The sequence below is a fragment of the Crinia signifera genome, chromosome 4 (assembly GCF_055691185.1).
Source record: "Crinia signifera chromosome 4, ASM5569118v1, whole genome shotgun sequence".
Lineage (NCBI taxonomy): Eukaryota > Metazoa > Chordata > Amphibia > Anura > Myobatrachidae > Crinia > Crinia signifera.
The window spans coordinates 318,581,227-318,714,535 of NC_139220.1; the positions used below are offsets into that span (position 1 = coordinate 318,581,227).

Here is a 133,309-nt window from a genome sequence, read left to right on the forward strand (position 1 = left end):
TTATAATGTTACAGATGTGATCTCCCAGATGTATTGCTTGCTACGGAGTATTGATATAGTAAAACATAAAATACATGTATTCATTTATATACATTGATTCAGGGGCGGAGCTCAAGCTCAGGAAAATAACAGGGCGCCAGAGCCGTGCCTGCATCCCTAGTTCGCCCGCTCCCCTGCACTCTCCTCTGCCCACTCCCCCCGCCCTCTCCCGGCTCCCTGCTGTGTCCGGGAGACATGCTGCTATTTAAAATTCACATCTCCCGCTGGACCGCTAGCCAATAGGCGCTTGCGGTCCAGCAGGCAATCAACTGGTGGCTGCTGGACTCCGAGCGCCTGTTGGTTAGCGGTCCAGCGGGAGATGTGAATTTTAAATAGCAGCATGTCTCCCGGACACAGCGGGGAGCGGGCAGGCCCGCCGACAGGGGGGGGGGGGGTGTGGTGTGGTGTGCGGATCACACCACTGCTTTGCCATCTGGGGGGGGGGGGGTGTTTCGACCGCACACTGCATCTGTCAGCTTGGGCGGGGGGGGGGGAGGTGAGCGGACTCACACTGCTTTGCGAGCTGGGGGGGTGCCGACCACACACTGTCCCTGACGGCTCCCCAGTGGCTGGCTAATTAAGGAGCACTCACACCCTCCCTCCCTCCCTGCTCCTCACTACTACTCCCACCCTTACTCCACACTTCTACTCCCACCCTCCCTCCCTGCTCCGCACTATCACTCCAACTCTCCCTCCCTACTCCGTACTATTACTCCCTCCCTGCTTCACACCACTACTATGCTTGATGGGGAGGGGGGCCCCAGATATATCACTGTATGGGGCCCCATGATTTATGTTGCCGGCCCTGGCCAGAGGCTGTGCAATGCAGTGCAGCAGGGGATTGGCTGAAAACCGGCCCGCCGGACCGCCGGCCCGGACCAGCTCTGTCTGTCTCCCGGCAGCGACCTCTGGATGAAGCGCAGCAGAGCAGTATCAGGCTCAACCGAGCTCAAACTGGGGTACACAAGTTATTTACACATTTAAAATGAATGTTAACCTTTTGCCCATGGTGCAAATAACGGAATATTATTAACAAATGACATTTTTCCCATAGTTATAGAGTCCAGTGCCCAGTACACATTCCGAAAAGGGGATGTGACCACGCCCCGTTTGCCCATGACCACGCCCCTTTCCCAATGTGTACCGATTCCTGCCCTTCCAATGTTGGAGGGTATGCATACTACCTCCTGCATACAGATGGAGCAGCTCCCATCAGAGCTGCTCCAGGCAAAAGAATCGCCATCCGCCAGCTGATGGAAGGGGGCACGCGTGCAGAGGATGCTGGCGCGCCCTGTTCTATTGGAGCTCTCTGTCATCCTCTGCAGCTCCCCCGCTGCCCCCCCCCCCCCAACTCCCCCGATCCCTGCCCGTTTCCCTGAAGCGGAGACGGGCAGGGAAAGTGGTCCCCGCCACCGTGCTGATGGGGACACGCATGCGTGTGAGACGCTTGTGTGTCCCTATCAGATGGAACACCTCTCCACCAGACTGCGCCAGCTCAGGGAATCTAGCAATTTCCTGAGCTGGCTGAGAGGCGCTCCATCTGTACCACCCCCTACATACCACCCACTGCCTACACACTACCCCCTGCCTACATACCACCCACTGCCTGCATACCACCCCCTGCCTACATACCACCCACTGCCTGCATACCACCCCCTGCCTACATACTACCCGCTGCCTGCATACCACCCCCTGCCTGCACACTACCCCCTGCCTGCACACTACCCCCTGCCTGCATACCACCCACTGCCTGCATACCACCCCCTGCCTGCACACCACCCACTGCCTGCACACTACCCCCTGCCTACATACCACCCACTGCCTGCATACCACCCCCTGCCTGCACACTACCCCCTGCCTGCGTACCACCTCCTACCTGCATACCACCTCCTACCTGCACAGCACCTCCTGCCTGCATACCACCCCTGCCTGCATACTACCTCCTGCCTGCATACCACCCCCTACCTGCACACCACCCCTGCCTGCACACCACGTCCTACCTGCATACCACCTCCTACCTGCACACCACCCCCTGCCTGCATACCAACTTCTGACTGTGATGTGATCATAGTTCAGAGGAACCTCATGACTGCAGCCTGAGTAAGTCTAGGTAGGTAAGGCTGAGAAAGGCCTGCAGTAAAACGCAATAGACCCTTCCAAAGTTTCAGCTCCAGGCCCATGAGCACCTTAATCTGGCACTGCATACCCCACCACCTAACCCTGCTGTCTAAACCTAACCCCCCACCCTGCAGCCTAACCCCCCCCCCCCCACCCTGTAGCCTAAGTGCCTCTCTAACCCTCCCCACAACCTAACCCTACCCCCCCACACACAGCCTAAACCTACCCTCCCTCCGTTGCAACCTTAACCCAATGTCCTCCCCTAATGCATACATCTAATGTCCTCTCCCCATAGTATTACTCTCACCCTCCCTCACCACAGCCTAACCATAAATCCACCCACTAGTGCCAAAAACTACCCCCCTTTCTGTGGCTGCACGGTAACACTGGATGCATCCTTTGGCATAATACAGGGGGGCGACACATACCAATTTAGGGGTACCATATATACCATATATTTAGGGGTATCTTGCTCCCCCCTCAGCCTAGAAATGTTCTGACACCCCTGCACCTGATAAAGGTTCACCTTGCCATGGTAGGAGGGCTCACATTTTTGGTCAAACGTGCTCTAAGAAACCTTACAAACCGTTGTCTTCTGAATTCACCTTAGTCTAAAACCAAAAGGTAATTTCATCACATTTCATGGCAAGTACATATATAACACAAAACAACAATTATTCTTTCCTTACAATATAATTCTAACAAGAAACATATTAGTAAAAAAGTCTCTTATCTAAATTGCGCAATTTATTGACGTGCACATAAGAGCTTTTGATATAAGTATACAGCTGTATCCCTTAGGTTTCAGTTTATCATTCCCTATGTTGTCAGAATCTAGAAAGAGTTTGCTAAGAGGCAGGGCTTAGAGTGGTTTGGGAGAGGTGGTGGAACTCATTTCTCATGTCACTGAACACCCCTACCCCCCCCCCCCCCCCCCATCTCCCTAGTGCCAGGGGTTTTGGCGTCCCTGCAAGCTACAAAATGTGTGCCCTACCTCCTATACTTTATAAAGGGAGAGTGGGCTCACAATAGTACCCCCATTTCAAATTATACCACACGGTAGCACAAATCATATTCACATTACACTGCATGTAGTCACCCTGATTCATATTACACCACAAAGTAATGCCCCTTATTCACATTAGGACACACAGCAGTGCCCCTTATTAAAGTTATGCTACCCAGTAGTACTCTTTATACATGTATGCCACACAGTAGTGTCGCTTACACATAATGCCCATTGTAGTATTGCTTATACACATAACACCAACAGCTGTAGTACCAGTTACACATATCGATCTCTGTTCGTCCAGCAGCTTCCCCTTCCTTCTTTTTCACTTCATTGTTGGGAATGGCATGCCATAATATACGACATGCCACAGAGGGGAACTGCTGGGACAGAATTTTCTGTTGGAAGTATTGTGCATGGCTGCGGACGAGGTCGAACTGAGTTCCCCCTACCATTAGAGGTGGTGGAACTCAGTTCCACTCAGTTCCCCCCCACTTTAACCCCTGCTAAGAGGGTACTAAGTAGTATATCTTCACTTGCAGATATAAATTGTGCTGGACAGCTTATAAACTCCAGTCAGTCTGGAGCGCAAAACTGATTAATAAACTGTTATCTCCTTCTCTCGCTCTGTGTCCTCTTTGAACGCAGGATAAATAAAATGTATTCCTTGCTTAGCGTCTTTACAATAAAGTCTGTCTTTGTATTGGGCTGATGACTGAATCAGCTGACTAAACTGGACTGCACAGGCTATGGGGGGGGGGGGGGGGGGTATTCAATCCGGCATCACGACTGTTGGGCTAGCCGAACAGCCATGACCCATTCCCGTTCTTGGCTGGCCCATCGTCAGCTCGACAGGTGGGATTCAATATCCCACCTGTTGAGCACCGAAAAGGGGGCGTGGCCGTGAGTAAGGGCCAGAAATCGTTGAGCTGCAGCCGGAAGCTCGACAATTCCCGGCCATTCTCCGCAGAACAGGGCCCGACTGCTTGTAAAGTCCTACCCGTTCTGACCTCCCCAATCTCACCCATGGCCCCCAGATTTACTGCTGTCATGCATGAGGTAACTGTGAAGCAGCACAGCTCCCTCCGCACTGCCAGACTCCTCAGGAACGGTTTGAACTGTCACCACTGTCTCCTACCCCCAAATTAACTGCTGTCTACAGTCCTCCCCTCTTTCTTGAGGAGAATGGTATAATCCACAGCATGATAGCTACAATGTTTAACATCCACGTCCCTATGGGATTAGTCCACTTCCATTCCATGAAGGGGAGCTCTTGCTCAGCACAAACATACATAATATCCCTCTAAGAGGGAGGGGCATTTAATGGATTTAACTTTTTTTTTAATGCTATTTATTATATAATCATCAATTTAATTATATTTAATACGATCCATATTTACACACTCGTACACAGTTTAATTTTGGGGTGACACTTTACCATAGCTGGTGACCCCTCTGGGTCAGGTGATTCTTTTTTTGTGTGTTTACCATTACAACTTTTTTTTTGTAACTATTGAGGGAGAAGGGGCAATCGTCAGTAAATTGTGGTGTTGGAGGAGGCGAGGGGTGAGGTTGGTACTGCTTTGGCAGTCATGAAGCCCCAAAATGAAGAGGGCAGTGACATGAGGGTAATGATCGATAATGCTGTCCATAGGGGCTTCTTGAACCCCTAACTGCACCTCTGCCTGTAACATGACAGCTAGGAGCTGGTACTTTTATCTCTGCCCACTTTATTGTTCTCCAATGCTCAGTACATGCCTTAGGGGTCTTTTTAATAAGCCTTGAATTGAGATAAAGTGGGCGGCGACAAAGTACCAGCAAATCAGCTCCGAACAACTGTGTCACAGGTTGTGTTTGAAAAATGACAGTTAGGGCAGACGACTCACACAGCTCTGGGGTAAGAAACCCATAGGCTTCTGCATGGAATCGCCAGCAAAAGCTGGCGATTCCCTCCGCAGTTCTTACCCTGAGGAGGGGGTTAGAGAATACAGAAACCCAGAAAACAGGGTTTTTACCGCATTTCTGGTCTAGAGCATCCCACCCTCAGGGGCAGATTTATTAAGCTCAGTGTAGCGATAAAGTGTCTGGTTTTTAACATCGGCCAATCAGCTCCTACCTGTCATTTTTCAAGCCAAGCCTGTAACTTCATAGATAGGAGCTGATTGGCCAGTGATAAAAAAACAGACATTTTATCACTTCACCGAGCTTAATAAATCTACCCCTAAGTCTGTTAATGGTTGGTTAACTTATAGTAAGTGCTGGTCAGCTTAATGTCATGCCTTCACTTTGAAGAACGAAGTAAACTTTATCTAACACAGCGCTTCACCTATAGTGCCGGACGATCCAGTATTATAATTTAGTAATATTAGTATTATTGTTTATTTATACGGTGCCACAAGGGTTCCGCAGCGCCTAACAGTACACAGATGAGCAAAAAAAAAAACAAGAAAATAACAAATTACAGTACAATGCAATTTAGCACAAGTACATGGTAAATAAAGCCAGTTCCATCAGGGGACAGGACACTGACACAATTATCAGGGTGGCAGAGATATTTTATAAGAAAAGCACACGAGGAACGAGGGTCCTGATCTTGAGAGCTTACAGACAGGAGTGACTCAGCAAGGATAGAAGTGAGCATAAACTGAAGAACAGGATGAGGAATGGTTAGGTTTGAGTGGGTCTTGAGAGCCTGTTTAAAGTGGTAGGGAGGTGGAGAGTCTGATAGGGAGGGGTAAACAATTCCATAGATACTGTAAGGAGCACAATGGGCAAATTCTTGGAGGCAGAATGGGAGGAATTTACCAGTTGGCAGGAGAGGCGATGTGCATTTGTGGAGAGGGTGGGTGGGAGCGTAAGGAGAGATAAGGTCAGGTATGTAGGTGGGAGAGTAAACAAGGAAATGTGTTTATTTCTTGGGGATTGACTATACCTTAACCAGCTGCTGTTAGCAAGCGCACCTTACCACCACATATGTAGGTGGGAGAGGAATAAGTGAGGGCTTTGTAAGTGAGTGCGAGGAGCTTGCATTGTATTCTGAAGGGAAAGGGGTGCCAGTGTAGGGCTTGTAAGAGAGGGGAGATGGACATAGTATGTTTGGAGAGGAAGATGAGCCGGGCAGCAGTGTTGAGGATAGATTGGAGCGGAGAGAGGTGTTTGACAGCGAGACCAGAAAGTAGGAGATTACAGTAGTCCAACCTGGAGATTATCAGAGTAGATGAGGGCTTTTGTAGCATCCTGGCTGAGTTAGGGTCTGACCCTGGAAATATTATTGAGGTGGAAATGACAGGCCTGTGAGAGGTCTACTCGAAGATGCAGGAGATTGCAAAATCTCAGCCTTAATCTGGTTTACTCCAAAGAATCTTAAAAGATTAACATTGGTAATATTTTTTATAGAACAATATTTTTTACAATTATATGCAAGTCTGGATTGCAGAAACATTTTAGATTCATGCTTTTTATAATTCCATGTCCATATAGTGCATTTGTGTTTTGACCCAGGGAATTTAATATTCTTCTACAAAATCTACCAGAAATGCATAACTATTGTTAATGATTTAAGTTTATTAAGCTTGAGTTAAAACAATGAGTTTTAATATATAGTAAGGCATATCTACATATGCATTATTTTCTAACTCTTGTTGCCATTGGACTGATCTTGGTCTCTTCTCATGAGATGTTCCCTGGAGTTCATGTCAGGCCTGAACACTATGATGAAACATTTTGGCAGGAACATGCAGATCACCAGAGCCCAACTGGAAGCCAAGATGGCAAATATCTCCATGGCCACTGTGTACTTGCCCTGAGCACTGAGGGAGGCCGGGATAAAGGAGACCCAGACACTGAGGAAGGCCAGCATGCTGAAGGTAATATACTGGGCCTCATTAAAGCTGTCGGGGAGTCTCCGGGCCAGGAAGGCAACAATGAAGCTAATGGTGGCCAGTAGGAACAGATAACCCAACATGGTCCAGAAGGCAATGGGAGAGCCCTCATTACACTCAACACTGATGACTCCAGGTTTGGATAGAATGTTGTACTGTGGGAAAGGAGGGGCGAGTAACAGCCAAGTGATGCACAGGAGGAACTGTAACAGGAAACAAGTAGAAATGATCATGTAGGACACTTGAGGTTTGGTCCATCTCCTCAGTCTGCTGCCAGGTCTGGTGGCCATGAAAGCAAGGACCACCATGATAGTTTTTGCCAAAATACAAGATATGCAAAGGGAAAATACCAGGCCAAATGCAGCTTGGCGTAACAGACAGGTCTCATGGTGGGGATAACCAATGAAAACTAATGAGCAGAGGAAACACAAAAAGACAGAGACACCAGCAAAAGGCAACTTAGAGAGTAATTGTTGGCTTTTACTATTGGTGTGTCCTTATAGTGGATGAACAGTTTTAAGACTAAAACAGGAACGGCTGAGGACAGTAAGCTTGGCGCTGCCAGTGATGCTCCTAACGGATCTTCATAGCTCAGGAACTCTACTGGCTTCTCTAGACATTCGGTTTTCTGGAGATCTGGCCACCGGTCCCATGGACATTTCAAGCAATCAATGGTATCTAAGAGATAGAATAGCTGAGTTATTACATTTTGATTTTAGGTTTTGTAAGTAAACCCAAAAAAAACTAAGTATTTTTTTTGTATTTATGCTTTTCACTTGATAACCTCAGGGGATAATTTACTAAGGTGAAGTGGCTACGACAGGCATGTTCAAACTATGGCCCGCCAGCTGTTATGAAACTACAAGAACCATCATGCCCTGCCACAGTTTTTCTATTAGGGAATGCTAAAACTATGGCAAGGCATGCTGGGATGTGTAGTTTCACAACAGCTGGAGGGCCAAAGTTTGGACATGCCTGGGCTACGAATACATATGAATACATATATTCGTAGCAATTTCTGGCCTTATACAGCCATACATTTGTATTTTTCGATTTTATTATGGCCGATATATGGCCATTTGTATTCGTATTCAAAGCATATTCGTATTCCTATTAAGGGATATGAAAGCTTACACCAGTGGTTCCCAAACTTTTTTGCATCACGGCACCCTAGATTATCAGAATATTTGTCACCGCACCCCTAGGTGCAAAGTTTGCAACCGAGAATTTCAGAAAACAATATTAAATTAAATAAGTTGTGCTTATAGAGTATGTCATCCTTAGGTCCAGTTATGTGGTGAGGGACAGAATTCACTTCTGTTTCTCCACATATTTAAAAACTGGAAGACACAAGCACTGATTTTGCCTATTACATTGACCATAAATAATTTAAATTGGTTCTGGACAACCACACCGAGGCACCCCTGCAAGTGCTCCGAGGCACCCCAGGGAGCCTAGGCACACAGTTTGGGAACCACTGGCTTACACCATTGAGAGAATATGAGTAGGAATCACTATTCAGTTAAATGGCGATTCCTAATTTACTAACCAGTCGTATGTAATATACGGCCAGTAATTGAAATACACCTTGGAAATACTCATTTTCCAGGGATATTTGGATTTAGCCCCCCCACGGCTGTAACCAGTTCCAGGCTCAAAGAACCGGTCCTGGTTTTAAAAATTCAGAGTACAATCCAAATATGAGTTCTCCATCATTTTAAAACCAGCACCAGGCTCAAGGTCTTGGTTCCCAAAATATGGGGGACAAAATGAATAGGGGTCTCCCATGTTTTGTGAGCCGGCACCGGTACCAACCAGCTAGCAGGTTAATGGCACAGTCAGGGAACACTTACTTTAAGACAGCTGGACAAAATGAAAAAGGGTCCGCCATATTTTAGAAACCAGTACTGGGCCCAACCAGCCATCAGGTTAATGGCACAACCATGGAACACTTATTATATAAGGTCCCATGGCCGAACTATTAACCCCCTGACTGGTCAGCATGGGCAGGGACCCTGGGGGATTGGGGGACCCTCAATAAAGGGGCACCCTTCTAGGTTAACCCCTTCCCGACATTTGACGTACATTTACGTCATGGCCGGGAGGTACTTCCCGACACATGACGTAAATGTACGTCATGGCTTCTAACTGTCACTGCGTCTATAGACGCGGTGACAGTTAGGAGATGTCTGCTGTCCCTGACAGCAGACATCCCCCCTCGCCGCCCAGGGGGGGCAGGGGTGCCCCCCCCGGTCGGCGATCGCTGTGATTGGCTGTTCAAATCTGAACAGCCATTCACAGCGTTTCCTGTGTTACCGGCGGCTAAGCCGCTCGGTAACACAGTGATCGGTGGTGATCGGTGCTGTTAAGTACAGCACCGATCACCACCGATCGCCAGCCCCCCCCCCCTCCCACCCGGCAGCCCCCCTCCCTCCCACCCACCCGGCTGCCGCAGCGCCAGCACCCTTCCCACCCCCCCGCCAGCCGCAGCGCCAGCCCCCCTCCCAAAGCTGGTGACCAAAATGGGGTCACTTGTGGGGGGGTTCCACTGTATTGGTGCTTCGGGGGTCTTGCTAATGCGACATAGCACCCACCATTCATTCCACCACCAAATATCACTCCTTCCCTTCTGAGTCCTGCCATGCACCCAAATGGTATTTTTTGGTCACATGTGAGGCATTGCCGTACTCGGGAGAAATTGGGGCACAGATTTTGGGGTGCTTTGTCTCCTTCATTCCTTGTGAAAATGAAAAATTTTGAGCCAGAACTGCATTTTTCTGTAAAAAATTACATTTTTTTACACAAAAATGCAGATCTGGCTCAAAATTTTTCATTTTCACAAGGAATGAAGGAGACAAAGCACCCCAAAATCTGTGCCCCAATTTCTCCCGAGTACGGCAATGCCTCACATGTGACCAAAAAATACCAGTTGGGTGTATGGCAGGACTCAGAAGGGAAGGAGTGATATTTGGATTTTGCAGCACAGATTCTGGTTGAATGACCCCCGAAACACCCATACAGTGGAACCCCCCCACAAGTGACCCCATTTTGCAAACTACACCCTTCAGGGAATTCATCAAGGGGTATAGTGTACATTTCAAACCCCCAGGGGTTTCACCAATTTTGATACAACTGAGCTGTGAAAATGAAAAAAATATTTTGTTTTCATTTTCACTGCCCAGTTGTACCACAATTGGTGAAACCCCTGGGGGTTTGAAATGTACACTATACCCCTAGATGAATTCCCTGAAGGGTGTAGTTTGCAAAATGGGGTCACTTGTGGGGGGGTTCCTAACTTTTAGCATCTTATGGTGCCTAGAAACCTACATGGTGCCTAAAAAATAATCTCATAAAAAGGAGGCTCCAAAATCAAGTAGGTGCTCCTTCTATTATGAAGCCTGTGGTTTGGTCACCGTGCACACTAGGGCCACATATAGGATATTTATGAAAACCAAAGAATTGGGGGAATCAATTTTTAGTCACATTTCTCTAGTAAAATCTGCTGTGTTCCTTAGAAAAATGTATTAAAATTGAAAATCTGCAAAAAAAATGAAATTTTGAAATTTCACCTACACTTTGTTTTAATTCCTGTGAAACACCTAAAGGGTTAACAAACTTCCAAAATGCTGTTTTGAATACTGTGAGGGGTGCAGTTTTTGAAATGGCATCATTTATGGGGGTGTCTCACATACAAGTCCCTCAAAGTCACATCAGAACTGAACTGGTCCCTAAAAAAATCAGTGTTTGAAATTTTCTTGAAAATTTGAGAATTTGCTATTCATATTTTAAGCCTCCTAGTGTCCAAAAAAATGAAAATGAGGTTGAAATAATGATGGCAACATAAAGTATACATATGGTCTATGTTAGTTATTAACTATTTTGAGTGGTAAGATTATTTGTCTCACAAGCAGAAAATTTAACATTTTGCAAATCGCAAAATTTTCCATTTTTTACGACATTTTGGTATTTTTCACAAAAAAACACAGACTGTATCGACCAAAATTTACCACTAACTTGAAGTACAATGTGTCACGAGAAAACAATCTCAAAATCACTGGGATAAGTAAAAGCAAAAAAAAGTTATCCCCACTTAAGTGATACATGCCAGATTTGAAAAAAAGGGCTCTGTCAGGAAGGCAAAAACTGGCTCTGTCAGGAAGGGGTTAACACTGCCCAGGCTGAAGCGTACAGGGCTGTTCCCCGTAGCAAAATTGCTATACACTTGTATGACATACAATGAGGTTTCACTGACCCCCCCACTTTCCACGCCACCCCGAAGCGTGGCGAGCGGCGGTGGTACGCGTCCTCCCGACCTTTTCATACCCCCACTATCCACGTCGGCATGGAGTTGATTTTTTATAGTGTGCCGAACGCAGCTAGCCACTGACCCCGAATCGTGGCGAGCGCACGCGGAATACATGTAAAGTAATCCGCCTTCCCTCGCGGGGCTCGCTGCGCTTTGGGCTCGGTGGCTGCGCTCGCCACACTATATAAAATCAACTCCACGCCGACGTGTATAGTGTGTTATGAAAAGGTCGGGAGGACACGTTCCGACGCCCCTCGTGGGGTACGCTGCGCTCGCCACGCTTCGGGGTGGCGTGGATAGTAGGGGGGTCAGTGAAACCTCATTGTATGTCATACAAGTGTATAGCTAATGGCATGGCGTCGCACCCTATAAAATCTCATGCAATTTTTCGGGAGGTGCAATGCAATGCAATCCCCTAGGGCCAACAGAGCAGTGAATAAATTACATAAAAAATCGCATCGCATCGCATGGCACTATAATGGCCCTATTTTGCAACGGAGAATAGCCATGTATGCTTCAGCCTGGGCAGTGTTAATCTAGAGGGGCGCCCCTTTTTTGGGGGTCCCCACTCCCCCAGGGTCCCTGCCCATGCTGAACGGGCAGGGGGTTAACAGTTTGGCCACAAACCTTATATGATAAGTGTTCCCTGGTTGTGCCATTAACCTGATGGCTGGTTGGGCCCGGTACTGGTTCCTAAAATATGGTGGACCGTTTTTCATTTTGTCCCCTGTATTTTGGGAACCAGGGCCGGCCCTTGAGCCTGGTGCTGGTTTTAAAAATTACAGGGTATCTCTGTTTGGCTTGTTCTCTGAATTTTTAAAACCAGGAGCGGTTCTTTGAACCCGGGGCTGGTTACAGTCATTATTTTAAATGATTTTTTTTCTACTTTTTTACACATTGAAGTCCGTGCAGGCTGCCAATTCATATTTGTGTATATATATATATATCTATATAGATATATATATATATATATATATATATCTATATATATATATATATAGATATATATATATATATATATAGCCGCCTAAAGCATCGGGAAAAATCTGAATCCGAATTGTACGAATATGAACAGTTGTATTTTCCAGAGAACACGGCTGATGACGGTCGTATGCACTCATACCCGTCATTGACCGTATTTGTATTTCTTAGTTAATTTCCCTCTTGTGTTTTAATTCAATGGACAATTGATTGTGTGGTAATTTTACTGTACATCCATTCTCTTTAATGACCATTTTTTAAATGAAAACATCATAATATCTACCAGAATAACAAAATGATTACAGTAATTATAGTGTCTTGAGTATCTCAGGACACATCAGCAGGACCATCACTCACCCGTCTGGTTAGATATTTCTCCTTGTAGACAGGGGACACATTCAAAGCAGCAGACAGGTTGTCCTCTTATAGCGGCCGTCCTGGTACCTGGGGGACAGCTCTCACTGCAGACCGAGCGAGGGGTCTGCGGGTAGGACATAATTATTAAAATATTAATTACTTAATAATAATAATAATAATAATAATTATTATTATTATTATTATTATTATTATTATTATTATTTATAAGACACCAAAAGGGCATCATACATGGGGATGACAAATACAACAATTCATTTGTGTATGGGTACAGAAAAATTAAATGAATACATATATCTCTCAAAATAAATATTAATTAATAAAAACCTAAATTGTACTCATTTACTTACATTGCCTAATTAATGCAGTCAGTGATAATATATATATATATAAAAAAAACTAATAAATGGAAATTATTAAAAAACACTCAATGTGCTGCTTGAACCTATATTAATAAGCATTTGGTCATGAAAGTTACACCTTGTGTGACTGTAACTGATTCCCTTTTTATGTATATTTTATCAATATTGGGGATACTAAGCAATGTGTTCAGATAGCTGAATCTGTTATAATGCCTTACACCGTACTACACTATGGGCCAGATTCTCTAAGCTTCAAAAGTGATAAAATGGAGAGTGATAAACAGCCAGCCAATCAGGTAGGACCTGCCATGTCACAGACTGTGTTTGAAAAATGACAGACAGGAGCTGATTGGCTGGCTGTTTATCACTCTCTATTTTATCACTTTTGAAACTTAGAGAATCTGGCCCTGTGTCTGATTTGTTTTTCATTAGTCATACTGTTTATTATAAGGAATATATATGGTAGGTGGGCAGTTGGGATCCTGATTCTGAGAATCCCAAAAAGGGGGCGGTAAGTTTATTTATCTTCTTCCTGTTGCTCCCCCTAACCCTCCTTGCCTGATGCCCAACCCTAAAGGTGCCCATACACTAGTAAGATTTATCTTCAGATCTGGCTGGTTGGAACAAAAACATGGTTATGGATGTATTACAGTTTTTGGCAGTTTTCCAGCATTTCCAAGCAAATGGTCCACTGTCATTTGCTCTCATCCATAACCAGGTTTTTGTTCCAACCAGCCAGATCTGAAGATAAATCCGCCTGTGTATGCCACCTTTACCCTTTCCACAGCCTCTCCCTAACCCCCCCTTAGTGCCAAAAACTAACCCCCACCCCATAATGACCTAACCTTATCACTCTCCCTTAGTGGCTATAACTAACCCCCCCCCCCCCCCCACACACACAAACACACACACATGGCCTAACCCACCCCAACATAGGGAATCTGGTGGCAGCATTGAGAATGATATCAGTATTTCAGAACACAGCGTCTTGCTGTGTATTGCAAATTCGTTTTTACATTTGCCTTTAGTCTCACCTCTTTTTCTCCCATTGACCACAACAACCGGCTTGCATTGATGTTGAGATAATGTCCGGAAGATGTGACGGTGTCATAAATGCCAACCTTGACCGGTTGTATATTTCCTTCTTGGGTCAGCTGCCAGTTCACAATGTCATAGACGGCAGGGAGACCTCCGCTAGCATCAAAGTGAATGTCACTCCCGCTGCTCAGTGTAACCCTCACATTCCGGATATAGTGCAGGAGCTAGAATGGAGATATGTATTTAATGATTTTTTTTTTATTTTAATCTGTATATATTTTGAAAATATTTGTGTAGCACTATCTATCTATGGGAGGAATCCAATAAGGTAATTTCCCCCAATCAATTTTTGGTTAATTTATGCAGTTCAAATTTGATGAAAATATTTGAATGAAAAATAATTGATTTTAATATTATGTTTTTCAATGAAAGTGGCCTCAGATGGCCCCCAGAACACCTTTTTTATACTCCGTTTTTGGGTATAACCTATAAACCTAAAAATGAGCAGTGAAGGCCAAATCAAACAAAGTGAGGGTAAAATAAAACATCTATAGATGCCTGGTCCTACTTGTACAACCCTAAGACTGAAAGAGGGGGTACATATGGAAGACCAACGGACAGGATGCCAGCGATCAGAATACCGACACCAACATCCCTAAGGAAGGAATCCCGAAAAGGGTCAGGTAACTATACAAACCTAAGCCTAACCCTACCCCTTCTGCAGCCTTACCTAACACTACCACTAGTGCCTAACCCCTGTATCCTAGAAACTAAACCTAACCCCTAAGCCATGCAGCCTATATGTAAGGACTCTGGAGGGTACCATAAAACCTGACCCCTGACTCTGTTGCCTCTAGCCGTCGGCGGCAGACACATACAATGCTAGGCTTCACCTATAACAGGCGCTTTTGACAGAGCTGGTTATGCCGGCTCCGCCCCGATGTCACCAGGTCTTTCGTAGGACAACGCGTCTGTCAAGGCGGAGATGGCAAGAGGTGAAATGACCCACACAGGAAGGGGTACCCCCAGTCTCCAGGGGACCAACAGTGCTCAAAAGGTGACACACTAATACAAATGAACAGGTGTAACAATACACTAAATGATACCAAAAAAGCAAAGAATAACAAGGATAGTAACTCCTGACTTATCTCTAATGATGGTAACGGAGACCAGCACAGGAGTTCTTTCGAGCAGATAGGCAGGACAGCTGTAACACTGCAAGCAAGTGCAGGCACAGGGCTGGACTGGTACTCTGGACACTGCTAACAGGCTTGGCTGTACCCAGCAACACTCTAGACTCCACAAGGGCACCAAGAACTCAGACACTTTAGCACCAGCAAGGCAAAGCTCAGCAGGAGTGTCTGCTGGGATCCACAGGACTGCAACAGGACTATGACAGGATACAGACAAGGCTCATACAGAACTCAAGCAGCACTCACTAGGAACTGGGAATTCTCTGGAGCAGGAACCTAGACAAACAGACTTGCACTCAGGACTGAGAACTGTAACTGGCAGGGTAGTGTTGGCCAGAATGCCTTATCAAAGGCTCAGGTAATCAACACAACTTTGACAGATCCAGCCCAGCAGGGATAACGAGATCATACTTGTGCATAAATTAGTTCACAGGTGACTGGGCTGAAATGGCACAGACTCACCACTGGAGGCCACCAGCGAGTTAAATACCAAACACAGACAAGCAGAACTCAGAACTGACATGATAGAAATGAGCCATTATAATGGCTCCTAACACTATCCCTAACACACTTGCTTAAAATTAACCCCCCATTCCCCGCAGACTAGCCCTACCATCTTGATCCTATCATCTTGATCATTTTGGTGTTCCTTTGCCAGTTAGGCAGTCAGGAAGCCATTGTTGGTATACTGAATTTGGCACCCTGAAAACCGGTATGCTGACTGTATCCTGAAAGGGGTTCTTCCTTTCTTATCACACAGGCACATATAATATACAAGAAGAAAGAACAAATTGAGACGTAATGCGCTGCTAGGTATAATGTTACTCCGATTATTCTGCTTAAGCAAAATGAAATACGGACACACGGCTTAATAAGATGAAAATGTATATAGTTCTAAAATATATGGAATAAATAAAAACATTCACATAACATAATATCGCCTGCTACTAACTCTAGCCTTCCTCTGCTTTACAATAAGTGTGTGTTCTGCTTACATGCTAAGGACTGGCTGCAACATCTACACCTGACTTATTAACCCCTCATTTCTTGGAAAGCTACTAAGCATTTGCTGATACCTATTAGACACCTTATTTCAAGCCACACTAATATATAAGGTATAGGTACCTTAAATCCGGAAACCCACCTGAAACTTTTTACCTTAATAACTTACTATTATTCTTATTTGTATGTAATACATATTTTACGCACTAATGTTCTGTGAATGTTTTTTATTTATTCCACATATTTTAGAACTATATACATTTTCATCTTATTAAGCCGTGTGTCCGCATTTCATTTTGCTCAAGCAGAATAATCGGAGTAACATTATACCTAGCAGCGCATTATGTCTCATCTTGTTCTTTCTTCTTGTATATCAATTTATGTGGGTCTAGGCGTACTCACAGAGCCGTATGCTGCAGCAGGTATAAAAATATTCATATTTACAAGTAGATATTAGACCGAATCTCCACAAGGCGCCAGGTTGTGTAGTCTGGAGAGGACCTTCAATCCAATCCAGCCTACTTACTTTCCTTTTTCTGTAATGCACATATAATATGTAAAGGAATTCATTATGGGAACAAAAATGAACGAGCTACCTATAGGCTAAATGGAGTTATTATAGGGAATTCTGCTGTAGTTCTCTGAAACTGTCTGCTGTATGGGGGCGGCCATTTTGTGGTGGTCCTCAGCAGAAGAACGGAGCCGCCGGGACCAGCGCGATAGGTAAGGTTGGGGGGGGGGGTGTTTGCATGGGCGGTGGGGCGGCGCAGGGGGGGGGTGCTTGGTGGCGGGGCGGCGGCGGGGGGCACCCCCCCCTAATGGCGGGGGGGCGCCCAAAACTTAGCTACGCCACTGCTTGGGGGTCATCATAGATGAAAAATTGGGTAATAGTGCACACTGCTCAAGTATTAAGCAAACCAGACACTGGCATGCATTAACACTGGCATGCACAAAAGCAAACCAGATATTGGCATGCATTAACACTGGCATGCACAAAAGCAAACCAGACACTGGCATGCATTACCAGGGGAATGGATTCAAGGGATGCCAATGTGATAGTGCCTATTTACAAGGCATTGGTGAGACCACACTTGGAGTATTGTGTTCAGTTCTGGTCACCGCACCTTAAAAAGGACATAAATGAATTGGAACAGGTACAGAGAAGGGCGACTAATCTAGTAAAAGGTCTGGAATCACTAGAATACAAAGATAGGTTAATATGTTTTCACTGGAGGAACGGAGGTTGAGAGGTGATATGATTAGTATGTTCAAATACAGGATTGGGAATCATATGGAACTGGGAAATGATTTGGTCACTAACAGGCCTATACTTAGGACACGCCGGCATGTACTGAGGCTCGAGGAAAATAAATTGGATTAAGAAGAGGATTCTTCAACATTAGAGCAGTAACATTCTGGAACTCATTCTAAATTTAAATCAAAACTGGATGCATTTTTGGCTAATAAGAGAATCCTATAGATATGACTAACAACTTTTTTTCAGCCTTAATTACTATGTTACTATATACGCAATGAGCCACATGAATGTGACCTTCGAAGTTCACCCTACAATCCACTCAATGGCCTGATGAATCCAACCAATCACCAACAGACAAGAATGACCAATAGGCAGCCTCCAGATCCTTGTCCTCATCATGACAGAGTATTCTGTCATGATGATTCCATCCATCATCCTTATATGAAGTTAATGCACAATTACTGAACATTCTGAGACTATTCACAATATAACTAAGACATAGGGAAGCAGAGATGTCTGCTTGTTACCAGGGGCAAGTGGTAAATTGTAGAGATGAATAAACATAAGTGATATATATAGATGGTAGGTGAGTAATGAAATGCAAGAAGAGGGCTGTGAGAATAGGAGGGAAGAGGACCCTGCTCCAAGGAGCTTACAGTCTAGAGGGAGGGTGGAAAGACAGGTGACATGAGGTGCAGGTAAGGAGACCTGAAGGCAAGTGAGCATGGTCAGGACATGAAGCAGCAGGAAGAGTGAGTGGTTTCGGTACTAGATTATGCTAGGTTAGATCAGATTACAGATTAATTCCACCAAAGGTAATGGTTATATTTTAGTGTAATCTACCTAAAGCAACTTCATACGTTTTGGGAAGAGCTCTGTAGCTTTCAACAGTGCACGGTCATTAGTTTGACCCTATGAAAGTGGACATGCATTATGTTTGACCACTGACGGTCAACAGGGCTTAGTTCGACACCTGAAATAGGTCGACATGGCTAAGGACCACAGGGTCGGGAGTTTGACACAAGCATTTGGTCGACAATGGGAAGGTCGATAGTCAAAAGGTCGGCATGAGATTTTCAAAAATTTTGGGTGCCGACATGTGCCGATAGGCATTATTTCATACCCTACCCAAAAAAATTTGAAAACTCCTGTTGACCTTTTGGCTGTTGATCTTCCCATTGTTGACCTAATGCTTGTGTTGAGCTTCCGACCCCGACGACCTTAGCCATGTCAACCTATTTCAGCCCAACTGACCTTCAGTGGTCCACCTTCATGCATTCGTCAATATCCCTTCACAGACCCATATCCTTCGTCACAGACCCATATCCCTTTCAACACAATATTGCAAAGATCAAAAATTACTTATTTACCTGCCATGGATTAAAATTCAAATTATATTGGCAGCTTGCATAAGAAAACATTCCTCCCCTTGATGTGCAGTTCTTCAGGTCTGCCAAAGCTTTGGACACAACATTTACCGCCGCGTAGCAACCATGAGTAAATTGTAAGCTGTTGACATAAATTAAGCTGTTCTTCACACTGTCTATACTCTCAGCTCCTGTGCACTCCTCCAATGTGGCTGCCAATGGGCCAGTAATGTTGTTCTGATAAGGGAACTTACAGTTGAAAAATTTCTCCCAATATAAGTTCACCCACGACTCTAGCAAAGTAGGACGGACCTTGTTGAGGTACTCGTGGAATCCTGGAATACGTTTATTGTTAATAAACAAACCTATGGACCCTGAAACAATCTGAGAAAATGAAGCAGCCGAGAACAAACTAGACGATGACCAACCATCGTTGCCTACAAAAATCTTCCCTTTGATTTTCCGTTTCAACATCTCACTCATGATAGGAACCAAGTCAATGTCGGTAGAGAAGATAACGATGACCTTTACCGATGACTCTTTGATGACATTGACTATGTGGGGAGCGTTGTGGTCTGGCTGAGATAAACGGATATATTCAGTGAAGGCCACACAGGCTCCAGCCTTTATTATCTCCTCCCTAATTGGCTGAATCCCCTGTAGGCCATAATCATTGTCCACAGCCAACAGACCGACCCAGGTCCAACCAAAGTGCAAAATGAGGCGAGCCAGTCCAGGGGACTGTCCTTTGTCACTGGGAATAGTCCTAAAGAATGAGGGGAACATTATTCTATTGCTTAGTAAGGAGATAGTTGAGAATGCACTGATCTGTAACAAGAAAAAACATGTGTTAATCTGAATTTTTGTTGTGACTTTATCTTTTTCATAATTAACACTTCTTATAATTCATATAAGACTTAATATATTTAAAATTGCAATCTGAATTCCAACTCTGGGTGACTAAATCTTCCATAGAATAATCTTCTATACATAGAAGGTCTATCGATTTTTTAAATTTTAATAACTCTCATCCTAATGGTAACTCTATCGCTAGCCTTAATAGCAACTGTAATCCTAATGGTAACTAATGCTAGCCTTAAAAGCAACTCTAATCCTAATGGTAACTAATGCTAGCCGTAAAAGCAACTCTAATCCTAATGGTAACTAATGCTAGCCTTAATAGCAACTGTATTCCTAATGGTAACTAATGCTAGCCTTAATAGCAACTGTAATCCTAATGGTAACTAATGCTAGCCTTAATAACAACTGTAATCCTAATGGTAACTAATGCTAGCCTTAATAGCAACTGTAATCCTAATGGTAACTGTAACGCTAGTCTTAATAGCAACTGTAATCCTAATGGTAACTAATGCTAGCCTTAAAAGCAACTCTAATCCTAATGGTAACTAATGCTAGCCTTAAAAGCAACTCTAATCCTAATGGTAACTAATGCTAGCCTTAATAACAACTCTAATCCTAATGGTAACTAATGCTAGCCTTAATACTAACTGTAATCCTAATGGTAACTAATGCTAGCCATAATACCAACTGTAATCCTAATGGTAACTAATGCTAGCCTTAAAAGCAACTCTAATCCTAATGGTAACTAATGCTAGCCTTAAAAGCAACTCTAATCCTAATGGTAACTAATGCTAGCCTTAATAACAACTCTAATCCTAATGGTAACTGTAACGCTAGCCTTAATAGCAACTGTAATCCTAATGGTAACTAATGCTAGCCTTAAAAGCAACTCTAATCCTAATGGTAACTAATGCTAGCCTTAAAAGCAACTCTAATCCTAATGGTAACTAATGCTAGCCTTAATAACAACTCTAATCCTAATGGTAACTAATGCTAGCCTTAATAACAACTCTAATCCTAATGGTAACTCTAACACTAGCCTCAATAGCAACTGTAATCCTAATGGTAACTAATGCTAGCCTTAATAGCAACTGTGATCATAATGGTAAATAATGCTAGCCTTAATAGCAACTGTAATCCTAATGGTAACTAATGCTAGCCTTAATAACAACTGTAATCCTAATGGTAACTAATGCTAGCCTTAATAGCAACTGTAATCCTAATGGTAACTGTAACGCTAGCCTTAATAGCAACTGTAATCCTAATGGTAACTAATGCTAGCCTTAAAAGCAACTCTAATCCTAATGGTAACTAATGCTAGCCTTAAAAGCAACTCTAATCCTAATGGTAACTAATGCTAGCCTTAATAACAACTCTAATCCTAATGGTAACTAATGCTAGCCTTAATACTAACTGTAATCCTAATGGTAACTAATGCTAGCCATAATAGCAACTGTAATCCTAATGGTAACTAATGCTAGCCATAATACCAACTGTAATCCTAATGGTAACTAATGATAGCCTTAAAAGCAACTCTAATCCTAATGGTAACTAATGCTAGCCTTAAAAGCAACTCTAATCCTAATGGTAACTAATGCTAGCCTTAATAGCAACTCTAATCCTAATGGTAACTAATGCTAGCCTTAATAACAACTCTAATCCTAATGGTAACTGTAACGCTAGCCTTAATAGCAACTGTAATCCTAATGGTAACTAATGCTAGCCTTAAAAGCAACTCTAATCCTAATGGTAACTAATGCTAGCCTTAAAAGCAACTCTAATCCTAATGGTAACTAATGCTAGCCTTAATAACAACTCTAATCCTAATGGTAACTAATGCTAGCCTTAATAACAACTCTAATCCTAATGGTAACTCTAAAGGTGCCCATACACTAGTAAGATTTATCTTCAGATCTGGCTGGTTGGAACAAAAACATGGTTATGGATGAGTGACAGTTTTCCAGCATTTCCAAGCAAATGGTCAACTGTCATTTGCTCTCATCCATAACCATGTTTTTATTCCAACCAGACAGATCTGCAGATAAATCTGCGTGTGTATGGCCACCTTTACACTAGCCTCAATAGTAACTCTAATCCCAATGGTAACGCTAATGCTAGCCTTAATAGCAACTCTAATCCTAATGGTAACTGTAACGTTATTCATAACAGTAACTCTAACCCTAATGGTAACTGTAACGTTATTCATAACAGTAACTCTAACCCTAATGGTATCCTTAATGCTAGCGATAAAAACAACTCTAATCCTAGTGGTAACTCTCATGCTTATCTTTATGGCATTTCTGATGTTGAAATTTGTCTATGTCAGCAGTTTACAGGTGATAACATTAATGATGTCAATATTTTAACCACGTGGCCTTCTCCAGCAGTGACCTTCTACTGTCAACATCCTGAAAGTTGACATATCAAAAGACAACATCGTGACGGCATACCTACTGTACATGGCACGTCAGTCACATCTTCTTACCTGAGGATATCTGAAGACTCCCAAAATATTTGCCACCAAAATTGAGTTTGCAGAAAAGGAGGATCCTATAACCGCACTGAAGGCCGATCGCCCACGGCACCGGTAGTTGGGGATGGCCGCGCCGGTCTCGGATAACAGATTTAAAGCTCCTTGTATCTCAAAGTGAGGCATATTACACGTCTTATACACCTGCAGCCCTAACGTCATGTTGCCGAGAACTTCAGGATCCATGTTGATCTCTTCTACGGCAAACATTATGGCTAGAAGTTGTAGGTAGGAATTCAACCTGAATCTTCAAGAGAAGATAGTGGAAGAAAATAGAGTGAATTACACAGAACAAAGGAGGTTATTCTGGTTGGTGCGTACATTTCCGAATTATTTCGGAGTGGTCCGCACGCCACGCTGTGCGGACATCGTCCGAAGAAACGCCCACCGGATCTCCGCATACGGATGGACTCACACTGGAAGAACAGGGCGTGTTTACGGACGACATCTAAACCTTGCGTGTGTGGTTGACACACACATATTCTGCACGGTCTTACAGCGTTTGCACGGTCTTACCGCGTCAGAACGGACGGGAACCTGCCTTTCAGCACATATTTGTGTGTTTAGTAATGGTCCATTTAAGCTGCAATGGTTCCAATTGAAGCAATGAAAAGAGTGTAATTAATGAGTAATGAGTAAAGGAGTGGATTGTATTGTGTTCAGCTGACATTGGTTGAGGTGCGCCCGTACTGATTGGGCGTTCCGAATGCCTAGCGCATGACCGAGTGGTGTCCGCAAAGCAATACTTGCTTGTGAAGGCCGCATGTTTCCTGCCTTTTTGTTCGTGTGCATTCGGTGTGCTGTCCGAATGCACGCGTACTAGAATTAGTGCACTCCCTCATGTACGCCCATGTTGACGCCCAGTTTAGCCCACTTTGAAACTACGCCCCTGTGTATTTCCGAATGACGCCCATAATACGCCCATATCTCCAGAGTGAATGCGGTGCACATTTCTGTACGGTATTAGTGCGAACAAGTACGGAGACCATGCGTGGCACATGCGCATAGCGTTGCCCACGCATGCGCAGACGGCTAAAAAACGCCATCCGAAAGAGTTCGGGAAAGTACACACAGACCAGAATAAGGCCCAAAGTATGAAAAGTGTGACTACGTACAAACAAGGCATGTGCAGAAGTCGCCACGACGATCATTGCCGCAACAATTGCCACCCACGACTCCCACGACTCTTAGTGATGCAATGATTGGTGATATCACAGGGTGGCGATAAACAAGCATAAGCGTCCGGATCACCACAACAATCTGTACATATATAGAAATCTATCAGAAGTCCTGTTGGAACCCTAGAAGTCTCAGAGTTCTTGCCCTGATCTAATGCAGCCCTGAATCTCATTTAGAGGAACACTTGGTGCTGAGATGAGGCTTTATAATAGAAGCTGAGGATCTTGCAGTAGAAGGTGTGAGCACACAGGTAGGGGTAAATTCCTCACAGCCCGGAATGCTGCTTCCAACAGGGGTACTGCAGATGCAATCTGCCCTCGGCAGGTGACACCCAGGTTTATCCCGTACCCGCTAGTGACAACAATGGAATAAGCCAATGTATAACCAGGGGCTTAACTCCTGGAGACAGTGGAAGCAGGGGTCTCTGGGCTCCAGCTGTCAGGGGGGCCTCAAAGAAGAAAGGCAAAGGGTACAGAAAGAGGCGGAACTACCATTGGTGCAGAAAGTGCACCATGGCCCCTGAGGACTAAGAGACCCACTGCTTTGGGGCATATTGTTCACTTGGGTTGGAGTGGAGGAGGGGGGCCCAAATTATATTTTTGCACCTGGGCCAACCACTCACAAGTTTCTCCACTGGTTGCAGAAGAACTAGGATATATCTCTCTCCACTCATTTTGTAGAAACTTGCTTCAGTCACTGCTGCCCATGCTCACAATCCCCCTGTAATACCCCCATGAGCTGAAGAGCAGTGAAATGTGTGACAGCAGATTAAGAAATGTGTATAGTTTATAGTGTGTTTTAAGGAAATGCACTAAATGGTCAAATCAATCTTTTGTGGGGCTATTTATCAAAGCCTGGAGAGCGGTAATATTGTGAGAGATAAAGAACCAAATTTAGGGAACAATGGGGTTTATTCTAGTTCATTCTTTCTGACAAAATCCTTCTTAGATGGACAAAACCATGTGCACTGCAGGTGGGGCAGATGTAACATGTGCAGAGAGAATTATATTTGGGTGAGTTATTTTGTTTCTGTGCAGGGAAAATACTGACTGCATGATTTTACACTTCAATTTAGATCTCACTTTGAAGAAAAACCCCACCCAAATCTAATGCTCTCTGCACAAGTAACACCTGCCCCACCTGCAGTGCACATGGTTTTGTCCATCTAAGAAGGATTTTGTCAGAAAGAATGGACTAGAATAACCCCCAATGTACCATATTTTCTTCCATTGTTTTAATCTGCCTAACAGTGATACTGAGACTCAAGGTACTATGGGATTTACCCATTTCTCACCAGAATTGCAGGTGCGACAATGCAAATGTTATACACAGGAGTTATACACAGGATAGCCATACTAACAGTGTGCATTTATACACAGGATAGCCATACTAACAGTGTGCAGTTATACACAGTATAGCCATACTAACAGTGTGCATTTATACACAGGATAGCCATACTAACAGTGTGCATTTATACACAGGATAGCCATACTAACAGTGCGAAGTTATACACAGGATAAAAATACTAACAGTGTGCATTTATACACAGGATAGCCATACTAACAGTGTGCATTTATACACAGGATAGCCATACTCACAGTGTGCAGTTATACACAGGATAGCCATACTAACAGTGTGCATTTATACACAGGATAGCCATACTAACAGTGTGCATTTATACACAGGATAGCCATATTAACAGTGTGCAGTTATACACAGGATAGCCATACTCACAGTGTGCAGTTATACACAGGATAGCCATACTCACAGTGTGCAGTTATACACAGGATAGCCATACTCACAGTGTGCAGTTATACACAGGATAGCCATACTAACAGTGTGCATTTATACACAGGATAGCCATACTAACAGTGTGCAGTTATATACAGGATAGCCATACTCCCAGTGTGCAGTTATACACAGGATAGCCATACTCACAGTGCGCAATCACACACCAACCCCAGAGCGCCAACACTCCCCACTCCTACTGTTTCTGTTCATTACCAGGGGGACCGGGACTTTTACCCCAGGAGTGTAGGCCGCTAAGGGTTTCTCCAAGTGCTGTGTAAACCCTCCCACTGTGCATACTCACTGTGTGCAGTTATACACAGCATAGCCATACTCACTGTGTGCAGTTATACACAGCATAGCCATACTCACAGTGTGCATTTATACACAGGATAGCCATACTCACAGTGTGCAGTTATACACAGGATAGCCATACTCACAGTGTGCAGTTATACACAGGATAGCCATACTCACAGTGTGCAGTTATACACAGGATAGCCATACTCACAGTGTGCAGTTATACACAGGATAGCCATATTCACAGTGTGCAGTTATACACAGGATAGCCATATTCACAGTGTGCAGTTATACACAGGATAGCCATACTCACAGTGTGCACTTATACACAGGATAGCCATACTCACAGTGTGCATTTATACACAGGATAGCCATACTCACAGTGCGCAATCACACACCAACCCCAGAGCGCCAACACTCCCCACTCCTACTGTTTCTGTTCATTACCAGGGGGACCGGGACTTTTACCCCAGGAGTGTAGGCCGCTAAGGGTTTCTCCAAGTGCTGTGTAAACCCTCCCACTGTGCATACTCACTGTGTGCAGTTATACACAGCATAGCCATACTCACTGTGTGCAGTTATACACAGCATAGCCATACTCACAGTGTGCATTTATACACAGGATAGCCATACTCACAGTGTGCAGTTATACACAGGATAGCCATACTCACAGTGTGCAGTTATACACAGGATAGCCATACTCACAGTGTGCAGTTATACACAGGATAGCCATATTCACAGTGTGCAGTTATACACAGGATAGCCATATTCACAGTGTGCAGTTATACACAGGATAGCCATACTCACAGTGTGCACTTATACACAGGATAGCCATACTCACAGTGTGCATTTATACACAGGATAGCCATACTCACAGTGCGCAATCACACACCAACCCCAGAGCGCCAACACTCCCCACTCCTACTGTTTCTGTTCATTACCAGGGGGACCGGGACTTTTACCCCAGGAGTGTAGGCCGCTAAGGGTTTCTCCAAGTGCTGTGTAAACCCTCCCACTGTGCATACTCACTGTGTGCAGTTATACACAGCATAGCCATACTCACTGTGTGCAGTTATACACAGCATAGCCATACTCACTGTGTGCAGTTATACACAGCATAGCTATACTCACTGCGTGCAGTTGTACACAGAATAACCATACTCACTGCGTGCACTTATACACAGCATAGCCATACTCACTATGTGCATTTATACTCAGCATAGCCATACTCACTGCATGCAGTTATACACAGGATAGCCATACTCACAGTGTGCAGTTATACACAGCATAGCTATACTCACTGCGTGCACTTATTCACAGCATAGCCATACTCACTATGTGCATTTATACTCAGCATAGCCATACTCACTGCATGCAGTTATACACAGCATAGCCATACTCACTGTGTGCAGTTATACACAGCATAGCTATACTCACTGCGTGCACTTATACACAGCATAGCCATACTCACTATGTGCATTTATACTCAGCAAAGCCATACTCACTGCATGCAGTTATACACAGCATAGCCATACTCACTATGTGCATTTATACTCAGCATAGCCATACTCACTGCATGCAGTTATACACAGCATAGCCATACTCACTGCGTACAGTTATACACAGCATAGCCATACTCACTGTGTGCAGTTATACACAGCATAGCCATACTCACTGTGTGCAGTTATACACAGCATTGCCATACTCACTGCGTACAGTTATATACAGCATAGCCATACTCACTGCGTACAGTTATACACAACATAGCCATACTCACTGTGTGTAGCCATACACAACATAGCCATACTCACTGCGTTCATTTATACACAGCATTGCCATACTCACTGCGTGCAGTTATACACAGCATAGCCATAATCACTGCATGCAGTCATACACAGCATTGCCATACTCACTGTGTGCAGTTATACACAGCATAGTCATACTCACTGCGTGCAAGTATACACAGCATAGCCATACTCACTGTGTGTAGTCATACACAACATAGCTATACTCACTGCGTGCAGTTATACACAGCATAGCCATACTCACTGCATGCAGTTATACACAGTAAAGCCATACTCACTGTGTGTAGCCATACACAACATAGCCATACTCACTGCATGCAGTTATACACAGCATAGCCATACTCACTGTGTGCAGTTATACACAGCATAGCCATACTCACTGCATACAGTTATACACAGCATAGCCATACTCACTGTGTGTAGCCATACACAACATAGCCATACTCACTGCGTGCAATTATACACAGCATAGCCATACTCACTGTGTGTAGCCATACACAACTTAGCCATACTCACTGCGTTCATTTATACACAGCATTGCAATACTCACTGCGTGCAGTTTTACACAGCATATCCATACTCACTGCATGCAGTCATACACAGCATAGCCATACTCACTGTGTGCAGTTATACTCAGCATAGCCATACTCACTGCGTGCAGTTATACACAGCATAGCCATACTCACTGTGTGTAGTCATACACAACATAGCCATACTCACTGCATGCAGTCATACACAACATAGCCATACTCACTGCGTGCAGTTATACACAGCATAGCCATACTCACTGTGTGCAGTTATACACAGCATAGCCATACTCACTGCATACAGTTATACACAGCATAGCCATACTCACTGTGTGTAGCCATACACAACATAGCCATACTCACTGCGTGCAATTATACACAGCATAGCCATACTCACTGTGTGTAGCCATACACAACATAGCCATACTCACTGCGTTCATTTATACACAGCATTGCAATACTCACTGTGTGCAGTTTTACACAGCATAGCCATACTCACTGCATGCAGTCATACACAGCATAGCCATACTCACTGTGTGCAGTTATACACAGCATAGCCATACTCACTGTGTGCAGTTATACACAGCATAGCCATACTCACTGCATGCAGTTATACACAGCATAGCCATACTCACTGCATGCAGTTATACACAACATAGCCATACTCACTGCGTGCAGTTATACACAACATAGCCATACTCACTGCGTGCAGTTATACACAGCATTGCCATACTCACTGTGTGCAGTTATACACAGCATAGCCGTACTCACTGCGTGCAGTTATACACAGCATAGCCATACTCACTGCATGCAGTTATACACAGCATAGCCATACTCACTGTGTGCAGTTATACACAGCATAGCCGTACTCACTGCGTGCAGTTATACACAGCATAGCCATACTCACTGCGTGCAGTTATACACAACATAGCCATACTCACTGTGTGCAGTTATACACAGCATAGCCATACTCACTGTGTGCAGTTATACACAGCATAGCCATACTCACTGTGTGCAGTTATATACAGCATAGCCATACTCACTGTGTGCAGTTATACACAGCATAGCCATACTCACTGCGTGCAGTTATACACAGCATAGCCTTACTCACTGCGTGCAGTTAATTCTGGGAGGTCTCTCCGTGAACAGATTTTTGGGGTAAACTTTATCCATGAAAATAGGTAACAAGACCCCAATCATGATGTCTCCGGGAATAGTTAACCCCTCAATTGCTGGGACGTCCAGTCTGCATCTCTGATCCACAGAACAAATCATTTGGAGAAGAATGCAAATTGCCATGCTCCATATTGTTGCAGAGAAACTGATCATGTTACATACAATTGTCGATAATCGCCCTGTGGACAAGGATGACGACACTGTGACCATGTGACCACACCGGCCATGCACCTAATGTAAGTCTATGGGATATTTATACAATATGTCAGTGATAGAAGTTGGTGTCTATTCTTATAAATGATAGTGTATAATGCAGATCTGTAATAATCATGTCAGTGTATATTGTTAGTATGATAACAATGATGTTAACGGAACATAGAAACATAGAATTTGAAGGCAGATATGAACCATTCGGCCCATCTAGTCTTCCTCTTTTTGAACCATATTATTACCTCAAATCCTATTTGATCCTTATTTCTGTGTAAACCTGGTTTACCAGACAGGAGGTGTTTTGCAGAGGACCCTGAACCATCCACCAGCTTTTCATCCATAATTGGGGACGCCTACGTGTATTTACATCTTGCGCTTATTGTCTACAAATTTTGTGGACATAAGTTTATGGTGAGAGTCCATTGTAATTCACTTGTCCTGTTTAAAAGAGTTTTTGGGCCTTATTCTAGTTCACTCTTTCTGACAAAATCCTTATTAGATGGACAAAACCATGTGCACTGCAGGGGGGCAGATGTAACATGTGCAGAGAGAATTAGATTTGGGTGAGTTATTTTGTTTCTGTGCAGAGTAAATACTGGCTGATATATTTTTACACTGCAATATAGATCTCACTTTGAAGTAAAACCCCACCCAAATCTAATTCTCTCTGCACAAGTTACATCTGCCCCCCTGCAGTGCACATGGTTTTGTCCATCTAAGAAGGATTTTGTCAGAAAGAGTGAACTAGAATAAGGCCCTTTATCTGTTTTAATAAATGATACTGCACCATGATGGTCTCTTATCTCCCGTTTGAGTGATGTCTTGCGGTGATTTGGAGGATAGCAGTTTGCTGGAAGGAGCCATCTCCCCACCTAGTGCATTTGTCTACCCCTCTGTAGACTTACCTTTCTGGTACGGATTTTAACGATTTCGAGTGTTTATGTAAATGAATTGTTATTGTGGTATCACACTATCGCATATTCTTTCTTCCTTTTTGGGTGACATCATCCTGACTGAGAGGAAAAATGTCCTAAAAAACATCTAGAAGCGCCCAAGGAAAACTCCCATATTGTGGTTTAGTATTGTATGTTCTTGTGAAGTGGTTCTTCATACAGGAAGTTGTACCTCAGGCTGTTTTTTAGCGCATGATATATTGATTTAATACCTGTTTCCACTTTATATTTTTGAAACCCAAGTGCATGATTTTACATTTTTTGCCACTGAACTATAATTTCCATGCTCTTGACCATTCCTCTAGTTCAGTGGTTCCCAACCCGGGTCCTCAAGTACCCCCAACAGTGCACGTTTTCCAGGTCACCCGGCAGGTGCACTCATTATTCAGGCACATTTGAAAAGATCACAGGTGGAGCTAATTATAGCACTTGTGATTCTGTGTGGAGACCTGGAAAATGTGCACTGTTGGGGGTACTTGAGGACCAGGGTTGGGAACCACTGCACTAGTTTACCTAGATCATCAACCATTTGTGTCATCTGCAATAAGCATACTTTCCCTTTAAATCTATTTGCAAAGTAACCAATACATATATTTATGTCCAAGTACAGATCCCTGGGGTACATTACCCTCACGTGAATGCACTCCATTTACTATAGCTCTCTGTTTTTTACCCTGCAACCAAGATACTTACAACCATTTTAAAATCCAATCCCATGCTTTCAAGTTTATTTAGCAGTCTGCAGTGTGGTACAGTGTCAAAAGCCTTACTAAAGTCTAGATAAGCTACATCTACAGCCCCTCTATTAAGCCAGTGAGGTTTGATTGACACTATCTCCCCCCAGGTAAATCCATGCTTTTTGGGATCTTGTAAATTGCTGGATTTGATATAATCTATTATCTTTATTCAGAGTGTTTCCTTCAGTTTCCCTACTACTGATGTTATGATCACAGCGCTTGTGCCTTCCTTGCTTACACTTTTGTGCAATTGTGCAACATTTCCTCCTTTTCGGTCCTCTGGAATTTCTCCTATAGCTAGTGACTGATCGATTCAATCTGTTATTGGTGCTATTAGCACCTCTTTAAACTCTTTTAGTATCCTTGGATATATCCCATCTGGCCACATTGATGTATCCACTTTTAGTTTTGAGAGTTCTGTTAGGACCATCTCCTCTGTAAATGTAATTATTTAATTGTTCGGAATATCCCTGCAACATAACTGTGGCCCCTTCAACTCTCTTTCGGTAGTGAATACTGAGCAATAATAATTATTAAGATTATCTACTATTACATTTTCTCCCTTAATAAGACTCCCAGGGTGAGATTTAATGCCGCCCGAGTTCAGCGGCATTGCAAGCTGCCCGCTGAACTCGGACTTTTTTTTTAAGGGAATTAACTTACAAGGCGAAACCATGCCCTTTAAAAAAATGGCAGAGTTTGGCGGACAATCCACAATCCAAAAATATACTGGTAGGTTATATACCAAACAATTAATCCAAACTGTCTCGAGCGCTCTTTCTTCCTGCTGCTGTTTAATCCAAATAGGAAAAATTCTATCTTTTTTCCCCAAAAAATCATCTAAAAAGTACATGTAAGGATTGACCACAGCGCTGGAAAAATAGGTTAAGAAATTTTGTATGGGTCGTGCAAGGTGGATTCTTCCAACCTGGATCACTAAAATATATAACTGTCACGGATTTCTTTATAAATAACTCCGTCTCTTTATTTTAAAAACAAACCAATAAAAATAGAAAAAATGAATGAAACAATTGATTCACATATATGTAAAAAAACCCTAATAAAACAGTTCCTTGTTTTCACAGAAATAAAAATAAATTTATAAAATTTTTATAAATTTATTTTTATTTCTGTGAAAACAAGGAACTGTTTTTTTTTTACATATAAGTGAATACATTTTTTCATTCATTTTTTCTATTTTTATTGGTTTGTTTTTTAAAATAAAGAGACGGTGTTATTTATAAAGAAATCCGTGACAGTTATATATTTTTGTGATCCAGGTTGGAAGAATCCACCTTGCACGACCCATACAAAATTTCTTAACCTATTTTTCCAGCGCTGTGGTCAATCCTTACATGTACTTTTTATACTGGTAGGCTAATTGGCTCTAAACAAAATTTACCTTAAAATGAATGTGTGTGCGCGGACACGTGGTAGATAATATAGATTGTAATCTCCACGGGGGCAGTGAATGTTCAAATATTCTCTGCAAAAGCACTGTGTATATATATATATATATATATATATATACTCGCATGACGTACATACTGTACAAACTTACATATACGGAAGCTTCCTCAAATCCTGCATTTGCCTCTGATGTGTGCTGTACTTACAGTTCAGTAGTTGGCTGCTGTGATGTGTATGTTGTCATGTGTCCCTTTTATAGGGTAGTCTGTGTATTTCTGTGTAATTGCAGCAGCTGTATTTGGCGCTAGTAGTCAGTATTCCCTATGGTCAGTGTCAGGATTTGTATCACACATTAGCGTTCTGTAAGTGGATAATTATAATGTTACAGATGTGATCTCCCAGATTTATTGTTTTCTAGATCGGATTGATATAGTAAAACATAAAATACATGTGTTCATTTATGAAGGGTGAGATAATAATGATCAATTATCACATTTTCCACCACGTTATTTATCCATGACAATGTGTCCGTATTATGGGCCTTATTCAGATCTGAGCTCAGTACAAATTTGTTCGGAAAATGGGCAAAACCATGTGCACTACAGGTGGGGCAGATGTAACATGTGCAGAGAGAGTTAGATTTATGTGAGTTATTTTGTTTCTGTGCAGGGTAAATACTGGCTGCATTATTTTTACACTGCAATTCAGATTTCAGTTTCAGCACACCCCACCCAAATTGAACTCTCTCTGCACATGTTGCATCTGCCCCACCTGCAGTGCACACGGTTTTGCCCATTTTCCGAACAAATTTGTACTGCGATCAGATCAGAATAAGGCCCTATGTGAATACTGAGGCTGATTCAGAGATACAAATACAGCCAAGTGACATTTTGGGAGGTTTGACAGCATTGCCCATATGTACAAAGCTCTGTAAGGCAAAACCTGGACCCTTGTGGGTATCTCTGTATCTATCTATCTATCTATCTATCTATCTATCTATCTATCCAGTGGCGGCTCTTACCTCAGTGGAGGTGAGGGGCTGCCGCAATGCTTCTCCCCCCCTCTGGTGCCACCGCTGCTGGTCCCTGCAGTTCCACGTCTGCTTGTCCCGATCACCGTTGCGGGACCGGCGCATGTGCAGAACCCGGTTTTAGGGAGGGATCCAATGGGAAGTCACCACCAGACACAGTGAAGTCAGTTCAATCTCACAGACTGCATCTGGTATCACACAGTGGCGGAATTTGCCTGGGACGCTGCAGCCCTGCAGCCCACAGGTAAAAACCACCACTGTAGCTGTCTATCTACTGTATATAGATATATATTGTGGCAGAGAGGGCATCTCTCCAGATGAGAGTAATGTGGAGGATCCAGACCAGGTTTGTGAGTAGTAGCAGAAGCCAGGTGTGTAATCAGCAGCACCTGTGGTTTCCTGATATAAGTGTTTCCAGGGCAGAGTGCAAAAGCTGCCCAAGCGATAGGCTGGGATGTGGACTATGGTAGTGAGCATTTGCAAATCTGTTTATGCTGTGATTGCTGTACATGTATGCTGCTGCCTGTAACTACGCTTGCCTATGGAATTCCTCGGGTATGCTGTGACCGATTTTATAAAATAAAGATCAGTCTTCATTGAATCCAATCCGCTAATAACTTCCATGTTACAGGAAAATGATCGGAGCTGATTGGTTGTCAGTTTTTCTCATGGCTGACAGCCTCACAGCAATACCCAGTCGGTAACTTACCCCCCTCCCTCCACATCACAGAATGAGACAAGGCATTTGCCCCGGAATTGGGAGAGGGGTAGCTCTCTGTTGGGTTATTGCAGCCCTATTGGAGATGGGAGAGTTGCACTGCAATCATTCCCTGTTAATATAAGCATGACTTACTCTTCTCCCTACGTGGTCTTCTCTGGGTCGTCCTCCATGTTTAGCACTAAGAAGGCTATTTTGTTTCCAGTATTTTTGAGGAAATTTCCTTTTGGAAGATAGGGATTCATTTCCAATCTGAGCCTTGAAAAGTGGATAGTGATAAACTACCAATTTTCAAATACAGCCTGTAACATGACAGTTAGGATATTATTGACTTGCACTTCATCCTTCTTTAATTTATTACTTTTCAAGGCTTAGTATATCTGCCTGAAAGGCTAAAGTATTATTATTATTAAAGAGTGAATTGCAACAAAAAATATCTATATGAATTTTAAGATTTATTCCTTTAAAATTCAATATACATGCATCTGCTTTCTTGGGAGATCTTGGGGCGGGGGTGGGGGGGGTGGGGGGTTAAAGTTTTAAACCTATTACAACAGAATAATGTAAGTTACGATTTTATTACGCATGACTTGAAATAGTAGATGATACATGTTTGCAGCTGCTTTAATTTGTATAATATCTTCCTCTTCTCATGACATATTCCCTGGAGTTCATGTCAGGCCTGAACACTATGATGAAACATTTAGGCAGGAACATACAGATCACCAGAGCCCAACTGGAAGCCAAGATGGCAAATATCTCCATGGCCACCGTGTACTTGCCCTGAGCACTGAGGGAGGCCGGGATAAAGGAGACCCAGACACTGAGGAAGGCCAGCATGCTGAAGGTAATATACTGGGCCTCATTGAAGCTGTCAGGAAGTCTCCGAGCCAGGAAGGCAACAACGAAACTAATGGTGGCCAGAAGGAACAGATAACCCACCATGGTCCAGAAGGCAATGGGTGATCCCTCATTACACTCAACAATGATGATTCCAGGTTTGGTGTTCATGTTGTACTGTGGGAAAGGAGCGTCGAGTGAAAGCCAAATGAGACCCAAGAGGAACTGTAACATACAACAAATAAAAATGATCATGTAGGACATCCCAGGTGTGGTCCATCTCCTCAGGCTGCTCTCTGGTCTGGTGGCCATGAAAGCAAGGACCACCATGATAGTTTTTGCCAAAATACAAGAGATACAAAGGGCAAAAACTAGGCCAAATGCAACTTGGCGTAACAAACAGTTCTCAGATTGGGGATAACCAATAAAAACTAATGAACAGAGGAAACATGAAGACAGGGACACCAGCAGAAGACAGCTTAGAGAGTAATTGTTTGCTTTAACTATAGGGGTGTCCTTAAATCTGATGAAAAATATTAAAATAAAAACTGGAATCGCTGAGGACAGTAAGCTTGTCGCTGCCAGTGCTGCTCCTAATGGATCTCCATAGTCCAGGTACTCTGTCGCCTTCTGTAGACATTTGGTTTTCTGGAGATCGGGCCATTGATCCCATTGACACTTCAGGCAATCAACGGAATCTAAGAGATAGAATAGCTAAGTTATTATATGTGGCCTACTAGATATTTTGCATTTGAAGAAAGGAACTAGAATGAACACAGTGAAATGCAGAAACAATTACATACCAGTTTCAAATCCTCCTTTTCTAGGAGAGGATATTGAAAAAATGGTTGCTACTCAACTAGAAACCCATCTGTCAACCCATGATGACCCATTCCAGTCAGGATTCAGAAGACATTGCACTGAAACAGCACTGGTACATGTGCTAGATGATCTTCTTATGGCAAGAGACAGAGGTGACTGTTCAATCTTAATCCTTCTGGAAAGTCTCAGCAGTGGTTGGCACTGTGGACCATGAGATTCCAATGGAGTGCCTGAAGAATTTCTGTGGACTGGATGGCACAGTCCTTAGCTGGTTCAAATCTTTTATCACTGGCTTGTCACAGAGAGGATCATCTGGAATATACTCATCATCACCAATGCCACTGTAATGTGGTGTCCTACAGGATTCTATAATATTTTCTAATGCTTTTTACAGTATACATGCTGACATAATCAGACGCCATGGCCTGGTCTACCACTGCTATGGAGACGACACACAACTGTAGCTGTCTTTTGCTCCAGGTATTGAGAACCCAATGACCACCTGAAATGGCTGTCCAGCTGAGCTCCAGTAGTGGATGATGCCAGTTGGCTATGACTGATCTCTGATTAAACATAAATCCTTATAATAGGGCCTCAACATCAAAGGACAAGACTGCAGCATAGCTATCCACCTCGACCGACTGAGGTTCAAAACTAAAATACACCGAACATGTGCAGAATCTTGGTGTTATTCTGGATAGCGACCCTAAATCATCAGGTATCCGCCACAATCAAATCCTCATTTGAAAAAAAACGAGAATCAAGCACCTCATTACCCCAAAAGATCCGCCTACAGTCGAATATGCATTTGTATCATCATGCCTAGTCCACTGCAATGCCCTCTACCTTGGGTTCCCAAGAAAATAATTGGACCGCTTAAAGATGGTACAAAATGCACCTGCCAGGCTTCTAACCAACCAGCCCCACTCCAGCCCAGGGCCGGCGCCACCACTAGGCAAATCTAGGCATTTGCCTAGGGCGCCGGCCACTGGAGGGCGGCATTTTGCCCCCCGTGCCACGGGGGTACCTGTCCTGCGGCGCTGTGTAGTTAAAGCTGGCGGCGGGGGCGGCAGCGGGGGGTCCCTGCCGTCAATAAGAAGAAATAACCAGCACTATCCGCCGGGCTATGCGGAAGCGCTTCTGTTGTGAAAACCCTGTCCGCACGCTGATTGGCTATGCGGGCAGTGTTTTCACAACAGAAGCGCTTCCGCATAGCCCGGCGGATAGCGCTGGTTATTTCTTCTTATTGACGGCAGGGACCCCCCCGCTGCCGCCGCCCGCCAGCTTTAACTACACAGCGCCGCAGGACAGGTACCCCCCCCACCTCCCCCGGCACCGGGGCGCCCCCACCCCGACTCGTCTGGGGCGCTCCGGTGCCTTGCGCCGGCCCTGCTCCAGCCACATTACACCCATTCTTTACTCCCTTCAATGGCTGCCTTTAAGATGGCGAATTGCTTTTAGGATTGAAAAAAATAGACAGCGCTATAGGACTATACCAAAAACATATAAAATATTTATTAATTAATAACAATCACAATATAAAAAATTATATAACAAAATATCACCGGCCGGTGTTCAGTGCACATTAAAGATTCTCACTGTTCCTTTGACACACATTGATTAATAGCTTTTAAGGGATCAAATTAAGTTTGCACAAAAATACACACACTAGATTTAAAGCCACATTTCACAGCTCCGTTCCGTAATTAAGCTGGGTTAGTGTGTAACTTTGTTAAAGCTCAACTTGAGCAGCAGCTTGCAGCTCCTCAGAGCCTATATAGTTCCTAGTGATAGGATTTTTGTAGTTGTAGGTGCAGCTATTGAGCAGCCGTATTAGGCAAAAGCAGCTGTTAGTAGATTAGTAGTTCCCCTATGCGTGGATTAGCAGTTCCCCTGTGCGGGGGAGCAGGTGTAGTAGAGCGAAAACAATTTGAAGTATACTTGCTCTTTGCTCAATTTGTACATCCAATGGCACAGTCCCTTTGTGCTACCTGGTGCGGGTCCCCGGCTGCTGGCGCTTCCCAAATAACACAGCCTTCTCTGGGAGTCCTCTGCTCCGGTCTCTGGGTTTCCGGCCGGAAGTGCTTGTGCGTGGTTACGTAGCTGGATGACGCGTTTCCCCGCCTTGCTGATGAAGCTGAGGAAGCCGCCGATTATTTTGATCCCTTAAAAGTTATTAATCAATGTGTGTCAAAGGAACAGTGAGAATCTTTAATGTGCACTGAACACCGGCCGGTGATATTTTGTTATATAATTTTTTATATTGTGATTGTTATTAATTAATAAACATTTTATATGTTTTCAGTATAGTCCTATAGCGCTGTCTATTTTCATCTATTTGGTTCTTCCACTCGCCAAGGGTTGAGTATCCCTTGGAGATAGCAGCTTGGACTATATTTAAGGTTGTTGCGCTCAGTGCAATTCTATTTGCTTTTAGGATTGGCTTAATGACTTCCAAAGCCCTTCATGACCAGAGCCCAAGGTACTTGAAGCAGTTTCTGATTCCTTAGTGCCCCTCTCGATTACTGCGATCTGCAGATGATGGACTATTAACAATACCTAGAATCTAAAAGGGTTTTTTTTTTATCGGAGAGCGCTGAATGGTGTACCTCCTAGTTACTTCAATGCAATATACAATACTGATACAGTTTGTGTAGTGACAATTGATATTTGTCCCTTTCCTGAATGAGACGTGCCAATCTGTTCAAGGTATAAAAGTTCTTTATTGAAATACCTAGAATCTGCCTGATCTCTTGTTGGGGTAGCGCTTTCAGCTTTGTGGCTCCGACTCTATGGAAGTCTTTTCCCAGCACAGTGCGAGAGGCCCCCACTGTACAATCCTTCCAAAATAAACTCAAGACTTTCCTGTTCTGTCAAGCATTCAAGCATTTCACTAATATCCTCTGTTAAGCTTGTATTTTTTTTGTGTGCTGCAAAGGTAAATGAGTCCTATTAGGAGAAAGGTGCTATATAAATAACCCTGAGACGTATCTACACCCCTTGTCTTCTTCAATGTTTTCTTGTTATCGTCTGAAAAATAGTTTTTGGTTCTCCAAAATTGATTGTGACAAATGTGTTGCAACTATGGGCCTGATTTAGACCCGGTAAAAGAGGCCCACCGCCTCGCCAAACATCCACCCCCACCGCCTACATATCATACACATCTGCTCGCATGCGGCCGCACGGGACAGAAATCAGTTGCTGGTCATCGACCAATGAATGATTTTTCTCCCCTTCGCTAACAAAAGTCAGTTTAGACTGACTTTTATTTTGGCCAAAGATGGCCGAATTTGGGGTGGGCCCAGACGTTATGTGACATCATCGGCCTACCCCAAGCAGGCACCGACATGCACGCCCACTGTTTGTTTTTGTGGGCACACCCATGAAATGCTGGGCGGTCCTCTGCCCTCCCATCCTGGAGTGGACTCCCCGGCGAGTGTGAAACTCACCGTAGGCATTCGCTTCCCGGGTTTGCACATGCACATATTCGCGCATGCGCAAAACCCTAACACCGGATAAGGAAGCAAATTCGGTGAGAGAGGTCTCAATTGCCCCTTTATCTTTCTACGATGGCTTAACTCTACAAATTATAAGACGTATGTAGGGTGGCCAATCCCGGGATCGGCGGGATCCCGGGATTTGGCCCCTAAAACGCCTGGATTTCAATCCCGGGATTGGAGTTTCCAATCCCGGGATTTCGGGATTAGCATGCGCAGTCTAATGCCGGGCAGCGTCTGAGCTAGTGCTCAGACGCTGCCCGGCATCTCCCGTCCCGGGCAGCGCGGCTCTGCGCAGCGTGACGGCGTCAGAGGTCACGCTGCGCAGGCCACACAAAGCCGCCTCATCCGTGCACACCACGCTGACCTCCAGCCGCCTTGATGATACCGCCCACCCACCCACCCAGGCTGCCTGCACTGGCCTCTTACTGGACCCCGAAGCATCGCCCGATGAACCAGCCAGTCACCCATCCAGGCTGCATCCTCCTCCATGCCCAGCTCCATCGCCCACCGGCCCGGCCACACCGCAATTGTAAGTAAATATGCGGGCGGCTGGGGCGGGATTTTGTATAGGAAGCCAATCCCGGGATCCCGGGAATCCCGGGATTGGGCATTTTTCAATCCCGAATCCCGGGATTGAAAAAATGCCCCGGGATTGGCTTCCGTAGACGTATGTTACTTATTCTCACAGATCTTCCATCAGACGTATTCTTATCTCATCTATTACTAATACATACATTCATATTATTTCATAGAAAGCCTATAATCAACTCAACTCGGAAACAGATTATTGGTACTTTATCTAGAGATGATCACCAAAGTCCATTGACATATTCATGTTACAGACAATGGCCCCGATGCAATGGGGGGTGTTTTGGGGTGGGTTTTTGTGAAATTTCAGATTTTTTCACAAAATGTGGACATTTTAGAAACTTGTCGGATGTATTAACGTCTGAATACAAGTCAAAGATTTTGGCTCCAAATAAGAGTTGCCGCAAAATGTTTTCACCTTGTTAAACATCCAACTCGGCTGATGTCATTGAAGCCGCGTTTGTAAGTCAGAGACAAAACAGCTCTTTAAGGTCGGAAAAAATTAGAGCTGGTTCGTTTTGTTGAGTTGTGTTTAGCAAAATGACAGCATATGTGAAGCAAGTCAACATTGTAAAAAATATGTATAGTCTTAAAAATGCAAAAGAGTCTTCCGGCAAAATGGCTCATTTTTTTTATATTTTATGCATCACTATGTGCATCACTATGTGAGTCAAGAAGCTTCTGTTGATGAGAATGATATACAGCATGCCTATATTCTGTACATAATTATGAATGTATCTGTATAAAAAAAAAAAATTCTGCTACAGGAATTCCCAACCAAACACTGTAACATATTTGGTATGCAGATATAGTACATGACATCTGTCTCATATAATGATATGCTTACATTTTGTGTAATATTGCAATTGTATCTGCATACCAAATAAAGTTACAGTGTTTGGTTGGGAAACACTGTAGCATAAAAAAAATTTTATGCAAATATAGCTGCAATTAAACACAGAATATGGATATTCTTCATATCAATGTATCTGGCTACATTTTTTGGCTGGGAAACACTATAGCAGAAATTTTTTATGCAGATACAGTCACAGTTATATACAAATTAACATAGTAGCATAGTAATTAAAGCTGAAAAAAGGCAACATCACCGGGAAAGCCGCTCCTCTGCGGGTAATACCAGCAGATGAGCGGCTTTCAGGACAGCTTTGCATAGCGCTCCGCTATGCAACGCCGCCCCCCCCCCCCCTCCGTCGGCATCGGGCAGGGGGAAAGCTGCTCAATGTGTATGCACTGAGCAGCTTTCCCCGCAGCGATGATTGACATCATCGCTGTCCATACACGCTGGGCATAGTCGCCCAGTGTGTATGGACCTTTAGTGGCCAAAAATGTATTCAGTTTTGATTTAAATTCATTAACAGTAGTTGCTGTAACCACCCCACCGGCAATGAGTTCCAGAATGTTACGGCTCTAATGGTGAAGAATCCTCTTCTTAGTTCAGTATGGAATCTCTCTTCCCCGAGCCTCAGTACATGCCCGCGTGTTCTAAGTATAGGCCTGTTAGTGAAGTAGTAGTAGTAGTAGTACGTTTATTTATAAGGCGCCGCAAAGTGTCCGCAGCGCCGAACATAGCAAACAAAGAAAAAAAAATTACAAGGTAACGTACAGGGTGTGTTTAAAAATACAGTATAAATAGGGGTATAGCTGGTAGAACTAAAATCAGCATCAGTTCAGAAATAGGTGTGGAAATTGTCGAGGAGACTGAAGATGAAGTAGAGGAAGGGAAGAACAGGACAGGAGCACAGGTGAGGTAATGAGGTAAGGTGAGTACGTGAGGAAGGAGGACCCTACTCATAAGAGTTAACATACTAAAAATAGGTGGGTGGACGAACGAAATACAATAGGATAAGTGGGAACGGAGGGGAACGGAGGCAGGATAGGAGGATCAAAAGAGGTTAGGAGGAGGGATAGGCTAGTCGAAAAAAGTGGGTTTTGAGGGAGCGCTTGAAGGAGGTAAGGGAATTAGATAGCCTGATTGGTGGCGGGAGGTTGTTCCAGTGCAGGGGGGCAGCGCGAGAGAAGTCTTGGACACGGGAGTGGGAGGAGGTGATTAGGTGAGAGGTCAGTCGGCGGTCAGCGATGGAGCGAAGAGGACGGGAGGGAGTGTGGATAGAGATCAGTGAAGAGAGGTAGGGAGCTGTGGAGGAGGAGAGAGCCTTGTAGGTGGTGGTGAGGAGTTTAACGAGAACTCGGAAAGGAATGGGGAGCCAGTGAAGAGATAGACAGAGGGGGGAGGAGGAGGTACAAATAATCTCCCAGTTCCATATGATTCCCAATCCTGTATGTGAACATACTAATATCACCTCTCAGCCTCCGTTTCTCCAGTGAAAACATATTCAGTCTGGTTAACCTATTTTTGCATTCTAGTGATTCAAGACCTTTTACTAGCTTAGTCCCCCTTCTCTGTACCTGTTCCAATTCATTTTTGTTCTTCCTAAGGTGCGGTGCCCAGATCTGAACACAATACTCCAAGTGTGGTCTCACCAATGTCTTTTAAAGAGGCACTGTCACATTGGCATCCCTTGAATCCATGCCCCTTTTAATGCATGCCAGTGTCAGGTTTGCTTTTGCTGCTGCACTTGAGCAGTGTGCACTACAACCCAATTTACACAATTAAGGCATTCCGCATCTAATTTTTATCAACAGAAGCTGTTTGTGCACCCAATTCGGGGGGAGGAGGGGAAACAAAAATGACATGTACAGTTCATGAAATATTTTGACAAAAATAAGTATATTTTGCATTTTGAAGAATCATTGTTTTTAAATGTTTATTTGTTACTGTAACTTTTGTACGTATAAGTTAACTCACCCAAACAAACGGGTTAGGTTACTTGTGGACCTGGATGAGGCTGGAGTACGGGGCCCTGACTCAAAGTGGCAGTAAAGTAAACAAGACACTATAGAGTCAGTAATACAAACAAACTGGTACAGAGATACTGTACTTGGGATGCTCTTTGCTGCTGGGTGTGCTGGAAGATCGCAGGCCATTTACACTAGCATTTAGGACTACTGGTGATGAGCTGGGAGAATGCAGGCCAGCTTGCAGGACAGAGCACCATGATAAACTGATGAGAGGAGATAAAGTTCAGGTTTTCAGGATCACTGGGACAATGAACCAGCGAAGCAATAAAGACTGCAGGGACACTGCATTAACAGGTTTTTCACATCAAAAGAAAAAATGGAAACCGCACCCAAAAAAAAAAAAAAACAGTTGGTCTGCCTCTTTCTTCACAGAGGACCTGAGAAGATTTGTTAAATCTGCCGTTGCGGTCTTGTGTACACAGACTCTTGCCATGTTTACATTTTTCTGCTTGTGTACAAAGATGCAGCATCCATCACACTATTGGACCACCTCAGAATGTCAGTTGCAACTAAAACGGCTAGGCCAGAGAGTTTTCGTAACAACCCTCCGTTACCTCCTACAAATGCTCTTTTACTGCCAGTCACACTGCATCCAAATCCTCACTGCCTGCTGTCCATAAGCCAATGTGGAACATGAACAGCACAATATACCCCCGCAGTAGAAAAAGCATCTGTCAGGTGCGCAAATATTGGCATTGCATCCACCTTGGAATCAGGCACAGAGTCATCAGCGTATATCATAGCAAAAGTGGAACTACTGTTGGATTTGGTAAAACATTACGTTTTGGATAAACAACAAAACACCTGCTACATGCTGCGTTGCATGGCGCATGTATTACCACAATGGTTGGCGGTTGGTTAATCTAGCCTTGAGAATGTCCTAATGCTAGTAAAATAATGCACTTGGAATTAATTGTAACCCTGGAATGTCCTAAAACAGTGGTTGCCAACCGATCGCTCGATAGCTACTGGTAGCTTGCGGTATCGATCCTGGTGGCTCGACTACTCTGCAACCATCTGCCTGCCCGTCTGCCCGACCCTCCATTGCCCGCTGCAAGTGCTGCTTCCCTTCTGATGGGAGGGGTGCGCATCAAACACAGTGCCGCCAGAGTATTTATTTAGCATCGCACCATGCAGGGCATGGTTTATCTAGCACTGCTGTGGGCCATTGTGTTAATGGCATTACTGCGGGTATTGGGGGCATTGTGTAACTGGCATTGCTGGGGGGCATTGTGTAACTGGCCATATCTATGGGTCCATCACTCACCTGTCTGGTTAGATATTTCTCCTTGTAGACAGGGGACACATTCAAAGCAGCAGACAGGTTGTCCTCTTATAGCGGCCTTCCTGGTCCCTGGGGGACAGCTCTCACTGCAGACCGAGCGAGGAGTCTGGGGATAGGACACAATGAATAGATTTTATTAAAAAATATGTAATAATATCACCAATTATAGTACTGAACTGTGTAATGTTATTTTTCAGAATAAACTCTTTAAAGCATAATAATGGCTACCATCAACAATCCAGCCATTGGTGACAGTACAAAGTGTGCAAGGATGGTGACCAGGTGATCATGGGGCTCAGGTGACAAAGGGGTCTGTTTACTAAGCCTTGGGTATATGTAATAGGGTATATGTTTTCCCAAGATATCAATTTCCATCAAGGATCGAGTTATACAACATATTTTTGGATAAGCATATGATTGGGCCATCAAACTGTGGGTACAAGAGCCCATTAGCTGGATCATTGGAATGTTGGTACAAGTGGCTGCTGGTGATGTGTCAAAGCTCCAAGCATTGGCAAATTCTTTAGTTAATTTGCAATGCATTGTGGTTTACCAAGTAGAGTACAGCTAAGAGTCTCTTGGAGATTGTAGAATACAGCTGAGAAAACGTAGGTTATGGATCCTTTGGATGTGGGAAGAGGCCTTGGAGCAGTTCATACGATGTGGACAATTGGTCTTGACTCTTAACTGTACCTGGACCAACATAAAGAGGTTTATGAACTTTGTTGTAGAAGAATACTATGGGTATCAGATCATCTGGGCAAACCTGAATTTGGTCTGGCAGCAAACCCTACATAAAGCACCAGTCCATGCTTTGAGGCATCTGAAAGATGTCAGAACTGGTTGTCACACATTCATCACTGGGTTTTGGTTCTGATTCATCATTGTCTTTTGGTTTTATCAAAACCACCTTTAAGTGTTTTGGTTTGGAGCCATCATCTGGATCAGGTAAAAATCGATTCAATAATAATACTCATTGATAAAAGAAAATCATTGAAAACTAAAAAAAACCCTGCTAAAATCATGTATTTTTTGAAATCCAAAGCCCAACGTTCAGAATTAAATTCTGAATTTCAAACCATGGTAAGATCCAAACTAGGACTTATTTCAGATGAGATCTCCTCAGCAGACCCAGACTGGTTCATGGTTCAGCTTAGATCCACAAAACGGTACTTATGTATTATCTGGGCTTCCATGTTAAATGCACCCCATTTTTTCATACCCCTACTATCCAACTACGCATGGAGTTGATCTTATATAGTGTGGCAAGCGCAGCGAGCCACCGTGCCCGAAGCGTGGTTAGCGCAGCGAGCCCCGCGAGGGGACGCGGTCTCATAAGAAAAACGGGAGCCCAGATATTACATAAGTACCCACAAAACTCTTCTATCAACCGGGGGACTGGCATATAAGGCTTAGTAGGGTCAAGGAAGTCCGAGAAAACAAGGCAGATTGTGGTGGTAGGGGATTCTATGATCTATCAGGGTAATCTGCTACCGGGACCCTGATCGCCATACATTCTGTTTTCTTCTGGATGCTTGGGTATGGCGCATCGTGGACCAGGTGGACAGATTACTGGGTGGTGCTGGGAAAGACCCAGCAGTCATGGTGCATGTTGGCAAAAATGACAGAGTTAGAGGCAGGTGAGTGTCCTTCAAAAATATTTCAGGGATCTATGCCATAAGCTAATGGCAAGGGCATCCAGGTAATTTCTCAGAATTATTACCTGTTTCACGCGGTAGGCCAGGAAGATGGTGGGAACCTAGAGAGATAAATGCGTGGCTAAGGGAATTTGGGTTCCTAGAGCACTGGTCAAACTTCTCGGACAGTGGCCATCTATACAGCATTGATGGATTGCACCTGAATGGTAACAGGTCAGCAGTGGTTGATGGCAGGATGGTTAGAAGGTTGGAGGAGTTTTTAATATAGACATATGGGGAGGGAAATAGAAATAATCTATTGGCCAGGAAGACAGAATAGTGAGGATTGGGTAAGCAAGAGAATGGAGGGAGTAGAGGGGGAACGAAAAGAAAAATTAGAATTTGTAAGAAATCACTATCACATTAACAATATAATCAAACCTTGATAAGGAAAATCTAAATGAATTTGGGCAACGCAAGAAGCCTGGCAGACAAGATTGGGTAGCTGTAAACTCTGGTTGCACAGGATCACTATGATAAAATTGGTACTGTATAACAGAGACATGGTGCAACAAGTCACATGACTGGGCTCTAAACAAGGAGGGATATACCCTTTTCAGAAAAGATAGGTATGTAATGGGCATTACGGTGTGTTATATAGTATGTAATGGGCATTATAGTGTGTTATATAGTATGTAATGGGCATTACAGTGTGTTATATAGTATGTAATGGGCATTACGGTGTGTTATATAGCATGTGATGGGCATTACGATGTGATATGTAGTATGTAATTGGCATTGCGGTGTGTTATATATTATGTAATGGGCATTACGGTGTGATATACAGTATGTAATAGGCATTGCGGTGTGTTATATGGTATGTAATGGGCATCATTTAAGAAATCTATAAAATAAAAAGAATGGGATGCTCTATTTAAGGGGAAATCTGTAAAGGACATATTGCAAACTTTCAAGAAGTTGTTAGATACATTAAAGAATAAATTTATCCCGAAGAGAAACAAGAGTAATATAAGCAGGGCAAATCCTTCATACCTGAACAAGAAAGTAAGAGAAGCAATAAACAAAAAAAGAGAGCCTATGCAAGACTAAAGGATGAGGTGACGTTAATAAAGTACAAAGAAGTCAATAAAATTTGTAAAAGGGAGATCAAAGCAAAAAGGGAAACAAAAATCTAATAGCCACAGAATGCAAAACAAATCCCAAAAATGATTAGTAAAAGAGAATATAGACACCTTAGCGAACGCTAACAGAAATAGCATCACTGAAGAGGGAAAAAGCTGAATTGTGGAATACCTTTTTTTCATTGGATTTAACTAGGGAGGAGCAGTCAGTGGAATCTACAGGCATCACAAAAGGGATGAGCCCCCTTGAATTAAACACAGGAGATCCTGAAGAGCCTTTGCAAAGTTAAAACAAAAAATCACCAGGACCAGATCAATGCCCGAGTTTTAATAGAAGGGAGGAAGTAGCAAAGCCTTTGAATTATATTTTTGAAAAATCTTTTTCATCTGGTATAGTACCTAAGGACTGGAGAATTGCGGTAGTTGTACCAATATTTAAAAAAGGAAAGAGCAATGACCCAGCAAACTTCAGACCTGTGAGCTTAACTTCAATCGTGAGGAAATTATTTGAGGGAATTTTAAGGGATGGAATACAGGAACACCGAGAGGCAAATACTGTAGGTCAGATTGTGCAATCTTACATACAACATGAGGCCAGAGTAAGTCTTATACTATTCATGACATGAAGCAGAACAGATAATGTATTCACATGAGCTCTGCTTTAGACTTATACATCTCCTCAACAGCAAACATGACACAATCTATACAAGCTCCCACCTCTTTCTCCCCCATAGACCACAGCAACTGACTTGAGTTGATGCTGAGAAATTGCCCGGAAGGCTCTTTGGCATCATAGGTGCCGACTATGACCTGTTGTATAGTCCCTTCTTGTGTCAGCTGCCAGTTCACAATGTCATAGAGGGCAGGGATGTCTCCATTATCATCAAAGTAAATGTCACTCCCGCTGTTCAGTGTAACCCTCACGTTCCTGATATAGTGCAGGAGCTGGAAAGGAGATAAGTATTGTGTGATTTACAGGAACACATAACTTATTTAAATATTGTGTGTATGCATATAGGTTATGTGTACATATGTATCTAGATCTGACAGTCCATGTGTGCGTGTGTGTGTATCTGTGTCTCTAAGGGGTATAGTAAGTAAATGCTAGCTCATCAAAGCCACAGCTTTCAGGCACTCGGCTGGGATAGCAGACACTTCCTGCCGGTTACCACGCTTCCAGGATTTCCATTCCTCTGTGGAGCACAAACCAGAAGCTCCAGGCTCCATGTCAATGGTCTCCCTGAGCCTCTGCCACCAGCCCACCACCCTGGTCATCCTCTGGAGCTGCTGGATGTGAGCTGGGGTGGGGTTGTGTGACGCTGTATAGATGAGAGGAGTTGGAGGAGCAGGACATATATGGGAACCTTCCAATCACACTCACTGAGGCTGCCCTTGCTTGGTACTGCAGTCGGTACTGCCATTGTCCATGGGGAGAAGGTCAGCAGCCAAGGACCTGGCCTACTGTTATTACTCTCATCCCCTGCTCAGCACTACTATCCCCATCCTGCCCACCTATACTCTTCCCCTGCCCCCTTCTCTGCACTACAACCGTACCCAGCCTGCCTCCTGCTCTGCACTACAACTATACCCAGCCTGCCCCCTTCTCTGCACTACAACTGTAGCCAGCCTGCCTCCTGCTCTGTACTATGACTCCTAACCTACCCATTGTTTTCCACCTCTACTCCTCTCCTACCCCATACTCTGCACTACTACTTCTCCCATCCTGCCACTGTTGTGAATTACTTCCAACTTGTCCTCTACTCTGCACTATTAATACTACTCCCAGCCTGCTCACTGCTCCGACTATTACCCTCAATTACCATTGTTACTCCCATTATGATCCACACTGCTACTACTCCCATCCTGCACCCAGTTTCCCACTATTGCTCCCATCCTGCCTCCTGCTACCCACTACTACTCCCATTCTGTCTCCCGTTCCACACTACTACTACTCCCATCCTGCACCCAGTTTCCCACTATTGCTCCCATCCTGCCTCCTGCTACCCACTACTACTCCCATTATGTCTCCTGTTCCACACTACTACTCCCATCCTGCCCCCAGTTTCCCACTATTGCTCCCATCCTGCCCCCTGTATCCCACTACTACTCTCATCCTGCCTCCTGCTACCCACTACTACTACTCCAAGCCTGACTCCTGGGAAGCAGAGTGTACGGAGCTAGGGCTCCAGCTGCTGGCCTACCCTCTGGCCTCTGAATCATACCCTGCTCCTTGGTCCCCTAGACATACAGTACCCCCCTTCCCCAGGCCAGAGACATAAGCCACCCACACTACCACCTTTAATTCCCCCCATAGGCTCCAGCATTGTACACTACCCACAATTACCCCTGGCTCCTAAGACATACAATGCTCACCCTATTATCAAACACCTAGACATGGTATCCCCCCCCCAAACTGGATATTTGCACTATCCACCCCACCACAACCCCCTCCCCCAGGGATTTACACTCCCCACTGTACCCACCTGTCCCCTATACACTTTGCCTGCAATCCAGACCAATAGATTTTTATTTCTATTTGTTGGGCCAATGTCTTTTCTTTTCAAGTCAAAGTGTTTTATTTCTGTGTGGACTAATATATTTTTGTTTTCTTGTGCAGGTAAATGTGTTTTTATTGTTTTCTATAGGGTCCACTGCTTTATTATTTTCTTTGGTGGCCATTGTGTACTTGTTTTTTCCTGTGGGGGGCCAATGGATTTTTAGAAATGTATTTAGATATTAATATTTTTGTAGGCTCGTCATGGTACTTTGTACCCACCTCCAGATTGATATTGTTGTAGCTTTTCCACCTGTTTTAATCTATTCAGTATCACTAAATTTCTACAAAAGTAGGTGAAAATGAACATTTCTGTAGAAATTGTGATACGCTGTAAGAATAGCACAGGATAAAACATGGATATTTCAGTCCGGATCGAGCACACTGTCCCAAAACATTAGTATAGGGACCAGGGCTGCCAATAGGGAGGTGCTGTCGGTATAGCTGTCCCAGGCCCGGCCTCCGGAAGGGCACGGGTAGCTCATTTTGCCCAAACCCCCCCCCCCCCGGCTGCCTCCGCTGCACTGAACTAAGCAGGTTCTGGAGCGCAGGCTTATTCCACCCAGGACACCAGCGGCTAATTAAAATGCTGCACCGGCTTATGAGCCAATCAGAGCAGCTGCTAGTATGTGAGCTCTGATTGGCTCCCCAGCTGGTGCTGCATTTTAATTGGCTACCGGCATCCTGAGTTCAAGAAGCCTGCACTCCGGGACCTCCAGGCTGCAGTTCAATGGAAGAGGAGATGGGGGAGCAGGAGACGGGTTACGGTAAGTTAATTGACGAGGGGGGGGGATTGGCGGACTGGAAACGAGTCCCAAGCCCCAAAAATCCTGATGGTGGGCCTGTTGCGGACTGAAATTCATCAATAGGATATAAATACATTAGAGACTGGACAAAGAGGGGCAACTAAAATGGTGCATGGCCTACATCACAAAACGTACCAGGGAAGACTAAAAGATCTTAATATGTATACTTTAGAACAGAGAAGGGAAAGGGGGGACATGATAGAAACTTTCAAATATATCAAGGGCTTTAACAAGGTACAGGTGGGAGACATTCTTCACAGGAAGAGGAGCAACAGAACACGAGGACATGCACTGACACTAGAGGGAGGAAGGTACAGGTGGGAGACATTCTTCACAGGAAGAGGAGCAGCAGAACACGAGGACATGCACTGACACTAGAGGGAGGAAGGTACAGGTGGGAGACATTCTTCACAGGAAGAGGAGCAGCAGAACACGAGGACATGCACTGACACTAGAGGGAGGAAGGTACAGGTGGGAGACATTCTTCACAGGAAGAGGAGCAGCAGAACACGAGGACATGCACTGATACTAGAGGGAGGAAGGTACAGGTGGGAGACATTCTTCACAGGAAGAGGAGCAGCAGAACACGAGGACATGCACTGACACTGGGGGGAGGAAGGTACAGGTGGGAGACATTAGTCACAGGAAGAGGAGCAGCAGAACACGAGGACATGCACTGACACTAGAGGGAGGAAGGTACAGGTGGGAGACATTCTTCACAGGAAGAGGAGCAACAGAACACGAGGACATGCACTGACACTAGGGGGAGGAAGGTACAGGAGGGAGACAATAGTCACAGGAAAAGGAGCAACAGAACACGAGGACATGCAATGACACTGGGGGGAGGAAGGTACAGGTGGGAGACATTAGTCACAGGAAGAGGAGCAGCAGAACACGAGGACATGCACTTACACTAGAGGGAGGAAGGTACAGATGGGAGACATTCCTCACAGGAAGAGGAGCAGCAGAACACGAGGACATGCACTGACACTGGGGGGAGGAAGGTACAGGTGGGAGACATTAGTCACAGTAAGAGGAGCAGCAGAACACGAGGACATGCACTGACACTAGAGGGAGGAAGGTACAGGTGGGAGACATTCTTCACAGGAAGAGGAGCAACAGAACACGAGGACATGCACTGACACTAGGGGGAGGAAGGTACAGGAGGGAGACAATAGTCACAGGAAGAGGAGCAGCAGAACACGAGGACATGCACTGACACTAGAGGGAGGAAGGTACAGGTGGGAGACATTCTTCACAGGAAGAGGAGCAGCAGAACACGAGGACATGCACTGACACTAGAGGGAGGAAGGTACAGGTGGGAGACATTCTTCACAGGAAGAGGAGCAGCAGAACACGAGGACATGCACTGACACTGGGGGGAGGAAGGTACAGGTGGGAGACATTCTTCACAGGAAGAGGAGCAGCAGAACACGAGGACATGCCCTGACACTAGGGGGAGGAAGATTCAGGGGAAATCTGAGGAAGAATTACTTCACAGAAAGAGTAGTGGATAAGTGGAATAGCCTCCCATCAGAGGTGGTAGAGCAGTGGCGTAACTATAAATTTTGGTCCCCCCCTGCCAAAAAGTTTGTGGCGCTTCCCAGCTCCTCTCCAGCGTGTTTCCCCAGCGTGTGATGTGATGACGTCACACACATGACGGTGAAGCTGAAGCAGAAGAGAGGAAGAGAGACCAGCATACACTGCTGCTTCCCTTGACTCCGACGCATCCCAGGCCACCCTAGCACGCCCATCCACCCGCCCATCCTGTACACAGTAACCAATAGCTGGCTCTGTGTACAGTATATTAAATCAGTGGGGGGATTTGTCATCTCTGCCATGGCTGCACCCGTGATGTGGCTGACTCGCCTCCAGTGCTCAGTCAGTGGACAGCGGCAGGCAGCAGCATGTCAGTGCGTCAAGCAGGTGCTGGCGCCCACACAGGCCCCACTGCTCATCTGAGGAAGCCGCTGACTAAGGAGAGGCGGGGAAACGTGTCATCAGCCCCTGTTTGTTCACACGAGAGGCACGAAAGGCACTGCTGTGGGGGACCTGGAAGCCGGAGCGTTCTGGATAAAGCTGAAAAGAATTCCACCAAATCAGCTGGGAACACACTCAAGGCAGAGCCAGCAAATACTCCCCAAAGTGGATTACAATTATACAGCATCACACAAGCCGCAGAGCTTAAGTATACCCATTTGCTTTCTTTCTGCTTATATGTGCCAAATTGTCACTAACTCTAAATAGTATGGCTGACTGACTAATCTTCTAACAAACTGCTGAAAGCAAGTTCTGTGCAGGCAGCACAGCATAATTTGTCAACTAACAGCCTTCTGACAAAAAGCTTGATTTCACTCTAACCCTGCTAGAAAAAGCAATTAACCATATATATGCTTAACCAAGCTGGAATTACGCATTATTGAAAGCTGCTCCAATGTTTATTTATTTTTATCATTATATTTTTGTTATTTTATGTAAAATGCTATGTATTGTATGAACCCCACCGGCCGGTGACCTCTTTTATAAAATTTGTCTATATTTCTAAGAGATTTATACAAAATAAACAAATTTAAAATTTTAATTTCTTGGGTGATTGAGTGTCCAGTCTGCGCTGTCTATTTGTGTATATTTTTGCTTTTTGAGTTTAAGAAGGGCTGAGTATCCCTTCTAGGACAGCAGCAAGGACAATCACTAGCCCTATTTGTTTTCCTGCGCTTGGTTTATAGCTTTTTCTGATGTTTAAAAAGGGGCAGACTAGATGGGCCAAGTGATTCTTATCTGCCGTCAAATTCTATGTTTCTACGACTTCCAAAAATACTACATATTTAGAGTTTGACAGATGGAAACTTCACCATCTACAGATAGTGCTGATCCCTGTCCTGGGTCAGGTCCTTACCTACAGTATGGGAAAGAGTCCTTGCTTCCAGAGAGGGATACTTTTGAAAACCTCCCCTGTATAAAAATGTCTAAGTTCGGACAGCATCTGGCACTACCACTGAACTTAAGATGCTATAACAGAGTCTATATTAGAGTCTATATGTCAATGGAAATAAGGAGCAATGTGCGGCCAGTATAGACTGGGAGCATTACCAATCTTGTGGTTGCCCACAATTAACCTTGTGGTTTGTGTAAACTGACAGATCCTACCCATAGACTTCAATGGGGGATAAGGGCTTTTACACCAACACTAAAAACTAGTCATGCATTTATGGAACATTTAAGCCTTCATTAGCAGTAACCCAGTTGAGGATCACTACAAAGAATGTGTCATATCTCAGTCAATGCCACATAAAATTACATTAAAATTTTGGGCAGATTAACAGCTTACCACAATATTGTAAGGGGTCATTACTATAGTACTTTAATAACAAACCTACATTTACATACCTGCCATGGTTTAAAGTTCAAAATGTCTTCACAGCTCACGTTAACAATTGCTCCTCTTGATTTGCAGTTCTTCAGGTCCTCCAGAGCTTTGGCCACAACATGGACAGCAGCGTAGAACACATGAAGAAACCGAAAGCTGCTGGTGTAGCTGAAACTGTTCTTGATGCTCTCTATACTCTCGGCCCCCGTGCACTTTTTCACCGCAGGGTCTGAAGGACCGGTTGTGTTTTTCTCATACAGAAACTTACAGTTGAAAACTTTCTCCCAGTATAAGTTCACCCAGGACTCTGCTGAAGAGGGACGGACCTTGGCAAGGTAGTCACTGAATCCCGGGATCACTCTATTGTTGGTAACAAAACCAATGCTCCCTGCTAAAATGTGAGAAAAGCTTGAAGATGAGAACAAATTAGTCATGGACCAACCAGTATTGGAGACAAAAATCTTCCCTGTGATGTTCTGTTTCAACATTTCAGTCATCATAGTAACCAAAAGAACATCGCTGGAGAAGACAATTACAACTCTAACCGATGACTCTTTGATGACCTTGACTATGTGGGGGGCATTGCGGTCTGGTTGAGATAAACGGATGTATTCCGTAAAGGCCACACATGCTCCAGCTTTCATTATCTCTTCCCTGATTGGCTGAATTCCCTGTAGGCCATAATCGCTGTCCACAGCCACCAGACCGACCCAGGTCCAACCAAAGTGCAGAATAAGCTTAGCCAGTCCCTTAGATAGTTTCTTATCGCTGGGAATTGTCCTGACAAATGAGGGATAATTGATTCTATTACTTAGAAGAGATATAGTTGATAATGCACTGATCTGGAAAAGAACCAATAAATGATCATTTTTATAGCAACAAAGATGTTGAAAGATCCAGAGATAAAAGTATTTCAATAATTATCTAAGGACAACATTGTGTGAGGAAGGTTTAGGGACTAGGGGAAGGAACTTGTTTATGGGTTAAAAACTGGCTACTTGACAGCGAACAGAGAGTGGCTAAAAATGGTGGATTTACAAATTGGATAGCAGTACTAAGGGGTGTACCCCAGGTTTTGGATTTAGGGCCACTTCTATTTAAAATATTTATCAATGACAGAGAGGAAGAAATATTAACCACATCGGTGGTATGCACAGAAAATGTCTGCAAGAGCTGGCACCCGAACACATGCCCACCCCCCACTAACCCCCCCCCCCCCCATCTGAGCCACCTTGAACCTCCCTGATCAGCTGATGCCAGCAGCAGCCCCAGGAGAGCAGGGGCTGCTGCAAAAGAGAAGCTGGCAGTATTTCAGGGCCAGAAAAATCCTACCCTGGTAGGTTTTCCTGCTCCTCAAAAACTCACCACTCAAGTTGTTAAGCAAAGTGATTAAAACAGGACAAGATGTATCCATGCTCCAGAGGGATTTAAACAAACTGGACGAGGGGGCAGATAAGTGGAAAATCCAATTCAATGTTGACAAATGTAAGACTATGCATCTTAGGAGACATAGAGTGCTAGCTACAATCTTAATGGGGTAGAGGTAGGAGCATCAGAAATGGAAAAGAACCTAGGAGTGCAAATTGATTATACACTTGGGAGCAGTGCTCAATGCCAAGCAGCAGCAAATAAAGCCAATAGGATCACAGTTACCTCCCCTTCTGCATTCTGCAGGAGACTCCCTGACATAGCAGCAATCTCCCTCTCTCCCTCATTAGTCTAGCAATCTCCCTCATGTCACCTAACCCACATTACACTGTTACATCATAGTTACCTCCCTTCTTGCATTCTGCAGGAAACTCCCTGACATTGCAGCTTTTCCCTCTCTTCCTCATTAGTCTAGCAATCTCCCTCATGTCACCTAGCCCACATTAAACTGTTATATCATAGTTACCTCCCCTCCTGCATTATGTAGGAGACTCCCTGATATAGCAGCAATCTCCCTCTCTCCCTCATTAGTCTAGCAATCTCCCTCATGTCACCTAACCCACATTACACTGTTACATCATAATTACCTCCCTTCTTGCATTCTGCAGGAGACTCCCTGACATAGCAGCAATCTCCCTCTCTTCCTCATTAGTCTAGCAATCTCCCTCATGTCACCTAGCCCACATTAAACTGTTATATCATAGTTACCTCCCCTCCTGCATTATGTAGGAGACTCCCTGATATAGCAGCAATCTCCCTCTCTCCCTCATTAGTCTAGCAATCTCCCTCATGTCACCTAACCCACATTACACTGTTACATCATAATTACCTCCCTTCTTGCATTCTGCAGGAGACTCCCTGACATAGCAGCAATCTCCCTCTCTTCCTCATTAGTCTAGCAATCTCCCTCATGTCACCTAGCCCACATTAAACTGTTATATCATAGTTACCTCCCCCCTGCATTATGCAGGAGACTCCCTGATATAGCAGCAATCTCCCTATCTCTCTCATTAGTCTAGCAATCTCCCTCATATCACCTAGCTCAAATTACACTGTTACATTTTTGGGGAAAATGAATGAGAGATACAGTAGATACATTTACATTGAATCATCAGCACCATTTCCCAGCACTTTACCAAGTATAGTACAGATGGAGCGGGCATCATCCTTGGCCGGTGCTCGCCAGATCCCTTGCACTGGCGAGCGCCGTCAATAGAGACTGGGACGCACGTGCGTCTCACACGCACGTGAGTTCCAGTGTCACGGCGGCTGGGCAGCGTCTCCCTGCCTGTCCCCGCTTCAGGGAGATGCTGCCCAGTTCAGGGGGGGTCGGTGAAGCGAGGGGGACCGGCAGGGGAGGCGGCAGTGACCGGCGGCAGGCTCCGTTTGCAAAGGGGCGCGCGATCCCACAGTACATCAACAGTCGGTATTTAATGCACCGACTGCCGGAAAATTTGGCAAATTGTTGGAAACGGACGGAGATTGTCAGAAAACGGCTGTGAAATTGACAATCTGCGTCCGTTTCCGACAAAACAGACCCTTTAATGCTGTGATTAACGGCAGCATTAAATAGGTGTGTGACGATATGTCGGAAATATAGCTACAGATTGAATACCCCCCTAAGCATGCACACTGTGGTCTTTGCTATTAAAAGTAAAATAAAAATGGCAGTTTGACATTCTTTGTTAAATAAAAAATGTATATATAAAAATATGCTAATAAAGGGCACAAAATTATTATATATTCTTACCTGAGGGTATCTGAAGACTCCTAAAATATTGGCCACCATCATTGAGTTTGCAGAAAAGGTAGATCCTATAACCGCACTGAAGGCTGATCGTTCACGACACCGGTAGTTGGGGATGGCGGCCCCGGACTCAGATAACAAGTGTAAGGCTCCTTGTACCTCATAGTGCGCCACATTACACGTCTTATACAACTGTAGCCCTAACGTCAGGTTGCTGAGAATGTTGGGGTTCCTGTTAATCTCTTGTATGGTAAACTTTATGGCTAGAAGTTGTTGGTAAGTGTCCATCCTAAATCTTTAGGAGAGAAATAAATACAAGGTACTGTAGGGTACAAAATACAGTTACATAAACTGAACAATGCAACGTAAAAAAAATATGGTACTCTTTACCTAGAATGGCACCCACGATTTTGATCTTAGGCATCGCAAGGTAAAAAATCACGTCGGTCGCATCGCATGCGACCAAAAAATCGAATGCGATGTCACCGACGCGATTACCGCGATTTTACATAGGGAACAATGTTAAATGGGCCACAGACCCCAAATAGCCACCCTGAAGTGTGAAATGGCCCCCCAATTGTTACGAACCCCACGATCAACGTCAACCCGAAGCGTGGCGAGCGCTGCGAGCCCGCGAGGGGCGGCGGTACGCGTCCTCCGACCTTTTCATACCCCCACTATCCACGTCGGCATGGAGTTGAGAATAGAAAGTGTATGTGCGCAGCGAGCCACCGAGCCCGAAGCGTGGCGAGCGCAGCGAGCCCCGCGAGGGGACGCGGACACCTGTGAAGGTATCCGCGTCCCCTCGCGGGGCTCGCTGCGCTCGCCACACTTTCTGTTCTCGACTCCACGCCGACGTGGATAGTGGGGGTATGAAAAGGTCGGAGGATGCGTACCGCCGCCCCTCACGGGCTCGCTGTGCTCGCCACGCTTCGGGTTGACGTTGAACGTGGGGTGGCGTTAACAATTGGGGGGCCATTTCACACTTCAAGGTGACTATTTGGGGTCTGTGGCCCATTTAACATTGTTCCCTATGTAAAATCGGGTCAATTGGGCCATTTAACATTGTTACCTATGTAAAATCGCGGTAATCGCATCGGTCGCATCGCATGCGATTTTTTGGTCGCATGCGATGCGACCGACGCGATTTACATTTTAACATGCATTTCTATGTAAAATCGCGGGCATCGCATGTGTCGCATCGCATGCCATTATAACGGCATGTGATGTACATGTGATGCCCGCGATGGGCGCCGTTCTAGGTAAAGAGTACCAAAAATATTTATAGACACTATACCAAGAAGAGCTTTCAAATGTTTCACTAGAATCTGTGGACTACAGCTTCACAATCACACCTGAGCTCAGGACTCCTTCCAAGTGGGGTGGTCAAGACATTGGAGTTGTGCAAATTATAATTACAATAACATATGTCAGCCTTCCACCACCAAGGAGACACCAGGAGATACCTTGTGCAACAGTATGCTCCTGATTATTTAAAAGCACACACAGATTGCAGACAATTTCAAAGAGAGTTCTTATCCATTCAACCATCTATTAGTATATAATTCAACATTTTTGCAATGCGGACAGTGCCAAAAGCCTTACTTGTACTTATCTACAGCTCTCCTTCATCTATTACTTTAGTCACCCAGTCAAAAAAAGTCAATAAAGATTGTTTGACATTATCTCCCCTGAGTAAATCCATGCTGTTTGGGTTCATGTAAAATGCTGAATTTGAGATAATCTGCAACCTTTTCTTTTAAGATCACTGGTTGGTAGTTGCGTGTGTCTTCCTTGCTTCCACTTTTGTGCAGTGGTACAACATTCATCCCCTGGAAGTGGAATTTCAGTATTCTGGAATTGGAATATCTCCTGTATCTAGTGACTGGTTAAATAATTCTGTTAATGGTGCTATCAGCACCCGTTGAAGCTCTTTTAGGATGATTGTATGTATCCCATCTGGCCACATTGATTTATTCACTTTAGTTTTCAGAATTCTGTTAGGACCTTCTTCTTCTGTAAATATACTTATTTAATTTTTATGACTATCACTGCAAATTTACTGTGACCCCTTCTCTCTTTCAGTAGTGATGTGCTATTATATTGTCTCCCTCTGGGAGAAATTTAGTAAGAATACGAATTCAAGCTATTCGTATTTGCAAACGAATGACATCGGGCAGATTCATTCAAATTTTTTCGTATCCCAATCCAAATTTACTAAACTCCCAAAGTGGTGTCCTTTGTGACTTCTGATGTTGAAAACATTGATATGGTTTCGTATTTTTTCCATGCGTATTCGTATTGTTGTTGCAGTACCTCTTTTGTAGGACTAAAATACGTCCGTCCGTGAATATGGCTGTATTTTTTGCATGTTGTTTTCTCATTTATGATTAGGTACAATTTCCCAAACATGGCAGTGACTTCTCACAGCATATATATATATATATAGAGGGATACTGGAGGCGGCGGCACTCAGAAAAAAGTAGACACAAGGCGGTTTTGTGTGCCACCTGCAGCACCTATATATATATATATATATATATATATATATATATATATATATATATATATATATATATATAACACCCCGGCGAAAAAGGGTGGCACGCCCTGACACCCTTCATATTATTGTGAGAAGCTGGATATCTAAGACACTCACTATTTGTAGATTCTCACTTGCTGAGTGCTTGTTGTGGGCAAGGAGTTTACTGGAGTGGAGAGTTTGCATCGGAGGGGGATCTTGAAGGCCAAGAAGGTAGGTTTGCGCAGAGGATCCTAAAGATGGATAATGGTAATTCTGGTCTCGGATTGGTAAATCATCAGCTGTAGAAAGGTCCAATAAGCTGGTAATTGTCAGTGAGAGGCTCGTCTATGGCAAACCTACCTCCTTGGGCTTCAAGATCCACCTTTGTTGGGGGACAAAACCAATGCAGACAGTACTAAGGGCAGAATAAGTTGTAATGTCTGCAAAGCTATATTAATAAATGGATATCTTACAATGTTTGTATCGTGATATTGTATCAAAACCAAAAATAATGGTCAACTTTTTCATCTTCACTATAAAAAAAAAATTGACAATTTTGATAAGGTTTATTTAACAAGGGTGTCTGTAGTGCATTTTAAGTATTATTATTTTTTAACTAAAAACCAGATTCCTTTAAGTGCCCATATCCAATATTGCATTAGAACAGATGTTTCTAACATGCTGGCTATTGCAAACCACAGTAGTGTTAAGATTAATACTCCTAAAAATATAATGTGTTCAATTTTGTGATTTGAATAAAACAGCAACTAATGTTCTTTTCTCTATTGCACAGTGGCTGAAAACATTGGCCAATTCCAGGCCATTGAGGATGAGGAGGAAACATATACCCTCCACCTCTCTGCAGTAACGCCCCCCTCCAGCCACTTCATCGCATTAGCCGTCACCAACCCTAAGATTCAGCCCGGAAGCAATGGACCAAAAAAAACAGTTCCCAGGGTTGTTTTTTTTTTTATTTTGGGGGGGGCTTACACCATGCAGCCAGCCGAGCTGCACTTAACCAAAAGTCGGTTAATATGCAGTGACTTGCCTGCAAAACCACCAAATCTATAGGTAAACAAGTCACCTTGTGGGGGAGGTGTGTTCTATGAATTCTCTACATCGAGAGCACTAATGGTAGCCTGCATCCAACTGCAAGCCACCATCATCAGGCTGATAGAGAACCAAGGCCAATCTACACAAGAGATGACCAACACTCTCACTCAGTTGCTACAAAATCAAGGCTCTTCGGCATCAGAAACCTCTGGCTCGACTACTCCCAGTAGTCCCTGTACTGCCTTCAGTGTGTCGATCCGTAAGGCCAAGAGGGTCACAAGACACCCGAACAGGTTCCTCCACAGCCAGAGGCAGAAGAAGGAGAAGGCCAACTACAAAAAGTGCCCCCAAATGTTAATGTCACATAAGGTGACTATCATTTCTATGGGTTTTTCTTTCCTGTTTACCTTTTGTCTACATTGTTGATGCTAAATATTCGTGTATGCATTTTGTATGGTTTTCATTCTAAATTAGCAAAATGAAATCGTTACCAATTAGTGACATTTATTATGTGCACTTTTATAAACAAAAGTATTTTGTTGGCATGTTATAAAAATGTGGATTACATTATTTAAAGTAGGATGTTTTTTTTTAATAATACCCCATATTTGTTATACAAGAAAACATCCAAGTATTTTGTAAATTATTGGTCACATTAAAAGGCCGATTCTGGATCACACAGAGTGATCCCAATTCGGCCCCTGCCCCAATGGTCAGAGTTGGCGCATGCGCAATTCTGCTCACGGGCCAACTCCGATGGCGGCAGCGAGTTACACATTCAGCAGGCCATTAGCTGTGGGGAGGGACAGGGGCGGTGCCGGGGGCGGTGCTGGTGGTGGCACTGGGCCATAGGAACACGAAGCGTTTTATGGGCATCCTCATGAAAACACCCAGCATTCCCATCGCGTGGCCCGATGACCTGTCTTCATCCTAGCTCCAACCAATAAAAGTCATTGGAGACTGGCTTTTATTAGCAAACGCATGAGGAATCATTAGATGGTTGGCATGCGAGGGGATGTGTATTCGTTACATATCCCCTCACATGGTTGCAAGGGGAAACGGTTGCGGGGGGGGGGAGGTATTCAGCGGGCTGTCTCTCTGGTGCATGGTATGAACCAACCAGAAACAGGCCCTACAGTACATTTGTTAAAAGCAAATTTGTGTGTTTACCCATACCACTATATTAAATCAAACTTATGGTGATTTCTCCTGATTACTGGACGGATATGTGCATAGTTTGTCATGTGTAAATGTTGAACACGTGTTTCACCTCAAAGTAAAGGTGTATTTTTAATTCATATTTTTTTTTATGAATTTCGCTGGTTTACTGCCTAAATACATATGTATTTCACAATACAAACTCATAGTAAATTTGGTTTTTCATTTGAAGTGTATGGAGAAATCCATTTGTATTCTTTCAATGGTGTATTCAATCATTAAACGAAATTCGGTTCGATTTACATGCCGTAAAACCAGCAAAATATATATAAATGTCAATGTTAGCAAAATGATCTCACCGGTAATTTACGTTGTAAATCATCACATCAACTGAGTTTGAATACATGTGATCGTACCCATTGGTACATTTCCCCCTCTGTCTGTAGTCTTATTATTCTGCCTTTTGTTTTTCACCTTTCACTTATATACCTAACACTAATCTTGCCTTCGTTCCCCACTGACTGGGCCATTTTCTCCTCAGCTTGTACCTTTGCACATCTGATTACCCTCTTAACCCTTTCAGGTCCAACATCTGGTCAGATTCAACAGCCCTAGCGCTAGTAGCCGATCCAATGGTGAGCCACTTTAAAATACGAACATTAACATCGTTCAACATTCAATGTAGTCCATTTTTTAACCTGAATGTCAACACAGTCGACATGGACACAGTTGGAGGTGAACCGCAGCCCCTCGCTTTGCTCGCAATGCGTCGGGCACGGTGCCTCGCTGCGCTCGGCACACTATTTTATTCTCCCACCACACCCTAGTGGATGGTAGGGCATGAAATACCACCTGTCGGCATATGTCGGCTCAAAAAACTGTGAAAAACCCCATGTCGACCTTTTGACTGTCGACCTAGGAATTGTCGAACTAATGACCTGTCGAACTAACGACCTGTCGAACTAATGACCTTTCGACCTAGAACCATGTCGACCTTTTCCTATGTCGACATTTTCCATGTCAACATTTTCCCATGTCGACCTAATGGTGTCAACATAATGACCGTCGACCATCATGCTGTAGACCAAATGACCGTATCCACTTTGATACACAGTTCTGCTGCCTTTTTTATTAAATTTTTAAATGTTTCCCACCTCTCCTGAGTTCCTTCCTAAAATCTAACACCTTTGTTTTTCTATGGGATGGGTCGGTCTTTGTCTTTATTCTGAACCATACTGACTAATGACCACCGGATCCCAGATTTCCACCCGCTTTTATGTCAGATATTCTGTTTCCATTTGTATTAGGCCCAATTTTGTGTCTTTGTAATTGGGCACCCTCACTGATTGCTGGGAGAGCCCACTCACTGGCAGGTTAAGGGTAGCCCCCTGTCTGCGCAGCCCAGCTGCAAAGCCAGTCACTGGGCCACCATCATGTGACATCACGCAACTGCAGCACACCCCTCAAAGGACAAAACCTGGTGTCATGGCACCCCCTCTATTTGAGGCTGTACCCCTACTCCCATGGCCTCACTCCTTTCCTGGGCACGGCAAGTGCCGCTTACAGGTTAACAGAAGATGAAAGGAATGGGCATGTATATTATTTCCTTTACACATCCGCAACAGTAACTGCAGCAGTTATACCAGGTCAGAGGTTACTCACGGTGCGCAGAGGATTCTGGGCGGTCTCTCTTTGAAGGAATATTTTTGGTAAATTGCATCCATAAATATAGGGATCAGAACTCCTATCATGATATCTCCAGGGTCTATCTGCCCCTCTAGTGCCGGGACATCCAGGCGGCATCTCTGATCCATTGAACAAATCAACTGAAGAAGGATAAACATGGTCATAATCCAGGTTACAGAAGAGAAACTGATCATTTTATTTGTTGTCATTCCCTGTAGACGAGATCAATGTCAAGTTTACTATGTTACGCCAATGCAGCCGGGGCTTACACAGGGTTGGTACAGTATCTTGGCAATACCACTTTGCTCTGCAGGGAAAAGATTTATGTGATATGACAATGTAAAAATAAAATCAACTTGTACAGTAGTTTCCATGCATGTAAACAACATCCTGTACATTACATCGGGTGTGGTATAGGACTCCGACAGTCGGGATCCCGACTGGCCAGACTCAGACAGCATGGCGAGCGCAACAAAGCCCCTTGCGCTTGCCATGCTGTGGGCACGGTGGCTCGCTACGCTCGACACCTATTCTATTCTCCCTCTATGGGGGTCGTAGACCCCCACAAGGGAGAATAGCCGGACGCCGTCGGGAACCCGTCTCTCAGTGTTTTAACAGTCAGGATCCCGATGTCGGGTAAATAAATATCTGGATCCCGATGGTTGGGACCCCGCCCGGCACCCCATTACATCATGATGTGGCTTGGTGTAAACTTGCTCCTTTATTACCCCTTTTTTATTTTGCTGATAACTCCGTATAAACCATTGCGAGAACCATGAGGGTAGACAAATAGGGTGCACCCATGAATAGTTTTCTGTCCTCTGAGTTTAAAACCCCAAAAAATGCATTTAGAAATGGTCTTGGTAAGTGCTATTTTAGCTTCTGTAAAAGCCGGATAAGTGTTTCTGGGGTTATGGATGGAGAGTTAGGAAGGATCAATCCACTATGTAAGTTGGGGTTACAATTACTGCCTGAAATTAGTGATGTAGGGGGAAATTTACCAATATGAAAAACCTAGTTTTTCGTATTAGTATTTTCCCTACGACTGCATACGACTGTTTAAGTCGTATGCAAAGTCGTGTTCTGGAGGGGGATTTACAAAGCAGTCATATATGACTGCTTTGTAACCCTCCGATGTCGTATTCATTCGTATTAGCTGGCCATATATACGGCCGCTAATACGAATTTTTCCAGCAGTCTGCACGGACCAGTCAGATCCGTGCAGGCTGCAGTGTATAAAAAAAAAAATAGAAAAAAAAATAAATAGAAAAAAAAAAACAGCGTGGGGTCCCCCCCACAGCTGTAACCAGCACCAGGCTGAAAGAGCCGGGCCGGTAATTAAAAATCAGGGAACCCGACAAATAGGGGTTCCCCGATTTTTAACAACCAGCCCCAGGCTCCAGGTCCGGGGCTGGTTCCCAAAATACGGGGGACAAAATGACTAGGGGTTCCCCGTATTTTAAGAACCAGCCACAGGCCAAACCAGCCAGTAGGGTAATGTCACAGCCGGGGGACACTTATGATATAAGGTCCCGTGGCCAAAGACATTAACCCCCTGACCGGTCAGCCTGGCCAGGGGCCCTGGGGGAGTGGGGACCCCCCCAATGAAGGGGTCCCCCCCCTCCAAGACTTACCTGACCAGGCTGAAGCCTGGTGCTGTCCCCGGTGACCCTGGGCTGTGGTCACCGGGCTGAATAAAGTGTAAAAAAAAGAATAAACTATTGTCTAATACTGGGGAACTATGAGTCCCAGCAAGCCTCCCCCGCAAGCTGGGACTTGGAGAACCACAAGTCCCAGCCAGCGGGGCATTAAAGGGCCCGCTGGCACTTGTAGTTCCACAGTATTAAAAATAGTAAAATAAAACACACTGACACACACTTAAAATAAAACTTTAATACATCCAAAGCAAAGCCCACACATACTGATACTTACCTATCTTCAGCCCGTAGGTAGCCTTGGTCCTGATGTCCTGGTCTTCTGGTCCTGTGTCGTCTTCTGGCTCCATGTCGACCGTCGCTGTCGCTGTTGCCGTCCGGGTCCGACGAAAACCATGGAGGAAGCTGTGGAAGGAAACCATACTCACCTGTCCCAGGGCGACGTAGTCCAAGGGGGTCTTGGCAAAAAAACAAACCGAGAAGCCGAACCAGGCGAACAGCTGAGCCGCACGGTACTGTGTGTACATTGTGCGGCTCCGCCCCCGAATGCCGCTATTGGCCGCCTTGCGGCCTAGCTGCTCCTGATTGGCCCTTTAATGCCCCGCAGGCTGGGACTTGTGGTTCTCCAAGTCCCAGCTTGCGGGGGAGACTTGCTGGGACTCATAGTTCCCCAGTATTAGACAATAGTTTATTCTTTTTTTTACACTTTAATCAGCCCGGTGACCACAGCCCAGGGTCACCGGGGACAGCACCAGGCTTCAGCCTGGTCAGGTAAGTCTTGGAGGGGGGGGGACCCCTTCATTGGGGGGGTCCCCACTCCCCCAGGGCCCCTGGCCAGGCTGACCGGTCAGGGGGTTAATGTTTTGACCGCGGGACCTTATATCATAAGTGTCCCCCGGCTGTGACATTACCCTGCTGGCTGGTTTGGCCTGTGGCTGGTTCTTAAAATACGGGGGACCCCATGTCATTTTGTCCCCCGTATTTTGGGAACCAGCCACGGACCTGGAGCCTGGGGCTGGTTGATAAAAATCGGGGAACCCCTATTTGTCGGGTTCCCTGATTTTTAATTACCGGCCCCGGCTCCTTCAGCCTGGTGCTGGTTACGGCTGTGGGGGGGACCCCACGCCGTTTTTTTTTTTTATTTATTTAATTTTTCTATTTTTTTACACTGAAAGCAAATTCGACAGGGAAAGCAAGGTGTATTTTCCTGTCGTATTTGCGTGGGTGTTTTACACCACTAAGCAGCCGTATTATCAGTACAGCTGCTTAGTACATCAGGAACCACCATTCTTTTGAATGGTGATTTCTGTCGTATTCTATCGATGGTGTAGGACATTCGTATTTATAAATACAAATATGAATGTTCCATCTTTAGGAATACGAATTGTTGTATTTTCGGGATTGTAAATCCCGAAAATACAAATGTGTAAAAATACAAATGTGTAAAAATACAAATGTGTAAAAAATAGTTGTATTTCTGCCTACGAATACACCTTTTTTCTACGAATTCATTTTGGTGAATTTCCCCCGTATTGTCTTGCTGTTTTGGAAAGTTGGATAGTAATAATGGAAGTCTAATAGCAATGTGGGTTGTTCTGGTTGATTTTCAAGGCTGCAAATTCACAGCTTTGCGAGTCCAACAAACTCGGCCTTGCTAATGGTCCACTCGCATCTTGTGTCCCTTCACATGTTGTGTCCCATCGCATAGCATGCAAATAGGTAATTCACATAAACATCCATTCGCATGCCACTGGGATCCTCCAACATCCTACGATGGTCGCTGACCATTGAAAGATGTGAAAGGTGCGCACATGTGGAAGGTTGCTCTGAGCGTGGATGCTGCGGGTGAAGTGGGCAGGAAGTTGACATCTGGTGATGTCAGGTGCCCGCCCCAGCATGTACGCCACGGTTCATGGTAACACTTAAGGAATGCTGGGTGTTCCCATATGCTAACTGGCAATCCCAGTGCACCCCCCCCCCCCTCACCCTCCACCTGCAAGGATGGGTGCATGCACCCTGTGAACATTGGCATCGTTCGAACGCACACGGGCCAGCGAATGGACATGAATAAGGTCCAGTGTGTACTTATTGCGGGTATGGAAAAAGTATAAGGATGTGAGTGTAAAAAACAGTAATTGTGAAAATATAATGCGTGCATATACAGTGTGAGTATATAATGTATATAGAGAAAAACAATTCCAATGGTAACAGTGTATGATGTATATAAAAAGCCACTGTGACAGTGTATGTATGAGGGTGTAGGATGGAGGTGCAGTGACAGTGATGTGTATAGATGAGGGTGTAGGATGGAGGTGCAGTGACAGTGATGTGTATAGATGAGGGTGTAGGATGGAGGTGCAGTGACAGTGATGTGTATAGATGAGGGTGTAGGATGGAGGTGCAGTGATAGTAATGTGTATAGCTGAGGGTGTAGGATGGAGGTGCAGTGACAGTGATGTGTATAGATGAGGTGTAGGATGGAGGTGCAGTGACAGTGATGTGTATAGATGAGGGTGTAGGATGGAGGTGCAGTGACAGTGATGTGTATAGATGAGGGTGTAGGATGGAGGTGCAGTGACAGTGATGTGTATAGATGAGGTGTAGGATGGAGGTGCAGTGACAGTGATGTGTATAGATGAGGGTGTAGGATGGAGGTGCAGTGACAGTGATGTGTATAGATGAGGGTGTATGATGGAGGTACAGTGACAGTGATGTGTATAGATGAGGGTGTAGGATGGAGGTGCAGTGACAGTAATGTGTATAGCTGAGGGTGTAGGATGGAGGTGCAGTGACAGTGATGTGTATAGATGAGGGTGTAGGATGGAGGTGCAGTGACAGTGATGTGTATAGATGAGGTGTAGGATGGAGGTGCAGTGACAGTGATGTGTATAGATGAGGGTGTAGGATGGAGGTGCAGTGATAGTAATGTGTATAGCTGAGGGTGTAGGATGGAGGTGCAGTGACAGTGATGTGTATAGATGAGGGTGTAGGATGGAGGTACAGTGATAGTGATGTGTATAGATGAGGGTGTAGGATGGAGGTGCAGTGACAGTGATGTGTATAGATGAGGGTGTAGGATGGAGGAACAGTGACAGTGATGTGTGTAGATGAGGGTGTAGGATGGAGGTGCAGTGACAGTGATGTGTATAGATGAGGGTGTAGGATGGAGGTGCAGTGACAGTATTGTGTATAGAGGAGGGTGTAGAATGGAGGCGCAGTGACAGTGATGTGTACAGATGAGGGTGTAGGATGGAGGTGCAGTGACAGTGATGTGTATAGATGAGGGTGTAGGATGGAGGTGCAGTGACAGTAATGTGTACAGATGAGGGTGTAGGATGGAGGTGCAGTGACAGTGATGTGTATAGATGAGGGTGTGGGATGGAGGTACAGTGACAGTGATGTGTATAGATGATGGTGTAGGATGACGGTGCAGTGACAGTGATGTGTATAGATGAGGGTGTAGGATGGAGGTGCAGTGACAGTGATGTGTATAGATGAGGGTGTAGGATGGAGGTGCAGTGACAGTAATGTGTATAGATGATGGTGTATGATGGAGGTACAGTGACAGTGATGTGTATAGATGAGGGTGTAGGATGGAGGTGCAGTGACAGTGATGTGTATACATGAGGGTGTAGGATGGAGGTGCAGTGACAGTGATGTGTATACATGAGGGTGTAGGATGGAGGTGCAGTGACAGTGATGTGTATAGATGAGGTGTATGATAGAGGTGCAGTGACAGTGATGTGTATAGATGAGGGTGTAGGATGGAGGTGCAGTGACAGTAATGTGTATAGATGATGGTGTAGGATGGAGGTGCAGTGACAGGGTTGTGTATAGATGAGGGTGTAGGATGGAGGTGCAGTGACAGTGATGTGTACAGATGAGGGTGTAGGATGGAGGTGCAGTGACAGTGATGTGTATAGATGAGGGTGTAGGATGGAGGTGCAGTGACAGTGATGTGTATAGATGAGGGTGTAGGACGGAGGTGCAGTGACAGTGATGTGTATAGATGAGGGTGTAGGATGGAGGTGCAGTGACAGTGATGTGTATAGATGAGGGTGTAGGATGGAGGTGCAGTGACAGTGATGTGTATAGATGAGGGTGTAGGATGGAGGTGCAGTGACAGTGATGTGTATAGATGAGGGTGTAGGATGGAGGTGCAGTGACAGTGATGTGTATAGATGAGGGTGTAGGATGGAGGTGCAGTGACAGTGATGTGTATAGAGGAGGGTGTAGGATGGAGGTGCAGTGACAGTGATGTGTATAGATGAGGGTGTAGGATGGAGGTGCAGTGACAGTGATGTGTATAGATGAGGGTGTAGGATGGAGGTGCAGTGACAGTGATGTGTATAGATGAGGGTGTAGGATGGAGGTGCAGTGACAGTGATGTGTATAGATGAGGGTGTAGGACGGAGGTGCAGTGACAGTGATGTGTATAGATGAGGGTGTAGGACGGAGGTGCAGTGACAGTGATGTGTATAGATGAGGGTGTAGGATGGAGGTGCAGTGACAGTGATGTGTATAGATGAGGGTGTAGGATGGAGGTGCAGTGACAGTGATGTGTATAGATGAGGGTGTAGGATGGAGGTGCAGTGACAGTGATGTGTATAGATGAGGGTGTAGGATGGAGGTGCAGTGACAGTGATGTGTATAGAGGAGGGTGTAGGATGGAGGTGCAGTGACAGTGATGTGTATAGATGAGGGTGTAGGATGGAGGTGCAGTGACAGTGATGTGTATAGATGAGGGTGTAGGATGGAGGTGCAGTGACAGGGATGTGTATAGATGAGGGTGTAGGACGGAGGTGCAGTGACAGTGATGTGTATAGATGAGGGTGTAGGATGGAGGTACAGTGACAGTGATGTGTATAGATGAGGGTGTAGGATGGAGGTGCAGTGACAGTGATGTGTATAGATGAGGGTGTAGGATGGAGGTGCAGTGACAGTGATGTGTATAGATGAGGGTGTAGGATGGAGGTGCAGTGACAGTGATGTGTATAGATGAGGGTGTAGGATGGAGGTGCAGTGACAGTGATGTGTATAGATGAGGGTGTAGGACGGAGGTGCAGTGACAGTGATGTGTATAGATGAGGGTGTAGGACGGAGGTGCAGTGACAGTGATGTGTATAGATGAGGGTGTAGGATGGAGGTGCAGTGACAGTGATGTGTATAGATGAGGGTGTAGGATGGAGGTGCAGTGACAGTGATGTGTATAGATGAGGGTGTAGGATGGAGGTGCAGTGACAGTGATGTGTATAGATGAGGGTGTAGGATGGAGGTGCAGTGACAGTGATGTGTATAGAGGAGGGTGTAGGATGGAGGTGCAGTGACAGTGATGTGTATAGATGAGGGTGTAGGATGGAGGTGCAGTGACAGTGATGTGTATAGATGATGGTGTAGGATGGAGGTGCAGTGACAGTGATGTGTATAGATGAGGGTATAGGATGGAGGTGCAGTGACAGTGATGTGTATAGATGAGGGTGTAGGATGGAGGTGCAGTGACAGTGATGTGTATAGATGAGGGTGTAGGATGGAGGTGCAGTGACAGGGATGTGTATACAGTAGATGAGGTGTAGGATGGAGGTGCAGTGACATTGATGTGTATAGATGAGGGTATAGGATGGAGGTACAGTGACAGTGATGTGTATAGATGAGGGTGTAGGATGGAGGTGCAGTGACAGTGATGTGTATAGATGAGGGTGTAGGATGGAGGTGCAGTGACAGTGATGTGTATAGATGAGGGTGTAGGATGGAGGTATAGTGACAGAGATGTGTATAGATGAGGGTGTAGGATGGAGGTACAGTGACAGTGATGTGTATAGATGAGGGTGTAGGATGGAGGTGCAGTGACAGTGATGTGTATAGATGAGGGTGTAGGATGGAGGTGCAGTGACAGTGATGTGTATAGATGAGGGTATAGGATGGAGGTACAGTGACAGTGATGTGTATAGATGAGGGTGTAGGATGGAGGTACAGTGACAGTGATGTGTATAGATGAGGGTGTAGGATGGAGGTGCAGTGACATTGATGTGTATAGATGAGGGTATAGGATGGAGGTACAGTGACAGTGATGTGTATAGATGAGGGTGTAGGATGGAGGTACAGTGACAGTGATGTGTATAGATGAGGGTGTAGGATGGAGGTGCAGTGACAGTGATGTGTATAGATGAGGGTGTAGGATGGAGGTGCAGTGACAGTGATGTGTATAGATGAGGGTGTAGGATGGAGGTGCAGTGACAGGGTTGTGTATAGATGAGGGTGTAGGATGGAGGTGCAGTGACAGTGATGTGTATAGATGAGGGTGTAGGATGGAGGTGCAGTGACAGTGATGTGTATAGATGAGGGTGTAGGATGGAGGTACAGTGACAGTGATGTGTATAGATGAGGGTGTAGGATGGAGGTGCAGTGACAGTGATGTGTATAGATGAGGGTGTAGGATGGAGGTGCAGTGACAGGGTTGTGTATAGATGAGGGTGTAGGATGGAGGTGCAGTGACAGTGATGTGTATAGATGAGGGTGTAGGATGGAGGTGCAGTGACAGTGATGTGTATAGATGAGGGTGTAGGATGGAGGTGCAGTGACAGTGATGTGTATAGATGAGGGTGTAGGATGGAGGTGCAGTGACAGGGATGTGTATACAGTAGATGAGGTGTAGGATGGAGGTGCAGTGACATTGATGTGTATAGATGAGGGTATAGGATGGAGGTACAGTGACAGTGATGTGTATAGATGAGGGTGTAGGATGGAGGTGCAGTGACAGTGATGTGTATAGATGAGGGTGTAGGATGGAGGTGCAGTGACAGTGATGTGTATAGATGAGGGTGTAGGATGGAGGTGCAGTGACAGGGATGTGTATACAGTAGATGAGGTGTAGGATGGAGGTGCAGTGACATTGATGTGTATAGATGAGGGTATAGGATGGAGGTACAGTGACAGTGATGTGTATAGATGAGGGTGTAGGATGGAGGTGCAGTGACAGTGATGTGTATAGATGAGGGTGTAGGATGGAGGTGCAGTGACAGGGTTGTGTATAGATGAGGGTGTAGGATGGAGGTACAGTGACAGTGATGTGTATAGATGAGGGTGTAGGATGGAGGTGCAGTGACAGTGATGTGTATAGATGAGGGTGTAGGATGGAGGTGCAGTGACAGTGATGTGTATAGATGAGGGTGTAGGATGGAGGTGCAGTGACAGGGTTGTGTATAGATGAGGGTGTAGGATGGAGGTGCAGTGACAGTGATGTGTATAGATGAGGGTGTAGGATGGAGGTGCAGTGACAGTGATGTGTATAGATGAGGGTGTAGGATGGAGGTACAGTGACAGTGATGTGTATAGATGAGGGTGTAGGATGGAGGTGCAGTGACAGTGATGTGTATAGATGAGGGTGTAGGGTGGAGGTGCAGTGACAGTAATGTGTATAGATGAGGATGTAGGATGGAGGTGCAGTGACAGTTATGTGTATAGATGAGGGTGTAGGATGGAGGTGCAGTGACAGTGATGTGTATAGATGAGGGTGTAGGATGGAGATGCAGTGACAGTGATGTGTATAGATGAGGGTGTAGGATGGAGGTACAGTGACGTGTATAGATGAGGGTGTAGGATGGAGGTGCAGTAACAGTGATGTGTATAGATGTGGGGTAGGATGGAGGTGCAGTGACAGTGATGTGTATAGATGGTAGTGTAGGATGGAGGTGCAGTGACGTGTATAGATGAGAGAGTAGGATAGAGGTGCAGTGACAGTGATGTGTATAGATGAGGGTGTAGGATGGAGGTGCAGTGATGTGTATAGATGAGGGTGTAGGATGGAGGTGCAGTGACAGTGATGTGTATAGATGAGGGTGTAGGATGGAGGTGCAGTGACAGTGATGTGTATAGATGAGGGTGTAGGATGTAGGTGCAGTGACAATGATGTGTATAGATGATGTGTAGGATGGAGGTGCAGTGACAGTGATGTGTATAGATGAGGGTGTAGGATGGAGGTGCAGTGACAGTGATGTGTATAGATGAGGGTGTAGGATGGAGGTGCAGTGACAGGGATGTGTATACAGTAGATGAGGTGTAGGATGGAGGTGCAGTGACATTGATGTGTATAGATGAGGGTATAGGATGGAGGTACAGTGACAGTGATGTGTATAGATGAGGGTGTAGGATGGAGGTGCAGTGACAGTGATGTGTATAGATGAGGGTGTAGGATGGAGGTGCAGTGACAGGGTTGTGTATAGATGAGGGTGTAGGATGGAGGTACAGTGACAGTGATGTGTATAGATGAGGGTGTAGGATGGAGGTGCAGTGACAGTGATGTGTATAGATGAGGGTGTAGGATGGAGGTGCAGTGACAGTGATGTGTATAGATGAGGGTGTAGGATGGAGGTGCAGTGACAGGGTTGTGTATAGATGAGGGTGTAGGATGGAGGTGCAGTGACAGTGATGTGTATAGATGAGGGTGTAGGATGGAGGTGCAGTGACAGTGATGTGTATAGATGAGGGTGTAGGATGGAGGTACAGTGACAGTGATGTGTATAGATGAGGGTGTAGGATGGAGGTGCAGTGACAGTGATGTGTATAGATGAGGGTGTAGGGTGGAGGTGCAGTGACAGTAATGTGTATAGATGAGGATGTAGGATGGAGGTGCAGTGACAGTTATGTGTATAGATGAGGGTGTAGGATGGAGGTGCAGTGACAGTGATGTGTATAGATGAGGGTGTAGGATGGAGATGCAGTGACAGTGATGTGTATAGATGAGGGTGTAGGATGGAGGTACAGTGACGTGTATAGATGAGGGTGTAGGATGGAGGTGCAGTAACAGTGATGTGTATAGATGTGGGGTAGGATGGAGGTGCAGTGACAGTGATGTGTATAGATGGTAGTGTAGGATGGAGGTGCAGTGACGTGTATAGATGAGAGAGTAGGATAGAGGTGCAGTGACAGTGATGTGTATAGATGAGGGTGTAGGATGGAGGTGCAGTGATGTGTATAGATGAGGGTGTAGGATGGAGGTGCAGTGACAGTGATGTGTATAGATGAGGGTGTAGGATGGAGGTGCAGTGACAGTGATGTGTATAGATGAGGGTGTAGGATGTAGGTGCAGTGACAATGATGTGTATAGATGATGTGTAGGATGGAGGTGCAGTGACAGTGATGTGTATAGATGATGTGTAGGATGGAGGTGCAGTGACAGTGATGTGTATAGATGAGGGTGTAGGATCGAGGTGCAGTGATGTGTATAGATGAGGGTGTAGGATGGAGGTGCAGTGACAGTGATGTGTATAGCTGAGGGTGTAGGATGGAGGTGCAGTGACAGTGATGTGTACAGATGAGGGTGTAGGATGGAGGTGCAGTGACAGTGATGTGTATAGATGAGGGTGTAGGATGGAGGTGCAGTGACATTGATGTGTATAGATGAGGGTATAGGATGGAGGTACAGTGACAGTGATGTGTATAGATGAGGGTGTAGGATGGAGGTGCAGTGACAGGGATGTGTATAGATGAGGGTGTAGGATGGAGGTACAGTGACAGTAATGTGTATAGATGAAGGTGTAGGATGGAGATACAGTGACAGTGATGTGTATAGATGAGGGTGTAGGATGGAGGTACAGTGACAGTGATGTGTATAGATGAGGGTGTAGGATAGAGGTGCAGTGACAGTGATGTGTATAGATGAGGGTGTAGGATGGAGGTGCAGTGACAGTGATGTGTATAGATGAGGGTGTAGGATGGGGGTGCAGTGACAGGGATGTGTATAGATGAGGGTGTAGGATGGAGGTGCAGTGACAGTGATGTGTATAGATGAGGGTGTAGGATGGAGGTGCAGTGACAGTGATGTGTATAGATGAGGGTGTAGGATGGAGGTGCAGTGACAGTGATGTGTATAGATGAGGGTGTAGGATGGAGGTGCAGTGACAGTGATGTGTATAAATGATGGTGTAGGATGGAGTGCAGTGACAGTGATGTGTATAGATGAGGGTGTAGGATGGAGGTGGAGTGACAGTGATGTGTATAGATGAGGGTGTAGGATGGAGGTGCAGTGACAGTGATGTGTATAGATGAAGGTGTATGATGGAGGTACAGTGATGTGTATAGCTGAGGGTGTAGGATGGAGGCGCAGTGACAGTGATGTGTATAGATGAGGGTGTAGGATGGAGGTGCAGTGATGTGTATAGATGAGGGTGTAGGATGGAGGTACAGTGACAGTGATGTGTATAGATGAGGTGTAGGGTGGATGTGCATTGACAGTGATGTGTATAGATGAGGGTGTAGGATGGAGGTGCAGTGACAGGGATGTGTATAGATAAGAGTGTAGATATGATGTGTAATGACAGTGATGTGTATAGATGAGGGTGTAGGATGGAGGTGCAGTGACAGGAATGTGTATAGATAAGAGTGTAGAAATTATGTGTAATGACAGTGATCTGTATAGCTGAGGGTGTAGGATGGAGGTGCGGTGACAGTGATGTGTATAGCTGAGGGTGTAGGATGGAGGTGCAGCGACAGTGATGTGTATAGATGAGGGTGTAGAGTGTAGGTGCAGTGACAGTGATGTGTATAGATGAGGGTGTAGGATGGAGGTGCAGTGACAGTGATGTGTATAGATGAGGTGTAGGGTGGATGTGCAGTGACAGTGATGTGTATAGATGAGGGTGTAGGATGGAGGTGGAGTGACAGTGATGTGTATAGATGAAGGTGTATGATGGAGGTACAGTGATGTGTATAGCTGAGGGTGTAGGATGGAGGCGCAGTGACAGTGATGTGTATAGATGAGGGTGTAGGATGGAGGTGCAGTGATGTGTATAGATGAGGGTGTAGGATGGAGGTACAGTGACAGTGATGTGTATAGATGAGGTGTAGGGTGGATGTGCATTGACAGTGATGTGTATAGATGAGGGTGTAGGATGGAGGTGCAGTGACAGGGATGTGTATAGATAAGAGTGTAGATATGATGTGTAATGACAGTGATGTGTATAGATGAGGGTGTAGGATGGAGGTGCAGTGACAGGAATGTGTATAGATAAGAGTGTAGAAATTATGTGTAATGACAGTGATGTGTATAGCTGAGGGTGTAGGATGGAGGTGCGGTGACAGTGATGTGTATAGCTGAGGGTGTAGGATGGAGGTGCAGCGACAGTGATGTGTATAGATGAGGGTGTAGGGTGTAGGTGCAGTGACAGTGATGTGTATAGATGAGGGTGTAGGATGGAGGTGCAGTGACAGTGATGTGTATAGATGAGGTGTAGGGTGGATGTGCAGTGACAGTGATGTGTATAGATGAGGTGTAGATATGATGTGTAATGACAGTGATGTGTATAGATGAGGGTGTAGGATGGAGGTGCAGTGACAGTGATATGTATAGATAAGAGTGTAGAAATGATGTGTAATGACAGTGATGTGTATAGATGAGGGTGTAGGATGGAGGTACAGTGACAGTGATGTGTATATATGAGGGTGTAGGATGGAGGTGCGGTGACAGTGATGTGTATAGCTGAGGGTGTAGGATGGAGGTGCAGTGACAGTGATGTGTATAGATGAGGGTGTAGGCTGGAGGTGTAGTGACATGGATGTGTATAGATGAGGGTCTAGGATGGAGGTACAGTGACAGTGATGTGTATAGATGAGGGTGTAGGATGGAGGTGCAGTGACAGTGATGTGTATAGATGAGGGTGGAGGATGGAGGTGCAGTGACAGTGATGTGTATAGATGAGGGTGTAGGATGGAGGTGCAGCGACAGTGATGTGTATTAATGAGGGTGTAGGATGGAGGTACAGTGATAGTGATGTGTATAGATGAGGGTGTAGGATGGAGGTCCAGCGACAATGATGAGTATAGATGAGGGTGTAGGATGGAGGTGCAGTGACAGTAATGTGTATAGATGAGGGTGTAGGATGGAGGTGCAGTGACAGTGATGTGTATAGATGAGGGTGTAGGATGGAGGTACAGTGACAGTGATGTGTATAGATGAGGGTGTAGGATGGAGGTGCAGTGACAGTGATGTGTATAGATGAGGGTGTAGGATGGAGGTGCAGTGACAGTGATGTGTATAGATGAGGGTGTTGGATGGAGGTGCAGTGACAGTGATGTGTATAGATGAGGGTGTAGGATGGATGTGCAGTGACAGTGATGTGTATAGATGAGGGTGTAGATATGATGTGTAATGACAGTGATGTGTATAGATGAGGGTGTAGGATGGATGTGCAGTGACAGTGATGTGTATAGATGAGGGTGTAGAAATGATGTGTAATGACAGTGATGTGTATAGATGAGGGTGTAGGATGGAGGTACAGTGACAGTGATGTGTATATATGAGGGTGTAGGATGGAGGTGCGGTGACAGTGATGTGTATAGATGAGGGTGTAGGATGGAGGTGCAGTGACAGTGATGTGTATAGATGAGGGTGTAGGATGGAGGTGCAGTGACAGTGATGTGTATAGATGAGGGTGTAGGCTGGAGGTGTAGTGACATGGATGTGTATAGATGAGGGTCTAGGATGGAGGTACAGTGACAGTGATGTGTATAGATGAGGGTGTAGGATGGAGGTGCAGTGACAGTGATGTGTATAGATGAGGGTGGAGGATGGAGGTGCAGTGACAGTGATGTGTATAGATGAGGGTGTAGGATGGAGGTGCAGTGACAGTGACGTGTATAGATGAGGGTGTAGCACTGGGGTGCAGTGACAGTGATGTGTATAGATGAGGTGTAGGATGGGGATGCAGTTACTGTGATGTGTATAGATGAGGGTGTAGGATGGAGGTACAGTGAAAGTGATGTGTATAGATGAGGATGTAGGATGGAGGTGCAGTGACAGTGATGTGTATAGATGAGGGTGGGTGTAGGATGGAGGTACAGTGACAGTGATGTGTATAGATGAGGATGTAGGATGGAGGTGCAGTGACAGTGATGTGTATAGATGAGGGTGTAGGATGGAGGTGCAGTGACAGTGATGTGTATAGATGAGGGTGTAGGATGGAGGTGCAGTGACAGTGATGTGTATAGATGAGGGTGTAGGATGGAGGTGCAGTGACAGTGATGTGTATAGATGAGGATGTAGGATGGAGGTGCAGTGACAGTGATGTGTATATATGAAGGTGTAGGACGGAGGTGCAGTGACAGTGATGTGTATAGATCAGGGTGTAGGATGGAGGTGCAGTGACAGTGATGTGTATAGATGAGGGTGTAGGATAGAGGTACAGTGACAGTGATGTGTATACAGTAGATGAGGATGTATGATGGAGGTGCAGTGACAGTGATGTGTATAGATGAGGGTGTAGGATGGAGGTACATTGACAGTGATGTGTATAGATGAGAGTGTAGGAATGATGTGTAATGACAGTGACATGCTGTACTTACAGTTCAGTAGTTGGCTGCTGCGATGTGTATGTTGTCATGTGTCCCTTTTATAGGGTAGTCTGTGTGTTTCTGTGTAATTGCAGCAGCTGTAATTGGCGGTAGTAGTCAGTATTCCCTATGGTCAGTGTCAGGATGTGTATCACACATTACCTTTATGTACAGTAGTGATGGTGCATAAGTGGATAATTATAATTGGATAACTATAAGTGGATAGTGGATAAGGGGATAATTATAATGTGACAGATCTCCCAGCTGTATTGCTTTCTATATAGGATTGATATAGAATAATATCATTTTTTTAAAATCAATTTATATACAATGAATGGTGAGATATTAGTTATCAATTATCACACGTTCTATCATATAATACTGAGGCTGATCAGCAGATGTACACTTATGCTAAAATGCAACCAAAAGCGCCATTTTTGGAGGTTTGACAGCATTCCCCATATGTCCATACAGTTTTACCTTTATACAAGTTACACCACACAGAAGTACCCTTATACATAATACACCACATTGTAGTACCCTTTGGTACTTGTGTAATATCTGGGCGCCCGATTTTTTGATTGTATGCCTTAACTTAAGGCATACAATCAGATGCGATGGACCCGTTTTTTTGCGGAAAAATCGGGTCGATCGCATCGCATGCAACCAAATCGCATGCGATGCGATCGATCCGATTTTTACATTGGATCCAATGCTAAATGGTCCCTGAGACCCGATTTTACATTGGGTCCAAAGTTAAATGCCTCCCAGACCCCATTTTTAATTGTATAAGCACCCTGATGTTTAATTATGTGAAATGCCCCCTGATTGTTAATGCCACGCCGCGACCAACGCCAACCCGAAGCGTGGCAAGCGCAACGAGCCCGCGAGGGGCGGCGGTACGCGTCCTCCGACCTTTTCATACCCCCACTATCCACGTTCGCATGGAGTTGATTTTATATAGTGCCCGAAGCGTGGCGAGCACAGCGGATTACATAACATGTATTCCGCGTCCCCTCGTGGGGCTCGGATATTACACAAGTACCCATTATTCCATGGTAGATCCCATGCATATTCCTCCTTCCCTTCACCCCAGCAGCACATAACACAGCACCAAACAGGGTTACATTGTGCCTCAAGTACAGTGTGCGTGACAGTGCAGATCTGATACAGTGCAGGATACACTACGCATCAGATACAAAATGGCCTTCTGATGTTCCTTCATCCGCTGAAGCATTAAGAGGGTTGAGTCCCACCGCGTTACTACCTCTTGCTTCAGATGTTTGAAGGGCAGGTTCAAGAGTGTTTGCTGGTGATTCAGTTTTTGTCAGGCTCGCTGAATGGTGAAAGTGTTCCGCAATTTTTCAGACCACAGATAGCATCTCATGTACGCTCCTGCCTTTTCCTAAAACATGCTGCACCACCAAAAATTATTGTATGAGTAAAACATGGGACATGGTGGAATTTGCCCAGATGTAATGCCCGCACAATATTGGCTTTGTTGTCAGATATCACAAATCCCCCGGAGAGTCTAAGTGGGCTTAGCCATTTACCTCAGTTTCTCTAAGAGGCTCTCTGCATTGTGCCTCTTACTGAAACTGATGATACGCATCTTAGCCTACCTCGGAAGGAGCTGGCATTTGTGAGATGCTGTAACTGGTGCTTCTGTTGTTGTTGCTGCGGTAGGCGATGCATCTACCCAGTGGGCTGTCACAGTCATATAGTCCTTAGTTTGCCCTGTACCACTTGTCCACATGTCCGTGGTTAAGTGGACATTGGACACAACTGCATTCTTCAGGACACTGAAGACACTTTTGATGTCTCATTTTTCGTATCGCCTGCCTAATGAAGCGGAATCTAGATGCAATATGGTACCAGGGACACACTACCTCCATCAATCGTTGGATACTGGATGCAAGTCTAACACCAACATAGCTGTTAAGGCCGTAGTAATAATTTGAAACATGATGACTGCTGTCATACTTCATCTTCCTTGCAAAGGACGGTTGGATGGTCAATTGCTTAGGGAAAACATTGGTGTTGCAAATTCCTCTCTTTGATGAAGAACAGTGGCGGTTTTTACCTATGGGCTGCAGGGCTGCAGCCTCCCAGGTAAAATCCGCCACTGTCTCTGACTAAGTGAAGCCAGGTGCAGTCTGTGAGACTGCCCTGGCTTTACTGGGACTGGCAGTGACTTCCTATTGGAAGTCCGACCTGCCAGTCACCCAAGGTAGTCCCATTGGGAGTTCCCTCCCTCTGGGACGCCTCTACATGGGCTGCTGAGTGGCAGCCCATAAAACCAAATCCCGCACATGCGCAGTACGAGGACTATACTGCGCATGAGCCGGACCCGGCATATGCCTTCGGGGGCTGCTGCAAAAGCAGCCCACCGAGGCTGGGGGCGAGCGCATGCGCAGTACTAAAAAGGCTACTGTGCATGCACCTGCCGCACAACAGGGACCGGCGCAGCTGAGGAGGGGACCAGGAACGCGGCAGCAGAGGGCTGGGGGCACATCGCGGCAGCCCCCGTCCTCTGTAGAGGTAGGAGCCGCTACTGATGACGAACAACTTCCAGCAGCAAGAGCAGCAGCGGCAGCAGTTAGTGACATGGCCTAACAGACTACTTCTTATTGAGAAGGAAATTGACGATGAGGGAGTTGGTGGTGTGGTCTGCCGGCGCTTGGATACAAAAGGAAAAATGGATTTATGTGACACTCGACTAATTATGTTTTTAGCCAAAGTGCCAGAACTGGTTAGTGACTTATTTTGAATGCATTGCAAGTGACGTACAGATAGAGCCATTTTCCTCTAGCCCTTTAATAGGATTAAGTGAGTAATGGGATTACTCTGTGTGACCGGACGTCTGCCCTTACACTCTGGCTACGCCCTTCTGGTCCACAGATAGCGGTTACTGGTCTCACGGGACCTGTCCAATAGGGGATTCCCTGTTACCGTCAGTAACCGCCTGTTACAGACTCCGCCCAATACGCAGTGGGTGGGGTTATCGCTGCCACCACCAAACTCCTCCTACGTGGCACCTGGAACCATGGATACCTCCTCAGGCCCAAACGCTGGCACCCACACACTACCTGCTGGAGTGTGTGTGTCGACACGCTGCTGACACCCCCCCAACTGGTGTTGATTGGTTCCCCACTGGTCACGGACCAGACCTCTGCTTCGGTAGCTGGCACAGCAGAACTCAGATGCTATACCCAGAACAGCTGGAGAACAGAATTATTGCGGTAATTCTGTTGGTCGCAAGATGAAAGTGGACGTCTTGAGGAAGAAAGTTGTTTATTTGCCAATAGATCTTAAAATATCTCTTCTTCTATCATAGGAGGTACAGCATACAGATGTTACAGCATTCAAGTCAGGTAGAAGTACAATTTTACAGGCAAAACTTGTGCCTTTTTATCCAAAATCCACACAGCCTACCACAGGGGGTAATTCCACCCTGTTCTCCCCCCCCCCCCCCCATCAGCATTGCTCAGGAGGTGTACATGCCTGGGACCTTTACATTCATATATCAATTGGAACATTTTCCTGTCATAAATAGATACAGATTACATGTCGAAGGGTTCAATCCAATTTCCTTAGAATATTTAATTTCCAGGAACGGTGGAGATCATTGGATTATCTCCTGGACATGTTTGCATAAAGAAATACAAATGTCTGTGCATTACCAACACCTCGCACACAGGATGAGCCGGGTTCAGTGACACCCCACATACACAAGTTTCCCCATTAACACCTCCACACAGGACTTCAGACACAAAGCCCGTCACCTGCGGTGTATTGTCCAATCACAGGAGAAAGGCTGTCTCATCTCCCTGTCACAAAGATTTGCTAAATTCCTTCCTCCAGAGATGTGCAAAGTGCATTTTAAGTGTAGAATGCATTCATCAATACAATATACAAAATATATGGTACAGTCCCATCTCAGCGCTAAACATATATTTCATAAATACATATACTTTGTGGCTTGTGCCCAGCAGCAGGCTACAACTTACAGCAGTACTGCAGAAGGGGTCCTGTCCTAGCTCAGTGCCGCTCATACAGTTTAAAACATGTCAAGTACCTTTGTCCAGAATGGCTTAACCCCTTCAGTGCTGTGGCCGCCATTAACCCGGTGTGACGGGCTCTCCGGCCACACTCTGCTAATCCCTTACAGTATTGTTCTATGTATTGTATTACAGCTGATAGGCCTTGGCTCAGCATGTTTCACCATGGCTATCCAAAGATGGCTAGGTGAGGCTGGCTCCATCTTTATAAGGGAGGAGGTTCCCAGGTGGTTAACATCCTTGCCCATACTAATTACAGCTTTACATAGGCTACATGTGGCGAGACAGTTGTTGTACGGATTGAGGTATAAATAATTTCAGACCGATGATGTGGATCTTTTGGTCTTCTGCCTAGGGGCGAGATGTACTAAAGGGAAAATGCGGTAAGACCCCCGTTTTACCGCATTTTCCTATGAACTAAAACCCGTTTGCAGCGATATCGCAGGGCAGGGTATCGCCACCTTTGGGTGGCGATACCCTATAGAAGCCTATGGGCTTCTTTTTGCCGCGTCGCCGCAACCCCGCCGCCTCGCTGACCCCCCCTTTCCCCCCTCACTTGGGCTTACCTTCTTGCAGGTCCTCCTGGACCCCGGAAGGTAAGCCCTTCCTCCCCCTAGCAATGCAGCCAGACGTCCTTCCGGCTGCAGGGGGGAGGAGGAAGCACCGGGGACAGCTTGCTTAGCTGTCCCCGGCGTGAAAGCAGCAGAAGCCGGCTGGGAGGTGACGGAGACCCCCCGAAGACCACAGTACAGGTATCGCGGGGGGCCTCCGTCACCGCATCGCGATGCCAGCCGCATATGTTAGTACATATGCGGCGGCATCGCGGTGGGGGGGCGCGAAGGGCGGCGATGTATAATACATCGCGCCCTAGGTATGACAATGGGCTTTTTCATCCCATGGACAACAACTGTCTCCCCCAATGCCTAATTTAAACAAACCACATCACCACCAGAATCCTCTTCATCAATTTCCTACACAATTCCAGCTGCACCAATATCTTCAAAAAAAACCCCTTTATTTTAAAAGATCACATTCCAGTTCACCTTAAAAAGATGACGAATGCAAAACGGTGAAACATGGCGAAAATCACTGGAGAAAGCAGTTCTCCATTTGAGCATTGAATACACTCTCTGCAAATTTGACTAAATACCCCATTAAAAACCACCGGCGAATTGCGGCGAATCGCACACGGTGAATCGACAGATATTCGCTGTTCATTTTCAGCGATGTGTCTCCATTGAATAGGGCAAATTGTTTTTTATGAGAGAAAATTCTCCGTTACCCCGGAGAATTGCCAGATTCGCTGTAAAATACGGCAAATCTGAGGCAGTGAATACTGGCCTCAGTGTTGGGAAGGTCAGGCATTGCAAGCGCTGACACACTTCGGGCAGTATTCAACGAGGCTGATTCACCATGTTCTACGGCAAATGTGTGCTTTTTCATGCTCTAAGGTGAATCTTTTTACTGGAAAAGAGATTCGCCCTTTTCAACGTGCAATATTCGCCGACGGTGAACAGTGAATGACGGACAATTCGTCGTCTCATAGTCACCGCAAATCACTGTGGTTTTTCATTGGGTTTTTCAATGGGTTTCGCCGTGAGTGTATTCAATGATCAGATGGCGAATTGCTTTCTAAGTGATTTTTGCTGTGTGTCACCGTGTAGCAATCGCCATTTTTTATGGTGAACTGGAATGTGAACTTTTAAAATAAAGGTTTTATTTTTTTAAAATTTGGTGTAAAATAAATCAGGAATTTTATTATGTGAAGGGGCATGCTATTTTTATTCATGTGCTTACAGCACATGAAAATATATATTTAATTTAAAATAGTTCTTTTTTTTTACACATAACAGCCAGCAGGGGGCCGAGAGCCGCTCATTAGATATTCATACATTCACTGCTCCCGATCATTACATATGCACGATCGGGAGCAGTGCAAGCGGCTCCCTACCCGCGTCCCCTGCTAGCTCTAGCGGGGGGCAGCTTCTGCTGCCTGTGTCCCCGGGAGCCCTGCTTCTGCCCCACAGTGTCCGGCGCAGGCAGGGAGGCTTCCATCTGCCGCCGTCCCCGGCTCCCTGCAGCGTTTGGCGCAGGGGTTAAGAATCGCCGTCAGGGGCAGTGAGCCCCTGCGGCATTGAATAGGGTGACAGGGAGGGCTGGCAGTGAATGTGCCAGCCCTCCGGAATATGGCGACTGTGCAGCGAAACAGGATTCGCTGCACATCACGAGTATTCTCATTGAATGCTGCCCTTTGACTCTCTTTGGGGATTTGTGATATCTTCTCAGCAGGGCCGGTGCAAGGATTAGTGACGCCCTAGGCAAAATGTCAGCCTATTGCCCCCCTCCCCCCAGTTATCCCCTTCCCAGACAGTAAGGTGAAAGTGCATATATATATATATATATATATATATATATATATACACACATACACGCACGTGTGCATACCATCCCCCACCCTGTACACCTGACCCAGTCCCACACAATGTACATCCTATCCCCACACTATGCACCTGACTCCACCCCCACACTGTATACCTGACCCCTTCCACCCACACTGCACACCTGACCCCATCCCCCCACACCCCCCACACTGTGCATCTGACCCCATTCCACACAATGTACACCTGATCCCATCCCCCACACTGTACACATGACCCCATCCCCCCATACTGTGCATCTGACCCCATTCCACACAATGTACACCTGATCCCATCCCCCCACATTGTACACCTAATCCCTTCCCCCACACTGTACACCTGACCCCATCCCCCACACTGTGCAGCCTATCCACACACTGTACACCTGATCCAATACCCCACACTGTATACCTCATTCCCTCCCCCCACACTGTACACCTCATCCCCTCCCCCCACACTGTACACCTCATCCCCTCCCCCCACACTGGACACCTCATTCCCTCCCCCCACACTGAGCACCTGGCCTCATCTTCCCACACACTGTATCTGACCCCATTCCACATGCCACACACTGTCGTCCCTGTCACTCCCAGTCATAGGCGAATCTAGAAATTTGGTAATGGGTGGTCCCAGATGAAAGTACCAATATAGATTGGATCTCCGCGCGGCGAAGCATAGTAGCGCATAGTAGCACTATGTTTGTCAGCATTTACACCTTGTTACACACACACGCGCGCACACACACACACACACACATACATATCGTTTTGCATATACTGTACATATATTCACATTGGTGGCAGTGGGTATATACTGCACATAAATAAACATGACAGGGTATTGTCAAATCGCTGTGACCCCTATTTCCCAACCCCTTTTCCATAATAATACTCAACTCCTTCATGTTGGATGAAATTGGCCACAGCAGCCATCTTTATTGAAACAGTAAAAATACAACAACAGTTTTTTACCCATGATCCCCACATAACCCGCCAAAGGTGATCCTCGAGGCCCAAAACCCCTAAAAAACCCGGCATACATATCAGAGCACTCTCCCTCACACTTTTTACCCCCAGCCGTTGACGCAGGCTCGAGGGCACCGATCTGCATAGACCCCGTGCTCATTATCAATGTACCCATATAGCCTCACCCCGAGGAGTCCAGCCCCCGCCATGGGGCCCTCCCCTCCACAAAACCAAGCCTCCATGACCACCAACCTCGAGGATCCCCTCCGCCCTGGCCACCGTGACAGATAATAAAACCTACCCTAACCTAATGCAAACAGTCCCACTAACCTTATACTATAGGGAGGGTGGGTAGCAGCTTCTTGATCCTTGACAAAATGTCTGACCTGGGGCTACGTGCACCCCTCAATATATACCGCCCTGCCACCCTGTTAAGCCCCTCCCCCATGTCACTATTCAAGCACACCCCCCAAACCTTATTCCCCTGATACCCATTACGCTCCTTCCAGCCCCTGTCAAGTGGGCCTCCCCCTAGGCTCCGCCCCAGTCCAGCCCAATACATGACAGGGTATTGTCAAATCGCTGTGACCCCTATTTCCCAACCCCTTTTCCATAATAATACTCAACTCCTTCATGTTGGATGAAATTGGCCACAGCAGCCATCTTTATTGAAACAGTAAAAATACAACAATAACAGTTTTTTACCCATGATCCCCACATAACCCGCCAAAGGTGATCCTCGAGGCCCAAAACCCCTAAAAAACCCGGCATACATATCAAAGCACTCTCCCTCACACTTTTTACCCCCAGCCGTTGACGCAGGCTAGAGGGCACCGATCTGCATAGACCCCGTGCTCATTATCAATGTACCCATATAGCCTCACCCCGAGGAGTCCAGCCCCCGCCATGGGGCCCTCCCCTCCACAAAACCAAGCCTCCATGACCACCAACCTCGAGGATCCCCTCAGCCACAACGCATGGGGTTAACCCCTTAACCCCCTGCGTATCCGCCACAAAGCCACGGCCACTTCTACCCCATCCTGTATTGCCAGAGCCCACATATCCATGCCCACCGCGTTCAAGTGGACCCCGTCTCCCCTCCAGAATGCGCCCGACCCGGATTCCAGCTCTAAGTGGCGAACCATCACTCCCCCATTCCTGGCCACAAATTTACCAATTGCTCTATTAACCTTGATCCTGGCCTTATTGATCCTCTCCACTGAACGCGCCTCCCTCCAAACCTGCCGGGGCACTATATCAGACCATACTGTAATTACCTTTGGAAACAACGCCCAGAGGCGTAACAAATCGAACTTGATATCTCTAATTAACTCCCGGAAAGGCCTAACCCCCAAATCATTACCCCCGACGTGTAACACCAAGATCTCGGGGGGCCTGTCCAGCCTCACGAAACGATGGAACTCCGGCAGTACGCCACTCCACACAATGCCGCGCTTCCCCAGCCAGCGGACCTCGAATTCCCGGACATCCAACCCCAATCGTCGTCCGTTCGGTCTCATTCCAACTCGAACGGCGCCCCAAAAGACGTATGAGTGTCCCATGATCCATATGAGACATGAAGGTTGCCCTAAACATAAATAAAATAAAAAACGAAACAAGCTCCCAATAAGCAGCTCACAATACCTTATAACATTCCTACCCTCACATAAGATTTAAAACGAGCCGAATCCCACCTTCCAATCTTTTTGATTAAATCTTCCCCAAAACCTAAGCGTGCTGCCTCTGTCGCTGCCCCGATCCTAAACGAGTGCCCAGCATAGTCCTGCTCACTCAGGCCTAACAACCGCAACCCCTTCCTAAAAACACTGACAAATTGAAAACGGGAGAGGAATGACCCATCAGCATGCACTAACAATGGGTCCCTCTGCTGTCCCTCCGCAAACCTGCAATCTTTGAAAACTCTGAGGCATTCCACATGGCACATAGACGAGCCCTGTACTTCAAATAACACAACCCGCTTTCCCCTTCCCAATTGGTCAGTTTTCGACCGGCTGATAACGAATTTCACCCTGTCCGCAAACAACATAACCTCCTCGCACCTGAGGCCCCCCGGCGTCCCTACGCTTGGACTGACCAGTTCTCCAAACCTCAATGCCCCAAAAAATGCAAGGGAAAATGCCAATCTGAACAGGTTGGTTTCATAAACAGATCTGCAGACTGACCCCAACTGCCTGCCCAAATCCTGCAATAGTTTAAAAGAGACCGGCCTCCTCTTATCCTGCACCGCATGTCCCCTTCTCCATCCCTTAAGTGCCCGTGAAACCAAGAAGCTCTTAGTGGCATCTGGCTTTGCGCTAGCCTTAAAACCAAATGCCAACCCTGCCATGCACCTGCCTATCTTCGCCACAGACCACCCCATCTCTTTACAATGGCCTATGTATAGCAACACCCTGATCTCATCCTCTCCCTCCGGTAGGCCCACTGAACTGCACCACTCATTCCATTGCTGCCACTCCTGGCAATAAGCCGACCACGTGCCGGGTGCGAGGGAATCCCTGATGAGCTGATCCGCTATTCTTCCAGCAGCTCCCAAAGATGCCTCGGGCAATCGACCCCATCTTGGTCCGCTCCAGGCGCCAGCTCCCTGAAACGATCCCACTGCCAACGAGACAAGGAGTCCGCTATACCATTAGCCACACCAGGAACATGTCTAGCCACCACCCAAGCATTCAAAGCTAAGCACTCTAACACCAACCGTTGTAAGACCTTAACCACCGGAGGTGACGCTGCCGACAAGTGATTAACTGCCTCCACTACACTCATATTATCACAATGGAAGCAGACTTTTTTGTCTTGGAATAAAGGCCCCCAAATCACCACCGCTACCAGTATGGGAAACAGTTCTAACAACGCTAGATTACGCACCCAGCCCCGAGTGACCCATGACTCTGGCCATTTTCCTACGCTCCAGTGGCCACGGCAATAAGCCCCGTAACCAACGCTCCCGGCCGCGTCAGTAAACAGATCCATATCAAATGCCACCACCGCGTCTGACATCCACATGGCCCTGCCGTTGAACGACTTCAAAAATTCCGCCCACACTTTCAGGTCATCGCGCAACTCCCTCCCTAACCTGATAAAATGATGAGGGGAAGTAACCCCGGCCGTCGCCCCTGACAAGCGTCTGCTGAAAATCCTGCCCATTGGGATAATACGACAGGCAAAGTTTAATTTGCCTAACAAAGACTGCAGCTCCCTCAGCTTGATTTTCTTTAGTCTCGCCGCCCTCCCAACTTCTGTCCTGAGCGACGCTAGTTTATCTGCAGGTAACCGACATTCCATCCGCACAGTGTCAATAGTGATACCCAGAAAACTAATCTCTGACGCTGGTCCCTCCGTTTTTTCAGGAGCCAACGGCACTCCGAAATCTGCCGCCACCCGTTCCACAGTGCACAGCAACAGTGCAGACACCTTACCGTCCCCCGGGCCAATGCACAAAAAATCATCCAAATAATGGATAATTGAACTGCACCCTGACACGTCCCTAATCACCCATTCCAGAAAGGAGCTAAAGGCCTCAAAGTAGGCACACGACAGGGAGCACCCCATTGGAAGACAACGATCCACAAAGTAACCCCCATCCCAAAAACAGCCTAGCAACCGGACACTCGCTGGGTGAACCGGCAACAATCGAAAAGCAGCCTCTATATCTGTCTTTGCCAATAGAGCTCCCTTCCCAAATCTCTTCACCCATTGTACAGCCGCATCAAATGACGTGTAAACAACGGAACAAATTTCTGGATTAATACCATCATTCACCGACGCCCCATTGGGGAATGATAGGTGATGGATGAGGCGAAATTTATTCGGCTCTTTTTTGGGCACAACCCCCAATGGTGACACTATCAAATCCGCCATAGGCGGCGATGAAAAAGGACCAGCCATTCTCCCCAACTGCACCTCCTTTTTTAATTTTTCCCCCACTATCTCTGGGTGCTCCCTCGCCGATTTCAAATTCCCCTTAAAAACCCCCGTCCCCGCCACCTCCGAAGGAATTCTAAACCCGTCCCTAAACCCCTCCTCTAACAGCACCGCCGCCTGCTTGTTTGGGTATCTATCCAGATAACCCAACATCCTTTCCAATCGTATTGGAGTCTCCCCCTTTTGAGGTAGACTCCCGCGGTTTTCCCCTGAAACACTTGTTTGCTCCATGAGTGCCCCCGCATGAGGAGCACTCGTGCTTAAACTTGCACTTCGCCCCGAATCGACATGATCCCTCATTGAATGCAAAACAGAGGCCCTTCTGCAAGGCCGTATTACTAACCCCCTCTCTTGCTCCCCCCCTGTCCCCCCGAAAGGGCTGCCCCAACCTATTTGGGGCTGTCACTTTCAACCAGAGCCCAATATCCTTATGATCCCACCTGATATTAGGCCGCACCGCCTTACGCTGCCTAAACTGTTCATCATATCGCAGCCAAGCCTGACCCCCGTAAACCCTTTCTGCCTCAGCAATCGCATCCATATAACAAAACAGGGGTGAACAATTCTCAGGTGCTTTTTCCCCAATCACACTAGCTAAAATTGCAAAGGCCTGGAGCCAATTAGAAAATGTCCTTGGTATCAGCCGATACCTCCTACGTTCCTCCTCCTCCTTCTTTTCTTCCTTACGCGGCCTATCCAAATTAAAGCGCTCCAATGGGAGCAGAGAGAATATATCCACATACTCCCCTTTCCACACCTTTTCCCTCACCTCCTGCTTCAAGTGAGCCCCCAGCGGCCCCTCAAAACAAACATAGACTTCACCCTTAGCAGAGTCACTAACCTGGACCGTTTCTACTACAGACTCCCCACTAGTTTGTGTAGCACTTACGCTGCCAATGCCCCCCGCACTGCCTGGCGCAACCCATGCGCTTGCTGGCGACTGACCTGTCCCCTGCCTCACTTTAGTGAACCATTCCGCAAACCCAGTCACCAACTCCAACATACCCTTAGTAGCCTCACTCTGCTGACCTACTCCTGCCCCCCCCTGACTACCTGACAGGGGCCCAGAAGACAAAGATGATGACTCACCAGGCTGCCTGGGGGCTGTGAACCCAGCAGCCGCAGCTCCTGTGTCCTGACGCGCACCTTCAACTCCAGATGCTCCAGCCGTCTCCTCTGTTCTGCTTGGCCTGTCAGCCGGGCGCGCACCCGTCACAGATCCTGCGGGTGCCGCACTGCGTGCAGGCTCTTCCTCGCCGGCGAAGCCAGCCGGCTGCCGCTCGCTCCCAGGGGCTCTCCCCCCGCTCGTGCTGCTGCCTTCTCCCCGGAGCTCCATTAGGGTGCCATCCTCCGCCGCACTCGTGCTCGCTGTCCTCACCGCTGCCTCTTCTTGCACGGGAAGGCGAACCTTCCCGCGCTGGGAACCCCGCCGCCCTGAAGGATTCCTCCCAGACCGCACCTGCCGGGAGGAAGGTGTCCTTCCCGCGGAACAGTCTGGAGGGTCCCGAATGGGGCTCCTGGACCGGCGCCGGGTTCTGGGGGTGAACGAGGGGCTAAGGCGCTCCGGAGGCCTAGACCTCCGAGGCCGTGCGCCGGAGGGGTCAGACAAGTCAGCGTCCGTCCCCAACCCCCGCATGAGGCCCGCTACCTGCTCCTGTAGCCAGGCCGCTCCCTGCGTACCGGCCGCCTTCCTCAAGGAGGCCAGCGCAGCATCAATTTCTGCCATTCTGTCTACTGTGGTACAGGATCGATCCGCTAGCCAGCTTCTTGATCCTTGACAAAATGTCTGACCTGGGGCTACGTGCACCCCTCAATATATACCGCCCTGCCACCCTGTTAAGCCCCTCCCCCTCCCCCATGTCACTATTCAAGCACACCCCCCAAACCTTATTCCCCTGATACCCATTACGCTCCTTCCAGCCCCTGTCAAGTGGGCCTCCCCCTAGGCTCCGCCCCAGTCCAGCCCAATACATGACAGGGTATTGTCAAATCGCTGTGATCCCTATTTCCCAACCCCTTTTCCATAATAATACTCAACTCCTTCATGTTGGATGAAATTGGCCACAGCAGCCATCTTTATTGAAACAGTAAAAATACAACAATAACAGTTTTTTACCCATGATCCCCACATAACCCGCCAAAGGTGATCCTCGAGGCCCAAAACCCCTAAAAAACCCGGCATACATATCAGAGCACTCTCCCTCACACTTTTTACCCCCAGCCGTTGACGCAGGCTCGAGGGCACCGATCTGCATAGACCCCGTGCTCATTATCAATGTACCCATATAGCCTCACCCCGAGGAGTCCAGCCCCCGCCATGGGGCCCTCCCCTCCACAAAACCAAGCCTCCATGACCACCAACCTCGAGGATCCCCTCAGCCACAACGCATGGGGTTAACCCCTTAACCCCCTGCGTATCCGCCACAAAGCCACGGCCACTTCTACCCCATCCTGTATTGCCAGAGCCCACATATCCATGCCCACCGCGTTCAAGTGGACCCCGTCTCCCCTCCAGAATGCGCCCGACCCGGATTCCAGCTCTAAGTGGCGAACCATCACTCCCCCATTCCTGGCCACAAATTTACCAATTGCTCTATTAACCTTGATCCTGGCCTTATTGATCCTCTCCACTGAACGCGCCTCCCTCCAAACCTGCCGGGGCACTATATCAGACCATACTGTAATTACCTTTGGAAACAACGCCCAAAGGCGTAACAAATCGAACTTGATATCTCTAATTAACTCCCGGAAAGGCCTAACCCCCAAATCATTACCCCCGACGTGTAACACCAAGATCTCGGGGGGCCTGTCCAGCCTCACGAAACGATGGAACTCCGGCAGTACGCCACTCCACACAATGCCGCGCTTCCCCAGCCAGCGGACCTCGAATTCCCGGACATCCAACCCCAATCGTCGTCCGTTCGGTCTCATTCCAACTCGAACGGCGCCCCAAAAGACGTATGAGTGTCCCATGATCCATATGAGACATGAAGGTTGCCCTAAACATAAATAAAATAAAAAACTAAACAAGCTCCCAATAAGCAGCTCACAATACCTTATAACATTCCTACCCTCACATAAGATTTAAAACGAGCCGAATCCCACCTTCCAATCTTTTTGATTAAATCTTCCCCAAAACCTAAGCGTGCTGCCTCTGTCGCTGCCCCGATCCTAAACGAGTGCCCAGCATAGTCCTGCTCACTCAGGCCTAACAACCGCAACCCCTTCCTAAAAACACTGACAAATTGAAAACGGGAGAGCAATGACCCATCAGCATGCACTAACAATGGGTCCCTCTGCTGTCCCTCCGCAAACCTGCAATCTTTGAAAACTCTGAGGCATTCCACATGGCACATAGACGAGCCCTGTACTTCAAATAACACAACCCGCTTTCCCCTTCCCAATTGGTCAGTTTTCGACCGGCTGATAACGAATTTCACCCTGTCCGCAAACAACATAACCTCCTCGCACCTGAGGCCCCCCGGCGTCCCTACGCTTGGACTGACCAGTTCTCCAAACCTCAATGCCCCAAAAAATGCAAGGGAAAATGCCAATCTGAACAGGTTGGTTTCATAAACAGATCTGCAGACTGACCCCAACTGCCTGCCCAAATCCTGCAATAGTTTAAAAGAGACCGGCCTCCTCTTATCCTGCACCGCATGTCCCCTTCTCCATCCCTTAAGTGCCCGTGAAACCAAGAAGCTCTTAGTGGCATCTGGCTTTGCGCTAGCCTTAAAACCAAATGCCAACCCTGCCATGCACCTGCCTATCTTCGCCACAGACCACCCCATCTCTTTACAATGGCCTATGTATAGCAACACCCTGATCTCATCCTCTCCCTCCGGTAGGCCCACTGAACTGCACCACTCATTCCATTGCTGCCACTCCTGGCAATAAGCCGACCACGTGCCGGGTGCGAGGGAATCCCTGATGAGCTGATCCGCTATTCTTCCAGCAGCTCCCAAAGATGCCTCGGGCAATCGACCCCATCTTGGTCCGCTCCAGGCGCCAGCTCCCTGAAACGATCCCACTGCCAACGAGACAAGGAGTCCGCTATACCATTAGCCACACCAGGAACATGTCTAGCCACCACCCAAGCATTTAAAGCTAAGCACTCTAACACCAACCGTTGTAAGACCTTAACCACCGGAGGTGACGCTGCCGACAAGTGATTAACTGCCTCCACTACACTCATATTATCACAATGGAAGCAGACTTTTTTGTCTTGGAATAAAGGCCCCCAAATCACCACCGCTACCAGTATGGGAAACAGTTCTAACAACGCTAGATTACGCACCCAGCCCCGAGTGACCCATGACTCTGGCCATTTTCCTACGCTCCAGTGGCCACGGCAATAAGCCCCGTAACCAACGCTCCCGGCCACGTCAGTAAACAGATCCATATCAAATGCCACCACCGCGTCTGACATCCACATGGCCCTGCCGTTGAACGACTTCAAAAATTCCGCCCACACTTTCAGGTCATCGCGCAACTCCCTCCCTAACCTGATAAAATGATGAGGGGAAGTAACCCCGGCCGTCGCCCCTGACAAGCGTCTGCTGAAAATCCTGCCCATTGGGATAATACGACAGGCAAAGTTTAATTTGCCTAACAAAGACTGCAGCTCCCTCAGCTTGATTTTCTTTAGTCTCGCCGCCCTCCCAACTTCTGTCCTGAGCGACGCTAGTTTATCTGCAGGTAACCGACATTCCATCCGCACAGTGTCAATAGTGATACCCAGAAAACTAATCTCTGACGCTGGTCCCTCCGTTTTTTCAGGAGCCAACGGCACTCCGAAATCTGCCGCCACCCGTTCCACAGTGCACAGCAACAGTGCAGACACCTTACCGTCCCCCGGGCCAATGCACAAAAAATCATCCAAATAATGGATAATTGAACTGCACCCTGACACGTCCCTAATCACCCATTCCAGAAAGGAGCTAAAGGCCTCAAAGTAGGCACACGACAGGGAGCACCCCATTGGAAGACAATGATCCACAAAGTAACCCCCATCCCAAAAACAGCCTAGCAACCGGACACTCGCTGGGTGAACCGGCAACAATCGAAAAGCAGCCTCTATATCTGTCTTTGCCAATAGAGCTCCCTTCCCAAATCTCTTCACCCATTGTACAGCCGCATCAAATGACGTGTAAACAACGGAACAAATTTCTGGATTAATACCATCATTCACCGACGCCCCATTGGGGAATGATAGGTGATGGATGAGGCGAAATTTATTCGGCTCTTTTTTGGGCACAACCCCCAATGGTGACACTATCAAATCCGCCATAGGCGGCGATGAAAAAGGACCAGCCATTCTCCCCAACTGCACCTCCTTTTTTAATTTTTCCCCCACTATCTCTGGGTGCTCCCTCGCCGATTTCAAATTCCCCTTAAAAACCCCCGTCCCCGCCACCTCCGAAGGAATTCTAAACCCGTCCCTAAACCCCTCCTCTAACAGCACCGCCGCCTGCTTGTTTGGGTATCTATCCAGATAACCCAACATCCTTTCCAATCGTATTGGAGTCTCCCCCTTTTGAGGTAGACTCCCGCGGTTTTCCCCTGAAACACTTGTTTGCTCCATGAGTGCCCCCGCATGAGGAGCACTCGTGCTTAAACTTGCACTTCGCCCCGAATCGACATGATCCCTCATTGAATGCAAAACAGAGGCCCTTCTGCAAGGCCGTATTACTAACCCCCTCTCTTGCTCCCCCCCTGTCCCCCCCGAAAGGGCTGCCCCAACCTATTTGGGGCTGTCACTTTCAACCAGAGCCCAATATCCTTATGATCCCACCTGATATTAGGCCGCACCGCCTTACGCTGCCTAAACTGTTCATCATATCACAGCCAGGCCTGACCCCCGTAAACCCTTTCTGCCTCAGCAATCGCATCCATATAACAAAACAGGGGTGAACAATTCTCAGGTGCTTTTTCCCCAATCACACTAGCTAAAATTGCAAAGGCCTGGAGCCAATTAGAAAATGTCCTTGGTATCAGCCGATACCTCCTACGTTCCTCCTCCTCCTTCTTTTCTTCCTTACGCGGCCTATCCAAATTAAAGCGCTCCAATGGGAGCAGAGAGAATATATCCACATACTCCCCTTTCCACACCTTTTCCCTCACCTCCTGCTTCAAGTGAGCCCCCAGCGGCCCCTCAAAACAAACATAGACTTCACCCTTAGCAGAGTCACTAACCTGGACCGTTTCTACTACAGACTCCCCACTAGTTTGTGTAGCACTTACGCTGCCAATGCCCCCCGCACTGCCTGGCGCAACCCATGCGCTTGCTGGTGACTGACCTGTCCCCTGCCTCACTTTAGTGAACCATTCCGCAAACCCAGTCACCAACTCCAACATACCCTTAGTAGCCTCACTCTGCTGACCTACTCCTGCCCCCCCTGACTACCTGACATGGGCCCAGAAGACAAAGATGATGACTCACCAGGCTGCCTGGGGGCTGTGAACCCAGCAGCCGCAGCTCCTGTGTCCTGACGCGCACCTTCAACTCCAGATGCTCCAGCCGTCTCCTCTGTTCTGCTTGGCCTGTCGGCCGGGCGCGCACCCGTCACAGATCCTGCGGGTGCCGCACTGCGTGCAGGCTCTTCCTCGCCGGCGAAGCCAGCCGGCTGCCGCTCGCTCCCAGGGGCTCTCCCCCCGCTCGTGCTGCTGCCTTCTCCCCGGAGCTCCATAAGGGTGCCATCCTCCGCCGCACTCGTGCTCGCTGTCCTCACCGCTGCCTCTTCTTGCACGGGAAGGTGAACCTTCCCGCGCTGGGAACCCCGCCGCCCTGAAGGATTCCTCCCAGACCGCACCTGCCGGGAGGAAGGTGTCCTTCCCGCGGAACAGCCTGGAGGGTCCCGAATGGGGCTCCTGGACCGGCGCCGGGTTCTGGGGGTGAACGAGGGGCTAAGGCGCTCCGGAGGCCTAGACCTCCGAGGCCGTGCGCCGGAGGGGTCAGACGAGTCAGCGTCCGTCCCCAACCCCCGCATGAGGCCCGCTACCTGCTCCTGTAGCCAGGCCGCTCCCTGCGTACCGGCCGCCTTCCTCAAGGAGGCCAGCGCAGCATCAATTTCTGCCATTCTGTCTGCTGTGGTACAGGATCGATCCGCTAGCCAGCTTCTTGATCCTTGACAAAATGTCTGACCTGGGACTACGTGCACCCCTCAATATATACCGCCCTGCCACCCTGCTAAGCCCCTCCCCCTCCCCCATGTCACTATTCAAGCACACCCCCCAAACCTTATTCCCCTGATACCCATTACGCTCCTTCCAGCCCCTGTCAAGTGGGCCTCCCCCTAGGCTCCGCCCCAGTCCAGCCCAATACATTAGTGGCAGTGGGCATCTAAATATTTACACATTGGTGGCAGTGTACTTACTGCTGTGCTGCGGCTGGGGGGACGGGCGGGTGTGCGGTGAGCGGGCACTTGCTGCTGCTGTTCTTCTCCACCTCCCTGCTCTGGCATGTAGTAATAAAAAAAAAAACGAGCAGGGGGAGGGAGCAGGGAAAGTTCAGCAGCCAGACTCTTCTGCTGCTGCTGCCACCGAACAGGGACACGGGGGCGGGGAGAGGACAGGAATCCTGGCCTGCAAAGGACCATGGGAGGAGCTGCATGCAGTCGCACATGCGCGCAGCCCTCCCATGGCCATCTTTATGGTGGCAATAAGGAAAAAACAGGGGGCAGCGGCGGGCATTAAAATGTAATTAAAGTTAAATGTGCTTTTATAAAATGACAGGGCAGTCTAATGGGTGGTCCAGTGCACCCCCGGACCACCCCCTAGATTCGCCTATGCTCCCAGTCCCCATCCATGCACTTACCTACAACAATAGCAGCTGGAAAGGTGAAGGCACCGAGAGTTGAGTTCTAGACGGCTCCTCTGAGGTTGAGACTGGAGAGCCTATAGCTGGCCATACATCAGAAAGATATTGTACCCAATCATACAATCTCAATTGATTGTAAGATGGATTGTATGCAGATTGTGTGCACATCTTGTGTACACAAATCATACAATCAATCATCAGATGAATTGTATGACTGATTGTATGATGGATTGTATGCAGATTGTGTGCACATCTTGTGTACAAAATCATGCAGCAGATGGATTGTATGACTGATTGTATGATGGATTGTGTGTAGATTGTGTGTCCAAAAACCACCAAGGACTGCTGGGGATTTCAAGGGAAATTGTACACAATCACGAGTGCAATCGATCTTAAGATCGATCTTTCTGATGTATGGCCAGCTTATGACTCATCGTCAGACAGTGCAGCTCTCAAGCCCCAGCAGCGTCATGTGACTTTCAACAGCAGCCTCAGCACAGTGTCTGCTGCAGGATGTGTATGCAGCATGAGTGTGGCTGCAAGCATATGGCTGTGCCCCCACAGCTCTAAACATATTTAGACCCCTCACTAGCTTGCACACGTTAAAAGAAGGATAACTTCTTACTTCATTTTTTCAGAATAACAGATGTAACAGCGCCCACTAGTGGCCAGCGCCCTAGGCAACTGCCTAGTGGTAGCTCCGGCCCTGCTTCTCAGTAGAACGCACAGTTTTTTACCAGCTTCATTTTTAAAATGTTTCAAATGGGAGGAGTCATTGTCATGTGAAGCCGAACCACTAGTCAAGAACAAGGGCCAGAACATTAACCATTCCTTGCAACGCCATGTCAGAAATAGCATATTGCCAAGTATATGTTTCTTCTCCAACAATGTAAATTAATTTATGATAGAGCGAGCACACAGGGCAGCACACTGGTGGAACCCACTTAATTATTTTTAGATGAAGTGAACACATAGGACAGTGCTCCCCTACAGCACATGAGTGGAACCCCTTCAATTTTGGATGGAGCGAGCATGCAGGGCAGTACACCCCTACAGCACATGAGTGGAAACCCTTTAATTTTAGATGGAGTGAACACAGGGCACATAAAACACTACAGCACATGGGTAGAATCCCTTTAAATCATTTTAAATGGAGCTAGCACACAGTGCAGTGATCCCCTACAGCACATGGGTGGAACATCTTTCATTTTGGATGGAGAGAACACATGGGGCTGAGCTCCAATACATTACATGGGTGGAACCCCTTTAATTTTGGATGGAAAGAACACATGGGGCTGAGCACCACTACAGCAAATTGGTGGAACCCCTTTGATAATATTAAACAGAGCAACGCTACTGACCGGGCGGGTGGTTTGGTACTAACACTACTCCACGAGGGGGGGGGGGGAGGGTGTTATCTAATGCTACTGCCCAGAGGGGGGGTTTGGTGCTAAAGCTACTGCCTGGGGGGAAGGGGGGGGGTTAACGCTACTGACCAGTGGTGCTCTACGCAGGTTCCGTCCATGCTGCAGCTGCTTCTGACCAATGCCGCGTCCTGGTCTCAAAGAGGGGCAGCACAGCCCCTAACAAATATGGCCGCCACATATATTCCCCATAGGATGAAGCCACTAGCACCGACCTTGGTACAACTGTCCGCGGCCCAGTGAGAGGGAAATCTGCACCGGCCCACAGGGATATGGCCCTGTTTCCCGGTTGGCCAATCCGCCCCTGGGTGACAGAAAGTGATAGCTTGAAAAAAGCAGAAGTGTGGACTGAAAGCTAGGAAAAGGAGCATGTTTGCTGGGACCATGGGACGGCCCACCATCATTTCCATTGTCCCCAGCTTTGGAAACAGCTGCCATGAGTTGCATCCTTTCTATGGAGAGAGCAGCAGCACATGTGGGTTGCTGTGAATAGAGCCCATTTCTGCAGAGTAACATGTAAAAAACAGTTAAAAAACATTGAACAACATCAAGCAAGGTAAATACAATACTTATTACACAATATTACTATACTTATTCACTCCACTTATCCCTGTCTCAAACATACACCAATCACATCATGCTCACCAAACTGCTACTTCTCATTTCACTATATGGAATACTCACCAAAATTCACCCATCCTATAATCTCCCTGACACTCACCACCACTCTGTGCACATTGCCTCTTCTATTACTCACTCCCCTCTTCTAAACACTCATGAGCTTTTTACTTACTTCTCTACTTGCACTTTCACATCCACATCCCAACACCAATACAAAAAAACACAAACATCCACCTATATCTATCTCTCCTTTCTAATCTTTTTAGCTGGTGACATATCACCAAACCTAGACCCCAACCACCAGTCCCACTCAGATTTTACTGGTTGTAAGCCTTATAGAAACTCAGCTAACCTCATAAATATCACATGCCTCCCACCACACACCAAACAAATTAAATGTGCCCTATTTAATGCACGCTCTGTTTGCAATAAATTAACATCCATCCATGACCTCTTCATCTCACAACTTCAACCTGCTGGCCATTACAGAAACCTGGCTCACACAATCAGACACGGCCTCGCCTGCATCACTGTCATATGGTGGTTTCCACTTCACTCACACCTCCAGGCCTGGTAACTGTAAAGGAGGTGGAGTTGGTATAGTACTGTCACAAGCCTTCACATACTCAGTTCTACCACCAGTTCCTTCACTCACATTTACATCATTTGAAGTACACTCCATTAGGGTTTTTTCCCCTTTCTCTCTGCGTGTTGCTGCTATCTATCGCCCACCTGGGCTTCCCAAAACTCAATTTCTAGAAGATTTCTCTGCCTGCCTCCCCCATTTCTTATCCTCTGACATCTCCACTGTCATCCTGGGTGACTTCAATATTGACAGTCCACCATCTTTGCATGCTTCCAAACTCCTCTGTCTAACCTTATCTCTCAGCATCTCCCAGTGGTCTGACGCCTCTACTCATGAGGAAGGCCACTAGATGGGCCAAGTGGTTCTTATCTGCCGTCAAATTCTATGTTTCTATGTTTCTATGTTTACCCCACAAGCTCGGTGCCTAGGGGTCATCCTCGACTCTGAACTGTCCTTTCTTCCCCACATTCAGTCTGTCTCCAAATCATGTTACATGCATCTAAAAAACATATCCAAAATATGACCCTATCTCACAAAAGACACTACTAAATCTCTTATCCATGCACTCATTATATCCCGCATTGATTATTGCAATAGTCTCATAACTGGTCTTCCCAAGACACAGACTCTCACCACTGCAATCCATTTTAAATGCTGATGTTAGGCTGATCTTCCTAGCAAGACGCTCATTGTCTTCTGATCCGCTCTGCCAGTCCCTCCATTGGTTGCCTGTATATTACCGTATTCAATATAAAACCCTTGTACTAGCATATAAAGCTATTAACCATACTGCACCAGCATATATCTCTCTACTTATCACAAAATATCTCCCATCTCGACCACTCCGCTCAACACAAGATCTGCGTCTCTCTTCTGAACGGATCACTAGCTCCCATTCACTATTACAGGACTTTCATTGGGCTGCTCCCATCCTATGGAATGCCCTTCCACGCACAATAAGATTTTCCGCTAGCCTCCAAACTTTCAAGCGTTCCCTGAAAACTCACCTCTTCAGGCAAGCCTATCATATTTAAGTTCCACACACATAACCCTCTGAGGCACTTATGTATTATATAGTTTCCCTTCTGGACTTGTAACTTGGTGGGACTGCTATGCTATTACTGATGCCTGTAATTGTGTTTCCCTCCTATATCCCTATAGATTGTAAGCTTGCAGCAGGGCCCTCCTACCTCCAAGTCTGTCTGTTGTTACCCAGTTTGTTCTATCACTGTCTACTATTGTAAAGCGCAACGGAATCTGCTGCGCTATATAAGAAACTGTAAATAAATAAATAAATAGATAGAAAGATAGAGAGATAGATATTGGGGTGTCGGATGACTGGCTGACGGTCAGAATTCCAACCAACAGGGGCTATTATCTTGTGGGGGTCCACGACCCCCATAGAGGTAGAATAGAACATGTGGCAAGGGCAGTGAGCCACCAAGGTCACAAGGGGCATTTTTGCACCCACCCCTCTGTTGGAATACTGGCGGCCTGGTTTCCGATGTCAGTATATTGACCGCTGAGATAACGACCATCGGCCAATCATACCACACCCAGATATTATGTAAATAATTTGTGTATCTATTTACACTTGTTTAATTGGCCAGGTATATACTGATTCACCTCAGTCTTAACCCCATACATCACTCCACCACTCTCTAGAACCTCCCCTTCAAATCCTGCGTTTGCCCCTGAATTTATTCATCACATACCATCAGTGGTGCTCATTTCCCCGTTTGAGAGACTTTTTATTCATTGTGTGGTGATTTCTTCACCTTTCATTATAATAAATAGTTTTAATCATTCACTTGTGTAATTCTACAAGCGCTGCTTCTTTTTCTTCTCAACGGGTCAGATATGGTAAACCCAGTAAAGCGATAGATGGAGAGAAACCACCAACCAATCAGCCCCCAACTGTCATTTTTAAAACACAGCCTGGCAGTAAGGAACTAATTGGTTGGTATATCCATCCACTTTTTCTGTGTAAGGCTTAGGGATAACTAGCAGTGCATTATTATAGTGACAACATTCAAACCCCACATGGTATAATGCCACTCATGTTTGTAGTGTCAGACTTCAGTAAAGGTTTGTTTGTCAACTGACGCTCAGGAGGATCATCGAAGAATTACACTGGCATTATTTTATGGCATGCAATTTTAAATTATACATTTTTAAAAGTGAATTGCAAAAACATTTTTATTTATGGATTTATTTCAAATTCCGTATACTGTACATGCATTTATTTGGGATCTTGGGTTGGGGGTTGAAAGCTTTTAACCTTTATCAACAGAAAATGTGTAAGAATAATTGTATTACACTGATGCTTTACTGGAAATAGTAAATTATAAATATCTAACATGTTTGCAGATGCTTTAATTTGTATAATATCTTTCTCTTCTAATGAGATGTTCTCTGGAGTTCATGTCGGGCCTGAACACTATGATGAAACATTTCGGCAGAAACATACAGATCACCAGAGCCCAACTGGAAGCCAAGATGGCAAATATCTCCATGGCCACTGTGTACTTGCCCTGAGCACTGAGGGAGGCCGGGATAAAGGAAATCCAGACACTGAGGAAGGCGAGCATGCTGAAGGTAATATACTGGGCCTCATTGAAGCTGTCAGGAAGTCTTCGAGCCAGGAAGGCAACAATGAAGCTAATGGTGGCCAGAAGGAACAGATAACCCAACATGGCCCAGAAGGCAATGGTGGAGCCCTCATTACACTCAACAATGATGAGTCCAGGTTTGGTGTGAGTGTTGTACTGTGGGAAAGGAGGGGTGAATGAAAGCCAAGTGAGACACAAGAGGAACTGTAACAGAGAACAAATAAAAATGATCATGTATGACACCACAGGTGTAGTCCATCTCCTCAGGCTACTGCCCGGTCTGGTGCCCATGAAAGCAAGAACCACCATGATCGTTTTTGCCAAAATACAAGAGATACACATGGAAAAAACCAACCCAAATGCAGCTTGGCGTAGCAAACAGGTCTCAGGTTGGGGATAACCAATAAAACCTAAAGAGCAGAGGAAACACAAAGACAGGGACACCAGCAGAAGGAAGCTTAGAGAGTAATTATTTGCTTTAACTATAGGGGTGTCCTTAAAGCTGATGAACAATATTAAAATAAAGACAGGAATGGCTGAGGACAGTAAGCTTGTCGCTGCCAGTGCTGCTCCTAATGGACCTTCATAGTCCAGGTACTCTGTCATCTTCTGTAGACATTTGGTTTTCTGGAGATTTGGCCACTGATCCCACAGACATTTCAGGCAATCAACGGAATCTAAGAGATAGAATAGCTAAGTTATTATAAGTGGTCTACGAGATATTTTGCATTTGATGAAAGGAACTAGAATGAACACAGTAATATTTTACCAATATGTGAATATCCTCAAATGGTGCATACCATAGTCACGTAGCCAAATACTGTGGCCCTCCTATCAAGGTATCATTACAAGTGGGATGCTCTTAATACACATAATAAGGAAGTATTAAGAGGATCCCACTTGTAAAGATACATAGGAGGACCACAGCATTTGGCTGTGTGAGTATGGTATGCACCATTTGAGGATAATCACACGGTGATCCATAATAAATCTAAAAGAACCCTCTATATGCATGTTACCATGCCTATCCTTGTGAGTATGGTATGCCTCTGGCATGGTAGTTGCTCCTCAATGTTTTTGGTAGATCAAGCCCCAGAAGAAGGAAGGTACTTTAATATCCCTACCACTGCAGGACATATCAGTAGGTCCATCACTTACTGGTCTGGTTAGATATTTCTCCTTGTAGACAGGGGACACATTCAAAGCAACACAGAGGTTGTCCTCTTATTGCGGCCTTCCTGGTACCTGCGGGACAGCTCTCACTGCAGACAGAGCGAGGGGTCTGAAGATAAGTCAAAATAGTTAGACTTGATTTTTAAATAATATCACCAACTACAGTACTGTACATCAAATATGGTGGAAGATGGGTCCATAGCTCCCACAAACTGGAAATCAGATCATAATGAGACTAATTTGTCAGAAAGAGAAGTTCCTCCATCCACCTCTTTTGAAGTAGTGATGAGTGGTTCAGAAGACTCTAACAGAGCCACTTTTTGTCCCAGATGCTATCACCAAATGTGGGTCTAAAAATAAGGAAAGTTTCACCAAGAAACCTTGGATCTTTTTTCGATTGCATATAAAGCCCTTGGAAAGCATTTTATATGATCATGTATGGGGAGTTATGGGTGCTGGCGGAAATGTACAATATCTAGATAGACAATCAATAGCTCAACACCAGAAGGTCAACATGTAAAAAAGTCGATATTAACAAACTGTCGACATGCAAAATTTTGACATTGACAAAAGGTTGACATGGAATATGTGGACATGAAAAAGTTTGACACAGTAAAAAAGTAGACATGAGTTTTTATGTTTTTTTGTCATCATGATTTGGGAATTTCCAATCAGAGTCCATGTGGATGTTAAAATAAAAAAAAAGTTAAAAAAGGTAAACCTTTTCATGTCAACCTTTTAATGTCAACCTTTTGTCAATGTTGACCTTTGGCGTCAACCTATAGACACTGTAGACCCTTCAACCAGATAGGCTTCCTTATTTGAATCTCAGACTGCACTGAAGCCCCTCCTCCGGAGCCGCCATTGGTTAATACAGCTACAAAGTTAGCATGGATGGTGGTGACCAGATGTGCATGCTGCACATGTGACAATGGGGTCATGTTACTAAGCCTTGGAGAGATAATGTAGTAACCTTCTCTAAGTAGTATTCAGAGGCTCTTGTACACTTAGCAGTTGGTGCCTATTACTTTATTTTTGGGTGCCATGACATTTTTAAATCTTACACCATATATACATCTCAATTTTTTAATATGATCAAGATGATTATAGTCCATGAAAAGATAATTACTGTATTTGAATAAAATAATATAATGTGGAGTCCCTACAATCAATACTGTATACTACATATATTAATGATCATGGTGGTGAAATGCTTTCTGGATATGGACAATAACATGGATTATAAATCATATGATATGTTTCATGTATTATCAGGTCTATTTTAAGGGACTTTTTTATTTTGAAATCACTATTATATATGAATATTTAGGGCACTGCCATGGGAACCAGGTTTATGCCAAAATGTGGATTTGTTGACAGAGCATGATAGATGAGCTGATGGGCTAGGGGAACACATGCTTCTCTTTTGCACACCAGAGAGTGTCTTATATTTGCGAATACCTTAGAAATCATTTGAATGATTTTGTCCATGCATGCAAGCTGCAAATGGATGTTTATGCAAAACACCTATTCACATGCATGTGAGTACATTCGTGGTGCGTGCAGTGGATGGGCATTTGGTTAACAAAATTTGCAGCTTTGCGAGTCAACCTGAATGACTTCTTTAGTACATCCAGAGTATCTGTATGGTTGCATCTGTAATAGGTCAGATTGTGCAATCTTAAAAACAACATGAGGTCAGGGTAAGTCTTATAGTATTCATGACATTAAGCAGAACAGATAATGTATTCACATGAGCTCTGCTTTACAATTATGCATCTCCTCAACAGCAAACATGACACAATCTATACAAGCTCCCACCTCTTTTTCCCCCATAGACCACAGCAACTGACTTGAGTTGATGTTGAGAGCGTGACCAGATGATTCTCTGGCATCGTAACTGCCAACCTTGATGCGATATATAGTCCCTTCTTGTGTCACGTGCCAGTTCACAATGTCATAGAGGGCACTGATGTCTCCATTATCATCAAAGTAAATGTCACTCCCGCTGCTCAGTGTAACCCTCACATTCCTGATATAGTGCAGGAGCTGGAAAGGAGATAAGTATTGTGTGATTTGCTTTAAAGCATATTTGTAAGTTATTGTACATAAATATTGTGTGTCTGCAAATAAACTGTATTTGTGTGTCTATGTTTCTGTGTAGATGTGTATTTAGATATGTTTGTCCATTTGTGTGTGTTTGTTTGTGTGTGTGTGTGTATCTGTGTGTTTAAGAGGTACTGTATAGTTAGTAAATGCTAGCTTATCACAGCCCCAGCTTATAGGCCATACTAGAGGCAGAGTTTAAAGGGACAATAGTACTGACCAGGGGTGGATTGGACTTCCAGGACTGTAGGAAAGTCCCTGCTGGACCATTCCCATGCTCTCCTCTGCTGGGCTAGATGACATTGCTGACTACTTCGCTTCCAGGGTTCGCAATCCACTTTGAAACACAAACCAGGAGCTCCGGTCTCCATGTCAACCAACGCTATGCCTCTCCTGCCACCTGCTCTGCATTACTTTTCCCATCATCACCACTACTTTCCACTACAATGCCTCTCATGTCCCTGCTCTACACTACTACTCCAATCTTGCCCCCTGCTTTGCACTACTCTCCCCATCCTGCCCATTGTTTGCCATTACTACTCCTGCCCTCTGCCCTGCATTAGTGGTACTCCCATTGTGCCCCCTGCTCTGCACTACTATTCTCAAGCAGTAACATTTTTTTGGAAAGTCAGTGCCTGAAGGTGTTGATATTGCAAGTTATAGAAAGGTGTCAGTTATATAGTATTTTAATCACATAACATACCTGCCATGGCCTAAAATTCAAAAAGTCTTCAAAGCTCACATCAGCGATTGCTCCTCCTCTTGATTTGCAGTTCTTCAGTTCCTCCAGAGCTTTGGCCACAACATGGACAGCAGCATAGAAACCATGAACAAAGCGAAAGATGCTGGTGTAGCTGAAGCTGTTCTTGATGCTCTCTAGACTCTCGGCCCCCGTGCACTTTTTCGCCGCAGGGTCTGAAAGACCGGTTGTGTTTTTCTCATACAAAAACTTACAGTCAAAAAGTTTCTCCCAGTATAAGTTCACCCAGGACTCTCCCGAAGAGGGATGGACCTTGGTTAGGTAGTCACTGAATCCTGGAATTACTCTAGTGTTGGCAAAGAAACCAATGGTCCCTGCTAAAATCTGAGAAAAGCTTGAAGCGGAGAACAAATCAGACATTGACCAATCACCATTAGCAACAAAAATCTTGCCTGTGATGTTCTGTTTCAACATTTCATTTATGATAGCAACCAACTGAACATCGCCAGAGAAGACAATTACAACTCTAACCGATGACTCTTTGATGACCTTGACTATGTGGGGGGCATTGTGGTCTGATTGAGTTAATATGATATATTCAGTAAAGGCCACGCATGCTCCAGCCTTTATTATCTCTTCCCTGATTGGCTGAATTCCCTGTAGGCCATAGTCGTTATCCATAGCCACCAGACCGACCCAAGTCCAACCAAAGTGCAGAATAAGTTTAGCCAGCCCCTTAGATTGTTCCTTATCGCTGGGAATTGTCCTGACAAATGAGGGAAACTTTAATCTATTACTTAGAAGAGAGATAGTTGATAATGCACTGATCTGGAAAAGAAACAAAAAAAATATATATGTTAATTAATAAAGACTTTGAAAGATCCAGAGAAATAAATATTAGCTGATATCCTAAGTCCTAAAGTCCTAAGCATAATAACTTTGCCCTTTGCTATTAAAAGTAAAATAAAAAAATGCAGCTCACATTCTTTGTTAAATAAAATAAATATAATAAAATACAATAAAAAATATGCTTATACAGTACACATAATTATATATATTCTTACCTGAGGATATCTGAAGACTCCTAAAATGTTGGCCACCAGAATTGAGTTGGTGGAAAAGGTAGATCCTATAATCGCACTGTAGGCCGATAGTCCACGACACCGGTAGTTGGGGATGGCCGTGCCGGACTCAGATAAGAGGTGTAAGGCTCCTTGTACCTCATAGTGAGGCACGTTACACGTCTTATACACCTGCAGCCCTAACGTCAGGTTGTTGAGAACATTGGGGCTCCTATTAATCTCTTGTACAGCAAACATTATGGCTAGGAGTTGGTGGTAAGTTTCCAACCTGAATCTTCAGAAGAGAAATAATTTCAAGGTACTGTAATGTATAAAAAAATAGGCAAACAAATGTAACAACCTATCGTAAAATGAAATAAGAAAGCAAAAACAAATCAGAAGAACAGATATAATGTAAGTAGGGAACTAGCAGTGTGATGGGAATAGTAGTCAGTGTCTTGGAATCTTGCACTGATTCTTGTTTATAGAACCAGTCCGGGGAAGACCTATCAAACTTTTCAATAAAACCTTTGTACTACAGTGTCACGATCACGCCTGGCCACGGAACTCCTTCCAAGTGGGGTGGTTCTAAAATTGGAGTTCTGCTAATTATCGTATCAATAAAATATTCCAGTCCGCCACCACCAAGGGGATTCCAGGCGATACCTTGTCCAACAGCGGCCCCTCAGTACCGCTTTAAAAATCAGGAACAGGTACCTATGGATTCTGCTGGACAAGTGGACCAAATGGCCATGTGTCAAATAGGTAAGTATGCGATTGTGTGTTTATTAAACTATTACTTTCACGCTGTGCTTGTTTGTGTGTTTATTTGACTATTTGTTTGACTGTAGAACTATAAGTAGCAGTGGGGCCCTTTAATACCCCGCATGCTGGTCTAGCATGCAGGGGAGGCTTGCTGGGACTTGTAGTTGGAATCCTTAGAACACAGCAGTTTAGTAAATAACCCGAACCCGGTCATAACCAGCTGAGTTGCTGATCGGCAGAAGCTGTGTAGTAAATTCCCCCCCTACAACCTGTGGTTTATTAATATACTGGGTAAAATACTTGGCAGTGTAATGGACTTGGTCCAGAGAGAGATTTCATAACCAGATGCCCCCTGTAGAAATTTGTATCACCTTCAGTAAAAAGAATCGGACACATCTGTGGATAGGCTGGAAGACAGTACCAGCTACACAGGATTACCTGCTGGGCAGTGGTGGCTCCAGGGGTGGGGCTGCAGCACTGTTCAAAATTCAAATAGTAGAGCCAAACCTGCTGCCAGTTAGTCAGTTTGGAATGACAGTTGGTGTGGCTACAGTATTTGAATTTTGAACTGTGCTCCAGCTACCCCCTTCCCTGGATCCGCCATTGCTGCTGGGTATGGTAAACATGATGAGCAGCCAACTCTAAATCAGGCCCATTATGTTGATTATAAAGGGGGCATTTCCAAAATGTAGAAAATAACTGTGCACTTAGTAATGCAGAAAATGGATGTCGGAGATGTCCATATATCAATGCAGGTATGAGGCTGACCTTCCTCATTGAATGTCGGTCCCTACATTGGTTATCTATATTCTACTGCATTTAATACAAAACAGTTACATCACATCTAAGGCCATTAACCAAACATACATTTCTTCATACTGAGACAGCATTAACCTCAGGTTGCCTAAAATAACCTGCTCCATTGGCGTAACTATAGAGGGAGCAAGGGGTGCCATTACTATAGGGCAAAGAGGCTGCCAAAGGGCCTGAACCCAGGTGGACACCAATTTCCCGGAATTTCCCACTAATCACCTGGGTCTAATCCATTGACCAGCCTGAATTGTGTAACATTACGTTATCAGTGAGGATGTGTGTATAGTGGATGTTATTATTGTCATAGACACTGTAATTTGGCATAATTTCAACTGGAGGCCACTGTATTGTGGCACAAAATGTATTTGGAGCACTGTTATGTGTCATAATATGATCTACTCATTGTAATGTGGAGGGCACTATAATGTTACATAAGAACTGCAGTGCTGTAATTTGGCTCAGTATTAAATGGATTCACTATAGTGTGGCATAATATGAACTAGGGATCCTGTATGTCCTATTGTGAATTGGGAATAGTGTGTGGCATAATGTGTACTGGCAGACCTATTGTGCGGGATCATTTGAACTAAGGAATTGCAGTACAACGGTTCATAAAATAAACTAGGGCACTACTATGGGGCATATTATTAACTAGGGCACTACTATGGGACATATTGTTAATTAGGGCACTACTATGGGGAATAATAATAACTAGGGCACTACTATGGGGAATAATATTAACTAGGGCACTACTATGGGGCATATTATTAACTAGGGCACTACTATGGAGCATATTATTAACTAGGGCACTACTATGGGACATATTGTTAATTAGGGCACTACTATGGGGAATAATAATAACTAGGGCACTACTATGGGGAATAATAATAACTAGGGCACTACTATGGGGAATAATATTAACTAGGGCACTACTATGGGGCATATTATTAACTAGGGCACTACTATGGGGCATATTATTAACTAGGGCACTACTATGGGGCATATTATTAACTAGGGCACTACTATGGGGCATATTATTAACTAGGGCACTACTATGGGGCATATTATTAACTTGGGCACTACTATGGGGCATAATATTAACTAGGGCACTACTATGGGCAGATTATTAACTAGGGCGCTACTATGGGGCATAATAATAACTAGGACATTTCTATGGGGCATATTATTAACTAGGGCACTATAATGGTTCAGAAAATTCACTATTGTATGGCACTACTATGGGGCATAATATTAACTAGGACACTACTATGGGGCATATTATTAACTAGGGCACTATAATGGTTCAGAAAATTAACTAGGGCTCTACTTTGGGGCATACAATAACAGCTGCAAGAATTAGCTCAAGAATCATTTGGATAGGGCCCCCTTCAAAATTGCTATGGGCCCCACAAAGTTCAGGTTATGCCTCTAACCTGTTCCAATCTCTACTCTGATGAGCCGAGTTGGGAGAAAATACCTGCGGTAAGCCATATTTGACTACATAGACCACAGGCTGATCACCGCTTTTGTTCTACCTTACCTCTCCCCCATGTGGTAGTGATTGGTTCTCCGATACTCTCCTCTAAAGCTCAGGTCACATGATCGTGACTCCTGCACTGTGCAACATTTTAGATCATTTGATGATTGGGCTGCAGTGAAGGAGACGGTGATCGCAAGACCAGAGACATGAAGAAGCATGGTGTGAGGAGGAGTAGGGAGTCAGCTTGGCATGGTGGGGAGGGCATGCTTTGGCATACTGGGGGATCGATGTTTGGCATACTGGGGAATTACAGAGAAGGGTAATGCTGGGTTCGAGTGGAGCAGGGGGATGTGTCTCCTAAATTGCATTATAGCAGCTGTGTTCCTGTTGCACAATGCTGAGATAACAGGCATTGTAAAGCATTGGGCAGGTCTACGTTGACGTTATTCACCACAAATTGCATTACTGGTCCCCCAGGTGCAGGAGGGTTGTGTGTGGCTGCAAATTGCAGCTGGCCAAGAGATTTGCCCACTCTTCCTGGGCGGGCTGGGAGCATTACCTGATTTTTGACCAATCTGGAAGAGTAGGCAAGTCCTATCATGGTTTTAAAATGTATTTCCTTTACACATCTACAACAATGACTGCAGCAATTACACCAGGTCAGAGGTTACTCACGGTGTGCAGAGGATTCTGGGAGGTCTCTCGGTGAAGGAATATGTTTGGTAAACTTTATCCATAAAAATAGGTAGGAGGACTCCTATCATGATATCTCCAGGGAGTGTTTGCCCCTCTAGTGCCGGGACGTCCAATCTGCATCTCTGATCCATGAAACAAATCAACTGAAGAAGGATAAACATGGTCATAATCCAGGTTACAGAAGAGAAACTGATCATTTTATTTGTTGTCATTTCCTGTAGACAAGATCGATGTCAGGTTTACTATGTAACGCCAATACAGCCGGTGCTCACACGGTTGGGGCAAAATAAAAGAGGAGCAAATGTACACGGTACTTTGGTGAAAGCACTTTGCTCTGCAAGGAATCCAAGAATTATATTTGGGAAGGTGCACAGTATGTCCCAGCTCAAATGACAACTTGACCAGTTCACAGGTAAGATAAGTAGTGAAACATCTACTGTATCTGCCTAAAGTTTTTGTCCCCCAAAATTATATTTGAAAAATATATTTTTTCAGATTCTATAAAAGCCATATAAGGTTCCCTGGGGTTATGGATGGAAAGTGAAGGGAAGGCTTCATCCATTTGGCCCAGTACTGGTCTTTAAAGCCTTAGCCCCAGAGAAGGCTAATCAGTGCTTACACCTGCTTGGGGGTAATAATTGGACTTTTCAGCATGGAAAGGAAACTTCTCATCGCATGAGGAGAAAGCTGGTGCCTTGCAGATAGAGAAAGCATTACTGTCTGAAGTAGTAAGTGATGCATTGATATGGAGTTTTGGTGAGAAGGATAGTATAGCAGGTCCTCCTAATACCAAGAGAGGGAAACATTAAGTCTAGTCAGAGCCGGACAAGCCAGAATTTATATGTGTTTTGATGGAAATAAACATAGAGGAAGTAGTTTGCACCAATTATTCTGCACTGGCATTGACATTGTTTGGGCTGCTCTAAGTAAACGTAGGTATGGAATCCTTACCATGATCTGTTGACTATAGGTACACACAGAATACAACTTTAAGGACTAATGACAAAAGATGATGTATTATTATTATTGTTTATTTATATGGCGCCACAAGGGTTACGCAGCTCCTAACATTACATAAATGAGAAAAAAAACAAGAAAATTACGAATTACAGTACAAGGCAATTTAGGGCAAGTTCATGGTGAATAAAACAGTTCCATCAGGTTCAGGACACTTGAAGAGTTATTAGGATGGAAAATACATATATATATATATATATATATATATATATATATATATATATATATATATATATAGTGGGTCGATAGTGGCACACACTCGGATTTTAGAAAAAGGTTGACAGACACAAGGTGCTGTAGACAACGTTTCGGGGTTTATTCCGTTTTCAAGTCAAGAACAAAAGACAAATGAAGACATACTCACATATATACCGGAGAGCAGGTGCTGAGGACAGCCAGACTCCTCCTGGCGCTCGTGTAGTTCAGCATTGCACTTCCTGGTGGGCGTCTCCGCTAGAGTGATGACAGGTAGTGACCACATCCGGGATTCCCTCAGCCTAGTGCGTTGCTGAGCAACCACAGCGGCGGGGGTCGCTGTAGTCAGTTGCTCAAGGCGGTAATACAACCTAGAAAGAAAAAGAACACCCAACAGTGAAACAATAATAAAATGTTACTGAAACGTGATGTGGGCACGGAAACAACACGGAGAAGGCACAGCATGAATAGCGGGGCAATAGTACGCACAGCTAGTGAACATAAGATGCGTGCGCAATGACGGACACAACTAGGGGATGGGAAAAAGGCATAAGCATCGCTAAAGGAGTGGAGAGAGGGAGAGACATCAGAGGAACATATTAAAAGATAAATGTTCATTGAGTCCCTTCGGGTTAACAGTATCCAATTTGAATATCCATTGAGACTCCAGGCGTAGCAGTTTCAGACCGCGATCACCCCCACGCTGGTCGAAAGGAATGTGATCAATGAGTACATATTTTAAGTTGGCCAGGCTGTGCTTGGCTGATGCGAAATGCTTCGCAACAGGCTGGTCATTGGCTTTGCCGTTGATAGCAGCTCTGATAGCTGTGCGGTGGTTGGCGATGCGTTCTTTAAAAGGTCTTATGGTCTTGCCAACGTACCCCAAGCCGCACGGACAGGTTATGAGGTAGACCACGAAGGAGCTGTTACATGAAAGAGCATGCTTAATGGGGAACTGCTTGCCCGAATGAGGATGTGGAAAGGTTCTGGTCGCCGTCATGGCACTGCAGGTGGTGCAGCCAGTGCAACGATAACAACCGCCTGCCTTGGTTTGGGTACCAGGGGTAGGGCGTCGGGATATATCAGTCCTCACTACCCAGTCTCTAATATTACGGCCACGCGTGTAGCAAGTCATAAGGTGAGTATTTTTCAGAGAGCGGAGGTCTCTATCGTTCTGTATCACTGGCCAGAGTGATTTAGACATCGAGGTGATAGCGGGATCGGCAGAGTTGTAGGAACGTACCCAGCCCATGACATCTTTATTCTGATCGCGAAGGTGTTTACGCAGGGTGTCAGAGCGGTCAATTTTGTCAACACGGTCTCTGGCTGCATTAAGTAAGGCTTGGGGGTACCCACGTTGTCTGAATTTGTTCTGCATCTTGTCCAGATCATTAGATAGAGTCTCTTCAGTGCTGGTGATCCTCTTAACGCGTAGTAATTGTGAGTAGGGCAAGCCTCGGATAAGAGCCGGGGGATGGTGGCTCTGGGCTAGTAGGAGGGTGTTGCGATCTGTCGCTTTGGAAAAGATAGATGTCTTGAGGGTCCCATCATGAATTGAAATGCAGACATCCAGATAATTGACTGACAGCAGACTCATAGAAAAGGTAAATTTGATGGGGGAGTCCCGTGAGTTGATCTCTTCTATGGCTTGGGTAAAGTCAGCTTGGGTGCCGGTCCAGAGTAGTAAGACATCATCGATGTAACGGGTGTAGAAAGGGATTCTAGAGCTTAAAGCAGAGTTATAGAACAAGTCCTGTTCCAAAGATGCCATGTAGGCGTTTGCAAACGATGGAGCGACCGGAGAGCCCATAGCACACCCGGCGCCTTGTAGATAGAATTGTTGGTTGAACAGAAAGAAGTTGCGTTGTAATGTCAAAGTTAGCAAGGTTATGAACAGCTCAATAGGTGGGCCTTGGTACGAGTCGTCTGATAGCAGAAGATCACGGGTGGCTTGGATACCCGCAAGGTGGGGTATGCTTGTGTATAAGCTGCATATGTCAAGTGTCACGAGCCAGGTACCAGCTGGGATCTGTCCCAGTGTTTGAAGTTTATTGAGGAGTGCCGTGGTATCTTGGAGGTACGATGTGGTCTTCTGTACTGCAGGTTGAAGGAAGTGATCAAGGAAGGTGGAGACGTTGCTGTAGAGGGAATTGGTGGCAGAAATAATGGGCCTGCCTGGTGGTTGTTGCAGACGCTTGTGGATTTTAGGTAGGCAGTATAAGAGCGGCACTCTGGGCATCTCAATGGTGAGATAGTCTCTCACAGAAGCAGGGATGGCTTTGTTCGACACGGCTTCAGCCAAGATGGTATCCAGTTCTTTTTTGTAAGTCATCGTGGGATCATTAGGTAAGAGAGAGTAGGTATTGGAGTCAGCTAGCTGGGAATAGACCTCAGCCTTGTAGTCCTCTATATCCCAAATCACAATACCTCCCCCTTTATCAGCGGGGAGGATCATGACGTCATCGTAAGTGCTGAGATCCTTGATCGCTTTCCATTCTTCTCTGGTGAGATTGGACGATTTGTTGGATGATTGGATCTCGGATTGGGATATGGACACTTTAGATTCCAGTACTTTGGAGAAGCTTTGAATAGCTATATTATGTGATGGTGGGTCGAATCTGGATTTCTTTTTGAAGCAAGCATAGATAGGAGAAATAGGAGGAGCAGGGTTGAGGCTGGTAGTATTTTCTCTGCTGAAAAAGTCTTTCAGACGTAAATTTCTATTAAGACGTGCCATTTCCACCTTCCAATTAAATGGATTGAATTTATTGGTGGGCACGTAGGACAGGCCTTTGTTGAGGACTTGTAACTCAGCAGAGGAAAGGATGCGTTTAGATATATTGAAAGTCAGGTCCTCGGTTTGCGGTTTCTGGCTTGCGCCTCGACGACCTTGCCCACCTCTTCTGGGGGGTCGTTGTCTCTTTCTCTTACCGCCCGTGTCCTGACCCCTGCAGGAGGGCGTTTGGAGTTTTTTGAGGCCGCGGTATTTCTCCCCGTGTCACTGGAGTTAGAATTGGTATCGGTCGTGGTACCTGCTTCAGTGTCGTTACGCGGGCCTCTACGTCGACCTCTCCTTTCTTTATGTTGGGGTCTGTAGGGTCCTGCGAGCCAGCGATGAGGGTGTAGGATGGAGGTACAGTGACAGTGATGTGTATAGATGAGGTGTAGCAGGGGGGTGCAGTGACAGGGATGTGTATAGATGAGGGTGTAGGATGGAGGTGCAGTAACAGTGATGTGTATAGATGAGGGTGTAGGATGGAGGTGCAGTGACAGTGATGTGTATAGATGAGGGTGTAGGATGGAGGTGCAGTGACAGTGATCTGTATAGATGAGGGTGTAGGATGGAGGTGCAGTGACAGTGATGTGTATAGATGAGGGTGTAGGGTGGAGGTGCAGTGACAGTGATGTGTATAGATGAGGGTGTAGAATGTAGGTGCAGTGACAGTGATGTGTATAGATGGTGGTCTAGGATGGAGGTACAGTGACAGTGATGTGTAGGATGGAGGTGCAGTGACAGTGAAGTGTATAGATGAGGGTGTAGGATGGAGGTGCAGTGACAGTGATGTGCAGAGGCGTAACTACCATAGGTGCAGGGGGTGCAGCTGCTATGGGGCCCAGAGCTGAAGGGGGCCCATCTTTGCTGTCAAACTAATATGTTTTACATAGATTTATCACCATCAGTTGCTAAATAGGGGGCCCTTACAAAGTTTTGCTATGGGGCCTACGATTATCTAGTTACGCCTCTGGTGATGTGTACAGATGAGGGTGTAGGATGGAGGTGCAGTGATAGGGATGTGTATAGATGAGGTGTAGGATGGAGGTGCAGTGACAGCGATGTGTATAGATGAGGGTGTAGGATAGAGGTGCAGTGACAGTGATGTGTATAGATGAGGGTGTAGGATGGAGGTGCAGTGACAGTGATGTGTATAGATGAGGGTGTAGGATGGAGGTGCAGTGACAGTGATGTGTATAGATGAGGGGTAGGATGGAGGTGCAGTGACAGTGATGTGTATAGATGAGGGTGTAGGATGGAGGTGCAGTGACAGTGATGTGTATAGATGAGGGTGTAGGATGGAGGTGCACTGACAGTGATGTGTATAGATGAGGGTGTAGGATGGAGGTGCAGTGACAGTGATGTGTATAGATGAGGGTGTAGGATGGAGGTGCAGTGACAGTGATGTGTATAGATGAGGGTGTAGGATGGAGGTGCAGTGACAGTGATGTGTATAGATGAGGGTGTAGGGTGGAGGTGCAGTGACAGTGATGTGTATAGATGAGGGTGTAGGGTGGAGGTGCAGTGACAGTGATGTGTATAGATGAGGGTGTAGGGTGGAGGTGCAGTGACAGTGATGTGTGTAGGATGGAGGTGCAGTTACAGTGATGTGTATAGATGAGGGTGTAGGGTGGAGGTGCAGTGACAGTGATGTGTATAGATGAGGGTGTAGGGTGGAGGTGCAGTGACAGTGATGTGTATAGATGAGGGTGTATGATGGAGGTGCAGTGACAGGGATGTGTATAGCTGAGGGTGTAGGATGGAGGTGCAGTGACAGTGATGTGTATAGATGAGGGTGTAGGATGGAGGTACAGTGACAGTGATGTGTATAGATGAGGGTGTAGGATGGAGGTGCAGTGACAGTGATGTGTATAGATGAGGGTGTAGGATGGAGGTGCAGTGACAGTGATGTGTATAGATGAGGGTGTAGGATGGAGGTACAGTGACAGTGATGTGTATAGATGAGGGTGTAGGATGGAGATGCAGTGACAGTGTTGTGTATAGATGAGCTGTAGGGTGGAGGTGCAGTGACAGTGATGTGTATAGATGAGGGTGTAGGGTGGAGGTGCAGTGACAGTGATGTGTATAGATGAGGGTGTATGATGGAGGTGCAGTGACAGGGATGTGTATAGCTGAGGGTGTAGGATGGAGGTGCAGTGACAGTGATGTGTATAGATGAGGGTGTAGGATGGAGGTACAGTGACAGTGATGTGTATAGATGAGGGTGTAGGATGGAGGTGCAGTGACAGTGATGTGTATAGATGAGGGTGTAGGATGGAGGTGCAGTGACAGTGATGTGTATAGATGAGGGTGTAGGATGGAGGTACAGTGACAGTGATGTGTATAGATGAGGGTGTAGGATGGAGATGCAGTGACAGTGTTGTGTATAGATGAGCTGTAGAGTGGAGGTGCAGTGACAGTGATGTGTATAGATGAGGGTGTAGGATGGAGGTGCAGTGACAGTGATGTGTATAGATGAGGGTGTAGGATGGAGGTGCAGTGACAGTGATGTGTATAGATGAGGGTGTAGGGTGGAGGTGCAGTGACAGTGATGTGTATAGATGAGGGTGTATGATGGAGGTGCAGTGACAGGGATGTGTATAGCTGAGGGTGTAGGATGGAGGTGCAGTGACAGTGATGTGTATAGATGATGGTGTAGGATGGAGGTGCAGTGACAGTGATGTGTATAGATGAGGGTGTAGGATGGAGGTGCAGTGACAGTGATGTGTATAGATGAGGGTGTAGGATGGAGGTGCAGTGACAGTGATGTGTATAGATGAGGGTGTAGGATGGAGGTACAGTGACAGTGATGTGTATAGATGAGGGTGTAGGATGGAGATGCAGTGACAGTGTTGTGTATAGATGAGCTGTAGGGTGGAGGTGCAGTGACAGTGATGTGTATAGATGAGGGTGTAGGACGGAGGTGCAGTGACAGTGATGTGTATAGATGAGGGTGTAGGATGGAGGTACAGTGACAGTGATGTGTATAGATGAGGGTGTAGGATGGAGGTGCAGTGACAGTGATGTGTATAGATGAGGGTGTAGGATGGAGGTGCAGTGACAGTGATGTGTATACATGAGGGTGTAGGATGGAGGTGCAGTGACAGTGATGTGTATAGATGAGGGTGTAGGATTGAGGTGCAGTGACAGTGATGTGTATAGATGAGGGTGTAGGATGGAGGTACAGTGACAGTGATGTGTATAGATGAGGGTGTAGGATGGAGGTGCAGTGACAGTGATGTGTATAGATGAGGGTGTAGGATGGAGGTGCAGTGACAGTGATGTGTATAGATGAGGGTGTAGGATGGAGGTACAGTGACAGTGATGTGTATAGATGAGGGTGTAGGATGGAGATGCAGTGACAGTGTTGTGTATAGATGAGCTGTAGGGTGGAGGTGCAGTGACCGTGATGTGTTTAGATGAGAGTGTAGGATGGAGGTGCAGTGACAGTGATGTGTATAGATGAGGGTGTAGGATGGAGGTGCAGTGACAGTGATGTGTATAGATGAGGGTGTAGGATGGAGGTGCAGTGACAGTGATGTGTATAGATGAGGGTGTAGGACGGAGGTGCAGTGACAGTGATGTGTATAGATGAGGGTGTAGGATGGAGGTACAGTGACAGTGATGTGTATAGATGAGGGTGTAGGATGGAGGTGCAGTGACAGTGATGTGTATAGATGAGGGTGTAGGATGGAGGTGCAGTGACAGTGATGTGTTTAGATGAGAGTGTAGGATGGAGGTACAGTGACAGTTATGTGTTTAGATGAGAGTGTAGGAATGATGTGTAATGACAGTGATGTGTAAAGATGAGGGTGTAGGATGGAGGTGCAGTGACAGTGATGTGTATAGATGAGGGTGTAGGATGGAGGTACAGTGACAGTGATGTGTATAGATGAGGGTGTAGGACGGAGGTGCAGTGACAGTGATGTGTATAGATGAGGGTGTAGGATGGAGGTACAGTGACAGTGATGTGTATAGATGAGGGTGTAGGATGGAGGTGCAGTGACAGTGATGTGTATAGATGAGGGTGTAGGATGGAGGTGCAGTGACAGTGATGTGTATAGATGAGGGTGTAGGACGGAGGTGCAGTGACAGTGATGTGTATAGATGAGGGTGTAGGATGGAGGTACAGTGACAGTGATGTGTATAGATGAGGGTGTATGATGGAGGTGCAGTGACAGTGATGTGTATAGATGAGGGTGTAGGATGGAGGTGCAGTGACAGTGATGTGTATGGATGAGGGTGTATGATGGAGGTGCAGTGACAGGGATGTGTATAGATGAGGGTGTAGGATGGAGGTGCAGTGACAGTGATGTGTATAGATGAGGGTGTAGGGTGGAGGTGCAGTGACAGTGATGTGTATAGATGAGGGTGTAGGATGGGGGTGCAGTGACAGTGATGTGTATACATGAGGGTGTAGGATGGGGGTACAGTGACAGTGATGTGTATAGATGAGGATGTAGGATGGAGGTGCAGTGACAGTGATGTGTATAGATGAGGATGTAGGATGGAGGTGCAGTGACAGTGATATGTATAGATGAGGGTGTAGGATGGAGGTGCAGTGACAGTGATGTGTATAGATGAGGGTGTAGGATGGAGGTGCAGTGACAGTGATGTGTATAGATGAGGGTGTAGGATGGAGGTGCAGTGACAGTGATGTGTATAGATTAGGGTGTAGGATGGAGGTGCAGTAACAGTGATGTGTATAGATGAGGTGTAGGATGGAGGTGCAGTGACAGTGATGTGTATAGATTAGGGTGTAGGATGGAGGTGCAGTGACAGTGATGTGTATAGATGAGAGTGTAGGAATGATGTGTAATGACAGTGACATGCTGTACTTACAGTTTAGTTGTTGGCTGCTGCGATGTGTATGTTGTCATGTGTCCCCTTTATAGCGTAGTCTCTGTGTTTCTGTGTAATTGCAGCAGCTGTATTTGGCGTTAGTAGTCAGTATTCCCTATGGTCAGTGTCAGGATGTGTATCACACATTAGTAAGTGGATAATTATAATGATACAGATGTGACCTCCCAGATGTATTGCTTGCTACATAGGATTGATATAGTATAGTCATTTATATAGAGTACATTGATTTAGATATTAATGATCAATTATCACATTTTCTACCATGTTCTTCATTATTATGGGCCTGATTCAGACTTGGTTACTGGACTACGAGTGTTCAGAGCTCAGCCAGCAGGAAAACTTGGCCCTGCACATTTGAAGTCCCGCCCATGTGCACCTGTTCACTGCGGTGACTACAGGGGGAAATACCATTGGCCCTAACTGATCCTAACTGCCATGATACAGGCAGTTTATCTCTCACCAGGCTATCACTCTCCAAGGCTTAGTACATATCCCCCTAAGAGATCATATATCTCACAGCGGTTTCCAGACGGTAACTACCCCTACACCAGCTCTAGGTGACTGCTAATGGCAGGTTTTGGCCATGGTTCCTCGACCCAGTGCTATACCTGTATACTCTGCAGACTCTCTGCCCCCCTCACGTTTCAGACCTCCCCGCACACACAACCATGCCAACCTGTCCAGGGCCGGTGCAAGGCAGCGGAGCTCCCCAGGTGAGGGAGGCGGTGCTCATCCACTCCACGGGGGGGGGGGGTGTTTGTGTCCCTACGGGGGGGGGAGGTGTGTGGTGGTGTGTGATACGGGTGACCGCCGCATCGCTCCACGGTGGGCTGGTGGCGGGTAATGCGGTGATGGTCGCCTTGTCACTCCTAAAGCTGACTAGTGGTGGCGCCGGCCCTGAACATGTCCCACTCAGCCCTTCTCTCTCGTTCTCTGTGCTCTCTAGAATGCCAGGATCAATCTGCAACAAGCTGCCTGCTATCCATGACCTCTTCATCTCCAACTACTTAACCTTCTCGCCATCACTGTAACCTGGCACTCCTCTGACTCCACCTCCCCTGCTGCCCTCTCTTATTGGGTTTTCAGGCCTGATGACTACCAATGTGGCGGAGTGGGCATCCTCCTCTCCCCAAACAGCAACATTCGTGTCATCCCAGCCAAACCCTCCCCTTCTTTCTCCACCTTTGAGGTCCACTCTATCCACCTCTTCTACCCCATTCACCTCCACTTGGCACTTATCTAACGCCATCCCAGACCTTCCTTAGCATTCCTTGACAACTGTTCTGCCTGGCTTCCCCTCATCCTCTCCTCTGGCCTCTCCTCTGTCTCAGTGAACCCCCTCCTCCACCCCCACCCCCAAAATCTCTTGTCTTCACCAGTGTGACCCTTATGACTTCTCCAACACTCCCTTCCCCCTCTCTGACCACAACTTAGTCTCTTTCACCCTCTCTTCCCATCCTCTCCTCCACACGCCCAGACTCACTCTCACCATTTCCAATCTTAGTGCTCCGGACCCCACTATCCCATCCTCAATTGATACTGTCCTTTCTTCTCTATCCACCATGACATGCCCTAACTAGGCATCCTGCTTCTATAACTCCACCCTCACCTCAGCACTTGATCCTGTTGCTCTCATCTCCTCTATCCCCCTCTGTCCTTGTAACTCTCAACCCTGGCACTCCAAAATGACCCAGTTTCTGCAAAAATGCTTATGCACAACTGAACACCTCTCAAGGAAAACTCTCTCTCTTGCAGATCTCCTTTGTTTCAGGTTTATTTTCTCTTCCTACAGCTCTGCCCTCGCCAAGCAATCTTTTTCTCCAATCACTTATGGCTTCTCAGTCCTCCAGTCCCTGCTGCTGTTTTGGTACTTTCAACACTCTCCTTCACCCCCTCCGCTCTCCCTCCCATCCTCCCTTACTGCCACTGAATTAGCCTCTTCTCCTCCAGTATTGAGACCATCCACCATGAAATCTTTTCATCCTACCTTCCCTCAGCAACTTGGCAGCCTCCACCATCCTCTCCCTCCAGCATTGTGCTCCTTCCACCTGAACACAAAGATCTCCTCCCTCTATCTTCCCCCTCAATCCCTTTCCCTCTTGTCTTCTTAGCTACCTTTCCCCACTTGCTCACCTCTTCAACCTATCACGCTCTACTGGCATCTTTTTCTCACCATTGAAATATGCTATTGTGTTACCTTTTGTTACCTTGACCCTTCCTCTAGCTACCGCCCAATCTCTCTCCAGTTCAACATACAACTACTTGAGTGACTTGTTTACAGCCATCTCAGCAGCTACCCGTCTTCTCCTGCTAAACCTCTTCCCTGTGGGCGAGATTCTATATAGCAGAGATGCGGTAAAAACCCCGTTTTCGGGGTTTCTACCGCATCTCTATATGCTATATTGTGCCTCCGCAGTGTCAGCGCTGCGGAGGGAATCGCTGGCGAATCCAAAAGCTGGCGAATCCCTGCAGAAGCCTATGGGCTTCTTACCGCAGCGCTGTTTGAGGGATCCGTCACGGATCCCTCCCAGCGTGCCCTGCGGCCGGCGCCGGGGTCTGCGCATGCGCAGATGGACTCCCGGGTCACAGACCCGGAAGTCCAGTGCCGGCACCGCATCGCAAGTGACAGCTCTTATCGCAAGAGCTGTCCCTTGTGTTAATAACGGCATATGTTACAGCATATGCCGTTATTAAAAATGCCATGTCCGGCGAAGGGGGGCCGCGGATGTTATAACATCCCGCCCTGTGTGTGCTCATAAGCTCATTTAGCCTCCAATACCATCACTATGCTGAAGACACACAACTGTACCTCTCCTCTCCTGATCTCTTTTCCTCTGTCCTCTCCCAGGTATCCAGCTGCCTCTCTCCCATTTCCTGGATGTATAAGCACTCTCTGAAGGAGAACATGGACAAAACCAAATTCATCTTTCATCATCCAGAGTTTCCACCCTCTAATATCTCCATCACTGTGGACAACACCGTCATCTCCCCTGTTTCCCAACTCAGCTGACTGAGTGTCACTCTTAACTCCCAACTCTACTTTGCCTCTCATGTCCAATACCTGGATCAATACTGTCAGTCTCATCTATGTAACATTGCTCACATAAGGCCTTTTCTCTCAGAGTGCTAATAAACTTATTATTCACTCACTGGCCATCTCACTGTTCGACTACTGCAACAGTCTCCTCACTGACCTGCTTGCTCCCCTCTAGTCTGTCCTCACTGGCCTCCCACGCTACAAGCTCGTCCTCACTGGTCTTACATGCTACCAGCTCACTCCCCTCCAGTCTGTCCTCACTGACCTCCCACAATACCAGCTCACTCCCCTCTAGTCTGTCCTCACTGGCCTCCCACGCTACAAGCTCGTACTCACTGGTCTTACATGCTACCAGCTCACTCCCCTCCAGTCTGTCTTCACTGACCTCCCACAATACCAGCTCACTCACCTCTAGTCTGTCCTCACTGGCCTCCTGTTCTACCAGCTGGCACCTCCAGTCTGTCCTCACTGACTTCCTGCGCTACCAGCTCGCTCCCCTCCATTCTGTCCTCACTGGTCTCCCGGTCTACCAGCTCACTCCCCTCCAGTCTGTCCTCACTGGCCTCCCACGCTACAAGCTCACTGCCATCCAGCATGTCCTCTCTGACCTCCCATGCTACTAGCCCACTCCCCTACAGTCTGTCCTCACTGGTCTCCCACACTACCAACTCACTCCCCTCCAGTCTGTCCTCACTGGCCTTCCGTGCTACCAGCTCACTCCCCTCCATTCTGTCCTCACTGGCCTCCCATGCTACAAGCTCACTGCCATCCAGTCTGTCCTCTCTGACCTCCCATGCTACTAGCCCACTCCCCTACAATCTGTCCTCACTGGTCTCCCACACTACCAACTCACTCCCCTCCAGTCTGTCCTCACTGGCCTCCCACGCTACAAGCTCACTGCCATCCAGCATGTCCTCTCTGACCTCCCATGCTACTAGCCCACTCCCCTACAGTCTGTCCTCACTGGTCTCCCACACTACCAACTCACTCCCCTCCAGTCTGTCCTCACTGGCCTTCCATGCTACCAGCTCACTCCCCTCCAGTCTGTCCTCACTGGCCTCCCATGCTACAAGCTCACTGCCATCCAGTCTGTCCTCTCTGACCTCCCATGCTAGTAGCCCACTCCCCTACAGTCTGGCCTCCCATGACCACACCTCATTTTATGGGTACTGCAGAGGTTAACTTGTTCCCTCAAGTGTCCACATGTATAGCATGTACTTCCTAGTGTACTGATTGGCTCATGATGCTGCTACACAAGTATCAGGATGAAGATGAGGTGAGACGTATTTAGAAAGTGAAAGTAATGAGAGGACTGAGTCAGTCAGCATATGGAGAGACCATAGTTGCAGAGTGATAGCTGCTGGAACAGTCAGCGTTAAAAGGATCAAGGGGACTGACCTCTCATGGGGACAGATGCACTAAGCTTCCAAAGTGAGAAAATGGAGAGTGATTAACAGCCAGCCAATCAGCTCCTGCCTGACATTTTTCAAACACGGTCTGTGACATGGCAGGTAGGAGCTGATTGGCTGGTGGTTTATCACTCTCCATTTTATCACTTTTGAAGCTTAGTGCATCTGTCCCATGAAGATAGCCGGCTAAGCTGCAGAGAAAGACTTTGGGAGGCTCTGGAGTTTATCTGATCCCTCCATAGCCGCAGTGAGTGAAGCTATAATGTAGTGCGGAGAGGAGGCTGCTGTAAGTAATTCACCAGTTATGGCCAGGCATTTTGGGAATATGTAAAAACCGGACCCAGACAAGACCCCAGACCACCGGACCGGATATCAAAATCTGCAGTCCAGAGCTTGTAGTGTCCGGTCCGGGGAGTGTCCCGTCCAGGGGGTGTCTTGTCAGGGAGTCCCTGTGATAGCTTTCACCAGGGACATGGGGAAGGGAGATTGAAGCCTCCCTGTGTGGTCCGAACCGTTCCGGTTTTTGCTACATGCCCGGACCATACAGGGAGGTTTTATTCTCCCCCTCCTCCTCTCCCTGGTAGGGATGGCCATCGACCATCGATGATTCAAAATCATCGATGGTTCATGGCCAATGTCGAATACTTTTGCCATCGATGGGGGAGTACCAGATGGTTTCCCTCCATCGATGGAATAGCAAAACGATGTTTTGCTTTTTTTTTTTCCCAAAGTGCTGGGACACAGAGCATAGCTCCGCCCACCGACACCCGCGAAGCCCCGCCCCCGTGTTTTGATTGGCCCAGAGGCCAATCAAACACAATGGTTGACCATCGATATGTAAAAATATCGATAATCATCCATTGCATAGTTAAGCACTATTGATGGCCAGTTGCCGAATTGCCATCGATGGCAACCATCGATGGCAATGGCAACGATGGCCATCCCTACTCCCTGGTGACAGCTGTCAAGTGAAGCTTCCCCGGACAGGACACCCCCAGGACAGTACACCCCCTGGACCGGACACTATAAGCTCCGGACTGCAGATTTTGATGTCCGATCCGGGGTATTGTCTGAGTCCAGTTTTTACCAATACCCAGGCATTTCTTTGTAATACAGACCCAGCAAGTAAAGTGATTCCCAGTCAAGCAGCTGAAACAGAACTTATATGTGACTAGTCTGTATTTGGTCACCCAGCCTTTGCAGGTTTCAGCTATTGCTGTTTGTGTCATAATACTACAAAGTTTAGTCCTGATACTGCAAAACATACTTGCCTACCCTCCCGGAATGGCCGGGAGGGTCCCGCAAATCGGGTCCCCCTCCCGGTCCCCCGGGAAGGGGGGCAAGTCTCCCGCATTTCCCTACAGCCCCGGCTCCCCCTCTCCCCGCGGTCTAAAAACTATGACTTTTGCGGGTCCGTGGGGAGGGGGCGGGGCTAAATTACGCAATTCGCGGCATTTCGCTGCATTTTTAGCCCCTCCCCCCACCCGCGGACCCGCAAACCCGCAAATTGAGGCTTCAGCCCGTCATGGGGGTGGGGCTTGATGACATCACCCGTGCCCCGCCCCCAAAACGAAGCCTCTACTCGCCCCTTTCACTCCTCTCCGGGCTTCTCCCGGAAAGGAGTATGCCAAAGTCGGCAAGTATGCTGCAAAAGACAAGTCCATGCATAGGATGTTGGTTTAACATGTGGACACTGTGCAATCTTGACGTACTGAAAATAAAGTAAGATACTAAAGGTTGCATCTGTAGCATTTATTTGATTTTGATACTGTAGTTTGAGAATGCTGGAAAAGACGAGAGAGAGAGAGAGAGAGAGAGAGAGAGAGAGAGCGAGAGAGAGAGAGAGAGAGGCTTAACAATCACCATAATAAACTAACTCACCTTAAAATACAAATAATCAAATAAATAAATAATGGGGATTTAGTTAATGAATTGATCAATGCATTTAAGCTTGCAGCCCATCGCCAAGGGACCCCATTTCACTGCAAGTCCTACACTAACTAATTGGTCTCCCCTCTTCTTACCCCCTCACCGCTGCATGATTTGCCACCGCTGGCCCGCCAGGACCAGCAGATACTCCTGTCTACAGTCCTGGTGCTTCTCCTGTTTTTCAAATATCGCTTGCAAAATGGCCGCTGTCTTACAGCAGACCGTTATTTAGGATGCAAGAGGAGGTCACCGCCTCCTCTAGCATCCTTAATAACAGTCTGCTGTGTGGGGTGGCCATTTTGTGAGGGGTATTTGCTCAGGAAACTCTGCTGGTCCCGGCAAGCCGGCAGCAACAGACTCGGCGATGGCAGCGTCCCTGTTACCAGCAATAGCGTCCGCAGACCCTGTGGTGCCCAAACTTACCCAGTGCCTCCAAGCCACCGCGGGGCATACTTGCCTACATTCTGGCTGCCCTTTCTGGGAAAGGGCAGCCAGCTCAGAGGAGGGGGTGGGGCTGTGGGGAGTGAAAAGGGGTGGGGAGGGGGCAGAGCCACACGGGTGGCTATTTGGCTGTGGGCGTGACCAGGACTATTGTGCTATTTTAGCCACACCCCCGACATGCAATGCCATTTTTAAGGCATTGCACTGCTGTGGGCGGGGCTAAAACGTTATGATTCGCGTCATTTGACCCGCGGGACCCCCCCACCTAGGGGGGGTCGCGGGTGGCAGCGGGTGGTCACGGGATCCGGGCGGCTTTGCGGAAGGGTTGTCCTTCTTTCCCGGGGGGCAGGACCCGATTTCCAGGACCCTCCCCGCCATTCCGGGAGGGTAGGCAACCCTGCCGCGGGGTCTGTGGAGCTATAGTTATTTAGTGCATCTAATTATTGGATGGCATAACTAGATATTTTGAGCTCCTGTCCCCAAAAAATCTGATGCCCCCCCATACTTTTGTTTTAGCTATATGTTCATTGCCAGGAGTTTCTTGCTTTTTGCCAGGGGTTATATGTGTGTTACCAGGGGTATTATGCTTGTTTATGGGGGGGGGGGGATCTTAGAATGCACACCCTATATATATGAGGTGCTATCATGCTGGGACTTGTAGTTCTGCAAAGAAAAACACATGGTGCAGATGCACACTCCATATTATTAATCAATCAATAATAGAGGTTCTTGGTATATTTATTGGCCAAGAAATATTTGCCCACCAACCAGCTTCATGGTGACCTCATTTCTGTTGGGTCCCTAATACTCATGCTTTCCCACTGCAGACCCGTTTAAAGTACTGGTAATCGTAAATGGTATTTAAAACGGTATGAGCATTCCCACTGCAGCAGATTACCGTTTTAAATACCATTTAAGTACCATTCCCATTGCAGTGAACTGTGTAAAATGTACACCCCCCCCCCCCCCAGTGTAAAGAGTGCCTAATTCCTCCCCCCCCCCCCCCAAGTGTAAAGAGTGCCTAACCCCCCGTACCTGCCCTGTGCCCCCACCTCCCCTCCCCTTGTACTTACCTGCATGGGGATGCAGGGCAGTGGGGAGGCAGCGGGGGTCCATGCAGGGTCCATGCGGGGTACAGGCAGTCCCAGTGCCTGATGAGAACTAGTAGTTCTCACTTTGCGCATATGTAATGAGTGCACGTGCATACTAATGAGCCGCTCATTACATATGCGCATATGTAATGAACGTCTCTTTATTATGCACGTGCACTCATTACACATGCACAAAGTGAGAACTACTAGGTCTCATCAGGCACTGGGACTGCCTGGAGGCTAAATAACGTTCAAGAGGCATTCCCACTGCCTCTCAAACGTTATTTTAACGTGTAGGACTCTGCTTTAAAAACGGGTTGATATACCATTTAGCTTTAAACTGTATTTCAACTCTGTCACTTTCCCACTGCAGCCTTAAACGGTAAATTGCGCTGAAAATCGTCAATTTACCGTTTTTTAGCTGCACTGGGAAAGGGGCATAAGTTAGAATCTGGGGCGCAGAAAAAGGTTGGCATAGGCCAGTCACCCCAGGGCAGCAAACAAGTGAAAAACTAAGCTAAAGGTGTGTTAAGAAGAAAGTAGCAGAAGCTAGAGGTTAAAAAGTGTAGTGCTAGAAAGTATAATATATTAGTGGAAAATAAATAGTGCTAAATAAATGTTAAGGTGTGCCACCCCGAAAGCAACTCAGCCACACCAACCCAAGGGGAGCCGCTCCTCAAATCCATCCCCAAGACTAGCAATAAGTGTCACTTTTTAGGTCTTACCTTCAGTTTGCAGTCTGTGGCTACCAGGGACCAAGCTGGTGAACTAATATTCAGATCAGGTGGGCGGGGTGCTACTCTAAGTTGAAGGAGTCCCGACCTTCAGGTGTACTGTGTACACAATATTAGCTTATGGGGGGGGGGGGGGGGGTATCTGGCACTTCCTGGTCAGTGGCGGGCTGGGCCAGGTGGCAGGGTGCCGCATGCCCCCCGGGCCAGTATATATTTCACTGCCCTGGGCCTGTCTCTGTGTACAGTACCTGGCTGCCGGGTGTATATGTCTGCAGTGTGTATGCTGTGCAGAGAATAAGGCATCCAGCCAGGTGTGTGTGTGTGTGTGTGTGTGTGTGTGTGTGTGCGTGTGTGTGTGTGTGTGTACAGTATGTATGCTCTGTGTATATGTCTGCGGTGTGTATGCTGTGCAGAGAATAAGGCATCCAGCCAGGTGTGTGTGTGTGTGTGTGTGTGTGTGTGTGCGTGTGTGTGTGTGTGTGTACAGTATGTATGCTCTGTGTATATGTCTGCAGTGTGTATGCTGTGCAGAGAATAAGGCATCCAGCCAGGTGTGTGTGTGTGTGTGTGCGTGTGGGTGTGTGTGTGTGTGTACAGTATGTATGCTCTGTGTATATGTCTGCAGTGTGTATGCTGTGCAGAGAATAAGGCATCCAGCCAGGTGTGTGTGTGTGTGTGTGCGTGTGTGTGTGTGTACAGTATGTATGCTCTGTGTATATGTCTGCAGTGTGTATGCTGTGCAGAGTGGAATAAGGCATCCAGCCAGGTGTAGGTGTGTGTGTGTGTGTGTGTGTGTGTGTACAGTATGTATGCCCTGTGTATATGTCTGCAGTGTGTATGCTGTGCAGAGTGGAATAAGGCATCCAGCCAGGTGTGTGTGTACAGTATGTATGCTCTGTGTATATGTCTGCAGTGTGTATGCTGTGCAGAGAATAAGGCATCCAGCCAGGTGTGTGTGTGTGTGTGTGTGTGTGTACAGTATGTATGCTCTGTGTATATGTCTGCAGTGTGTATGCTGTGCAGAGTGGAATAAGGCATCCAGCCAGGTGTGTGTGTGTGTGTGTGTGTGTGTGTGTGTGTACAGTATGTATGCTCTGTGTATATGTCTGCAGTGTGTATGCTGTGCAGAGAATAAGACATCCAGCCAGGTGTGTGTGTGTGTGTGTGTGTGTGCATGTGTGTGTGTGTGTGTACAGTATGTATGCCCTGTGTATAAGTCTGCAGTGTGTATGCTGTGCAGAGAATAAGACATCCAGCCAGGTGTGTGTGTGTGTGTGTGTGTGTGTGTGTGCGTGTGTGTGCGTGCGTGTGTGTGTGTGTGTGTGTACAGTATGTATGCCCTGTGTATATGTCTGCAGTGTGTATGCTGTGCAGAGTGGAATAAGGCATCCAGCCAGGTGTGTGTGTGTGTGTGTGTGTGTGTGTGTGTGTGTGTGTGTGTGTGGATAGGGGTATAAGCAACCTACGTCTATGGCGTCATATAATTAAATAGAGCTGAATTGGTTCAGCACTCCACGATGACAATGCATTCACCTGGGTGCCCTCGCCAAGTTCATGCAACATATGTGTTTCTTGGTGCTCTGTGGGGACTAGAGGACATGAAGTAACACTCCAGGATTTAGAAATAGCAAATCTTTTTTTAGAAAGTTTCTGGACTAAGCATGTCCCAATTTCAGGAAAAATAGAGACGAACAAGGTAGGTTTTTCTACGTCATTGGTTTGTCACTACATTTCCTAAAGACCGAACATGCTGAGTCCCAAAACACCCATAAAGATTTACTATTACTAAATCCTGGAATGCTGCGCCGTGTTCTCCCTGGTGGTGGGCCATATGCTTGTGTTGCCCCCCTGGGCTGAAAGTTGCCAGCCAGCCCCTGTTCCTGGTAATGTTGTATGCACTACACTCCCTTGCCAGATGCTAGTAGGACCTCTAGCCTGGCCACTGGAGGGCGGTAATGAGCCGCCAAGGAGAGCAGGTGCCATAGAAAGCTGCAGAATGTGCCAAGTACGGTAGTGGTACCAATCCAGGAACTCATCACAGCGGGGAGCAGGTGAGTCAGTGAGCTGACGCCGCCCCCGCCCCCCCCCTTGCCTCCGCCTCACCCTGCCCGGATCCCACCCGTGGATCAAGGTTAAACCTGCTGCCCCCCCCCCCCCCCCCCCGGTCTTCAGCGGCAATCTAGCGCCTGCGTCCACCCCCTCTGGAGCATGCCCATGGATTTTTTATTGGCGGGTGGCGCCCCCCCCAGCTAATCATTGGCAATACCTGTGCTGGACAGCTGCAGTAATGCCCACACATCGCCCCGGTAATCCGCGGGTAGTGTCCGCTGAAATTTGGGTGATTGGCATCTGGGGGGTTGCCTGGGGCGCTGACAGGGCTTGCACCGGCCCTGCCTCTAGCATCAGCCCCCTCTAAGGAAGCAGCCGGTTCTGGGGCCATTTTATACAGATATCATGCGGCTGCGGAGGGATAGACTGCATTGAGACTGCTGCGCGTCTGCGGCGCCAGCTCAACCTGCCACCGCTTGTGCTGCGGTGGCATTGTTACACTACTGGATGTACAAATACATTCATGCATTTTTATATATTTTCGCTCCCCTTTAAATTTCTTCTTTTTTATTAGGGTACTTTAGGGGTTCACCACCCCATATTTGGTGGTGGTGATTTAGATGAATTATATTATTTGATACACACCCAGAAGCCCCTGCGGTCCTGCCTAGCAAGACAGCCACTCATAGCCTGGGGTACAATTGGATAGATGGGAGCTCCCTGGGAGGGATGACCCCTGTTTCTGGAGGAGGCACCGACAGCCTTCCCAAGATGGCGCCTGCATCTCACCACAAAGACAAGTCCCCTCTTCAGGCATAGGGGCCAGATATGCTAAGCCTTAAAAAGTGATAAAGTGGAGAGGGGGAACTCCAGGCGCATTATTGGCAACATTCCCCTTATGCTTATACTGGGCCTTATTCTGTTGACTCAGTAAGCAGCAAAGATCGCAGAAAGCCAGAGAGCCCGCCCGCCAAAAATCACCCCCCTCGGCCGATTCCCCTCACTATGCGAGGGGATTTGTACTTAAGACAAGGATTTCTCCTGGTTTCACAAATGAAAGTCAGTGTTCCGGGACGTCCTGTGATGTCAACCGCTTTCCCTTGGCACACATCAGCCCGCCCCTGTATCCATGGCAACACCCATAAAACAATGGACGTTTCCATGGCAAACAACCGTCCCCACCGCCGTCCTCCTCCGTCTCGCCAGAACCTTGCGAACAGCTTGGCAAGTATGCAAGTCGCCCGAGCCATTCGTAAAGGGGACCTGCCCATGCTCACAAAAGACTGCGCACATGCACAGGCCCCCAAACATCGCCCGTCCCAATGAATTAGAATGACCCCATTTGTTTGTCAGCTGACCCTCGGGAGTACCATAGAAGGGGTGTGGATTGTATTGTCAACAGTCATTAGGTTGACACCGTTGGGTCGACAGGCAACTAGGTCGACAGGGTTCTAGTTTGACATGGGTGAAGGTCGACAGGTGTCTAGTTCGACATGGGACAAGGTCGACATGGGTTTAGGTCGACAAATGCGTTAGGTCGACATGGGTTAGGTCGACAGGTTACGAGGTCGACATGTTTTTTCCCCCACTGTTTTCGACCCGAATGTCGACACAGTCGACATGGACACAGTTGGAAGTCAACCGCAGCCGCTCGCATCGCTCACAATGCTTCGGGCACGGTGTCTCGTTGCGCTCGGCACATGTCCACGTCCTAGTGGATGGTAGGGCATGAAATTCCGCCCGTCGGCTCATGTCGGCTCAAAAAACAGTGAAAAAACCCATGTTGACCTCGCAACCTGTCAACTTAACCCATGTCGACCTAGACACCTGTCGACCTTCATCCATGTCGACCTAGAACCCTGTCGACTTTGTTGCCTGTCGACCCAACGTTGTCAACCTAATGACTGTCGATTTAAGTCGGGTCGACATTCCGACCGTATTCCCATAGAAGAATTACACTGGCAATGTTTCAGGCGTACAATTTACAAATATATATTTTAAATGTGGATTGCAAAAAAATATGATTTAAAAAAAAAAGTGTTCCTTTTAAATTCTATACATATGCACCTGCTTCTTCGGAGATCTGGGGCGGGGGGTCCAGAGTTCAACAGAAAGATGTGAGGACAATTTTATTATTCTATTTGCTGTTGCTGTCATTTTTGGGGGTAGATTATTAGGTCGATGGTATCTAGGTCTACAGTCAATTGGTTGCCCACTATTGGTCGACAGGCAAAAGGCTGACACGTGAAAAAAAAAATTGATGCGCAGTACAGTAAGTCCATATGGACAAAAAGGTCAACACAAGCAAAATTCAACATGGAAATAGTTGACTCATGAATGAGTCGACACAATTTTTTTGCATTTTACGTGTAAGTCGGCATATGT

General features: G+C 46.3%; 3 protein-coding genes across 3 annotated transcripts; all 3 read right to left on the reverse strand.

Annotated features, from left to right (window-relative positions):
- Nucleotides 1-6,797: 6,797 nt before the first annotated feature.
- On the reverse strand, nucleotides 6,798-29,643 carry LOC146073364 (extracellular calcium-sensing receptor-like). The gene is given in 8 exon segments (XM_083180542.1): nucleotides 6,798-7,475; nucleotides 7,478-7,725; nucleotides 12,692-12,815; nucleotides 14,106-14,333; nucleotides 19,371-19,757; nucleotides 22,276-22,567; nucleotides 29,028-29,170; nucleotides 29,545-29,643. Coding segments are annotated over 8 exon segments (2,199 nt in total).
- Nucleotides 29,644-34,774: 5,131 nt separating this feature from the next.
- LOC146073365 (vomeronasal type-2 receptor 26-like) lies at nucleotides 34,775-91,256 on the reverse strand. Its single transcript, XM_083180543.1, has 8 exons — nucleotides 90,620-91,256; nucleotides 86,998-87,176; nucleotides 63,144-63,307; nucleotides 56,750-57,041; nucleotides 54,027-54,413; nucleotides 47,562-47,789; nucleotides 44,048-44,171; nucleotides 34,775-35,688 (listed from the first exon to the last, which is right to left on the reverse strand). The coding sequence occupies exons 1-8, from the start codon at nucleotides 91,254-91,256 to the stop codon at nucleotides 34,775-34,777; spliced, it is 2,925 nt and encodes a 974-aa protein (XP_083036669.1).
- Nucleotides 91,257-102,250: 10,994 nt separating this feature from the next.
- On the reverse strand, nucleotides 102,251-111,521 carry LOC146072852 (extracellular calcium-sensing receptor-like). The gene is made up of 6 exons (XM_083180039.1): nucleotides 111,366-111,521; nucleotides 107,636-107,927; nucleotides 107,013-107,399; nucleotides 105,587-105,814; nucleotides 103,751-103,874; nucleotides 102,251-103,269 (listed from the first exon to the last, which is right to left on the reverse strand). The coding sequence occupies exons 1-6, from the start codon at nucleotides 111,515-111,517 to the stop codon at nucleotides 102,356-102,358; spliced, it is 2,097 nt and encodes a 698-aa protein (XP_083036165.1). The 5' UTR covers nucleotides 111,518-111,521; the 3' UTR covers nucleotides 102,251-102,355.
- Nucleotides 111,522-133,309: the final 21,788 nt, after the last annotated feature.

Coding starts and splice junctions, on each gene's coding strand:
- LOC146073365 (XM_083180543.1), bottom strand. CDS start 91,256: ATGGCAGAAATTGATGCTGCGCTGGCCTCCTTGAGGAAGGCGGCCGGT. Junction 57,042..63,143: donor CCCAGAATCCTCTGCGCACC/GTGAGTAACCTC, acceptor TCTCTCCTAAAG/ATTTAGGATGGACACTTACC. Junction 47,790..54,026: donor ACATCACAGGGAAGATTTTT/GTCTCCAATACT, acceptor TCTCCTTTCCAG/CTCCTGCACTATATCAGGAA.
- LOC146072852 (XM_083180039.1), bottom strand. CDS start 111,517: ATGGATCAGAGATGCAGATTGGACGTCCCGGCACTAGAGGGGCAAACA. Junction 107,928..111,365: donor CCCAGAATCCTCTGCACACC/GTGAGTAACCTC, acceptor TCTCTTCTGAAG/ATTCAGGTTGGAAACTTACC. Junction 103,875..105,586: donor GGTCTATGGGGGAAAAAGAG/GTGGGAGCTTGT, acceptor ACTTATCTTCAG/ACCCCTCGCTCTGTCTGCAG.